The sequence below is a fragment of the Homalodisca vitripennis genome, chromosome 7, assembly GCF_021130785.1.
Source record: "Homalodisca vitripennis isolate AUS2020 chromosome 7, UT_GWSS_2.1, whole genome shotgun sequence".
Taxonomy (NCBI): Eukaryota; Metazoa; Arthropoda; class Insecta; order Hemiptera; family Cicadellidae; genus Homalodisca; species Homalodisca vitripennis.
Window position 1 is genome coordinate 96,992,775 of NC_060213.1, and position 142,316 is coordinate 97,135,090.

At 33.6% G+C, this 142,316-nt stretch overlaps 4 protein-coding genes across 6 annotated transcripts; 1 reads left to right on the forward strand and 3 right to left on the reverse strand.

Annotated features, from left to right (window-relative positions):
• Positions 1-19,729: 19,729 nt before the first annotated feature.
• On the reverse strand, positions 19,730-35,560 carry LOC124366066 (glycoprotein-N-acetylgalactosamine 3-beta-galactosyltransferase 1-like). Its single transcript, XM_046822283.1, has 4 exons — positions 34,573-35,560; positions 25,185-25,342; positions 23,651-23,806; positions 19,730-21,248 (listed from the first exon to the last, which is right to left on the reverse strand). The coding sequence occupies exons 1-4, from the start codon at positions 35,303-35,305 to the stop codon at positions 21,090-21,092; spliced, it is 1,206 nt and encodes a 401-aa protein (XP_046678239.1). The 5' UTR covers positions 35,306-35,560; the 3' UTR covers positions 19,730-21,089.
• An 8,865-nt stretch (positions 35,561-44,425) lies between these two features.
• Positions 44,426-62,403, reverse strand: LOC124366074. The gene is made up of 6 exons (XM_046822297.1): positions 62,136-62,403; positions 60,022-60,104; positions 55,869-56,000; positions 55,237-55,389; positions 47,791-50,249; positions 44,426-44,651 (listed from the first exon to the last, which is right to left on the reverse strand). Exons 1-6 carry the CDS (start codon positions 62,328-62,330, stop codon positions 44,539-44,541), a joined length of 3,135 nt encoding a protein of 1,044 aa, XP_046678253.1. The 5' UTR covers positions 62,331-62,403; the 3' UTR covers positions 44,426-44,538.
• A 1,173-nt stretch (positions 62,404-63,576) lies between these two features.
• LOC124366075 lies at positions 63,577-88,106 on the reverse strand. 2 transcript variants are annotated; one of them, XM_046822298.1, is made up of 7 exons: positions 87,628-88,106; positions 86,131-86,269; positions 82,816-82,962; positions 68,710-69,028; positions 66,783-66,909; positions 65,081-65,166; positions 63,577-63,789 (listed from the first exon to the last, which is right to left on the reverse strand). In XM_046822298.1, exons 2-7 carry the CDS (start codon positions 86,234-86,236, stop codon positions 63,606-63,608), a joined length of 969 nt encoding a protein of 322 aa, XP_046678254.1. In that variant the 5' UTR covers positions 86,237-86,269; positions 87,628-88,106; the 3' UTR covers positions 63,577-63,605. The 2 variants fall into 2 exon arrangements, with proteins under 2 accessions (XP_046678254.1, XP_046678257.1); XM_046822301.1 differs by lacking the exons at positions 86,131-86,269; positions 87,628-88,106 and adding an exon at positions 83,546-84,052.
• A 16,064-nt stretch (positions 88,107-104,170) lies between these two features.
• LOC124366076 lies at positions 104,171-142,053 on the forward strand. 2 transcript variants are annotated; one of them, XM_046822302.1, is made up of 6 exons: positions 104,171-104,416; positions 111,104-111,316; positions 112,936-113,008; positions 117,601-117,743; positions 134,652-137,960; positions 140,473-142,053. In XM_046822302.1, the coding sequence occupies exons 2-5, from the start codon at positions 111,105-111,107 to the stop codon at positions 137,953-137,955; spliced, it is 3,732 nt and encodes a 1,243-aa protein (XP_046678258.1). In that variant the 5' UTR covers positions 104,171-104,416; position 111,104; the 3' UTR covers positions 137,956-137,960; positions 140,473-142,053. The 2 variants fall into 2 exon arrangements, with proteins under 2 accessions (XP_046678258.1, XP_046678259.1); XM_046822303.1 differs by lacking the exons at positions 134,652-137,960; positions 140,473-142,053 and adding an exon at positions 118,180-119,089.
• Positions 142,054-142,316: the final 263 nt, after the last annotated feature.

The window sequence follows — 142,316 nt, forward strand, 5'->3', positions numbered from 1 at the left end:
TGACTTCATAAAAAGTTGGAACAAACACATTAATTTGCTTGGGTAATTGTAGTATGCTTATTTAATTGTGTAGCTTAGTAACTGAAAATGGGTAAAATTTTATCACTGTGCTTTTCTCTGTAAATGTAAAAATAATTATAGAGTTTTTCATTTCTGAACCCCATGACACTTTATATATTTCTGTTCAGAAAAGATTTCCTGTAATTTGGATATTTTGGTCTTTTGGAACATCTTATATTTTATTATAATGTGAATACTTTTATGCAAGTTTTTGGCATGTCAAATAATGAATACACTACATACTGAAACAAATATTTTTTTAAATTTTTACTTTTAAAATCATATAGTTTTATTCTCTGGTTTTTAACAAGAAAAATTATATACAACACTTAATGCATAAATGATTTTTTATGAAATTTTTAGAGACCCTGTAAGATCCACAAAAATTAGGGCATATTTTAGAATTTCTGATAGACGCTTTCGGGATTAAGTGTAAGTATGGACTATCAAGCCTTTAAAACCTCATTTTATTATCCCAGCTAACATAATTATTTTAATATCAAAATTTACTACACCTGTTTGAGATTGATTTCATACTGAATTTAAAATAAGAATGATAATCTAAAAATAGAAGTACTTTTACAATAAACTAGGTAATAACATTTTTGGAGGTATAGGCTATAAACATTTGAAGACGATGCAGATAGCTTAAATAGTGTCTCAGCAATGAGACAACTCTTAAGATTTAAGGTTGGGAAAGAGTTAAAACCCATCAACTCATTTCAAAATAAATCAACCCTGTCCTTTTTATAATATTTTGTTTTAAAAATAGGATAGAAAATATGGACGTTAAATTTGTAGAAAGGCTTTGATTAAAAAAACTGTACTAGATAAATTGAAGGTATGTTCTATTTATATTTTGCAACAGATATTGTGAAGTAACAACCATATTTAATTTTCCTAATTGTGTATGAGTATTTGTTTCTGTGAACACCTTCCTCCTAATTGGTTTCTATTCATAGGAAATTCCTAATCTTAAACATAATTTATAATGTATACCAAGCAGGCAATGTATGATGCCATATTTCAATTGACATCCAGTGTTATTTTTAAGATATTCGTCAACATTTTTATCATAAAAAAAACTAGTTGCATGCATCACTATAAATTATGTCAAGTCTGATAAAGAAATCATAGTATTACAATTCAATATTCAAGCCCGTACAGTCTTTATCACCTTTGGACCTATCAGAGTTGGTCCATCTTGGGGTTGGTTGGAAATGAGTAATGCAAATTTTTCATTCCTAAAAGTTTTTATTTTTAAAATAAAAACTCACTATTATGCGATTTGAATTAACATTACAATTAGAAATAGGACTGAAACCTTTGTCAGGGATTTTATTACTCCTTTCGTCTAGTGCATAATTCCACAAAAAAATCCAAGGATCATAACCAAAATAAAAGTAAAACACATAAAACTGGGTCTTGCTATATAATATGTTGAATCTATGTAACAACATCACTGTTGCATTTCAATTAAGTATCCTCAACTAACTGCAGACACCCACTTAACCGTCGGTTCAACTGCCCATCAGCTTAACCATGGCCGATCTAGAAAGTCAATCGCTTTTAGCCGCATTCCGTGCAATAACAATAAGTACATGACCACAGTAGAATATTGTCTTACATTCTTTACATTGTATTTTGTACAATTAATGCAAGGAATAAGCAGAGCGATTTGTAAACAAGTTATATACCACGGTACGAACATTAATTAATGGTTTAAATTAATACTAAATAATATTTTATAACAAGAGTTGTCCTTATAACCTACTTTCTATCTGAACCACATTCGGTCAATAAAGAGGGTAACCAACGTATGTCCAACTTAAAAAAATCAACCAATTTCACTTTATTCATTAACCCTTTGGAGACCAGTCAATGGCATAGACTTTATCTGACCATACTATATCATTGGTGATCTTATAAGGGTACTATTAATATATAGTCAAATATTTTACATAATCTGGTTAATAGACTTTAACAGATAGGCTTACCTTACCAAATTGTTTCATCGGTGGCCTTATAAGGGTCAAATATTTTATATAACCTTTTGGCAACCAATCGACCGCATAAACTATAACAGATAGACTTTACCCACCTCTGCAGCCCGACCAGAGTTCCGCTTGCTGAAGACAGTAGGCACTCCTGGCCATAGCCCGAATGACAATGTCCAGGGGGGTGAGGTTGAGGCAACAATTTAGATCTGCACCTGGCGCGCTAGGAAAAGCCCAAGTGATAGCAAGGCAAGCCATTCTTTGGACAAACCAGACAAGCTACCGCCATCTTGGCCTCCATTTTTGGCTACCAGACAACAGCCCCATACATTAGTGCAGGTCTTACTACGGAAACATAAAGCCAGCACAAAAGCCTTGGCTTAAGTCCCCAAAATTCACCTATCACACGTCTGCATTGAATTAAAGACCATTTCCCCCTGGTGATAACCCTTTCTAGATGAGGTCCCCAGTTGGGACCCTACCTAGGATCACGCCCAGGTATTTGACCTTGGACTTCAACTCAATCGAAGAACCTCTGAGTAGAAATGGACCAATACCCTCCATCTGACGCCTCCTGGTAAAGGCAACCACAGCACCCTTGGTGGGGTTGACAGTAAGGCCCACCCCATCACCAGTTTCCCACCATGTTTAGAGCAGCATTGGTCAGTTCCGTGACTGTTGTGTTGAAATTGCCACTCACAAGAATCACAATATCATCTGCATACCCCTGTGCAGAGACACCACTATTGTCAAAGACATTAGCAGGCCGTCCACAACTAGGTTCCACAGGAGAGGAGAAAGGACGCCGCCCTGGGGGCAGCCCCTCGTAGTCCTTGCACTGACACTTGCTCCCGTAAGGGTGGTAACAACCACCCTGTCTGTGAGTAAGGCCCTTATCCAGTCACATATTTGACCATCAATACCACGTCTGGAGAACGCATTGATAATTGCCTGAGTGCTCGTATTGTCAAAGGCTCCTTTGATGTTCAAAAAGACACCTATGGCTACCTCTTTCGCTGCCAGCGTCTTCTCAATCCTACATACCAATTGATGCAGGGCCTAGTCGCATGATCTTCCTGGAGTGTAGGCATGCTGATTTGGATGTAGATGTCGCTCCAAAAGAGATCCCTCCCAAACAAACTTAGCAACCATCTTCTCCATGGCTCTGAGAAGAAAAGAGGACGGACATATCGGCCTGAAAGACTTGGGTTAATCCAGGCTAGCCCTCCCCTGCTTCGGTATAAACACTACTCTGGACACTCTCCAGGACAGCGGAATGTACCTAAGGGCCACGGAGGCTCTGAACAGTCTGCACAGCTGGGGAAGGAGAATATCCAGCCCCCACTGCAAACAGACCAGTCTCATCCCATCTCTCCCAGGAGCTTTATAGGGAGTAAAAGAGTTAAACGCCCACTTGATCCTTCTGAAGGTTATGACACCGTGCACCAGACTTCATTGCTAATAAGTGGCGCGCCCTGTAGGTTTCCTTCACTGCCGAATAGTTGATCGTTGTCATGAACAATACAGTCCAGAAATTTTGGTCCCATCAAAACTTTTAGAACTCTCTCTGGTTTAGTAATGTATATACCTTGATTGTCTTGGGGACCACCAAGCAGTGAGATGGGATTTTTTGCTAATAGTTTCTGAAGCTTTGCACAGCCCTGCACACTATCGATGTCAGTGCAGTTTTTTTTCCATTTATTATTATATAGATGCCTCATAGTCAAATATTTGATGTAATCCTCTGGAGACCAATCAGTGGCATAGTCTGTAAAATATATACTCTCGTACTTTACCTGACCCTATTACATCACCTTATAAGAGTAATCCCTTAGTATATAGTCAAATATTTTATATAACCCTCCGGAGTTACAGTATTAAATACGGTAAAATATTTACTTTACCTGACCTTTTTTTTTTTTTTTAAATATTTATAAGGGCATAAAACACGTAGGTTATCAATGCCCGTATGGTTAACGGACACCTACACTTTAAAATATGGTGTCACGTTATCAGTACAAAGAATAGACAGCGGATCGCTGTCAAAGAAAATTATCACATTAAGACAATAAGAAAAACAACAGCAGTGAACAGAGGACTAATACTAAATAACAAAAATAGCCGAGAGGCTGTAAAGGGGCCCAATAATTAAAATATGTCAGATAAATAATAACAATATAAATATAACAATATAACAACAATCTAATGCTAAAACCAGGTAAGTTAGTGAAGGTAAGGTTGTAAAGGGACCCACCCTCACTAATAACAAATAACAAATAACAATAACAAATAAATAGAAGGACAAAGTATATAACTTAACAGGTACTCGCTCAGATCAAATCTTTGAGATAAGACTCGTTCTTCTTAAGAATTCAAAAAGTTTTACAATGACTGACTCATCATCCCCCAACAGATCGAATAGACTTGCTGGGAGCTGACAAGATCGTCTCTGCATTGTATAATCACGGCATTCGACCAAAATATGCTCGACACTCAGAGCCACTCCACAAAACGCACACTCCGGGGGATCCCCGCGGCTCATGAGGTACCCGTGAGTCAGCAGCGTGTGACCGATTCGCAACCGACACAACACTACTTCCTCTCTGCGGTTCTCGCGGATGGCTGTCCCCCAGGGAGCTACTGTGTGTTTTATGGCTCTCAGTTTGTTGCACACCGTCCGAGACCAAGAGTCACCCCAAACTCGTCTTAACTTCTCCTTCACCATTGGCTTTAGGTCTGACTCTGCCACCATAGCAGTAAAAGGAGGAAGCTCATGAGCACTCCCAGCAGCCCTGTCGGCAAGCTCATTTCCGGGAATTCCCGCGTGACCGGGCACCCACGCCAGAACAACCTGTATATTTTGGACTTGAAGTCTGTGAATGGCACATCGGATGTCGCGCACAAGGACATGTTTTGGATACATGTCCTTGATTGCTTGCAGACTACTAAGCGAGTCGGAGCAGATGACCAGCCTTCTGGTCCTGGGGCAGACGATGTTCAATGCTTTAAAAATAGCGGTCAGTTCTGCCGTGTAGACTGACGCTACAGAGGGCAGACAGAATCTATACTCACGACTCGCCGTTATGAACGCACATCCGGTGCCATCCTCAGACTTAGATCCATCAGTGTAAATTATGTCGCAAGGTGCCCGAGCACTCAAGAGTTCCCGGAAAGCCTGCGTGAACACTAAATTAGAAGTGCTTCCTTTCTTGTACTTGTGAAGTGACAGGACAACTTCGGGACTTAATACTAACCAGGGAGGAATATCACTCTGGTAGCATTGACTTACTTGGTACTCCTCGATACCAAGGTCCGAGAGGAGCACTTTAGCCCTTACTCCAAGGGGAGCTGAGATGTTAGGGCGATTGGCATAGACTTCGAGCAAGTCACTTTCAAATACGTGTTCATATGCCGGATTTTCGGGCTTGGCTTTAAGGGAGTAAAAATAATTTATGACAAGTTGCTTGCGTCTCATATCCAGCATTGGTTCACTAGCCTCCGCTAATAAGCTAGGTGTAGGGCTTGAACGAAAAGCTCCAGTAGCCAACCTGATCGCAGAGTGGTGAATCGAGTCAAGCATTCCTAACGCGCTTGGCCGGGCAGAAGAATAAACCTGAGAACCATAGTCAAGGCACGAACGGACAAAAGCTTTGTAGAAACGCAGCATACATGTCCTGTCCGCGCCCCACTTGGTCCCAGTAAGAACTCGAAGCATATTTAGCCTTTGTAAACATTTTGCCTTGAGAGATTTTAAGTGAGGGATCCATGTAAGTCGGGAATCAAATGTAAGACCCAAGAATCTCACATTCCGACTTGATGTTATTCGGGATCTGTTCAAGGTAAGTGTCGGTTCTAAATAGTTTCTTAGTCTGGAGAACGTTATACATTGGGTTTTGGAAGTAGAGAACGAAAATCCCGTCCGCCTACTCCATTCCTCCAGTCGCCTTATGGTTAGCTGCAGGGAACGCTCCGCCGTAGCAAGTCTTCTTGCAGGGACGTAAACGGCAAAGTCGTCCACAAACAAAGAACAGCGCACAGGACGGCGAACACACGCCGTTATGCCGTTTATGGCGACGGCGAATAACGTGCAGCTCAAAACGCTTCCCTGTGGTACCCCGTTCTCCAGATTGCTTGTGCTTGATAGGTTTGTCCCTAGTCTAACCTGAAATGTACGGTCAGACATGAACCCCTGAATGAAAGCCAGCATATTACCACTCACTCCCCATGCCTGGAAAGTGTTAATGATGCCTCTCCGCCACGCTGTGTCATATGCCTTTTCCAGATCAAAAAAGACAGCGACTACTTGCTTTCGCTCAAGGAATGCGTCACGTATGGTTGTCTCAAGGGAAACCATGAGGTCCAACGTCGATCGTCCTTGGCGAAAGCCGCATTGTTCTCTCGAAAGGAGATTGTTCTTTTCGAGGAACCAGATTAGTCTACGGTTTACCATCCGCTCCAACACCTTAGAAAGGCAGCTGGTAAGCGAGATGGGCCGGTAGCTAGACGGAGATAGTTTGTCCTGTCCCGGTTTGTATAAGGGGATGACGTGGGATTTACGCCAAGCTAGCGGGAAAGTTTGTTCCTCAAACACTCTATTGTAGAGCGCTAAGAGGGCCCCCTTACCCTCTGAGGGTAAATGTCTAAGCATGGCATAATGCACGTCATCCGGACCAGGAGCAGAGTTGGAAGTACATGACAGTGCGGAGTCCAACTCCTGCATCGAAAAACTTATATTTAAGGGACATGGATTTGGATTGTTGAGTAGTATGTCTGTTTGTTCAGAATATAGCTTATATCTCAAAAACTCAGGACAGTAAGACGAACTTTTTGAAACCTCCGATATGGAGGAGGCCAACAGGTCGGCAACATCCCGGGGATCAGTCACAACGTCTCCGCCCGACTTGAGTCCCAAAATTGGCAAAGGTTGGGGTTTGCCGCATACCGACCTTAACCTTCTCCATACTTCGGCCTTAGGAGTTGTTCGAGATATTGTGGTCACGAAATTTTGCCATGAGGTTCTTCGGGAATTTCTGAAGACTCGTCGCGTTTTTGCCCTATGGAACCGGTAGGTTTCAAGATTTTCTTGGGTTGGGCGTTTGTTGAATCTTCGCAGGGCGCGTCTTCGCTCTCGCAATGCTCTCGAACACTCCTCTGTCCACCAAGGAACATTTTTTCGTCTTGGTTCGGGTGATGTCTTTGGAATGCTATCCTGAGCTGCAGTTATTATAGAGTTTGTAAAAAGTTCTACTACAGTATTTATGTCCAATGGAGTATTTATATCTAGTAATGTAAATTGTTTTTGGAATTTATCCCAGTCACCTTTGTCGAGGATCCATTTTGGTCTTCTAGTGATATTCAACGAAGAATCAGGTATTTTGATCTGAATTGGGAAGTGATCACTCCCGAATGTATCGGAGAGGACCTCCCAATCGAATCTATGAGCAAGTTCTGGACTGCATATAGATAAATCTATAGCAGACCGACCTCCCGTCCTAGGACACAGGTAAGTTGGGGATCCGTCATTAAGGACAAAGATATTGTGATCTCCGAGGACTCTTGCGACCAAGTTTCCCCTTGGTGTGGAATGGTCTGACCCCCAACTGGAATGGTGGGCATTGAAGTCGCCTAGGAGAAGAAAAGGCTTTGGTAACTGGCCGATCAGTGCCTCGAGATCACCTTGACAGAGGGTGACTGGGATTGGTGGAAAGTAGACGGTACATATATAAAGTTTAATCGGGACTTGGATTAACACACAAACACATTGGAGATTGGAGTGGAGGGGCACCTCAGAGGCACCTAGGGATTCATCCACGAATAGAGCAACGCCACCACAGGCATGCCCGTCGTGAGGGAAATCTTCCCGAAAGATGTCAAATCCCCTCAAGGGGGTTTGGCATGCTGGGTGGAGTTTAGTCTCTTGGATGCTAATTACATGAGGTTTTTTGTTTTGTAAAAGATGTTTTACATCTTCTAAATGTCCGCGATAACCATTAATATTCCACTGGATAATTTTGAATTCGTTCATGTTTTATTTAACTGTATGTAATTTTCTGTCTGTTTTTATTTTTATTAAGTTTAAATGTGCCTTGGGTTGTTTCAAATTCCGATCGAAGCAGAAGGTCATCCCCCATCTCATTCTCATCAACTATGGAAAGTTGAGAGGAGCAGGGAGTGGGGGGTGAACCAGTGCTTCCCTTTGATCTCGCCTGAGCTTTCGTTCGGATTTGGGTCTTAAGTCTCTCTTGGAGAGACTTTCTTTCCTCCGCCGTTTTGGAATGGACATATGGTCGTTCTTTTCCTTTAGCGGGTGCCACAGACACAGATACTGGCCTGGGAATGGTTCCTGTTTGTTTAGGGGGTCCCTTTGCTACGGGGGCAGAAGTCGTATGACTACTCGCTTGTGTTTGCGGCAAGGCCTTGGCACTCAACTGCTGCACCAAGGCAGCAACCTGTTGAGTGAGTTCTCGTACCATGCCCTCTAGAGCGGAGCAGGAGGAGCACTGTGCGGGCTGGGCTGGAGGAGCAGAAGCAGCCTGAGAGTAGGAGATGTCTTTTCTTGGAGTTTGTCCAACCCGTCTCCTATACTCCCTACGGGCGTCGCCAAAAGACAGTTTTTCTAGTGTTACTAATTTCAATATCTCTTTCTCCTCCAAATAAATCTTGCAACTGCGAGAGCTTGAAGAGTGCTTGCCTTTACAGTTCACACAGTGCTCTTCTCCGCTTGTACAATCTTTGTCATTGTGGCCACTTTGACCACATCGGCTACATGTCTCTAAGCCGGTGCATATTTTGCTCGAATGTCCGAAACGCTGGCATCTGAAACATCTTTGGGGATTTCTGAAGTAAGGTTTAACTTGAAGAGAAAGGTATCCTGCTCTAATCGTGGCTGGTGGGTGAGGGAGGGCGAAGGTCAAAATATGACCTGGTGTGGGTGTTGGTACACCATTCTCAACCCTCGTTATTCTCACCACATCAGTGACGAGAGAATCCTTTAACTCTTCCTTCAGTTCCGCTTCTGAGCAACACAGCATCTCGCGACTGAAAACTATTCCTTTACTGGAATTTAGCGATTCATGAGGCTGTACAGTAATTTCTACCTGATCGTAAAAATTTTTCATGGAGAGGAACTTCTGAGCTTGTAGAGCGTTCACCGCCTCAACCAGGATAGTTCCGTTACGAAGTTTCCTGACCGATAACGGCGAACCGCCTGCTCCGACTAATGCCTTGTTGATCACAAAAGGACTTACTTTGGACAGATTTTCGCTCTCGTTTTTGTGTTTAAACACAAGGAATAGTGGCGTTGGAAGATACTGTTTGTTTGTGTTACTATTACTTAATTTCATTTGCTTATTATTTTCTTCTCCATCTTCAGATTCTGAAGAGTGGGGACGTTTTTTGTCTAAATCATCGATTGATTCTCTTATTACTACTCGTGTGTTTTGCCCGTAGGGTAGGGATTCATTGCCCACATCCATAATTAGTAGTATACCAGCGCATCGTGAGTAAAGGTGCAGGCCGAGACACCGGGAACGGGTATACCCTAGGGTACCTGTCAGCCGTAGCTTGGCAGGCAGCCCTACCCCAGTTCCCCGGGGCCCGGTGTTATCTCGTTTAACCGAGCCGGGAATTCACGCACGGCTCGGGCTCGCACGTGGCAACAGAAATCTCCGACATATCTGTCCATTACTCACTTCCTGACCAGGGACCGAAGTGGCTGGCACCAGGGTTCATGTATATCGTTATGCCTCGGCAGAGCTAGCTCACATCAGCCTTCTGCTACTACACAGCCCCGAACACGGGCATGCTCGAGGATCTGTGTAGCAGTTCCGGCACTCCCAGCAAACAACAACACGACCCAGTCGGGACAGGATTAGGAATTTTCGGTTATATAGGGTGAGGTGCCAGGTTCGGACAATAGTCTGGCACCAGCTCAGGGGTACGAAAGGTCGCCAACCTTAAAGCGTCCGGGCAGACCGCTCCCCTACGGAGAAAAATGGAAAAAGAAGACAGAACGTGGATAGAAAAGAAGTAAGAAAAAACGAGGGCTGCACAAAGAAAGAAGAAATGCAGACCATAGAGTAGACCCTGGTACGAAGAGAAGGGACACAGGGTAGGCAGTTTAAGGGATTGGGTAGGAATTAGGGAAGTGGTTAGGCGGGGGGGGGGGGCAGGCAGTTTAACGTCATACCCAGGACGAACTTTACCTGACCATATCATCGGTATAGACTGTAATACTACATATAGTCTACAATACTAATAATACTGTAGTAATATTTTATATATCCTTACGGAGACCAATCAGTGCTATAGACTGTAACAGATAGACTAACTGACCACATAACAACATTGTTGGTGGTCTTGTAAAGGTTAAGGACAGTTTTTCTGATTCAATGTCAATTAACATCTCTACCTTTATAAATGCCAATTCAAGTAGCACAGTGCTTCTAGCAATCATCCTGGTCAACAATGCCTATGTTTGCTTTTTATATTGAGACAAGTACGGTAACAGTTCATTTATTTGTCTAATTGTAACTTTATTCAGTACCAGTACTGCACATATTGATAGTTGTGTGAACATGTAGTGTCTTTCATTTTGTGTCCTGTAAAAGGGATGTTTTAAGAAGAAAGATCCAATGAAATCTTAACAAGTGAGCATGTAGATAATTTAAAATGTATGGGAAGAGGTTGTCTAATGATAATGATGGCTCAAAGCTACCATTCAGCCAAGCCATTGGCAGCAGTGTTTGGTGTGTACAGACAAAAACAATCTGCCTGTTAAACCTTTTTTTTCTTTGTCAGATTATCTGACAGATTACAGAAGACTAAACAGAAATCAGATCAGAAAAACCAAACTTTTTACATTTTTTCATGTGTGTGTGTATATACCTTTTATGCTGTAAAATGTAACAGATGCTTCTGAGGAGAGGTTAAAAAATGAAAAGGAGAAAAAAAATAATAAAAAGTAAAATAATTGAGTTACTGTATTTTTATCCAATAATTAATTTTGAATATAAATTTTCTTCAACTTTAAGATGTAGTGCCTAATATGATAGTAATTTAGTAATCTGAACTGATAAGTATGTAGGGAAGGTTGCTGAGGCAAGAGTGACAAGTGTTACAAAGTGTGAAGCAGTACTGTAGTAGAGTGCTTAACCTAATGTTATAATACGAATATGTTACACCTGAAAAGAGGCCAGAAACTAGTTTTTGAAGCTTTGTATTTATGTTATAACACATAAAGTAATTATGACAATTTGATCATTGTTAAATGAACTTTGCACAAAGAAAAAAGCTCATCAAAACTGAAAGCATACATCTGTTTATAAATTGTAGAATGCCTAGTCCTCATGTTTGTATATTGATTACAATTTTGGACCTTACTTGTGATACACTAATGGCAATAATTATTAAACTGCATGTCACGAAAGGTTAGGATGCATCATTTAGATGGCCGTCAAAACAAAAATAAGATTATGAACCTTGGGTTGAATAACACTATTGTTAAAAATTATATTAATTTCACTTTTGCATTATGTGACTAAACTTCAATTATCCCTGGCTTTATAAAAAAGCATCAGGGTTTTCCAAATATTCAACAGTGATGATTATCTGAAAAATATTCACTAGAGGAATTTTTTTGGAGATTTTCCAATCTCCAGTAATATGAGAAATGACTATATGATTCTTTATATCGCAGAACAATAGCAAATGCCTTGTTCCTTCACAATCCCTCATTGTCAAAACAAACTTGAAATAAACAATTAACTAGTAGTGATGATCATCTAAATATTTACCAGTAATGCTGAGGTAAGTCTTTAATCAGCACAATAATAATCTTCTTTTTCTTTATAATTTAGCACCCGGTTCTAAATTATAGAGAATAAATTCTGTTTTTCCATTTATCTGTCCTACATACATCACTGTATTTACTTATATTACTTATTAAAATTTTTTTTAAATCATGTATTTATACCATATATTGTTAAATTATGTTAATATTTTAAATTTTGACTAAGTTATTTAATTGTTAAAACTGGATTTAGTTTTTAAGGTTTAGGTTAAGATAAGTTGAAAATGTCACTAGGTATATCTTTGATATAAATGTAAGACGGAAATTTAACAATAAAGAATTTTGAATTAATACAGTTGTTATTAATATTTTTTAATTATAAATCAATAGCTTAAATAAAATAATATAATGTTTTGACAATAATTCTAAAATATATCTTTTACTACGAAGATCATATATTTTTAAAGTAAATGTGTTCAGTATAATTGAATGTGGAATTATATGTTTTGATATATATATATATATATATATATATATATATATATATATATATATATATATATATATATGAAAATTGAGTTGAATTTAGTTGCCATGATACATAAAATCTAAAATTAATGAAAGAAGTAACAAAACCAATGCACTTAAATGCTTGGGAATTACTTTATAAGAACACCTCATTAATAATGAAGAAAGCCTTATTGAAAATGTAATTACACTTTCTTCTCAATTTATTAATAAACTAAACTGTAGCTATGTCTAATTTTTCGTACTGGCTGAAATATTTCAAAATTTTTGTGCATATTTACAAGTGTGGTTTTTTAGTAACGTTTGGTTTTGATAGGTCAAAAAATTATATTGCAAAGTGTTGTTTTACTACCTGTATTCACTATAAATTACTTGTATATTTTAAGTTATGAACGATCTACCTGGACAATTTTATACTACTAATGAATGTGGATTGAATGGACACAAGAAAATCTCAAACACCAATGATTATAAAAAATTGTAATATATTATTTGGTAAATATTACAAAAATAACAATGTTTTATCAACAAATTCATCACTCTTTAGAGTTAAACACAGCCTAAAAGTTAAGTCTAGACTTCAATCTATGTCTTTAAGAATGTTAGTATTAGAATACAGAGTGTAAGCTTAAAAATCAATTAAAATATACTAATTGACTCAACATTTTGTTTTTTCTAGCAATATTAGTTCAAGATAATTTATAACAGGCTTGTAAGAGAGTAGACCAGAAGACATATACGGTTTAAAGAAACCAGAATAGACTGTTTAAATAAGCTCTAAATAAATCTTAATGGTTAATTGAGGCGGTAGCTGCTAGAAGGGCCTATCTCGAGATGGGCCCTTTTTGCGGAGATCGCTTATATTTTTTCTCCATATGTTTAAGTATAACCTCTATCTCACTCATTCAAATATTCCTCTTTGTTGTCAAGATAAACCTATTTAAACGTCTATGTGTCGAGAGGCCCTTCTAGCATAGACAAATGGTGGCATCAGCTGGCTGTGTGTTTGTGTTTTCTGCTGTACAATATAACCTCACTTCTTGTTGTTTTGTATTGTGATTGTGTAGCTTACAAGTAGTATTTGAGTTTTTTTATTTAGATTGGTGTTAGATACTGAAGAAATGAGTCGTGAACTTCTTTTGAAATTTAACTCAAAAGGTGTAAAGAGAAAAGTAGTTAGCACTGAACAGTGGGAACAGTTACGCTATTCTCACACACTAATTTTAACATTAAAATGTGTTTAGGTTGTATCATGTTAATAAAGAATTATGTTGATGTAAATTATTGCTTTGTTTTATTTTGTCTGAACTAGAAAGGCCCCTAATATTAGGTTAGAAAATTATTTTTTTTTATTTAACCTTTGTACCGTTATGTGACGCTAAAAAACAGCATGCCGATGTAGGGTTTTATTACTGCTGGTAGTAGGGTTAATAAAAGTAATTAAACTCAGTTACATTGTGGAAATATAAAAAAGAAATCTGTTTGTAAAATAAAAAATATAATAGGTGAATAAATTATCAAAATAAATGGCTTTTATCCAATAGTAAACATTTAAATGCAGTTTTCTCAAAACATGGTTTTTTGAGATAGGCTCTTCTAGCAGCTACCGCCTCAATTATTAAGATAAAAATTGGTGGCACTTTACACAACCATTCGAGTGGCACAGAATACAGTTGTAATAACTAATATACAACCAAATTCCATTCTTTATAACACAACCAATAACCACAGTTATTTACATTAATTCAACTAAATATAATCTTTAATAAAGATAATAAAAATTGTTGTTTGAGATGGATCATAAATAATCAAGACACCATCCCAATAAATAGTAAAAATTATGATTTAAACAGGAATTGAAATATCCTACAATTTTGCCTATTTGTTGCCAAAAAAACAACAACAATACAGACTACCTAAAAGTATGTAATGCGATTAATACTAATTATGTTGAAAGTTTCTAATTGCATTCCTTGAAGTTGTTCTATACATGCAGTTATCAGAAAATGTTACTGTTGTTTCAGTTAAAAGTTTAAAAACTTATATTTTTTGCAATCTCGTACAAACTTAAAGTATAAATATACAAGCACCGATCATTAAAAAAAATTCACATATCGTGTAAAGGCAGAATGTGTAACAAAGCAGTTTATATCTTATTTAAATTATAGTTTAGTATTGTTTAAAGTGATGCATAGGATGAATTAAAAAAAAATGTAATTTACAATTAGAACTTAAGAAAAACTACTATAAATTAACAAATTAACCTTATTTCATATTTCAAGTTTAAAAGTCTTCAAAGGTACGATATTAATGTTCTTTGTGCTCGAGTTACAGTAAAACTAAACTACGTCATATTATGTACATATGGTCAATTTTTAAGGTCCGATTGAGCCATGAAATTGTCAGGTAAGAAGTAATGTTGTGCTGCAGACATTCCCAAGTCCATGATACCATTCTGAGCTGGGATGCAGGTTCATGAACATAGTCCTCCGGTTAAATGCATCATTGAAAACAAATTATTACTTTGTACAAAATTACCAATGGTTCCATCAAATTATAGAAAATGTTTTTTATGGGTTCCCTGAAGGTTTTTTGGCTGAGGGTTAGTGAAGCCTATCACTCTAGGGGCTGGAAGAATATCACTTCAGTCTGTCTGTCTGCCCGCACAATACCTCAAAAACTAATTAACCTACAGACTTGAAACTTTGAATGAAGCTTCTTTTCTATATAGGCAGCACTCAGTTCAATGATTGGACATGTCACTCTGTGGGATTTGGCTGAGCATTAGCAAATATTTTTACATTGCTCTTATTGGAACTATAATCGCAACGAGAAAATACCTGAATAAATACATTTTTACAAAAGCTGAGTACAATCATGGGATTAACACATGTAACTTATTCATACAGTAAAAAAAAAATAATAGAGTGGAAAGTCAATGTTAAAAGTTGGTAAAAAGAATACACTTTAGCACACGCTTTTTCATTGTAGTACCCTTTTTTAAACTCACTGATTTGAACACTTAAAAAGATTACACTTTAGCGCACTCTTTTGCACTGCAGTACCCTTTCTAAACTCACCGCTTTTATTATTTGAACACTGCTATAAAACTTAACTTAAATGGAGAAAAATATGAATGTATCATTTAACAATATATTTCGAGAAAGATTTCATCAGTAGAATTGAAATTTTGCATGAAACTTCATTTCTACATAGACAAGAATGAGTTTTATGATGGTGCACGTCCAACCATGAAATTTAGGTGAGCGTCAGTGAATCCTGTCACTCAGTAGGCTGACACAATTTCTATCTTGTCTGCAGGTGAGATATACATATTTTTACATCTTGAAAATAAAAAAAGAGTATATAGATTTTAACACTTTGTACTCTGGCCCCTTAATACATGTTTCGGCGTGGCTCCCTGGGGGTTTTATGATGCTTTTAAAAAATTCTGTGTTATTACAGTAATTATGTTATAAACTCATACTATATATCTTTTTAAAGATAGAGATACATACTTTTTTTAAATGTATACAAATATAAAGTTTATTTTCAAAATAAAATTATTACATAATATTGAATGTTATGTAAAAAATACAAAAAAAGTTTTTGCTACATAGCTTGTTAGTTCAGGTAATTCGCCTTAGAGTGGTAATTTTTAAAGTACAATGGTCTGAATCAAATACAGGATCTCGCAAATTTTCGTTTAGATCGTTCATAAAATCAATATTTGGTCCCAGGTGTGTATCAAAATCATTGTCACTTTCCGACTCGCAGTCAAACAAAAGATCGCGAATTGCATCACTTTTGATTTAATCACCCATATTATTTAAACTCGAAAATAATAAGTAAATAATATAAAATAAAATCAACGGAAAGTCTAGAAGAAAGAACAAAGCGAGTATAAATACAAAACAAAACACACGGATAACCTCACATTGCTTGCATTACTTCATTCAGTAAGAAACTAAAGTTATGATTATTTACAAACAGTTAAATTCACATTTATAATACATTATAATAATATTTGCTTCAGTATTTGTCGGCAAGATTTGTAGAAGACATCACTAAGACTCACAACAACACATAACGTGAAACATTACAAAGCAAACTGACAGTACCGACGATCAGCCGCGTCGCCTACGATCAGCTGTCTAGACTCGCTTGTAGTACGACGATAAATATACGTATTTCATTACTAAAACGTGACCCAGGGATCTCAAAACCAACAAATACGAACTTAGACAACCAATGAACATAATCAAAATGTTTGAATCCAAAAATAAGATGACTGAGCTAAATAATACAATTAAATAACACAACCCGAGCTATACTCGGGCGCCGGTAGCAGGCACTGCCAACGCGGCCCGACCTATACTCGGGCTCAGGGTACAAAGTGTTAAATGTTGCAAGCAACCACGGCAAAGCTTGTTACATGACATGTGGTGTGCTGTATTCCTATTTTGTCATCAACCCTGGAACTGACAAAGTCATAATTACAACGTATTTTATCCTGCCATGAACTAGCAGAGTCGTAATTTGCGACCCATCACCATCATGTGCTAATTACATCATTTTTGAACAATGTTCATTCAAACTGTAATAAGTTATATTATTGTAATTGGCAGATGCCGCACTTTCTTTAAATACACTCATTTATATATATAAAACATATCTTTATATTTATTGCCCACTAAACATTAAAGATGCACCATGCAATCTTGACAGTTGTTGGTGTTTGAGTTAACTGATTCTGTTTAGTTTTACTTTGTTTTCGTTCTGTATTATAAGAAGACAATTTATTTCATGATCAGCATAACAACCATGATATTTTGGATTTTTAATTTGAAGGTGATTAGTGATTTCTATGGACTATAGATAATAAAAAACCTGTTTTTAGAAAATAAATTTTTCACTTCGGAGTACCATATATTCATGAATGTAAAGGTAAACCCAATTTTTACATCTCTTATAATATATTGTATTTTATCTGATTAAAATTATATTCAGAGGGGTTAAATAGCTGTAATCAGCTAAAATGCATGCCAGTTCTAAGGTTAAAGAAAAGATTAAAACTAATTTCATAATACACCCTTATTTTACCTCAGTGAAAGATTACTATTAGATTATTTTATAATAAAGATTAAGTAAGTTTTGAATAAAGTAGATATAGTATGTCAAGTTAATTGTATTAACTAAATTACAGATTTACAGGCTACTTCTTGTATTATAACTAAACATAACCTTTAATGGCGAAAGCTACAAAATGCAGCCTTGTTAGCATGAAGCATAATATTGTATAAGCTACATCTAAGATCATTAGCTAATACTATATAAAACAGCTTTGTGCAATTTAATACTTAGAGATATGAGGGTCGTTCAATAAGTCCTAGAGATGGGGTTGTAGGATTGAAAATCATTTTGTTCATAAGATGTTATTGACTAGATAGCTGTCAAAATTTCAGCTTGATCCAACGCATAGTTTCGTTGCAATTGACGATTGAGGTGAACAACTTTTGTTTGTTTATAATAATGGAAAAAAGTAAGTTTCAAACATAATAAAACATTTTTATTTAAATGCTCATTGCTGAAAGAAATCAAATTTAACTCAGATGCACTTCATGGCACATCTGCTCCTGTTTTTGCAACAGTTTACAATTGGGTAAACGAGTTTAAACGTTACCGTTCATCTACAAATTATGAACATTGATCGGGACGACCAGTGGAAGTGTCTACTCCCGAAATGATTGAAATAATCCGGGAAGTGATTCTGAAAGAACTACGAATTAAAGTGTGTGAAATAGTTGAGGCTACAGGGATATCACAAGATGCAGTTGTTTCAATTTTGCATGAAAAATTATTAGCCAAAAAATGTCTGTGAGACGAGTGCCATGTTTGCTAACCAAGGACAATATGAACAAACATGGTGGTTGGTTATCCTTCTATTTTCATTTTCCTTCAGGATAGTGAATTAAATAATCTTTTATATATAACATCAACAATAACTTTTTTTTAAACATTAAAAAATTATATGATATACGTATTTTACTCATGGGAAATTAATACTGAATGATCAAAAAACTATAAAAATTTTCTAACAAAGAAATGATCAAATTTCTTATTGATAAAAATTAAAAGTTATAATAAATTATTAAAGCATTAAAATTACCCTGTTAACTAACATATCTCATATCAAATTAATCACAGATGCAGCAATTGTGCAAACATAGTTCTTTTCATTTCATAACAAAAAAACCTAAACTTAAGAAGTCAGTTAAAAATTGGAATGTTAAAAAGAAGTACATATTAACCAACTATAAAATAAAAATAGTAAAGTTAAACTCAAACTGAGAGTGACCCACCGCTCTGGACAATGAGTTATAAACACAATTTGTTTCGTTATAGAACAAACGTTTCGTAAAAGTGCCTTGTACTGACTGTAATGTGACTATATAAAACTAAAACATACCACAGCATTCAAACAAAAGAATAAACAAAATAATACATAAATAGACAATTATTACATAAAAACAAAATTTGTGCGGTGATGTTGCTGTACATTTATCTTACTTTCTCTACATTCCTTAGTCTACTACAGTAATATTATCTTAGTTTTAATTGCAGATAACCAATATAATGGATGAATTTGAACTATATGTTTTGATGAGTTAAAAAAATTATAATATAAATCCAACTCACAATTGGAAGTGTCAATGTGAAGCTTGTAAACACAGAGAACATGTACATTTTCATTTACATTATCAATTCTATTACCATGTCTATATTCTTAACAGTTTTTTTTTCGCTACAGGAAGGTATTTCTAACACAATTTAATGCTACAACATGCACACTGCATTAGTTCAGCTTGTTACTATGTAGAAGCTATTGGCTTACACAGTTTTTTTGTTAGCTCAACCATTTTAAATTCAAATTTTGTAATATCAGCCATCATCAGCTAACTTAATAACTACTAAATATATTTGAACCCTTTTAGGGCCAAAAATAAAAGTTACATACCATTAACTGTTATAACATAATTTTTAAACATAAAAATAGGAAAAACTGCACACCTATAAACCATGTGTTTTGTAAGTTTCAGAAAAAATTGATTTATAATTTTAAGTATTGTTTTTAAAATTTTTAGTACCAAAATATTCTGTACAAAATGTTCTTTCTTCTTATGTGAACTTTAATAACGCTATTATAACACTTTTGTAAAAATAATACAACCACAAATATTTGTACTGTGGGAGACAACATAGATTATAACATAGGCTGTTATAAAAGTTCAATTGATTTCCTATATTACCACCAATTTGTTTTTTAAAATAATGCACAAAATAAGTGTAATACAACGCGGCAATGCATTTAGCATCGCGGCTCATGATAATGACAATATGTGTCCATAGCAACATTTCAGAAGCCAAAGGCATAATCTTGAGCCAAAATATTATTTTGGTTCACTTGATTGAGTATACTACAAAAATCATGTAAACAGTAAATATTGTGGACGAATGTAAAGTAAATATTGGAGTGGCAGTATACTGCACCTAGTCTCTGTCATCAGTTACATGAATGGCAGTATACTACTGTTTTGTCTAAAAAATTTTTTTAATTACTAACACCACAACATTCTACAAGGCTTTTTTCAGCAAGTATCGTTTTTAAATTCTGACACTGCAGTGCTGTTAGTAAGCCACAGACACAATTATTACATAAATCGATCTTTTTTTACGTCAGTTAATGCATATTTAAAATTCCGCTGTCAATTGAGAATACTACCCACTGTAAAATAAGTGGTGTTATTTGTTTTTGGGCATAATAGCAGTTGAAATTCATCATCAGAATAATTGTGAAGTGTATTGACAAAAGATTACGAGTGATGAAATTGCATTGAAATGGGTAAGACCTTTAAAAGATGGCCGAATGAATATTCATGATCAGAAATGGAGTGAATGACCTTTAATGATCATCAACGATTTGGTCCAGATAGTGAATAATAAAGTGAAAGTGAACAGACATTTCACAATTTCTTTACTATCCTCACATTTCAAGAAGTGATATTTTTATTGAATGTTTAGACTATCAAGAAACATGTCGTGCTGTATGACAAAGTCCGCCTACAGGCAGCAAAACCAACTCAAAATCTCATCACAGAATTTTGCTAGGAACAATGTGATAATCCCACAAACAGCCCCAATTCAGCATTCAGTGACTACTATTTGTTTTATCAACAGAAAAACCGTCTTAAAAATCAGTATGGAAACAAAAAAAAATAGCGCTAAAATGACCGAATTGCAGTCGCTGTTAAATCAGGTGACAATCCTCTATGATGACAGTATATAAAATTATGTTTTTAGGTATGACAGGTAATACCTTAAAATTTATGGCAATTTATAGAAAAGTAGATAAAAGTGTGGGCTTTAAAGCTTGTGCAGCCACTGACTACAAATAGCTCATAACGATAAACAACTACCTAAAATTGTCAACTGAGTGTAATAAAAATATTTTAAATTCTACTGATGCTACATTAAATACATTAATAAATAAATGCAATATTATCTTTTTAAAGAAATTAACAAAAATTAATACAATGTCCAACAAATAAGGTCTAGTGTGATACTAGCAGTACACTGAGTGTACTAAATTTTACTAAACCTAGGAACAATTTTAGATTAGTCCAAAGAATAAGAGCACCTAAAATAACCAATCCTTAATCATCTGAATCGCCTCCAAAGAGAGCTCGTAGTTTCTTATTGAAAATACTAGGAGAGTCAAGTTTGTCAACCCAAAGGTTGTAAAACTTCTTTGGCGTGATGGAAGATAAGTTTACATTTGGTCCAAGTTCATCCAGGACAAACTGTTGCCAAATCTGAAAGAAATTAAAATTTTAAAAATTAAACAATTGTATATGGAATCTTAATATTTTTTTACCTTATTCAATAATAATATCTAATAAAACAAAAGAATATACACATCAATCTTCAAAAATAAAGATTATACAGAACATGGTAATTCCAAAGATTAATATTTTTTAGAGAGACTCCAGTGTCTCGTATGTCAAATCACACTCCCATAGATTTTTTGAAATGAATCACCATCACAGTTATTCAATCAGAAATTCTAACATCTTGAATTATCCCATCCATAGAACTACATGTTTTGAAAAATCTCAGTCCTACATCTGCTTAAAAATGTATAATAACTGCCCAGACCACATAAAACACAAGCCATGTCTCAGAAGGTTCAGAAAGCTTTCTGCTTAATTTCTTCACACAGCTTAACCCCGGCTCAAACTTTAAGTCATTGAAACTCATTGAAAAGTCCAAAATTCCAAGTTTAATAGCTTCCAAAAACCTTACATTCCAAAATCTTCAACCGCTCCAACTTGAAATCCTGGATTAGTCACAGCACAAAAAACAATTTCCATTTTTGTGTCAAAGCTTCTTTTCATTTCTTACCACTTTCAGGCAGAAACTCAGCAGTTAAAAAAACTGACACATTTTTCCTCAAACCATAAAAGTTGTTTACCAGTTACGTGCCAAAGCTCATAATACAATTTACACTCATGAACGTACATGATGGCGAGTGCAACGAAGTCTAACCTATGTCAGGCTCTACAATACAGATACGAAACAAATACTACAGAAAGCAGAGTTTTTTGGCAGATACAGCTTGGAACAATTTAATGCTTCTACGCGAACTTCGCAATTCATTTCTATTTCAACGCCCAATTTCAGAAAAGATTTAATAGAAGGCAGTTTTGTTTTGTTGGAAAAGAAACTTTCAATAAGATTATTGTACACTTTGGTAACAACATTTTAAATGAGGGGAAACCTCATTTTAAAACGAAAGTTAAGAGCGCAATTCTCAAAAACTAAATTAATATCTAATAATGGTATTAGTCTGCATCTCAGAATCATAGTTTATATATTTTGTGTATTAACAAATTTCATAGTTAGTAAATCATTTTAAACTTTGTTCGCATTAAAAATATATTTTTTAAATGTTAGTTATGTATGGTTAGTGTTGATATTTCTGTTAAAATTTATTGTATATTGTTGTTGATCTGTAGTTGTTTACTGTATATTATCGTTGATTTGTATTTGTTTATTTATTGCAATTTTTTTTGTTAGATGTAGTGTTAAAAAATTTATTGTTGATTTTTCATAGTAGTTTATTTATTGTTGATATTTCTGTTAAATATTTAGTCACGGAATTTACTGTCCAGATACTTGTTCTGTTAAATGCATACTTGTTCATAGAAAATGCATGTTGTTACTTTGTTGAATGTTGAAAGTGTTGATATAGTGACGAAATAATAATTGTAAAAAGACTGGCTGGCGACTAATAATGTATACCGTAATTTTCTGTGAGCTCTTGGAATGTTTGAAAGTATTATAAACTTTCATTAAATAAAGCATTTGTCTACTGTCTACTGTCAAAGACAGTTTTTAAATTTTATTCATATGAATCTGGAGCAAATACTACGGGGTCCATGAAACGTGATACCCTTTAGTAGCACTTTCATTTTTATTCACTGGAAAAGAAGTAACTGCTTTAAAACAGTATAATGAAGCAAGTAATACACTTTTGGTTCATTTCACCCAATATCTCAAATACTGTTTGAAGTTTGGTGTTACTGTTCTTTACAATTCATATATTTTGTAATAACCCTGATAAAACAGATCTATGCAATTATACTTAACTATTACTCACTTCAGAAAGCTTTAAATTAAGTTCTTTGTATCTGACTTTTATACTGGTCTCAAGAGTATAAATGTAGTACTGTAAGCTGTTGGCTATTTTTTTACTGAAAGTACGAAAATTGAAGGGAAGTCTTATTACTGGGATTTTGCTTCAAGGTAGAAAGTTAACTAAAAACTGTTAAAATCTCACACCCACAGCAGTAAGTCAGACAGACAGGCTGTGAAAGTCAATGTGTCAATTGGACTAGGTCAGCTGATCCGAATGCTTGCGTATAAGTAACCCACTCATCTGCTCTTTCTTTAGCTTTTGGTAGTAACCCACCTCCCCCCTCTTCATATGTCCTCGCTTTCTTAATACAAGATTCAACCAGTTGCTAAAATTGAATGAAATTCATCTAACATGTACTTCCCCTGCATACTTCTTCAATTTATTACTTTGAAGAGTTTTGTATAATCTTTATGCAAGTACTTTGGTACAACTAAATAATGGTCATAATTGTTTGTATGTTGACACTCCCAGAGAACAACTATTGCACTGACACAGTGGATTATTGCCTATACTAACCTCGTCTGAAGGTGTAAAAGTGTCAGACTTGACATTCCCCAGTCTACCAGCCTCTATGTGTAAGTGCACATTGTACAGCAGGTAGTGGTGAAAGTAGACCGTGGCCTTGCTGGTCCCTCGGAAAGTTATTGACAAGGGGTGACAGCAGTCGTTGCCCTATAGCACACATTTTTTCTATTTAAAGTAGCTATAATAATTACTAAGTTCACTCGATTCAAATCAAACGATTTAGCTGCAAATTAATCACATCGACATTTCAACCCTTTGAATTTCATTGTCTATTATTCTCACTTATAGAAATATAACAAAATACCATATTCAATTAGGTATAAATGAAAAAACACTATTCAAAATAAATAAAATATTGAACAATTCACTACACTGTCCTTTTCAGATGTATTCTACATTATTGAAATATCCACAGTATATGTAAAACTATCTGTGAGCGAATTTTGGGAATAAGTTGGATGATTATTTTCAAGAAAAGGGTGATGCACAGATGTAATACAATATGGCTATCCAAATGTTCTAAAAATAGGTGAAAGTACAGAGGATAACAGATAGAAATGTACACAATTTATAGTGGCAATGTACATAATAAAACATAATCAACTGGCCCACATACACATACAACTAGGAACACTAATTTTTTTGTATCAATGAATGATAGAGAAATCATGTTACCTTAAGATAAAATAACGTCAACTGAAGCTTTGAATTGCTTTATAGTCTGTACTGACGCACAACCTACTTGAAATTGTGATAACACTGTCAGTTCGTCAAACGTGACTGACACTCGAAACCACATTGAAGGTTTAAAGGCTTTGATGAGATTAAGAAAACTGTATGAAAATATAAAATTTGAATGACATTAAATAAAATAGCGGCATTGTACATTTTTTAATTTTAATACTAATTTAACACATACTTTGTTAGATAAGATACGATAGAATCAATTCTTGATCATTCATCTTTATATGCTTTTGTGTGAATGTACAGCAGTCTCCCCCTTATCATGTACCTCGAAAAAGGAGACCCGACCAGATAAAGAAATATCCAGATAAATTGATGTACTCATTATATTAGAGTTTCTTTAACAGTACAACATATATGTATATGCTAAAAATTTTAAAATTGAATTATTTAATATTTTTATATACAGGAAATGTTTTATACAAAAAATATGTATACATTAAGTTCTTTTGTAGGAAAAACGTAACAAATTACAAATTATGAATTTCAAAACACCACGAAATCTCTAGACAAACTAAAAACAACACAATGACTGTACAGGAATAAAGCAAAAGTATTCACATTGCAACAGGTATGTATGCGTCATAGAGGTTAGTTAAAAAAGTGGTCAGTTAAAACATGTAAATTTTTTTCAAACAAAACCTGGTTACAGTGGTGTGGCCAATTGAAAGGTAGCTTGTTAAGAGGGAGACTAATGTACTCTTTTAGCAGTAATAAGTTTAGTAGACCTATCTAATTTATCTTTATATCCCAACTACACTAATTTTAAATGCCAACTAACCTGTTTAACAGGATAAATACTTGATTTCCAGTATTTTGAGAGGAACTCAATGTCACCTGGCACCACTAGCTGGCTGATGGTGTAGAGGTGGAACCTGCCTCTCCCCAGTTTGTCTCTTGTGTCTGTCGGTAGCACACCCAGCTCTGCCAGGTACTTGCCTGCAACACCACAATTCACATTTCAGTATACTCTCAACATCATGTGAGTGGCTGATGGTGTAGAGGTGGAACCTCCCTCTCCCCAGTTTGTGTCTTGTGTCTGTCGGTAGCACACCCAGCTCTGCCAGGTACTTGCCTGCAACACCACAATTCACATTTCAGTATACTCTCAACATCATGTGAGTGGCTGATGGTGTAGAGGTGGAACCTCCCTCTCCCCCGTTTGTGTCTTGTGTCTGTCGGTAGCACACCCAGCTCTGCCAGGTACTTGCCTGCAACACCACAATTCACATTTCAGTATACTCTCAACATCATGTGAGTGGCTGATGGTGTAGAGGTGGAACCTCCCTCTCCCCAGTTTGTGTCTTGTGTCTGTCAGTAGCACACCCAGCTCTGCCAGGTACTTGCCTGCAACACCACAATTCACATTTCAGTATACTCTCAACATCATGTGAGTGGCTGATGGTGTAGAGGTGGAACCTGCCTCTCCCCAGTTTGTGTCTTGTGTCTGTCGGTAGCACACCCAGCTCTGCCAGGTACTTGCCTGCAACACCACAATTCACATTTCAGTATACTCTCAACATCATGTGAGTGGCTGATGGTGTAGAGGTGGAACCTCCCTCTCCCCAGTTTGTGTCTTGTGTCTGTCGGTAGCACACCCAGCTCTGCCAGGTACTTGCCTGCAACAACGTCACAATTCACATTTCAGTATACTCTCAACATCATGTGAGTGGCTGATGGTGTAGAGGTGGAACCTGCCTCTCCCCAGTTTGTGTCTTGTGTCTGTCGGTAGCACACCCAGCTCTGCCAGGTACTTGCCTGCAACACCACAACTCACATTTCAGTACACTCTCAACATCGTATGAGCGGCTGATGCTATGTTTTTTCTGGAAGTTTATTAAAACGTTTTATGCTTACGTTTGGTTTTCTCAAATTGAACATTCATCTGTTCCAGCATAAATGTTTGTAATACAATAGGAATGTATCTATTTTCTACTAATAAAACTATCTAATTTTTTATCTGATACTAAATCAAATACAATAAATACACAGGGATGGAAAGGTCATGATTCTAATAATTTTTCTTTTTAATTGGGATGCAAGAAAGGCTATCGCCAACATTTACAATAATTCTAATTACTTTCTTTTGCCAAATGAAAGCAGTTTAGCACTGGTACTGTTTTCCCAATGTGTTATATAATACCTTAGATGGGAATGGAAAAAGGCATATTATGTTGTGATCAACATTTCACTGCTGATGACTTTAGTTTCCTTTTCTGTTATTTAACAGATCATAGATAACGTTTTTTCCATAGGAAACTACATGAGCACTCCAATTTCATCAATTAATTATCCATGTATATTTCTATTAGCTTAACAGGTTCTGTATACTTACTGTCAAGGACACAGTTTCTATCAAAAGTAAAAATTAAATTTTCTGTTTTACTACTATTTACTACCAAAAGGTTAGCTTTATCACAGCTTCTGCCATCACCTGCTCTTGTTCTAAAGTTTTCAGATTTTAATTGCTATTTAAAATAGTTGTACCATCTGCATATAGTACAGACCTACAAGGCACATTAAATAAAAAAATCATTTATCACTACAGCAAACAGAAAAGGACTGAGTACTGAGCTTTGTGGGACCCTTAGTAAAACATTTTGGAAATCTGACACATCTTTATTTTGTGAGACCAACTGCCACTTATTTTGTAAATATGATGAAAATCTTCTTAATTCATTATTTAATGTAGTAAAATTTAACTCTTTTACGATCAGATCATGATGAATACAATCAAAAGCTTTAGCCTTAAGTCAATTAAGATAGTACATATTCTTTGTTTAAAGGTTATTTTTTGACGATGGAAGGATTGTGAAGGAAACAGGATTTTTCCGGACATTTGCCATCGTTCAGTGAAACAAGAAAACAGTAACACTACGTTTCGAGATCTGCAATCTGATCTCTTCTTCAGGTAAAGAACTAACCTAATACATGTATTAGGTTAGTTCTTTACCTGAAGAAGAGATCAGATTGCAGATCTCGAAACGTAGTGTTACTGTTTTCTTGTTTCACTGAACGATGGCAAATGTCCGGAAAAATCCTGTTTCCTAGTACATATTATCATTGTTTTGTCTCTAAAATTCACAATAACATGTTCTGTTAGTTTTAACTGCTTTTACTGTGTTTTAAAACCTGGAAAAAACTGAATAGGTCAGGACATGAGAGATTTACAACAATAAAAGCTATACAATTGTGCCTTGATACAAAACTCAAATATCTTACTAATAATTGGAAAGACAAAGACAGAGTTTAAGTTTTTTTCTCATATTTCAACAGCCAATACCAGCAATGGGACTACTTTTAAAGTTAATAAAACATGTCTATCATTTAATATTGTAAAATGACTGCCATATTCATATAATCACAACTCAGCATGGGAATATGTATCAGTTTCTAAAAAATATTTCTCACTTTACTTTTTTGAACCTGTGCAATCATTATGTAGAATTAGTTTTTCCATGAATATTGCATTCTTTTACCCAGATTTATGTTGATATGGCTTATTATGATAACCTTAAACACTATTAGTCAATTAATCAATTTTTATACATCAAATGATGATCTTTTCATTGAGGTAAACTTTCTGTATCATCCGTAACATGTATTTATTCATAAAAATGATCTAAAACTGCTATTCCTCTTTTATTATTAACCTGCAAATTTGAAAAGGTATAGAGATGTAACAAAAAAATAAGTTTGTAAAAATAAAAATATTTATTTACTTTTTAACCCAAATAAATATTGGATTACATTCACAGTTTAATGTGCAGTGTCCAAAATTGTCCCGTCCATAACAAAAATGAAATCCTAGAAATAATTTTAGATATGAATTAACATATTTAACAAATATGTTTTAGAATATAACAATGTACAAACATAAAACATTGATTTTGAACATCTACATTTCAAATCTGTCAGAATAATATCATATATAAACATTGTAAATACTCTGAATGAAAATGAGTGAAATTTGTCTGAATGTCTCATTCATAATAATAGAATGGCTGTAATACATTTGCTGTATTTTATTATTTTACTATACATTGTTGTTAATGTTTAGTTTTAAGAATTATGCCAAAGATATAAATGTCTATGACATTTTTTATTTACAAAATGATTAAAGACATTTTGAATTGAATAAAAAAACTACTTGTAGAGCATTTGACAAAGAAATGTAGATAATTTTTGAGGACAACACCCGGAATTTGGGTAATCCCCTCATGAGGTCATACAGAAACGTTGTTTTAAGACAGCTCATATATTATCTGTTTGTACTGTGATAAGCTACTATCAATGAAGTGTTGGCATCTCCATCATTACATCACAATGACACCTGAACCTTACGTGTAAAACTAGAAGTAAGAATTACTGAATGAATGGGTGAGGCTGAAAAGATTGCTAAATTATGGTGCTAAACAAAAATATGTTATTGGAAATTACAACAATATTGCAATAAATAAATGATTTTAAATTTAAAATAATGTTTAAAATAAATCAATGTTGATCTAAATTACCCAATAAACAACATTGAATATTAAAAGAGTACATATTTAGCATATATATATATATATATATATATATATATATATATATATATATATATAGGCTAAAACAATATTGTAGGCATAAGATAATATTGTAGTGTTTAAGAAACGTAGATAAATATTTCTCACTGATAGACTGAAAGACAGAACCAAATATTTTATGTTTTAATTCATATTTGATAAAAAAGAATGATATTGCTGTCATATCTAAGTCTTTTTATCTATGGAATATATAGATCTCATAACATACTGATGTTATTCAGGAAAGCACTCCACTGATAAACCCCGAGCTAACAACTGATAAAATAAACAAGTTTTAGTAAACAGCAACTCTCTTCAATGGAACCTGTATATTATTTAGTTCTTATTTAATTGCTATTGACACTGTTTGCACATAAGAAAATCATCCCTTTTCAAATTTACTTTGTATTATGGATTACCTGCCTACAACTATCAGCACGTAATATGCCTGTATTATTTAAATACAACTTTCAAAACCTTCTTAAATATCAAGCACTATCAGCAAGGTCAATTCTAGTCAGTGTTTAATGCTTTTTCCTATCAAAAGCTAGTCAGTAATGATTTCAGTGTCCATTAATACCTTTCCAATGATACCAAAATGTCATTATTCTGAAAATTGTTATTCCAACCCTCTCCGTCGGCCATCAACCACAATTGGTGGATGTTATTAAATACTTCATTGAAAATGCTTTAATTTCTCTTAAAGCGAGTTGCCAGTAATAGCCACAAATTGACTTAACATTTTTTTGAAAATTACAACTATTCTTCCAACATTTCCTCCAAACCCCCCCCCCCCCCGCATTGCTCATAATGATCTTCCCAAAGATAGTTTCAAAATAAAATTTGGGAATTATTTGTTTTTAAATGGTTTATTGTTTTATTCCCATGCACCCCCTTCAGATTACTGAATATTAATACGCTATGACCAAAGAGTTATACAGGGTGAGTCAGAAATATGGTAAAATATTTTAAGACGTGATTGTAGAGCTAAAAATAAGAAAAAAATGTTATATAAAGGTAGGTCCGGAAACGCTCCATTACTGAGTAATGGCTGGCGAAAAATTTTGCTTTGTTTTCAGTTCACCTGGTGAAATTAAGTGATTCTGAAAGGTTTTGTTCTTACTTTTTAACTCAAATAAGATGGATATATAAGGAAAATCACCTGAAAAATCAAATAAAACCACTCTAGAGGTTGTAGTGTGAACAGTTCTTTGAGAAAAAGTATGAAATTTGCAAAAAAAAAACTAATAACAAAAATACCATCTTAAATGTTTGATGTCGAATAAAATTGTTAAATGACCAACAAACACATCGTTTTTCTTAATACAGATTGTAGAGAATTTAATTCTGAAAACAACCATAATATACAAAGTTAACTAAATGTGTAACAAAGTTATGATATTGACTCCTTACGTATCACACTACACAGCAAACTTTTGCTGTTTTATAATAAGGAATGAGTATCTGATTGGTAACAGCTGGTGTAAAATACACATTTTTTGGTTCAAAATTTTATTTTTAAATACAATAAACATCAAAAATTGCTTTAAGTCTCACCAGAAGATTAAAAATTATGCTTTAAATGACCTCTGTTGTTCAAAATGCACGCGTTCAGGCGTCTTCTCATCAAGTTTCAGACCCGTTCAAAAACTCCAGGTGTCTGCTTAATGGTTTCTATTCCATTAGAAAGGTTTAATCGGAATTCTTCAATGGGAAAGAGTAAACTAATTTTTTTTAATGTCCCCAAAGGTAAAAAGTCCAAAGGATTTAAGTCCGGTGATCTTGCTGGCCATGAAACTGGTCCACCTCGGCCTTCGATCGATTTGTGAAACTCTCATTTAGGTGTCCACGAACAGCCAGAGAGCAGTGCGCAGGTGCCCCGTCAGGCATAAACCACATGTTTTGGCGCAAATGCAGAGATACATCATCAAGCAGGTTAGGTAGCTCGTCTCTTAAAAAGTTCAAGTACACCACGCCATTAAGCCTGGGAGGAAGCACGAATACGACAAAATGATCTGCCCAAACATATACTGAAAACTGATGTGGGCGATTAGGTTTGATAGCATGAGGATTTCTGTCTGCCCAAATGTGGTTGTTATGGAAGTTAATGATAGCTGTTCTTGTAAAGTAAGCCTCATTGGTAAACAAAATTGTATTCAAAAAGTTTGGATCAGCACATTTTAACAGAAGCCATTGACAAAAACAACATGGGGAACGTAGTTTTGTGGCAAAAGAGTTGCTGGGACATGGAGTTGCTTGGACATGCTGGAAGTGGTATGGGTGTAACTGGTATTCGTGTAGTATTCTCCGAATACTAGATTGGCTGACATTGAACTGTAGTGACAATTCTCTAGTGCTCTTTTCAGGATAATCAGAAATTTTATTAAGAATCAACTCTTCTAATTCAACAGTCGTACATGATCAGGCGGTGCCTGAATTACTATGCTCCAAAGACTTCAAAGAACCTGTTTCAGATAGGCGTTGATGAATAGTGGCAAACATTTTGCGCTTGGACACCTGCGGTTAGGAAAGTTCTCTTGAACTGACGTCTTGCTGCAGTACTATTGCAGCGTCCCAAACTATACATTAAATGCATGTCTGCTAATTCAGAGTTTGAATACACATGAATATTACCTTCCATTTTTAATAAATGAAACACACAACACAAAATTACTAATAAAATGGATGAAAATAACTGGTTAAAATACTTAACACAAACACACAGTATCTTTACAGTTTGTAGTTTAGTTCAACAATGAGGTAACGTATGTCATCTAATAATAAATGCCCAGCTGATTATTTATTATTTTAAAATGTTTAAACAGTTGTTGTTGTTTAAATAATTAATTATTACCAGCTGTTACCAATCAGATACTCATTCCTTATTGTACAACAGCAAAAAATTGCTGTGTAGTGTAATACGTGAGGAGTCAATTTCATAACTTTTTTACACATTTAGTTAACTTTGTTTATTATGGTTGTTTTCAGAATTAAATACGCTACAATCTGTATTAGGAAAAATAATTTGTTTATTGGTCATTTAACAATGTTATTTGACATCAAACATTTAAGATGGTATTTTTGTTATTAGGTTTTTGGCAAATATCATACTTTTTCTCAAAGACTGTTCACACTACAACCTCTAGAGTGGTTTTATTTGATTTTTCAGGTGATTTTCCTTATATATCCATCTTATTTGAGTTAAAAAAGTAAGAACAAAACCTTTCAAAATCACTTAATTTCACCAGGTGAACTGAAAACAAAGCAAAATCTTTCGCCAGCCATTACTCAGTAATGGAGCGTTTCCGGACCTATCTTTATATAACATTTTTTTCTTATTTTTAGCTCTACAATCACGTCTTAAAATATTTTACCATATTTCTGACTCACCCTGTATATACAACCAATGACCAAAGAGTTATAAATACAACCATTCACATGCAATGTATTGAAATGTCAATTCTGCATGATGTTATTTTATCACAAACTTTTCTTTTAAATTATTTTTAAAATGTTACTTAAATTCTTAAAAATGTACACATATGGTAAATTGTCAACATGTGACTTTTATGTGGTGTAAATCGTACAATACTTGAGGTATATTTTTAATAGACACACCAAGCTTTATAGACACTTCTTTGTGTAAATAAACACTGAGAGACGCCAAATGGGCTATTCATTGGACTTTCCGAATATCTGATAAAACAACACAAACATATAAAAAAGTAAGTGAAAGTAAGGAAGTGATACTTCCTTTAAAGTCAATCAAGACCAATGGAGGATCCGAGCCCATGGTTGACTTGGATCAATGCTTGTCAAGTGTCCTGCATGGGATGGACCTGATGTTACTAAACTCCAGGATCTAAACTAGTGCCCCGTAAGTGCACTCTGTGACGGTGGTTGTCCTCTGCTCCTCACAGTAGTGATACCAGTTCAGACATTGCTAGTCTCGACTAGTCTGTCCAGAATCATACCATACATATATCCACTGAGGCCCTCCAAACCCATGGTGTGAAGCGACCTGTCCCTAAGGGATATATAGCGCAGGAAGAGTATGCCACAAATGGAATCACTGGAAAACTCACAAGTATATACAGTCTTACTTGGTCATGCGGGCCTGGTTAGAAGACCTGTTATTTCCTCAGTATACTTGTGAAACTTTATGGAGTCTGAAAATAAAAAAAATAAAAAACTAATCCAACATATCTAGATCTGGAACAGAGTAAGCAGTTGCATCCGGCAATCTGGCTTAGAATGTCTCTGATTGTTCATCACACTTAATTATCACCAACAAGACTCAGTGGTTAATAGTGATAAAATAAGAGTGTGAGTCCATAGACACAGAATCTGAAATGTGTTATCTGGTCTACAACCTCAAGCTCCTTTCAAATTGCATAAGCAAATGGTGAAGAAGCAAAAGATTGGTGATTGCACTTGGTTTCCGGACAACAAATAGAGAAGGCTGAGACAAGAAATCTGCCAATGAAATAGAAATACTGAAGAAGTGAAGAGAGTCAGTATTGGGTGAAGCTGTAGCAGCTGACTACTCCAAACAGGAAGAGAGATGAAATGAAATGAAAAATGACTTTATTAGAGGCGAAGTTAGGACTATAAAGTCCTCTCTACCACTTAACCTCATACAAATTAAACTAACATATAATATATGTATACATTTATAACTAAAACTTAGTCTATTTATTTACATTACATATTAAATGAATCTTAAAATCAAAACAATCATCAATAATTAATGTAACTATATACAAATTTACAATAATATCGCAAGACACACACTCGCATTCATTCAACTTGCATGCAATTGCCCTAAGTACCGCACACCAAAGCCGCCAACCGCTATACCCCCTGAGCCCCCAGCATCAAGGCCCTGACCTCCGCCCCAAAGCGAGCGCGCTTATCGATGGCTCTGATGTTAACAGGTAAAGTATTCCACAATCAGCAGGCAGAAACTGTAACGATTTGCTAAAGGTAGTTGTTCGATGAATTGGGATAGATAATAAGGATGTACCCCTCCTTGTACTTCGTTAACTTATTTCAGACATAAATCGAAAGTTGTTTGAAAGATAACTAGGACAATTTGTATTTAAAAGAGCGTGCAACAGAATGAGTGAGTGATAGTCTCGAAGGTCTTGTAATTTTAAGATAGATAATTGATTGAAGTAGGGCGTTACGTGATCATCACGTCTGAGATTGAAAATGAACCTAATGCAAAAGTTCTGAGCACGCTGGAGTCTATTTGAAAGCTCCACAGTCATGTCATTAATGACTATGTCACAGTAGTTGAAGTGAGGCAGTACAAGAGTCTTTATCAGCATTATTTTAACTTTCTGGGGTAGATATGAAGCCAGCCGCTTGAGGCTGTGAACACCGGCAAAGACTCTATTACATGTCAAAGAAGCCTGTTCAGGCAAAGAGTATGTTCAGGCTGCTAGGCTTATTCTGGTTTTAAAGGAGTTCTGAACGATCATGAGTAAAACAATGGGTGTCCCAAAACCAATTAAGGATCCCTAAAAAGATTACTTTATTAAACATGAACAAACTCATAATATTAATTTTTAATACAAAATTAGCTCATAATGTACTTACCCAAATAGTAATCTTCATTCTTCCAGTATTTGCCACTTGCTATACAGCTTTCTGATGTAGAAAATCTTGTGATAAGTGTCTTAATACTTCCTTTACTTAAAACATAACCTGCTTGTGCTATGTTATAATACTCATTCCAGAAAAACGCACTGTGACCAAAATAATATGGATCATTATAGTTTAAACCAAAAACATAATGCCTGAGGTTTTCTGGTATCGCAAAAACATCATCAGGAACAAATAAAACCCACATATAATCATTAGAATTATTGTCTAAATGTCTTAAAACTTCACACAAATAATGCCATGAATTTTTTGGTCGCATTACAGTTATTTCAAGGTACTTTTCAGGTTTTGTACCATAAAATTTAAAACTGTTACACTGTTTCATCCAAGTTTCCATTGCAGCGTAGGCATTGTTCACATTCGTAATAAACATGACACATAAAACATTGACTTTTGCTTTGAGAAGTTGGTTTTCCCGCAACTGGTTTAGTGATTTATTTCTTGAATAACTATAATGATCAAAGTTAATCGGGAATTTTCTGTATCCAGTTTTAGTTAACCATTGATCATAGGATTTGTCTTCTTTGATATTGACCGCATTTTCAATCAATAAACTTGGCTTATGAGTTTCAAATTTACTCATACTAACAGTCAAAATAAATGCTGCAATAACACCAATTGCAAATCCTAAGAAAAATACTGATATTTTACTAGGATATATAGCCATTTCATAAACACAAACACAAACATAACCAATACTAAGTTACTGGTTAGAAATTTTGAATATTACATTTTAGTAATACTTGAATTGTATTTCAAAATAATACATAGTAAAATACTGACCCTTCATTGACTTTTCTTTCATTAATTTAATCGAACAAAACACAAAGACTTTCGCATAAATGTTCTGTACAACTTAACCTAACCACTGCCAAACCTAATTCGTACTTCATAACCTACTTATCGCTGACATGATATTAGATAGATGTTCTGCTATGAGTAGAGTTAGTTAGTGATGCGCGATTACGAGATGTTACAATCGAAACGTTTCGATTGTTTGGACCTCTCGAGACATTTCGATTGTGATTCCCTTAACGAGAGGTTCTTACCGAGAGGTTTTTGCCGAGATGTTCCTAGCGATTGTTTCATTGTGACACGACATCTCTTCTCGTACCGGGCAATCGAAGTGTTTGACGAAATGTTGAAAACGAAATGTTTGATTCCATGATCCATAACTTTGTTTTTGCGATACACCATACACGCTTGACGAGAGGTTCCAACCGAGAGGTTTTCTAGCGATTGTTTCATTTACGTGTACGATCTATTCTATTCTTTTACTAGGCAATCGAAATTCTAAGGGAGATATGTTTGCCGATCGACAAAAGGATTTAACTGAAATATAAATTAATTTAGTTACTTTTTTTGACTGACTTGACTTCCGAGTTGTTTTAATGAATTATTATATTGGCAGCTACATTTAACATTATACTACATTAAACGCTTATTCACGTTACAATAATGACGTATGAACAGTAAAACATTAAAAAAATAACATGGTACAAAATAAAAACATTTAATATTTTAAAATAATAACCAAGAAAAGCTATTTATTATAATTTAAGATAATATACTCAATCTTAATGCTTGAAGAATTATAATTTACATTTTGACTAGACACTATAAAGTAAACTACTGGAATTAATGGAAAGGAGAGTGGTGCAAACCAATATATGGAACGTAAGGATGAAAAATAGGTTAAGACGGGCTCGTGAAAAGTAAGCAGTAACAAATTGGCTTAACGAATGCAACAATCGAGAGAAACCTTTCGATTGTAAAGACCTCTCGCTAAGCAATCGAAACAATCGTTAAGCAGAACCTCTCGAGAAGGAACATTTCGATTGTATTAACCTCTCGCAATCGCGCATCACTAGAGTTAGTAGTTGACTACTTTACATAGAGTAAGCAACTTTACTCTTTACTGAAATTGAAGAAAGAGAAACATGTGACTATAAAACATGTGTTTTATCCCTTTTAAGCCTCAGCTTTAAACTATGCTGGCTTCGAAGTACACTGATATTTATTTTATTCTCTACATATATATTTGACAGAATAAGTTTTCTTTAAATTTGTAACTATCCTTATGGCTTCTTTTTGTTGAACCAGAATTTTTGAATTAACTTCTGAAGTAGCTGCATTAATGACTATGCCGTAAGCAATAATGTGAATTAATTAAAGCATAATTGATTTTAAAACTTCTAAACTGCATACTTGTACTTTAGACATTCGCCTCAGTGTATACATCATCACTACTCGTATATAGCTGAGCCGCTTTGAAAGCGACCTGTTAAGTGAACAGTGCGGGGAGGGGGGGGGGAGAGAGAGAGAGAGAGACTCACTTCCCCCTCCACATTCCTTAACCAACCACTCTTCAGTCGCCACTTTACCACTCGTAGGGTGCGTGTTACATAACTGCTGTTTTACAAACCCAGTTATAATAACAGCTGTTAACAATAAACATTTGTTCAAATACTTCTTAACTAAAGTAACATTAAAGTAAATACGAGATGCAATGGGCTATTCTTAACACAAATAATTATATTTCTTATTCCATAACAACGAGAATAACAAAACATAGCCTTATGCTTAAAACACCAACGCAGGGAAGCAAAGCACTCGGTTCCCACTTGTGTCTTGTAAAGGAAATAGACCTAGCAATGAAAAGGGAGGGGGATGGCAGTAGGCGTGGTCGAGCTCCTGCTCCTCCCTCCCCCTATGCGCAAGAAATCTTTACTCAGGTCGCTTTTAAAGCGGCTCATCTATAGAAATTTTATTTAAAAGTTGGTCTACATGTTCATTCCAACTTAAACCGTTGTCTGTAATTAAACCTAAACGACCACAATTGTGTCATCTGCATATAAACAGACAGTAGCCTTCCCCCCTCTATTTCGGTAGGCAACTGATTTATATAGTAGAGACAGAGAAGGAGTCTAATATTGAACCTTGCGGAACTCTATGATCAACATTTCTTAGTTTCGAATGGAATTTTTTCATGTAATTATATTTAACACTGATTAAATCATGCTCAATTTCGACATATTGCTGTCTATTTTGAAGGTAAGAAATGAACCATGCAATTAAGGTTCTTGCCAGTTACTCCTACAGTTTCAGACCACTTATTAATTTACAATGTAATACACTATCAAAATAATGCTCTTGTCAAGTCCAAAAATACTCCAACAACGTGTTCACCCTTATCTACTGAATCAATTATTGACTCTATAAATGCCTGCTGTAATTTTGTGGATCGTCCAGCTCTGAAACCATGTTGTTGATTGTTTAGGATATTGATGGATTCTAGATAATGTAAGAGCTGGCTATAAACAACTCATTCAAAAATTTTAGAAAGAACTGGCAAAGAGAAACTGGTCTATAACAAGTAGAATTGCTTGAGTATCCCTTTTTGAAAAAAGCAAGCAAGACACCTTTGCTATTTTGAGATCTTTTGGGAACATTCCTGTTATCACAGAAAAGTTAATAGAATGTGTTAAAGGTTTTACTATCGTAGGGTATGATTGTTTTAGGACCATAATTTAAATGTCATCAAACCCTGAGGAGTATTCATGTTCAAAAGATGATATTATGCTACTTCAACCTCATTTACTGTTTTAAAGTTAAAAACTAGTTGAACATTGTCAATTCTGTAATTTAATATTACGTACATCATTGCTCGATGGAATGTAAGCAAGTACTAAGTTGTCAAATGCCTCAACCAAAAAATCAATGAACACATTTGAAACCTAGTTGTTCGCCAAGAACTTTTTTAATTGCTTATCCCACACATAATCATAGCCATTTAAAAATTCTCAAAAATTAGTTCATTCTTGTTGTTTATTGTTTACATTAAACATTACTATAATTAATGTCGAAATCATGTCAGGTTAAATCAATGTAATAACAATTTCTTCGTTTGATAAAAACAATCGAAACATTCGATAAAAACAACCGAGCAACGAGTGTATGCCGCTTAGTAAAGTCTACTCAAAAAAGTACTGGTACTTTGATGTACATCTTGTTGGTCTCCTGGCATTGGATCCGTCTAAGTACCCTATTCAAAATTCAGTGCCATTATTCTGGGTCTGAGGTGCGTGTGGGAAATTTCAGTTCCATGGATAGTGCCATAATTAATTTTTTAAACGTTTTCAGAATACAAATACTCAATTCATTAAATAATTGTAATTCACTTTTTGATGTTTTAGCCTATTGTCTGATATAATGTTAGACGACAATTCTCTACACATTCGTTTTCAATATAATTTGGTTTTAGGCAGACTTGCTACCTCATAGAAGATAGGTGAAAAGTTGACATTAATATTCATTGCAAACGTAATTGCCATGCTCTCACACGTTGTAGTACCTTACTTATCTCGCACAAAACATTATTTTCTCCGATATCTAATATGTGTTACTAATTTCAAATTCTATAAAACCATAATCTTAAAATAAATAATTTTAGAACAATTTATTTTAAGTGGCATAACTTTAAAATAAGGATTGGCTTAGCTGTTGGTCTGATAACTTTAAGTGCGAAGTCTAAGCTTCGATATAGAAAATTTTTTCACTGTTTTTGTAAGTTGGTTTCATCCCACTTCAAGTGATAACTTTCAGGCAACAGTGTTTAGAAATGTTAACCTTCAAATCAGTCTGCCTATCTTTAGATGTTTTGGTCCACATTTTGTAAACATCCTATATTTTTAATAATATTACAAAATTCAATAATCAACACCCTTTTGAACTAAAATCCTGATGTGTATCTGCATTCACTATGAACTTTCTATCCACTTTTCACTAATAATAAGTACTAAAGCTATGTATAGGTATTAGAAAAATTTAAGATGTGGTCGGTACAGAGTGGATATTTGCTAAAAATTACAAAAATATATAATCCAAAAATAAAAATTAATAGGACGTCATAAACAGAAGAGGTAGTTAATGGGAGATGCCAAAATAAGGCCTCTTACATATTAAGCTTTTATGCTGAGCCACCCCTGATTCTGTTATACTTTCAGACTACACTTTTAAATTAGCTCCAACAATCCCGGCACATGAGGGCTTGAAAAAAAATAACATTTTTATAAATTTTATTTTTCAAGTTAGAAGGTTTCCTTACTTGACAGAGTTTCAGATATATGTGAGACTTTTTAACGCACAACATTTTTATAGTAAAGTATGATTTTAACATATTCCTCACCATATTTTTTAACAAATATGTTAGTTTTTGGGCATGATTGGCTTTATTTTATATTTTGCCACCAGAAGAAGAGTACAGACTGTGTTCTTAAGACTCTGTATTTCAGCTTTTGTAATACAACAATGACTGATGTCCAAAATCACATTATCCTTTCAAATACACAATGAATATTTACAAAATTACAAACACATAGTTTTCAAAACGCTGAATAAAAATATTACTTAGTAAATGTAACAAAGGTTAATCTTACAGTATTCACATTGCAAGACCTATAAAAAATATTTTATTTTTTGTATTTAATAGTCTTTTCATTTACAATGTATTTTTGAAAAAAAAAAAAACAGGAAGTAAATTTTACTTAATTTTAAACAATTACTTTAGTACTAGTTAAGCAACAGAAAGTTACTAATTTTTAGTCTGTATGCACATCACTGTTGTTGAAACGGTTCACAGAAAGATGATTTGTATGGTTGTTCATAGTTGAAGATTTTTCATTTTGGTGCTAAAATCCTTCAACAACAGACAATATTCTTTATTAAAACATTCTTCTACCACAGTTTTGCATCAAAATTAACATTTAGAAAAGTTTCACATTATGCAAAATTGCTTGTAGTAAGTCTATTATAAATCAAGAACAGAAATATTCATCAAAGGAGTAGAATGGATGTTCTTTTAGCCAGCTGCCGATCCGCTGGTCGTTTGTCCATTTCACCACTGCTGGAAAATGGTTCCGAAGCTTAGATCCCATGTAGCTTGGCTTCTCTTCATACTTGGTAAGACAGTAGTGTGTCGCATGTCAGGTGTTGTATAATCAATGTTTGTTATTGTTGTTCTTCAATGAGAATGAAGAAACCATTTATATACAATGGGACTTTAAGAATTGATCCAACTACTGTACATTTGGTTGGACCAGCTGTAGGTTGTAGTTGCTGGTAGTTCTCCACCGGTTTATGCTACACAGCACCAAACTGTCTGTCTAAACCATTTTAGATGATTTTTGTTTTAAATGTTGAGTGTTTACACAGAAACCAGAATAACAATTTTAACACCTTCACTAGAGCTCTATACTGAGTGGGACCAACTACCCCTAAGTGAGTGTGTGCCGTAGGGCGTCAGCCGCTGTTAATGTCTTAATATTTATTATAATATAATTCAAGCATTTAAACCACATACTTATACTGCCTTACTGTCTCACACCATTACTATAATATGTTGTTATATTTATTGTTGTACTATATAGTTGCTTAGCCGTTATTACATCCTTTTCTGCTATTTTAACAGTCAGAAATGTTATAATATTGGTTGAGGTTTCTTTTATTACACCACTAGAAGACAAACAAATATGGTTGCTTCACACTCCTTAGAACGGGTAAATCACTGAGATTTTAATCTAGATCTCATATTTAATAGAGTGTTAAACTATGTAGTATTTTAACAATTAGAAGTGTTATAAATTATTATAACACTACAATAATAATAATAGTTGAGTTTCTTTTGTTAATCGGGTAAACCATTGGAAGACAATCAAATATGACTGCTTCATACAACTTAGAACAGGAAAAACGCAGAGTAAATTACAAAGATGTTACTCTAGACCTCATTTTCCATCTACAGGAGTGGATTTTGCCCTCATCAAAGGTTGTAATAAGTAATAAAATGATACACACACTCGTACTAGCAGTTACCCACGGCTTCCCACGCAATTTCAGAGGTTTTGCACCCGTATGAGCACTTCTGGTTTGAGTGAATTATATTTCTGACACCAATGTTGAGTTTGTCTTCTTGCCATGATCAAGAAAATATGTTAAAAATGATATATTTATGGCCATTGTAATTTACTTCTGCCTTAATATTTTTTGTTCCATAGTCGACTTTGCCTTGTTTCCCAAGCAATAAAATATATATCACAGATCAGAGAAGCCTAATTCTGTCAAAAGACAACCAAGATTGGTATTATAACAGTCTTTAAATTTATAGTAAAAATTAAAAAGTAACTTTGTCTTTTATATCAAATACTAAATATTTTATACATTTTATTAGCATACAGTTCTTGCTGACTGCTTCAACCGGAGTATTTGGACCAAATTCTGACCATATTATTGTTTTGGTAATTCTTGCAATTCTTGAGAAAAAATGCTACTTTTTAAGATATTGAAAGTTTAAAGATTTTAATGGCCACCATTTTGAAAATACTATATATTTTTTTAGTAATTGACCTTGTTACTATAAAAATTTGAGCCAAATTTTGTACAATTCAATTTGTTAGCTTTTAACACATTTTTTATAGACAATTTCTAACTATGTGTAAAATATGTGTACTTTCAATCAGTGGACCCTAGAAGATCATTAAAAGTACTATTTTGTTTAGCATAGGTTATGCACAAATACTTAAAACATAAACAAACACAATACATTTGAAAGTGAAATTCATTCAGTTTTGATGAAAACAGAAAAAACCAGACTTTGTCACAACACCAGATATTCTTTCAAAATTATACATAAATAGTTCAAACTTGGCCTAATAACGTTTCTATCCTATGTGAGCTTGTAGAAAAAACACAGTTTTAAGTTACAATCCATAATACTTGCTTTTTGTTTTGTGTAAAAGTTTATAAAAAACTGTTGCAGCTGATTTTGACACTAGACAACCTTTGACATCTGAGCAATGTAATGGATCACTTGTCTTTACTAAGTATTCTTTCTGCCAACAGTATCAATTCTATCATGGGATTTAACACAGTAACAAAAAAAAGTGAAAATTATTGCTTTTTATTACAGCTGGCAATAACAAATGGTTGACAAACTATGGTTCGGCTGTTTACAAGTTAAAACAAGTATTAAGACTAAATTTTACACCACATTTCAGATGGTCCAATAACACTATTACCTTCCTTCTCCCAAATATGACTTAGTGGCCCTCTCCTGAACTGAAACTATGGCAATGTCTTTGGTTGTATAAAAATATTAAGATTACTGAAGTAGAAAAACAAGCTGTTTAATTCACGAAAAAACTAACAGGATTTGGGTATCAACAGTTCAAAAAAAATTAGTAAAGGTAGAACACAATGTTTACATATACAAGGTGTTCAATTTAAAAGAGGCACCAAATCTGTGTAAATAACAATTTATTTATTGACATTGAACTGAATTACAACATATGTTGAAAATGTTGTCCATCCATTTCTATACACTTGTCGACATGTTGCACTATTGTCCTGGCCACTCTTCTTAGCTGTACTCTGTCAATCTTATTAATTGCATTGGTAATTCTTTTTCAAATTTGTCCATGAACCGTTGCCAACACACTGCACGAAATGTCATCACTAAATAAGTTTAAATCAAGGATACACATTCTTCAACAGTTAAACGCATTTTAACAAACAACAATACACTAATATGTAATCTAACCACACTTTGCTCAAACATCAATGCTTGACCTTTACTGGTTCAACTGCAATACACGGGGAATAAACAGTCATCCCCACTCCAGCTCGTTATAACAAAATTAGAAACAGTATTTAACCAGTTTCACACAAATATATGCATTTCCAAAAAAGAAAAAAAAAATTGTACAGCCTTTAATGAGCAATGGGGGCCAAGTTGAACACCCTGTACTTAACGCATTGAGGTAGTAGTTATATGAGCCTCTGCAAGTCTAGTAGCAGCAATTAATTTAGGTGAGAATGTAAGTGTTTAGTTATACTGTAATAACTTTTTTTTGTTTATGATACAGCAATAAATTTGAAACATTCTTTAAAATAATTTTGGTCTCTACATTGTTATATAACATTTAAAGAGATAAAATGCTTTATTTAAAACGTTTAGTTACATACATTATTTTTGAAAAATAGAAATCTAAATAAAAAACATTTAAAGCTGTGTATTTAGCTTTAAATAGTCCACATAGCTTTTTAGGCAGGAAAAAAATTAACCATGTATCTAAAAATCCAAACTTAAAACAAAGAAACAAAATTAAATACTCTCCACTGTTTTATTAATTTTGTTCCACACTAAAGTCAGTAGCTATGGTAACTATGTTGTTCTATGGTAAGATTCATAGTTCACAACACTGGATGCAGACAAGTCATTTTGATATTAGATATTAGAAATATTAGATAACCTCCATCCTCAGGGTCTGAGTCGTCTACAACAAAATTAGTGAAATGGTTTCTACATCGGGGTATAACGCAATCTTCAGAGCTTTCATCACTATCACTTCAACTTCAGAATCACGCAAATTTTCATGCTCTATCATTACACATAATGTAAACAAACAGTCAGAGAACACAGTGTACAAGATGAGCTATCAGCTGATCAGCAGCGGAAAAAAAAAGAAAAAAAGTTAACCACAGAATAAAAACAAAATTATTTATTTGTGTGTGGCATCTAAACACTTAGTAAGAGACATAACAACGATGTCTAGTGGAAATACAGTGAACTATGTGAACAGTGTAATGTCAAATGCCGATCACGTAACCAGCATGAGACTCAGTGTTCGGTCCTGGTCGAGTGCCATGTAACCACCACATGTGTCTACAACAACGGGTTAACATGAAATTTCCAATGCCCAAAAGGAAAGTGAAAGAATATGCAATTTAATACTATAGTGACAAAATTTATTACAATTTTATATACTACATTATATGTACTAAAATAAACAGTTACCAAAACAGTAATCAATATAATACTATGACTGCAAAATATATAAAACATTATTTAGGATATTTTGCATATTTGTTGAGTTTGCTGAAACTATGACCTCTTTTCTTTTCTCTTCTATCAGGACTTCTGCTATGGTTCGATTGATAGCGTGATTTCCATGTATCTGTAAAAAAAAAACAAGTGCTATCTATATTTACCGTACACTTAAAAAATAAAAAATTCTTTTCTGTAAAAATTGTTAACAGTAATAAATACATTAAAATTATATATCAATAGATAATTTCACATAGATAATTTCAAAGACTTTGAATTTTTATAACCCTCCAGAGCGCTTTAGTCTTATTGTCAGCTTCAGCTATAATGTGTTTTGTAGCTTGCTGCCTCAATTACAACAATCTTAGGTTGTATTCTTTTTTTATTTGTGATGCATTTCTTTTATGGTTTTCTCTACCTAAGGCATTGTATTGGTTTTGAGCCTTAACTAGCATTTCTTTAAGTGAATTGTCAAGGGGTCATTTAGTACTGGTTTATTAAGGTTGGGGAAGATAAATACCTCTATTTAGGAACTATTCTTGTATTGTAGGCAATATTTTGTGAACTAATCTCCTGCCAGTTCATTTATTTCCACTATATAATAATTCAATTTAATATAGCCTCAACACTGTAGATAGAAGAATTTGTGTACATACATAAAATAAAAATATGAGGTTTGGCTATAAAATAACCGGATTAGTATTGGCAGAACCACAGAATAAACGCAATAAGGCTGAATATCGGTCACGAAACTCTCCCTCCTAGAGTTTCGTCTGGCACCCTTACTTAATCCGCCTGTAGTGCCAGTTACAAACAGTTGCTATTTTGTCTCTATACCAGGAAAATGTGAAGTATCCAGAAAGAACAGTGTGTGAACACTAATTTTTTTTTTCTAATTTGGAAAATCTGCAAGTGAAACACTTATAATGTTACAACAAGTGTACGGCGACGACTGTTTACCATGAACACAAGTGTTTGTGTGGACACGTATTGGCAGACTATCATCTCAAGAACTGGTCCTAATATTGGAAAACAAGATCCCTTTTCAACAAGATCATTGGTTAATTACCAGAGCATCCTGACTACCCTAAGTGAGCATTTAGGGAGAAAACTGAACGATTTGTGAAAAAAACAAGTCATGAATCCTCCACCAGGCTAATGCTCCAGCTCACAAAGCTTTGTCAGTGAAGACGTTTTTGGCCACACGCAATCATTCACCCTACCCACTAGACTTGGTGCCATGTGAATTTTGTTCAAATAAGTCAAGTCAGCTTTGAGAGGAATAAGATTTGAAACTTTTGAAGCAATGAAAGAAAAAGCTACGGAATTCATTAACAAGGTTATGGAAAATGATCTGCAGCATTATTACGCACAGTGGAAAATTCGCATGTAGCGGTAAGGAGATCGTGGAAAGGAGTACACTGAAGGAGATAACATGAAATTGTAAATATGCTGTAAGTAAAGTAGCATTTGCATGATAGTGAATAACATTAGTAATATTTCAAACAAAATCATACTACAGAAAAATTAATAATCTTTACAAAGATTTATATTATGTGACAGTTAAAAAAACATTGAATCGTTAAAATAATAAAACGTGAAATTGTTCTCTCGCAGCAAAGCAGCTGAGTAAATTCAGTGCAGGAGCACCAGAGACATGTAGCGGTAATTCGACCAAGAGAGGGTTAATACATACAACTGAACTGACTGCTTTTAAAATAAAAGTCCAAATTAGGCATTAAAAATCATACAATCTTTGAAATTTTCCTTTTCAACAGAAATGAATGGATTTGTATCAATGATGTCCAAGATATGCAATTTTCAGTTGTGTCATCCACTTAAGAGATTAATAAACAAGGGGCTTCTCCTCCCACAGCTGTTTGTGTCAAAAATAACATATACTAAACGACAACATCCATGTACTTTTAATGTACTTAAATTAATTTATTATATAAATAAATAATACTTCAATTCAATTCAATATACAAAGTACAAAATTTCAGACCCATACCTTGTGTCGACGTTCTTCAAAATCATAGATAAATTGGTGGACTTCTAAATTAAATATTAATGAACAACCTATCAACTGATAGGCGTGGTTTTCTATTTGGAAAATCCACCACTACTGGCTGTCCTAACTGATTTAGCTGAATACATAACACTGATAACATCAAAGAAAACTAGAACAAATAATTTGATTACTTGAATTAAAAACAGCACTACTGAGATTCAAGAGCCACCCACATGCACATGAGCAAGTGATGACGATAAGGCGACCAATGAAGTGACCAGAAAGAACAATATCCTCACCACCAACTATGACTAAAGGTGTGCTCCAAGGCTCTGTTCTGGGTCCGGTTCTATTTATATAGTTTACCAATGACCTAAGTAAGAATGTTTCTTCATACTGCTATCCAGCTGTGTATTAATAACACTGTTTTGACCACCTTTATCAAGTCAATACATAATTTCAATTACTATCAAATCAATACTGTTACATAAAGAATTATGATAAAAAACAACACATCTTCTTTGAAAGAAATAACCAAGGAACAACTCCAGTTGATTCTCAAATTTCTCACACCACAAGGCACTTAAGACTAATAATGGATGATTCTCTTTCTCAGCATATCAAAATATATGGATTGCGTTATCAGTTCAGAAGAACAATTTTTGCTCCGAGAAGAATAAAATTTAATTCATAACACAGAAGCTACTAAAATAGTCTAGTATGCATTATATAAAGGCAGAGTTAGTTACAGGACAATAAACTGAGGGACATTTTCTTAGAGGCTGTCTTGGGATAGATGTTTGTAGAGAAGCCTTCAAAAACCTAATAAACAAATCTTGGTAGTAATGCCATCACAGCTCTCTACATATTTGTAGTCATCATGTATGCTGTTGGTCTCATCTTAACTCAAAACAACTTTTAAGTTAAAACAATCAGACATCATTATACCAGCTCACAGGACTTCACCATTTGCCATACTCTCTCAAACTCAAGCGAGAAGACACTGCATTCCTGGTTTATGTGAAGTAACTGTCTATACGATCAATGAATTCCTAGGCTTTGCAAATTAGGAATAACAATTTTTCATTACTTTTAATTTATATTTGTGAGTGATACCTGTTCTGTATTTTTTATTCATAAAATAAAGTTTCTGAACTTTGTTTAATTGAAATTATAACAATCAATGAAATACATAACAATTTTTTAAAACACAAATGATTATGAGTAGTATAAAAATGAATAAAAGGTTAAGACTTACCTTGGGATCTGTCTACATCAAAACGCTCGGAAAAATTTGATTGACCTCTTCTGTTAAGCTCCAACTTCGTTTGATCATAAGCAACTTTAATATCTTTTCTCCAATATGGATGTGTTTCCTGTTGAGAATGCTCTCTGTTTGAGGAAAAGTTTGAAGCTCCCGATTTCACTTCTCTATAGTTTCTACTGCTATTTCCTCTCTCATACGGTTGGTTCCTATCTCTTCCACTGGCTTCAGGAGTCAATTGTTTACCATCAGCTCTGGAAGTATCGCTGAAGTCAAACAGGCTAGAGAATTTAGATCCCTTCTCTCTCTGTTGATCTTCTTTATCCACCTGCTTTTCTTCTTCAAGGACTGTACTTCTAAAGTTTGTATTTCTGTCTGATGGACTAGGAAAACTCAACTGTTGTTGGTATGAGGACCTCTCATCTAGTTCATATCCAGATCCTCTTTGTCGGTCAGATTTCCAAAAATCAGTATCTTTGAATGGTGGTGATGGTGGAGGAGGAAGAATATCTGTATGTGATGGATTATGAAACTGTACCTTCTGGTATAAAGATCTCTCTTTTTCGTTCCATCTTGAACTTCTTTCTTGGCTACATTCTTCAAAAAGATAAGAGTCATTGTTCAATGATGATAATAGTGGTGGTGGTAATGGTGGTGGGGGAATTCGTGCATGCCTTGAACTATCAGTAGGTAGATCCTCTATATTCTGCTGCTCCATATTATGTGCTCCTGAACCTGTGTTTTCATAAACTGTATAGTTGTTTGGTTCTTCTCCCAACCCTCTTGAAGATGACATACAAGACTGATCTCTCATTCTTGAATTTAAATATGGAGGTCCTTCTACAGCAGACACATTTGTTTGTTCAAAAGGAGAATACATTTCATTGTTTAATTGCAGCAATTTTTGCTTCTCATTTTTTACCGAATGTGATTCTTTAAAAGAATCCTCTACTTGGTCAAGCCTACTTTTTTTCTCAAATTCTTTCAGCTCATCTCCTTTCTCTGATTCTGGCAAATCAAACAATTGCTTAAATTCTCTCCTTTTTTGTACAATATGGTCTTCTGAATTCCTCATAAACGTTTGATCGTAAAAGCTTTTAACATTTCTATTCCAAAACTTGTCACTTTCTTGACGATTAACCCCTGCCGATTCTCTGACTATCCTGTTTTCCATTGTGCTTGAATCAGATTCGGTAAACATATTCTTACTGATATTCCGTTGCTGTTCCACTTGTCGACTTGTATTTTTAAAATTTGAAGTATTAACAAATGGATGGGATAAAACTGGTGGTTGGTTTTCCAACATATTTTCTGTGTTGTGTGGTTTGTTCTGGGTCCTACTGGGTTCTCTAGAAGAACGATTAACCCCTGCTGATTCTCTGTCTATCCTGTTTTCCACTGATAAGAAAGTTTGTGCTTCTTTACCAAACTGTTTTTCAACCTTATTAAATTGGCTTGAGCTTTTAAATTGTGAGCTACTTTCCTTTAACTGTTTTTCCATCTGTTGAATTATGCTATTTAAATCCAATGCTTTATCTTGATTAGAACAATTAGATTGTTGGTTGAATGATTGCACGTTATTAGTATGCTGATGACTAGATTCTGTCGAACCCAAGTCACTGGAAATTCGATTATTTGCAGATACTTCTTCTATACTCTGGTTGAGACATCCTTCGGTTCCTTCTAGATATCTGGAAGTCTTGCCCATTTCAATAAATTGTGGTTCAGGGTTAGTATTCTTAAATAACTCTTTAACAGGATTCACTGGTTGAGCAATCTTTCGACTTTCTGTTGAAATGCTCGATAGAGAGGGCATAGGTGATTCAGTTTCCATCCAAACATCTACTTCACTGTTATATAATGTATTGCTGTCAAGATTTGAGTCTTCTTTTTTTGTTCCTGAGTTGGAAAAACTTGAACTGTTATCAAGACGTGTGGACAAATTAAGTTCTGTTTCCTGCCATCTTTGTTCGCCCTCAAATTTAATCTGATTTCTCAGTTGCATGGAATCTCTGACATCTTTAGATTTGTGACTTAATTTGGGTGGTAAACATTCTGCACCATCATCAAAACCCGCTGCACTATACGTCCGTTTGTCTTGATAACTATACTTCCGTCTCTGCCATAACTCTCCTTCAACATTTCTTGATACTTTGGTGGAGATTTCAATTCTTTCATTTGGGTTTCCCATTTCACTATTTACTGGTTCTCTTTCACTAAATGTACTTGGCACAGTCTCTAATCTTTCAGATGGTGAATTCTGTTTGATAATAGTCATATTTTTATTAGGTTTGAATGGAGGTATTCGTGATTGAGGTGTTAATGATAGTTGAGTGGATGAATTTTCTCCAGAGAATTCATTATCAGATTGTTTCAAATCAAACAGACTTTGCAAGTCTCTCCTGTTAGCTTCACCTTGTGTGTGACTTTCACCAGTTACTGGAGACTTCAGCCTGAAACAGAATTACTTTATTAGTAGTGCTACACAATAAAACACTATTAAAAGGAGACAGGATTTTTCCGGACATTTGCCATCTTTCAGTGATAAAAAAAAAATCAGTAACACTACGTTCTGAGATCTGCAATCTGATCTCTTCTTCAGGTAAATAACTAACCTAACACATAATTATTTACTAGGTTAGCTAGGTTAAAATAAACAAATCATACCAGAGCGTTATGACATGCGTTAGTCAGGAATCACAACCACCATGACTGATCGTAAGTGGTTGGTCGATGAATGCAGATCTATTGTGACCTGTTATTCTGTAGTTCAGTTTTATAATTAGTGTTGTGTTTAGTTTTTTTAAGTGCATGTTTTAAAGTTAGTGAAGTTGACACACAAGATGGTTGACCACAGTAGTTGACCACAATTTTGTTAGGTACTTGCTATGTGTGAGATGTAATCTAAACATAGATTCTACTGCAGAATCTTCACAACTTTTTTTACTAACAAAATTCTAGATAGTATTGTCAAATTTACTTATAAACGAATACAAAAGTACTTCCTAATTACACAAGCCAACGTAATGGAAAGGATAATTCAATGGTTTAACACATTGACTGCGGTCAAAATATTTTACCCACTATGAGAATGACCTCACTGAACCCTTAAACAAACAATGGCGCACGCAGTCATCGGTGACCGCGCCACACGCGACTTTTTAAATATAAGCCTTTATAGGGATTCTTTATATGGCTGAGGTACTTCATGCTTCACATTTAAACCTTTATGATCTGTGGCTGAATAAGGGTGCAATTTCTTCAAAATTGTATGAGTTTGAGAAGATTGAGATTCCTGATTAGAGCTAAGAGATTCGATGATGCCAATACCAGAAAGCCTTGTAAAAAGTTAGATAAGTTAGCCCCCATTTGTGAGGTATTTGAAAGTGTAGTAAAACAGTGAGCAATTGTCTCATAATTGACATGATGCTCAAATCATTTAGAGATTGTTGCAATTTTAAGCAATATATTAGTAACAAACCAGCAAAAATTAGATTGAAAATTTTTGCAATGAGCTGATATACTATTACTATGGAAGTATATACTTGTAAGCAGCCTGAGAGCTCTTGCAATGTTGATAGTTCTGGCTTAGCTGTTTTAAACAGACTTGTACACACAGTTTCAGGAATGGCACGAAACATTTCACTGACAACTGGTACACTTCAGTGCCACTGGCTGAATCCCTTCATAAAGTCCACAAACTTACACTGGTGGGTGCACGAAGGAAAAATAAAAACCAGATTCCTCCTGAAAATGTGAATCTAAGGAATTGAGTTAAGAATTCAATCAAGTTTGAGTTTCAGAAGAAAACATGTAACTGCTGTTCTACTATCCAAAGAAGTTGTTCTCATATTGTAAATGATGATTAATACAGATGATATTTATTATGGCGCTTTGTGTCGCCAATAGGCCTTTCATAACTTTTTATAACTCTAAAAAAGGTGGAATTGATGTAGAAGACAAAAATAATGGTACATATTGATCAACTAAATCTGGTAACTTTTTCACATACAACTCTTTGTGGATTAAATAAATAAAAATAAATACATTTTTCGTGAGTTTGCAAAATTATGTGTAAAACTTGAAGTTAATGAACCAAATTCTTTGTTGACATTTCAAAGTTATTTAAATCAAGCAATTTGTTAAGATTTAAGTTTAATTGTTATTGACAATCGTCAATATCATTTTAGGATCACTTAAAAGTGGAGGCTTATGTTTAGGGCCGTTTTCTTTTTCAACCTCCGATCTCACACTGTGACGGCCAGACAAGTGGCAGGTCCGTGGTATGTGCAGTAGTTGATCGCTCAGCGCAAACTGGCTACCTGAACTTGACAGTGACAAATGTTGTAGTGAGGAAGATCGACTAATGAGCACACTGTGGACCTGCCACTTGTCTGGTCATTATTATGGCATGAGATTAGAGGTTGAAAAAAATGGTCCTTGTGTATATATATATATATATATATATATATATATATTACATGTATACATCTAGACACGTGTAGTGTAAGCAGTTACACATAGCAAGTCACAATAGCACTGACGTTATAACCATCCTAAAATAAATGTGAAAGTTCTTTTGTTTGTTTTTTTTTTTTTTGCTTTCACATGTAAACTATTAAACCGATTGTACTCCAATTTTACATAGACATTCTTACAGTCCCTGGTATGAATATAGGCCTATCTTAAATCAAAAATCCCACCTGGCTACGCCCCACTGGTCTTTAAAGTAACAAAAAATTCCATCTTGGCCTCTAAAATTGTGAAATATTAATTGAAAGAGTCTGTCAAATGTAATCGACCGTTCGCTATAAACATTGTTTTATGACAGCAAAACCATATGTTTAATTAATTTAACCCTAGAAGTGTGTCCATGTTACCAAAGATAAAACGTCAGTCCATTTTTGACGTGTTGCAAGGGTTTATTAAAAAAATCGTAAAAAATACTTGATATCAAGAAAACATATATATTGTTATATATCGCTTTTCTTCTCAGAAGTTGTACTATATGAAATTGGAATAAATGTTTTGATATTCTTTGGTTTAGTATATATTTTCATGAAAATAATGAGAAATTGCAAAAACTTTTATATGAAAATTTCAAATTTGGACCTCTGTAAGGTATTGAAATATTACAGTAAGGTCAAAATGTTAAATGTATAAAATGTAGAGAATTTTATGCCAAATTAGAAAATGTATTAAAAATTTCTATAAAACAAAAATTGTAATTTTGTCATTTTTTTTACAAAAGCGAAAATATATAAAAATGTACAAGGGTTTGGGCTTTTCATTTTTTTACCTCCAAATGTGACTATATATTTATATAAAAAATAGTTTTCTATTGTAAATTATACATGCTATTTGAAAACACTAAAAGTAAACAACAACAAAATAAACTGTTATTTTATTATAAGCATACAAAAAAAATCTTTTGAAAAATAAAAATATTTTGTAACAAAATGCAGAAACAAGCTAAAAATTTTCACTTATACTTTATGTTTATGTAATTTTTGAATGTACACTTAGTAAGTATGTTTATTAGGCTAAAATAAAATATAAGATATGTTCAAATACTTTGAAAAGGAACTGAGTTATAACATTTCTTGTTAGCAGTCGCACGTTGAAGAATTTACTCATAAAAAATAATCTGGTTTGCAATGTATTAAAATTATGAAAACAATTTTTTAATTTTGTTACTTGTTATATTATGTTAGCACATAATGTTTGAAAGAAATACACTCAATAATTTTTTTAATTGAGTAAAAAATAAATGTTGTGCGTCAAATATTGTAAAACCTTGCATTGTAAAATTTTTTACAATATATAAACAATAGATATTATAGTTCAAAATAACATTGTTTTATAATGTTTTTGTCATTTCATATGCATTTATGCAGTAGAGTATTTCAACCTGAAAAAATAGAGACCTAAATTATGAAAATCTGTAAAAAAATAAGCTCGTGGTGAAATAAAATATGAGCTTACGAACCTAAAATAAGTTACAAGACAATGGCCTACAGGGATGGGTTGGGTTGGTCTTGATGCGACGCTGTGATTCATCTCTTTCATTTCGCACTGCTGGAAACCTACTGAACTAAATTTACCATTGAAAGATTGTACCGGTAGATCGTTTCTTTCACTTTACACTGTTTTTTTTATTTTCTTTATTGACAATAAATAACTGTGTGAATGTTTATACTAACCTGCATAAAATATGCTGGTTTACAACTTTAGAATTGTCCCTTTTTAGAATATTCATAGTTAATCAACTATTCGTTCTAATGACTTTCTGTTTGCACTGGAAGAAAGAATATTTCATTCGGCGTCTATTGACATATGGCAGCACTGTTGGCAGGCAATACGTAACTTGCTGTAATTGGTTGAAAATGACGTATTTCTTTAACCCAGCCACCCGCGAAATTCAACTCAAATGATGAATTCTTCAGAAAACATTTCACCACGACCGTAATATTGAAGTTAGAAAAAAAGTTTATATGGAAATTGTAGAGTGGAATCTCACAATTTCAATGATACCAAAAACATGGTGATTGTTTGAAGATAAATAATTATTTTTAATGAAAAACTGAACCGACATACAATATGCTGGTTCCGCACAACACACATAAATTACAACCGACATATAATATGCTGGTTCCACACTTCTAGGGTTAATCACTATTTTCAATTTGTTTAAATTTGTAGTGTGTAAATTCTCTAAGAAGTAACCATAGTTTTCACACCTTTTTTTATTTCAGCAATTAGGTAAGTACTCAACTTAACTCCGAAGATAATTTCCTTTGAATCAGTCGGCAAGAACTATGCTCAATGAAAGTTCGATGGACTGTGCTTTTGAACTAATGTACCAATTTGAGCTCTAAGGAAACGAAACACGTAAATAATGTCATTATTAATGTGCTTTTAACTGTAAATTTTTAACAAATATTAAGTATTAGATATAAAAGACAAACCTACATCTAACTTATACTATAAATTTAAAGACTGTTACAACATCCATCTCAGTAGTCTTTTGACAGAAGTAGGCTTCTCTGATCTGTGACATATATTTTATTAATCAGGAAACAAGGAAAAATCTTGTAGTGTCAAACTCAGGGTCATATTAATATAGAAGGTTCTTAATAAAATTGTGAAAAAGCATCCAGGCAGCCTATGCTAAGAAAAGATGATAATATAAAAATAGCCTTCTACAATTGTTGGAAGAACAAAGAACAGACTTATTTAAGGATGGACACTGGTATAAATAAATAATACAAGATTACTGCTTTAAGATTGGTAGAAATTGTATCCACAAAAAGATTAAAGTAAAAATAAACTAAAACATTGCCTTTGTTTTTGTTATAATTTGTTGCACATAAAACATGCACTGAACTTTTCAATCAATTCCTAATTTAATACTAGTATATAGATATTTATTTTTCTTACTTTTCTTTTGGAAGGTGTAATTTGTATTTCTCATTTTCTTTGCTGTTCCTATCCATCAACTTGCTATAAATTTCTCGGGGTGTTTTTTTCTTGTATATACAAATAGAGTTGTGGCCAAAATGTCTTGCCAAGAAACCATGCTCCTTACTCAACCTGAAAATAAAATTAAAATTAGTTGCAACGCTGATAGCTTAAAAGTACATATATCAAAAATTTACTGAAGGTTTTGAATTTTTTCTGGCTATTGACTGACCATAAAATGTTTTCATTTTTGAAAATGCTATAATTTGTTAGCATACTGAATCTTTTATAACAACTGTATTAATCACTGTGTAATAACTATTCATTATTTGTATAAAACTTCATTTTTTACACACTGAAATAGTTCCAATGCATAGTATTATATCGCTTTGTCAGTGTGCTTGGAGAGACACATATGATACACTCACCATATGTTTAACTATAAATTTTAAAACCATTGATATCTGTGAACAGAATTAATATTAAGAAACATACAACACTTTCAGTCATCTCTAGAAGTTTATCATTGTCATTGGTCAGACCTACTATTAACATTTCTATCACAGTATAAAATGTAATAATAAATAACAGAAAACAAAAATTATACTCACTGCAAAACTAGATGTCTCTCTGACACAGTAAAGTTGTCCAGAAAAAACAAATCTTCAACGGAGCTGTTCCAGAAATGACTGAACAGTTTTTTCAGCTCAAATTCATTGCTTGCTTCACTGGGATCTACAATCCTGAAAAATAAAATAAATTAAGAGATTCATGAGTATTTATAAACTCAGGATTGACAAAAATACAGAGGCAGCTGAACAATTTCTATTTTGTTCAACTTATGAAGGTGGAACTCTGAAATTAACATTCAATTGAAAATTCATTTTTCAGCAATCAATAACACCCCTTCCTCAAGGGGGGGGGGTAGAGGAAGGGATTACAGAATTGTGGGCCATTGAATCAAAACCTTAGAGAACCTTAACCTTTTGATTAAGGTGGCATAGACCATTTCGACATTTTTTATTTAAAAAAATAATTGTACTACATTATAAGAGTAATTAATTCATATCCTATTTGATCGATTCCAAACTATCAATATTTAGTAGTTTTCTATTCTTTTTTTTCTGCGGTCTCTGAACTATGACAATATTAATTTACTTCTGACAGGTAATTATATTTATAATTTATGCATACCAATTATGCATGTTTTTATGCAAACAAGTATTACAAAAGGATATTATTATTGCTGTATAACAATACTTTTCACTGCATAACAACACTCTAAATACATTATTTTGAAGTTAAAATATGTTAGTTTTTAGTCTGCTTCTTGCCCAAGTGAAAAAATGTTGTAGAAAGATTACTTTCATTCTTTTCAGTGAGTCTAATATTGCTCTTGTGAATATTTTTATATGAAGAAAATAAACTGAAAAACGAGATTTAGTTTTTTACAAGAAATAGACGTGTATATCTGCTTTCCATTTTTTGCTAACAGTTGGTCTGGTTAAAGCAGTGTTGGTGAGAGGTTGCGATTTGTATTTTATTTAGTACTTATATCACCTTGCCATATTAAAAAAATCTCAAAAATGTGTATTGTATATGAATTTTATTCAGACTTTACTGTCTCTTATATAGTACATCTATTAATAATCGTAAAAACAATGCATACAACAAAACTTCAAACATGAAATTCTATAAAAGGATGCAAATTACACTTTTAGGTACTAGGTATAGTGATTAGAAAATTATATAAATTAATAACTATTTTAGAATAACTCTTTTTCAAAACTTTTGCATTTTAAAGTAAAACTTTGCTCTAAATAATTTATGATGTATAAAATTTAGTTTGACATTCTCGGAAACACAATCCAAAAAATATTAAATACACAACAAATTAAAAAAAAAAAAAACTTTTTATAACATTAAAAAAAATGTTTACTTAAACGTAGTTTCCAGTATTTTTAATTTTTGTTTGAACAATAGTAAAAAATGTGTAGTCTTCACTTTATTGAAAAAAATAATTATGCCTTTCTGTTATATAATTGTTTCCCAAACGCTTGCAAAGTCATAGACTATAAGACCGGCACTTTACGCGTATTACTTACGGAATGGCTGTGGTACTCAAAAAGTTAATGTAAGTGAACATCTATTAGCAAATGTTTTCAAATGTTCTGACGAGATAAATGTATGAAAGAATCTCAATTTGGATATCCTTCAAGAAACATAAAGGCTATTTCAAGTTTTTTAATACTATTAAATATTAATAAACCATTTAATTTTTTAACCAAAAAATTCACAAAATATTTGGAAAACATATGAATTTAGGATAGTAACAGCTATGATATGAGACATCAAAAATGGGACTTCAATTTCTTAGATAAACCCACTTATACTGACTAAGGTGTATTAAATTTATTTGTGCCAACTGTTTACATATTGGAAAAATACTGGGTTTAACAGGTATCTCTTAAAATGTCAACATTACAATTGATAAATTTTTCTTGTCTTTTTTCTCACACATGTCAGATTTCTGACAAGTGAAACATGTGCATTCTCTTGCATTGGTTATAGTACTCAAAGTCAACATTATTATTTACTTATAATGTCCTATTTTTAAATATGTAATGATGGCAAACGTATGAAAATCTGTTGTTCTTTAAAATTGTCCACTGTAAATAATAAGTTTTCTAACAAAATTTTGATTGCAGGCCCATTAATCTAATTAGTGCATTTCATGAGTAAACCATGACTACAACTTTGTGAGGTTTGGTCAAGAAATATATAAATTATGACCCAATAAACCATGATAAGGGGTCTGTTCACTAAGTATCGAAAATGGTTTCAAAAATGAAAATTTATTATAGGTATCATTACAATTACTTGATAATCTTCAAAATAGATTCCTCCAGCATCGATACACTTGGTTTAGCGCATCTGCCACTCGTCAAAAGCCCGCTGGAAGTCGGTTTCTAAAATAGTTCAGAACCTTTTTCGTTGCCTGTTGAACCACCTCAATGGAGTGGAACCGATGACCTATGAGCTCCTTTTTCATACACGGAAACAAGAAAAAGTCTGGTGGAGCCAGGTCTGGGTTGTAGGGGGGTGAGGCAATGTTTCCAAGCCGAATTTCGCCAGCAGCTGGCGCACAACAATCGCACCGTGGCATGGCACAATGTTATGGTGGAGTTTCCAATTCTTCGCAATGTCTGGTCGTACGTGTTACGCGATTTCTCAGGTGTGTCAGTACTTGCATGTAAAATTCACCATTTACTGTTGTTCCAGTAGGCACAAACTCCTTGTGAACAATGCCATGTCAATAAAAAAACAATCAGCATGGTTTTGATTTTGACATCAGAGCTTTTTTCGGATACGGTGACGCATTCATATGCCATTTTGAACTTTGACGTTTTGTTTCCGGATCGGAATGAAACACCCACGATTCATTACCGGTAATAATGTCGAGAAATCTCAAACCATGAACACAGTCCAAAATTTCTTGCAAAATTTCCACCCGCAACAGTTTTTGTTCCTCGCTCAAGACTTTTGGCACCAGCTTCGTGCACACCTTCCTCTCCTCATTGCAAGATCTTCTGTTACAATAGTGTGTACAGTTCCGACTGAAAGACCGGTCTCCTTACTAATAAGGGCGATGGTTTAACGCCTGTCCAGAGTCCAAACATTTTTCACTTGTGCCACTCAAAAACTCTTGTGTGGCTTAAGGCATCATCCCCATAAGCCTGATTAATGAGTTCAAGGGTCTTAGATGCAGTTTTTTCCGAGTTTAAAGCAAAAATTCACAGTGTAGTGTTGCTCAAACGTCCGCTCCATGCTGGCGTGATGGCAAAATAAAAAATAACACGTCACAAGAATCCACCTCCTGTCTCAACGCATGCCCGCAGGCGACTGAATTAAAGTGCGCCTGAGTGGTGGGGAACTCCTCTATCGAGGCTGACCGGTTGGACCCCTCTCCACTTCTCCGTTGAGGATAAAGTAAATCAGTACCGATACTTCTTGAACAGACCCTGTGCATACCAGACGACATTGGCATACCTACATACAAATTATAATAGACATAGGTGTATTTTCCAAAACCAGTTCTGGCAGAGCTATTAAAAAAATATTTTTTATTTATTATTTCTTCTTCCAAAAAAATAAAGAAATAGAAAATAAATTAAACTTTGACCGCAATGGAAATTAGAAACAAGTAAAACTTTATCATCTCAGCCATGTTTTCTTCAGCGCTTTAAGAGTTAAATTTCTTTTGTAATCCAGTATTTTGCAATTATTAGTCGGAAATTTTGAACCAGTGACGTATGCAATGCACAGTGAATTTAAATTACATTTTATTAGGCTGAAAGCAGGTTAAATTCTACTGCAATCAGTAGATCTATTACAATAGTGAATATTATTCAGTACAATGATCAAACTATAATCATAAACATCCTGTAAATATAACATAAAACTAATTTTATCATAACCACATGTATAACCAAACTGTACAATCTAAACTAATATAATCCAGTAATACTATAAAAAATAATACTAATCACAAATTACAATAAAAAAAGTACAAAATCATGTCATTTAAATTATGTGTTTTATTTCAAAAAAAGGATGCATTAAACTATTTTACAGCATAGTTTCCACTAATTTTTAGGCACAACTATTATATAGCCACCAACGAAGATCATTTTCCAATGAAACAACAAATTTTCAACAGACACATTGTTAACTGTTACCATACAAATGTAAACATTAGCTTACCTATAGATGTTCTCTTTGCTCTTGTATCCTTTGGATATAAACTGTGGCACACCACCACCTAATCCAGAGTAATCTTTTTTTATCTGAAAGAGAATCCTTAGTTGTATAAAATAATAAATATTCACACAAAACCACTAATGTCCATTGCTTGTTAACAGCTAATTAATACGATTACTGTAACTATAGTAGTTGCAAACATGGACATTTGACTTTAATATTTATTAATAATGTAAAGAGATTAATAGACCTAATACTAATGCTATCGTAAGAAATTAATCTTCTAAACTCATGCAAAGTTTAACAATGTATTTCAGACCTAAGTGCATTAAAAAACAGTTTATTTGTCACAAACCAGGCTTGCAATGATATGTCACGTACTAAAATAAGCACCATTCAATAAATCATTACGAAAGACTTGACAACCTAAATCTTTTATATCAATTTATAGTGAGCCACCACAGGCAGACTGTGATCTCCAGATGGCCAAAACTTGAGGGGGAACGGAGTACAATGAAAGAAGAGATAAGGAGCAGGAAGGCACAATGTTGGAAGAGCTGGTTGACTCAGTAGGAATGATTTTTGTGGAAGGAGTTACAAGCTTATCACAGGAAAATTCTAATATAGCATCCTCTCACTGGATAAGGTGGCTTTTTGATTAGTAATGAGAGAGCTTTTCACTTGACATGCAGAGACAACATATGAAGAGCTGGCAGCCATAGGTATGTCTATGTTCACAGGAGAAGAGGTCTAGGCAACAGGAAAGCGGATGAAACCAAAGCAAAGTCCAAGTCCAGACAATATCCTTGTGCAGGTGATACAAATAGCAATGGAATATCAACCATGAGAAGTACAATGGGAGACGAACTAGATCCCTCTACTAAATGGGAAATTTCCCAAAAATCTGGAAGAAAGTGAAATTTGTATTATTAAACAAGCAGGGAAAGCCTGATGGAGTCCTTTCATACAGGCCAATATGTCAGCTGGAAGCTGCAGGAAAGCTATTGGAGCATTTGTTGGTAGAAAGGCATGCATCAGTGTTGGAGGCATGTGGGGGGGCTATCCCCAAATTAACATGACTTTTGTTAAAGAACGCTCTACTACGGTCTCATAAGAGCGATGAGAAGGTGGAGGATCAGGTGAGTTGTCCACAGCGACAACAAAGAATACAAATAAATAGTGATACACCTGGATGTCAAGAATGCCTTTAGCAGTGCATCATGGTAATATATTGTAGCTGCACTGATAGGAAAGAAAAAAAGTCAATACTTGCTAGGAATGTTATATGCAAAATTAGCCCAGTAACAAATGTATAGGAGTTGAGAACATAAGAGTGGATTTTCAGATGTCCAGTAATGTTTCACAAGAATCTGTGTTGAGACCAGTGCTCTGAACATACTATATAACGGAATGTTACGATGCAAATTCCAGAAGGAGTTATAACGGTAAGCTAGCAGCTGTGTTGTAATTAGCAGCACAAACTAAGTGCAGGTTCTAATGAGGCAATGATCAGAGTAAGCACATGAATGAAGGAACACATGCAAGGGCTTGCTCCTCAGAAGACAGAGGGAGTAGGCAGAAGAGTGATCAAAAACACCAGTAAGATTTGTTGCTTTTTGCTGCACAGATAATTTCAAAGAGAAGATCGTGTATCTTGGAGTGTAGTTGGACTTTTGGGAACACATACAGGCAGTAGATCACAGGATAGAGCCATGAGCGATGACCAACTTATGGCTAATGTTTGAAGCCCAAAGCAGTGCTCAGGATGGTTACTCACAACTGTTGTTGCCTCAATGGCGTGGTATGCTTCACAGTTTGCAAATGGGCTGCAAGAACAACAGTGGCAGAAAGTAAATTAGAGAGTTTGTGGCAAAATGAACTGGCACTGAAATGTGCAGTGGACGTAGGAATTGTACTCGCATTATGTAGCATTTGTAATAGCAAGTGTGATTTCCATATAAACCTATATTGGGTGATTAGTTAATTATGATCTTTTACCATCATAATATAATAATAATATGTGAATATAACTATATTCACATGATCTGCAATGTTACTTTCTATCCGCAAGTTCCTACTATTAGGATATGTTGTTAATGCATTGTAAACACCCTCACCTCAATAAAAGGGCAATACTTCCTTAGATTTTTCAAAGCATCTTCAGCGGCCCTTTCTTTCACCAACTTCTCGATATATGAGGTTGCTCTGCCAACCACTCGTCTGTCAATAAGAGCTTCACCAGTTCTGTAAAGAAACAGTAAAATAATAAATATAACAACCTTACTTTTTATTAATAAATTTTTAACAGACATATTTCACTTTCATATGAATAACACAACCAAAATTGGTTATTTTATCAGAGAGAGGTACAGGAACACTGTTCCAGCAAAAATTGAGATATATAAGAGGCATGTTTTTTAAGCAAGTAGTAAAAAAAATCAAGCAAACTGTTTGTAACAATATTATTTTGAAATGAAAGCCCACACTTGTATCTACTTTTCTACATAATTGCCATCAATATTAAAGCACTTATCATATTTAAAAACAACCTTCTGTACACTGTCATCATAGAAAACGGTTGCCTGATTTAACCGTTACTGAACGCTATAATTTTTACGCTGTCGTTGATGCGGTGCTGACCTTTGAAATATTTTTTCTAACGAAAAAAAAACAAGTGGTAACAAATCGGCACTAAATTGGGACTTTTAGGAGGATTATCAGATTGTTCCTAGCAAAATGCTGTGATGAGATCCTAATTTAGTTTTGTCGCATGTGGAAATTCATTGTCATACAGGAAAACGTGTTTCTCAATAAAATTGTCATACAGAAACTCTTCTGATAACGAAGTAATTGTGAAATGTCTATTCATTTTTGCTTTATCATTAACTTCACACACCAATTCGTAGGTGATCATTGAGGGTTTTAGATTGCATTTTTCATCATGAGCATTTTTTCGGTCATCTTTTAAAGCTCTTGCCCATTTGAATGCCATTACATCATTCATAATGTTTGTCCATACACTTCACACTTCTGTTGGTGAATTTCAATTGCTTTCACGCCTTTAACACCAAGGAAACAAATAACAGAACTTACTTCACAGTCCATGGGATTCTTCATTGAAAGGGCATTTGAAATAAGCATTAACAGATGTAAAAACAATTGACATTTAACACTTTTTTGATTTTTGCCGTAATTGTTCTATGGCTCGCACAAGCACGGGACACCAATCTTTACCTGTAGTATAGTTCTGTCCCCTTTCTTCAGCATAAAAAAACACCAATGAACGGAAGAAGCATCTTTTAACAATCTTTTCTTTGTTTAAACTATACTTTTTAAAGAAAAATGAGAAAAAGATTTTAAAAACTTGTTTCAGTTTCGACTAGTGGTATGAGAATATTTAATAGGATATTCACATTCAAATCTCATGCCATTAGTCATATCAGTTATTGTTGACATGACAGAGATGCAGATAGAATCAATAAAATTGTCTGCATTACATCACATAAATATAACTCAAGTTTCCAAATTAGTTCTACAATTATATACACAAAACTCCATTCATATGTATATTTTTACAAATTAAGTACTTACCGGTATATTTCAGTACGTTGTGATTTGTCGACATTAAATATGAAGAGATCTGCCTTAGAACCAGTGTTTCCGTGATTCTTTATATAGTCGAGCAATTCCCTAGCTGAAGAAACATAGTCCACTGCCCCTTGTATATTATGTACAAAAGTACTTCCATCCCGCTTCCGTAGACAAACAACCCTAGAAACAAATAAATTAGCCCTGTTTATGTGACTTACTCCAAGTCACTCCAATATTGCTCTAAAACTGTACCTGATCTGAGCTAAATCTGCTTTCATCCAAACGTACACCAAATATTGTTCACTTAAAAGAATGGAATGAAATAAGATCTCATAATATACAAATTTGCAATGATATAACTGTGGATCTCGCTAATAAATTGCAGCGATGCCAAAATTATTGTAAACGTACGCTTTGTATTTGATTTATCATGTCACGCACGTTTATATTCTAAATTCTAAAATTGGCCGATATAAGATTATAAATTAAATTGGTACATTCTACTCTTAACTATATGATAAGAATCTTGATCCAAAAGAATAAATATCCATAAAAAGTACCTACAATATTTTTTTTATTTTCTTATAAGGTATTGAGTTAATAATGTAATAAACACGCTACCACGTTTAATTTTACAAAATTGGTTCGTAAAAACAACTACACAAAGATGTGTGTTACAGTCAAACAAAAATGTGAAATTTATCTTACCCCAAATGTAAACGCTGCTGCCAATCATCATGGGCCTAATTACGGAATCAACCCGGACCCTCCCCATTGCAGCTTATAAACATCTCCTCATCTAGGTTGCGTCTCTTATCACCACCTCAGTATGCGTGACATAGCCCTCCCTTCATTGTTTTTCCTTAACGAATCACTAATTAAGAAAAGATGCAATATCTGAAATCCTTGCAGGTTTCAATATTTCAGGTCAGAAATGTTGTTCCAATAAACTTGTAGGTTAAACAGAATTATTATGTAGTTTCATGCTAGTTAGGTTATATCAAATTTAGTTGTTAACATACAGAAATAATCCCTTCCATTGTTTTGTGATACTGTAATGTATGAAAGAAGCCCCAAATGTTATGCTTGTTTATGCTCATGGTTTAGCAAACAGCATATACTATTGTGCGCTTGCCGCCTCCTGCTTGTGTCACAGCTGAGGTCTACAACATTTCACTTCATTTCAGTCTTAAAGTAGCATAAAATGGCATTTCATTCTAATTTATTCCCCCAGACATCCATCCACCTAAGGTTAAATGGCCAAACCCCCAGAAGAAATTTCTGGTTGCGCCCCTCTCCTGACTGGACCAAACTGATAGCTAATGTTTATCTCTCAAATATTGACAAAAAAATTTATATTACTTACCGCATGTGTGATTCTACAAATATTCTTTGTCAAAAATTCTACTTTATGATTTCAGTATTTACACCAGAAGATATCAACATGACAGATAAAACTTGTTTTACTTACTTGTAAATATGGCTCAGAGATGGATCAACATTGCTTAGAAACGGTGGAAACGTCTTTTTTTTTCCTGGCATATAACTGTCCTTAAGCTGTAAAAAAGTAAATAAATTCCTTAGTAGTAGTGGCTTGCAATACATTATTCTTTTATATTAGTATAATTTATCACATTTTTATTTTATATTATATTTTTGTAGCTTATGTCAACCACAACTTTATCACTATTCTTTTAAATTCCTTTCTCAATCCCCTTCCATTTTCACTCACTTACAATTCCCCCCTCTGAAAACAATCTTTTATTAGAGTCTTCCATTGTTAAAATGCATAAGTACTATTTTGTCAATTTCAAGATTTTCTTTCAATAAAATATATAGATGGATTATTTCGACGTGAAACATTCCTTGGTTGCGCAGTGGACAAATGTTACAGCCCGCTGATCAGCGCAGATTGTCAGTTCTGTCTGCTCCACCAGTTAAGTGCATGGCTAAAAACATAATTATCAGTGCTTAAAAGAGACACCGCAAGTGTTTCGGTTTAGAAAATTGAACAAAAACTGATGAAATAATATAGGTCTACAACGTTTATGTGGAGAACAGTACCCTGAAGTTTATGTTAACGAAGCACAATGAAAGCGTAGACGCGTATCAAAACGAAATCTGCAATAGTGCTAGTAGTCTACCAGCTGCACCTGCCTTTCCGCTCCCCTTACTCCACACAGCCCCTCATACCCCTCACAACTCCATGCGCAAACCATTTCACGTCTAAATAATCTATCTATAATTTGTTTATTTCACTGAACAATTTATGGGTGTACACAGTTACAATCTCGGTTCACTAACAAACTGTAATATATTTTTTCCATATATTTCTCTTTGTTTTGAAATTATACTACATGGATAATATTAATTTAAAAAATAATAAAAGCTTTCAGGTCCCTGTTTAACCCTTTAGTTTGGTTTCATGGTGGCAAAAATGCCAAAGCTAATGTTTAAAAACAGAAATTTATACGTTGCCAAATGAACAAATATATCCGAGATCATGCTTTTGAGTAAGAGATGAATCTAAGTACACTATGAATAGTTAAAGACATAAGCATATCACAAAGTTGTGTGTTTTTTATTTCCTGTAAATAATTGGCTGTGAAAAACTCTTGGTAAATGGATGCAACATTTGCTCATAGAGAGGAATAAATGGAATCATATAGCAAACTCCTTAGGTAATTTTCAATTATAAATCATTTGTGCAACCGATGTATACAACTATGGACAAAATATGGATACTCCAGATACAAAGACGCAATAAAAAAAAATGATTTTTACAAACGAAGATGATCATATCGGGCGATAAATTTATGGCTTGGATTGAACGAGATGTATGCAGAATCATTCACATTAACCACTTTGAAAAATAACACAAGATATGAGAGTAAACACACCCATTGTTTTAATGGCCAAAATTACATAATTAATCAAACTGAATTTACAAAATCCACTGTATTCACTAAATTTGGTCCCAGTAACAATCTGTATTTCCAAAATTGAAAAATATAGCACATGAAAAATGGATTACGTCCGAATCTTCAACAAAACGTATCAAGTTTAGGATCGTTCAAAATCTTGCTTATGGATCAAAATGTTAAAGAAATGGTTGACACTTGTATACTGATTAAGAGATAAATTCAATGAGTCTACTTTGAAGCTTAGTTTACCTCAATATAATAGTTGGTGGTTCGCAGCTCCTGAAAGAGCTTGTACATTGCATCCAATTCTGCTTCTATGCTTGTGTAACCTTGGCCTTCACGCACACAATTCCCAGCAACCCAGAGTCTTGCTTTGCTGCAAACATCAACATTCAAGGTCTACAGCTCATTATAATTATTCCATTAAGTGGTTAAAAAACCACAAACATGGTCGGCAAGCTAGGCCTACCGACCATGTCATGTGGCAATTTAATCTTAACCCTTCATACATAGCTTACATGCATTGTAATCTAGAGTCATCAGTTGCAGGCAACATGTAGACAGATACACACTTTGTATACACCAAGCACATAATATAACTTAAATTGATTTAGCCACATAAAAAGAAAGCATGGCAATTCTGCAAACTGATTCAATTAAAAAAAGTCTTTAGTTCTAAAAAATGAATGCCCTATATGACCTGTGCCAATTAAATTAGACAATTATCAAGGCATATGGTGTAGTATCAATTTAAAAAACAACTAGAATATGTTTATGCATCACTTTAAAATGTTCAACATACTAACATCAAGAGTAGAAAGCAAAATTGACCTCCCATCACAAAATTTAGTCTTGATAAGATAATGAAAATTTCCATGACCAACCAAATTTGGTCTATTGTTCTCCTAGATAGTGATCAGAATAGTCATTCATGGATTGAGTCATTGATCGGCAGACCACTCTACAATTGGAGGACTGATTTTTATTCTCGGATCTGGACTTTAATGTTACATGGCAATTACTTCCAAGAGAGGCTTGTTCTATTAGTCTTCTTGGGTTAGATGTCAAGGTTATTTTGCTTGTCAAACTGAAAAGCCACAAGCGTGTAACTGAACTTCAACTGGCTTATCTGAGTTGAAGATCTTGCAAAATGGAAAAAATAAAAGTGAAGTAAAGTAAAGATGTCTTATTTTACCAGGTTAAGTTAGGGCTAAGCAGCCCTCTGTAACAATTAACCTGGGGACCAATCTTGCGATAACCGTTGGAAAGATTGGAAACAGATAAGATCTATAAAACTCTCCCATCAAAGTCTACTAACCCATTGCACATAGATAGGCTATATTGTTTAGTATCTGAAGCCATTACAGAGGGTTAGTTATAAGCGTGCCAGTTACCATACCCATTGCTCTGTTTGTACATTTATTTCTCTCACATTTGCATTGTTTACCTGGCCAGGTGAACGGTGTAGAGCAGTAAAATAGAGTAAGGACATATCTAATGTTCACAAGACTTTGCATTTGCTGCTAAATACTGTAAGTAATCGCCTAGTCTTTGCTTTGCTTGCTGTATTTTGTAGATAGCTCTTTAATATGAGAAATCGGCACAGACTGCTCCCCTCTTTCTTAGCACCAAGGATGTTCACTGTGTTTGAGCTGTACACCTTTTAACCAGTTATGAAATCCATAGTTTGCTACCATATTACTGAGAGGACAGTTTGTTTCGTTATGTAGAACTTTATAGTTTCTATGACTAGTTTTTATGGACATCCCTTTGTTGTGACACAACAGTAAAGTCACCAGCATAAACTTTCTAGTCTGGGTATAAGGAATGTCAGCAGTGTAAATATAAAAAACAGAAAAATAAGAACAAGGACCAAACCCTGGGGAGGCCACCATGAAGTTCTCTAAAACCACTATCCTTACTTCCTCAATAAACCAACAAATGATTCAATTTTGCAATATTTTCAGTTACAAGTTTTAAAAGGAAAGGCCAATTTAGGAACTAATCAATGATCGAATTGATAACAGTTAGCTGAACACAACAATATTAGTAATCTGTTACTCGAATGGCTTTACTTTATAATCCAATTCAAATTCAAATTATATTTAATTTAAAACAATAATTGTTTTGAAATTAATCAACACAAAATTAAAGCTTCAAGGGTTCTTATACTTACACTACATCTCCACATTGTTCCTTCAAACATGTAAGTGGTCCATATATAGAATAATAGAAGCTCTTTCTTAAAAACTGTACACCTCCACAGTATTGTTTTGCACAGCCTTTAAAAATTAAAAGTTTAGGAAATGGACTCTTGGGGTTTATTCCGTTAATTTCAACGTTTTGAATATTTGTAAAACTTTCAGATGGGTTAGGATCCACAGTAATTTGTTTATCTTCTTTATTGTTTTGAGGTAAACTGCTTGTTGACGGCGTTGAACTTTGAAATGCAGGAAATGTAGATTTGAACTGTTCAGTTAAAGATGGTTTTATTTCTGGAACAATAAACAAAATTATTCACAAGTCCATAAACATTTTTCTATAGAAAGTAAAGTACTAAATGAATTAACCCATTGCGGATCGTATTGTTTTGGCGTGCGGGCACCAGCGGGCACGAATTAATTTACGGTCAGCGGCCACACGAACAGCAATGGTGCGCCACATCTTATCGCTCGCTATTGTATACTAGAAAATTCAGCTTTGAAGGTATTCGTTCAGATGGAACATGGGCCTGCTGGGGTATCCGTGATGTAGGAACGATAACACGGGAGCAAGGTTCCGGGGTGGCAGGATGATGGCTGAATCATAGTCTAAATAAAGCTCGGACGAAGTGATTACAACATCCGGGCCATAGTCTAGACTAAACCCACCAACATGTACGTCTGCGTCATTTAGTTCTGTGTCACTAACCTCAAAAGTATTATAATAACAACTGAGGAAAACACCCAATCAGAAGCGCTAAAAAAGCAGAAAGTAAACTCATATGAATGATTTTTCAACTTCGACATACAACTGCGATCTGTAGGATATTTATAAAACTTTTGAAAACTCTTAACGTATACCGTTGTTAAACACTCTTAGTTGACAAGTGAAGACGATCGCCCGATCTATCAGACATTAATAGAACTATTTGGAGGGTAACTGAAAAGCAGACCGCTTTTGTGACCTGAGCTCGTCATCGTGCCGTTAGGCCCAGCCCCTGAGTGACGAGCCCAGCTTGTCAGTGATCCGCAATGGGTTAATGTGTTACAATTAAAAGAAATGTATAATTGAAAATGTGTTTAAATATTTCAATCATGGACAAAATTGTCCATGATTAACACTATTTATATTTGTCGTAATTATGAGTGGTCCGGACGGCACGTAGAGTGCTGAGCAATCTCAACAAACCTCCTTTCACCTATTAGTGAGAGCTTAGCATTGCACTCTTCCAGTCTTGCATTGAAGCTGAAACACTTTCTCTAACATTGCAGGAGAAATGGCTTATGGCCACTTTCAATTCATCCAGTCTGCAGGGTTTGTTTGTGTAATCCCTTGCTTTAAGGAACCCCCACAAGAAAGAAACAAAAAATGCTGACTGGGGAGCGAGCCGATCATATAATGTCCCCAAAATGCGAAATTATTCGACCAAAAAGTTCATCACCTCATTGGTTGTTTTATAGGCAATTGCCCTATCATGCTGAAAATAGATCCTCTTGGGCACTAAATGATTTCTCTGAAGTTCAGGGATCAAGAAGTTAAGTAACATCCATAGATAATGTTGCGAATTGACCGTAACTATTCAACCACCCTCTTAACCCTCGAGCTGGCAGTTGAAATGTCGTCAAGTGGCAGGCCATTTTGAGGTGTTTGGCAGTAGTATCGGTTTTTAATTTTTTTTAAATATAATTTGATTATAAACCTATATGTATTATATATCATTGTTTTCACAAGAAAATTTAATTTTTATTTATGAAAATAAAAACCCCAATATATAAGAAATTTATCACTTTTTTACTAAGTTTGTTTTCAAAAAAATAAAAAAGGTATGTAAAAATGGTGGGGGTGCACCTATAAAAGACATATTGTGTGAAAAAAAATATTTCCAACATACCCAAAATGTTGAAAATTTTTTATAGTTTTAGAAAATGTATAGTTTACTACATTTTGTTTATTAAAACAATTATGAAATACTCTAAACTGAAGAAAGTACAATACGGCTAAATTCGTTGCTATGGATACGACTGTGTTATAACATTCATCAAAACCTTAATTATTACTCGAAAAATTCATAAAATAGGTTAAAAGTAAGCCTATAAAAATAAATAAAGAAGCTTTATATCATGATCATCGCATATGAAAATGATCCTAAAGCTAACTAAAACTATCACAACACTGCACATAGCCTAGAATACAAAAGCTCACTAATATATTTTTTCACATATATTTCTTCATAACATCACAAAATAAACTGATAAAACACAATCTACGAGAATTTATACGCATAAATAAACACACTTATTACATAAAAACACTTATTTCATGTAATAAACTTACGTTTTAGATGGACAAGAATAACGTGACCGGGTAACAATACAACAACAATGGCCGACTGTTTACAAACAACTCTCGTTTTCAATATGTCGTACTTAAATCATGGCATACAAAACAAAACAAAATACATCGATCAAATCAGCAACTATTTCTGATTCCAGTGGTATATGAATCATTGCAGTTTAGTTCGTGTATTGATTATAACAGATGTCAAACAGGCACGTGTCATATCGACTGATTTTCAGGCGACTGCCAGTTGTAGAGTTAAAAGAAAATGGCCCAATGAGACAACTTTTTCTTAAACCACACCCACAGTGACCTTGGGACTATGCAGAGGATGTTCATGTAGTTATTCAGGTTTTGTAGCAGATTAATAACAAAAGTTCTATTTATTAACACGACCGTCTAAATGAAAACGTGCTTCGTCAATGTCAATGAAGTTAATCATCATTGAAATTTTGTCATCAGACATTACAAGATCAATCATTTGCTCTGCAAATGCTTTCCGCATTGCATAATCATTAGGCTTTAGCTAATGGACGATAGCCATTTTATATGGGTGGAAATGGAGAACAAAACGCAATATTTGTCTTTCTGAGCGATCAGACATGTGCAGAGCAGCAGCTTGTTTATAGACCAGCCGCCAAGGACTGATTTTCACAGCTCCTTTTACTCGTTCAATATTCTCTGATGTCTGGACTGACCTAGAAAGGCTTGTTGTTTTCTGTTTTAACGTAGAACAAGTAGATCTGAAGTTACTCACCCAGAACATAATGGTGTTATGAGTAGAAACTCAGCCTCTTGGAGCCACATCAAAACATCTACGGAGCAGCAACGCAGGATTCGACTTTTAAAACTGCCTTGATAAACCACATGCAGTGCTTAGTCTACCACTACTCCATTGCTACTAAAGATGTCTGTGTTTGGGCTCTAGAACACGCATATCTTCCCCACTACCTACTCGACACGCAGTACCGTGGTGAAAAAAGAACATTTTACCGCTCTCTGTAGTGTCAGTTTTAAGTTCGGATGTTTTATATTAAGTATTACTAGTGTACCGTAGTTATAATCATTCTGCTGAATCGCGGTAGGAAGTAGGCTCTTTGTTAACTAGACGCGGTAGTTGGACATTATTTTGTTGGTTTGACCTCTCCAGCTGTTAGAGATGTCAACGGTGATAGGTTCCCGAGCCGGTCGCGGTTGGTTTGAGGAGAGAGGGGTAGTCTTTTAAGTCGAGTGCAGAGCGTCTACACGTGCTGTTCAGAAGCCATAGTACTTCCTCTATTCCTATACATTTGGGATATAGAGTTAATTTTTACCCGGTGTGTTTTAAGTCAAGTTTTAAATTTCTTTTTTTTCCTTAAGTGCGTAATAGTTTTTCAGCCTCCATAGTCTTCAAAGTAGTAAGTCCCGTACCAGCGTTTAGTTTATCACCTTTTGTTTTATACTGTTGTGTTAAATTTTCTAAATTTTGCCATATAACAGTCTGATAATTAATTCAACTTTTGAAGTATTGTAAATTAGATTTTGATCCTAAAGTTTACATCAAGCATTGTGTAATTTTTATTTTGAATATTTTGAGAAGAGAACATTTTATTTTGTTAATTTAAACCTTTTTGGTGAAGTATACCTTTTTAGTTTCATTTTTAATTTTGATCAGACTCTAAATTAGATTTGACCGATTGAGAGAAATTTTGAAGAAAAGCAAATCAAGATTTGGTAAAACTTTGTTAAATTTTGAGTGAAATTTAAAATTTGGAATAAATTAAGTATTTCCGAAAAGTTGTTCTGATTTATAGAAAATTAGCTCCAGACTTGTTTGATGTACACTAGTTTGTTGTACACTAGTTTGATGTATTTTTGAGTATGCTGTTGTTATTTTTGTATATTTAACTATATAAATCTTCTTGATTGAGGTTACTTAATGTACAGTTTCACCAGATTCCTCACATTCACCATAGTTTCATTTTTACCACATTATTGTTTGTTTTCCTTGTATTTTGTACTCTACTCACTATTATTCGTTAAGAAAATAATCTAAGTGAGTTTGTTAGAACGATTGCCAGAATCGGCTGAGCTACATCGTTTAAGGGTGCTACCCAGCCAAAATCGACCGCTGTACTATAATATCAACAAGGAACGTAAAGGTGATTGAAAACTACATAAGTGGACTTCACAAGATGAAATTCATACTTTTACTGAATTCTGTGTTGAGTTATAAATGGAAAACATTAGAGAGTTGTTACAAATAATTCAGAACTAGAACAAAATGTCATTTTTATATGATGAATTGTGTAAAAAAAAAATGGTTATTTTAAGTAGTATTCATTGTATAATTTTAAGGAGTTGTGACACGAGGCACACGGTATCTTTTCAACCACAAATTAGTTTATATTCTTAATACACAAAAACAGTACAATTAAGTAATTAAAGACCTAACAAAACAAAAGAATTAACTCAAAAATAACCAAATAGACAAAATGACTGCCTTTTACGTTCTGACCCAAAATTAACGAGTTCTTTCTACGACCAAGAGGAAACAATGTACCAATTTTCAACTCCCTAGAAGGTTTCTATCAGAGTTATTACATAGACAGGTTGGTAGACAGACAATCCTTGGAACAAGAGGATAAGTATACCAATATTATCAAGTCTTTACAAGGTTTATATCAGAGTTATTACATAGACAGGTTGGTAGACAGACAATCCTTGGAACAAGAGGATAAGTATACCAATATTATCAAGTCTTTACAAGGTTTCTATCAGAGTTATTACATAGACAGGTTGGTAGACAGACAATCCTTGGAACAAGATGATAAGTATACCAATATTATCAAGTCTTTACAAGGTTTCTATCAGAATTATCAAATCAAATCAAATCAAATCCATCTTTATTCACATATACATTGAGTACAGTGTTGCGTCATAACAATAATAATGAGAGTAGTTTCAGTTCTATAGACTCCTCCAGTCCTGAAACTCCTGTATGGTGTATATGGATCGGTCTAAGAGCCAGTCTGAGAGTGCTTTCTTGAACTGTTTATCCTGTAGTTTCTGTAGGTCTTTTGGTAGCCGGTTAAAGAAGGCAGCACCTCGATAAGAAGGCTTCTTTTCATACAAGCTGAGTCGATGTGCCTGTAGTTGAAAGTTGTGTCTGTTTCGGGTGTTGTAGTTATGTTGATCCACCAATCTGGCTTGGTCTGATCTTAACGCATATATTATAACTTCACGTATGTATAGTGAGGTTATTGTCAAAATCTTGAAATCTTTAAAAGCTTCCCTGCAGGAGTGTTGTGGTTTTAGTCCTTTTAATGTTCGTATTGCTCTTTTTTGTATTACTAACACCCTTTGCAGATTTGTTGCGCCTCTGCCTCCCCATACTACGAGCCCATATCTTAGGTGTGCTTCAAACAACGAGTAATAGGCAGTCAGCACTGTTTCTTTGTCACTTATCTGCACTAATCTTCGCACAGCATATAGCCCGCAGTTTAGTTTTTGACATAGATGGTCCACATGTAAGGTCCAGGAAAGGGTGTTATCCAATATGATGCCTAAGTACTTATTTGATGACACAGTTTCTAGTTCTGGTAGTCCACAATAATTATTTGAAACTGTTGTGAATATGAGTTGATTAGTTTTTGTCTCATTAAGCACTAGGTCATTTTTGTAGCAGTACTGTTTTGCCATATTGAAAGCAATATAACTGCTTACTTCAAGGTCTTCCATTTTTTTGTTGGCGATAATTAGGGCAGTGTCATCAGCAAACATCACTGCTTCACAATATTCCTCTAGGTATTTTGGGAAGTCATTAGCTAGAAGTATGTAAAGCACTGGTCCAAGTACAGATCCCTGAGGAACGCCTCTGCACATTGATAAAGCTTCAGATTTTACTCTCTGTATTTAGTTGTTTACCTTACAGGTGAGCTCTACTAGTTGTTTCCTGTCACTCAGGTAGCTTTTAAACCATTTTGCTTCTTTTCCTGTTATACCAAGGATTTTAAGTTTTTCTAAAATAAGTTTATGATCAATGCAGTCGAATTATTACATAAACAGGTTGGTAGACAGACAATCCTTGGAACAAGAGGATAGGTATACCAATATTATCAAGTCTTTACAAGGTTTCTATCAGAGTTATTACATAGACAGGTTGGTAGACAGACAATCCTTGGAACAAGAGGATAAGTATACCAATATTATCAAGTCTTTACAAGGTTTCTATCAGAGTTATTACATAGACAGGTTGGTAGACAGACAATCCTTGGAACAAGATGATAAGTATACCAATATTATCAAGTCTTTACAAGGTTTCTATCAGAGTTATTACATAGACAGGTTGGTAGACAGACAATCCTTGGAACAAGAGGATAAGTATACCAATATTATCAAGTCTTTACAAGGTTTATATCAGAGTTATTACATAGACAGGTTGGTAGACAGACAATCCTTGGAACAAGAGGATAAATATACCAATATTATCAAGTCTTTACAAGGTTTATATCAGAGTTATTACATAGACAGGTTGGTAGACAGACAATCCTTTGAACAAGAGGATAAGTATACCAATATTATCAAGTCTTTACAAGGTTTCTATCAGAGTTATTACATAGACAGGTTGGTAGACAGACAATCCTTGGAACAAGAGGATAAGTATACCAATATTATCAAGTCTTTACAAGGTTTCTATCAGAGTTATTACATAGACAGGTTGGTAGACAGACAATCCTTTGAACAAGAGGATAAGTATACCAATATTATCAAGTCTTTACAAGGTTTCTATCAAAGTTATTAAATCAAATCAAATCAAATATCCTTTATTTCCATCAGACATGTAACATGCATTGGATTGCGTCATAAATATTAAAAAAAAAAACACATGTACAGTTTTGTATCTATAAAATTATTATTAATCAATTATTAATATTTATATATTATAATTAATCAATTATTAAAACTAATTAATTTTACATCATACAGACTATTTATTTCCAATAAATTCACTGAGGGTGTAGAAACATTTTTCTATTAAAAAAGCCTTCAGTGTTCTCTTAAAGACCATTATATCATTTACATTCTTTAGGTCCACAGGAAGAGAATTATAAAAAATTACGGCATTATAAAAACAGTGATGTTTGAAAAAAGAGGTTGCATGGGGGGGAATATTTAATTTGTTGTTATTTCTGAGACAGTGTCCGGACTGCGGAATTAGTGACTCGAAAATGCCCTGGTTTTGTTTAAAAAAGACCAATGTGTGGTAAATATATATACTTGGAAAAGTAAGCAGATTGAAGTTCTTAAAGTGTGATTTGCAGGATTCTGATTGACGGATGCCAGCAATAGCTCTCACCGCTTTCTTCTGCAAAAGAAAGACATGGTTTGTTCTGCAATTTTCAAAACCCCAAATTTCAACAGCGTATGAAAGGTAGGGATAAACTAATGCAAAATATGAAGTTAGAAGCACATCGGTGCCCGTGAAAGATGAAAGTCTACGAAGAACAAAAATACCAGCACAGACTTTACGTGCGACATGATTTACATGAAAGGAGAAGCTAAGATTCCTATCGATAATTAGGCCTAAAAACTTGACTTTTTGCTCAGAACAAACCTCTGTATCGCCAACCCAAACACTCAAAGAGTCATTGCGTCTTGATGAAATTGAAAAATCTAGCAATGTAGTTTTATCAGTATTCACGGCCAAACCATTACTCTGAAACCACTGGACTATTGAATTACACTGAACAAACGTATTTATCTCCATATTGAAACGACAAGACTCATCAATTACAAGTGATGTGTCGTCAGCAAACAAACACAACAAGCCCCTCGAAACACAACTGCTGAGGTCATTCACATACAAAATAAAGAGGAAGGGTCCAAGTATGGAGCCCTGTGGCACACCCGTCTTGACAATCTGCTCGTCAGAAAAGCATCTTTTCCTAGTATTTACGTCAACGTATGGAATTTCCACAACTTGTCTACGCTGACTCAAGAAAGATGACAGCCATTGATTTGCCAAGCCACGCACACCCACTCTGTCAAGCTTTTGCAAAAGAAGTTCATGCGAAACCATGTCAAATGCTTTTCTCAAATCAAAAAAGATACCAGTAGAAAACTGTCCTTCATCAAGAGCTTTAACAACTTTATCCAAGAGAGCAAACATTGCCTTCACAGTTGAGCCTCCCTTGACAAAGCCAAACTGTTTGTCAAACATAACTTTATTACTCTCCAGGAAAGCCGTTAACCTTATCAAAACTGCCTTCTCAAACACCTTAGAAAATGTCGATCCAATCGAAATAGGCCTGAAATTATCAAGTTCCTCAACCAGTCCCCTTTTATGTAACGGCTTCACTATAGACAACTTTAAAATGTCAGGAAACAGGCCATTTTCAAACGAAAAATTTATCAAATGAGCAAGTGGCCTAACAAAATACTCCGTACATGATTTAAGAAGCTTCGATGATATATTGTCGAAGCCAGAAGAAGCCTTTGCTTTTATAGATCTGATGATGTCAGATACTTCCACTTCAGAAACAGGTGAAAAGAAAAATGAAGACACCCCTGCACATGATTGTTGTTGAAGAAGAGACAACGATATGGAAGATGAACTTGCATTCGACACATTAATGAAGAAATCATTGAACAAGTTAGAAACGTCCTTCGGATCCCTAATAATGACTCCTTTACTATCCTTGATGGTTCGAGGGATATCTGCCAAAACTCTTGCCTTACCTCTATGCTCGTTCACTATGTCCCACACAGTCTTAACTTTATTTGAGGAAGTCTGCAGTAAATGTTTAACTTTAGATAACTTAGCTTCCCTCACACTAGCCCTATATTGCCTCTTCAAAGAAAGGTATTGTTTTCTTCTCTCATCAGAAGAACTCAGGTCTTTAGTTTTATAATACCAATGCGCAACCAAATCACGTAGCTCAATTTGATTCAAGATTCAAGATTCAAGATTCAAGATTTTATTCATCATTAATCATACAGTGATGCAATAGATTTCGTCAATATCAATACAACATAATTTTACTTTTTATTGCTTGTTGAGTTGTTGGTAACTACTATATTTAAATGAAGGTTTAAATAAATATAGAAAAATAAATGTAGAATAACATAATAAATAGCTACAACACTATATACAGTACACTGTAATAGTTTTAACATTAAAAACATAGATTATCAATAGATTAAAAGACATACTATATAACCACTATATTTAAGTGAAAATTAAAACAAATATAAAACATTATAAATAGTTATAACACTATATAAACTACACTGTAATAGCTTCAACAATAAAAACGTAAATTATTAATAGACTAAAAGACATACATTTATGAATAAATAATTAGACAACAGTTAAAAACACAAAAAACATAAACTAATAAAATTTAAAACAATGAACAGTGAATAGACTATATACATTACATCAAAATTCATTAAAATACATACATTTAACTATCTAATCTGAATTTAGCTTTGATTAAAAATTAGTAAAAGATGTCCTTAAATTTACCATAATCAGTAGCTAGATAGTCATCAACCTTGTAGAAAACTTGTTCCTTTAACCACTTTCTCAAGCAATATTTGAATTTATTAACAGAGACAGTGTGAGCGGATTGAGGCAATTTGTTAAATAATCGATTTTTCATGCAAAATATGCTGTTATTTGTTTTTGTAAGTCTAGCAGGTAGTAAATCTAGGGCATAGTTATTTCTTGTGTTATAGTTATGTATATCAGATCTAATTTTATATTTATGCAAATTTTCTTTTACGTTTATTAGACAGAAATATATATATAAACATGGGAGTGTCATTATTTTTAATTCTTTGAAAATGGGAAAACAAGATTCACGATTGTCCAGTCCTTTTATGGTCCGTATAGCATATTTTTGCCATCTAAAAACTTGTTCCATATAAGTACTATTTCCCCATAAAGTAACGCCATATACAATCTGAGAGTGAAAAAAGGCATAATACGCATTGATCAACATATCACTACTAACACACAGTTTAAGTTTTCTTAGTAAATAAATGATTTTAGATAGCTTTTTGCAAAGGTATTTTATATGTACATCCCATTTCAAACTGCTGTCTAAGTATAGGCCAAGTAGTTTAATAGACTCTGCTTCAGTTAATTTAGTTAGTGAAAAAATAATTGATTCTGTCTTTTTTTTATTTATATTTAAATGATTTGTTTTAAACCAGCTCTCTGCAATATTCATTGATACATTCTGATCTATTTGCAATTTTCTCATGTCTTTTCCACTCCAAACTAAAGTAGTATCATCTGCATATAATACCGATTTGCATGGTATATTACCTGGGAAATCATTTATTGCTATTAAAAATAGGAATGGTCCCAATACAGATCCCTGGGGAACACCAGATTTAATTAATTGAAAATTAGATCCATCATTATTAGCTCCTGGGTTAAAGACACTTTGGCATTTGGAGAACGCCCACGAATCCGAACCCTTTTCTCAGGAAAAGCCTGAATGAAATAAAACTCTATAGAGGACATGAACAAGCTCATCTTATCATCCATTGTTCTAGCTGCGTAAACATCATGCCATGTTTCCCCACCCAGAAGATGTCTAAAAATACGAACATTATCTTCTACAAATGATCGCTTAAGCATAAACTTAGGGCAATCAGGACTAGATAAATACCTGACATGTGAGATTTGTGCATGGTGATCGGACAGTGCATTTATCACGACAGAGCAACTGAAAATGTCTTCAGAAAGATCAGTATATACGTGATCAATTAGGGACCGGGAGTTTTTAAATTCCCTCGTAAATGAATTTACTTTATTGCTTAAATCGTGAGATGCCATCATGGATAGAAGACTATCTACTTTCACGTCAGCAACAGAGAGATTAACATTGAAATCACCCACAACAACAGTTCTAACTTCTGGATTTATAATTTTTTGGAGGCAATCGGATAAACATTCATAAAACATCTCATGTTCTTGCACTGACGCTGAAAAAGGTTTCGGTTTATAAGCGGTAACAACAAGAAGAGGAAATTGTCTGAACTGAAAAATCGCTGCCGCAAGCTCACACCTACCCTCCTGACAAAATTGGGAGACATCTAAAACATTGTGTTTTATTGAAGGTTTACTAAAAATGCAAACACCTCCCTTTTGATAAATTTTCCTACAGAAAGCTGTAACACCAGTGTAACCATGCAGTGACAAAACCTCAAACTCAAAATCTCTCAGGTGGTGTTCAGATAAACAAATTATATCTACATTTTCGGCGTCAATAAAAAGTTGAAAATTATCAATCTTGTTATTTATACCCTGAACATTTTGATGAAGAATCTTTACAGTATCAGGTGGGCTATCCAGGTGTCCAAGATCTGCCACTGCAGAGTCCCCGGGGGGACCACTCATAAAAAATCTGTGCAAGGGGTCAACACCTTTTCAAAACCCTCAGACCGCTGCAATGCCGCAATGAAAACAGACTCAAAAAGCGTAGCTAGATGAGTTATACCTCTCCTATTGAGGTGTCGTCCGTCTCGGGCCAGGTCACGCCTCCCTACAGAGCAGTTAGCCTCCACATAAGTGACTCCAAAGTTACCACACATCAGCTCAATTTGTTCATTAAAGTGAAAAAGGACCTTGTATGAAATGTCAGTTCTAGTCAGTACACTGTTTACAAAAACTTTGGAATTTGGAAACTGAGTCCTTACAGTGTACAGCAAATCCGCCATGCTGTGAAGTGCTTGACGTTTACCATGGCCGCCATTGTAGCCAGGCCCCCCCTTGTAGCCTCGTATAAGATTGTTTGTGCCTACATGTAAATAAATAACAGAGAACTGCCTGTTAACTAGTTTCAACAAGTTCTGCTTGATATCATTAATTTTAGCCCCAGGACAACACTCGACATGACCCCCTTTTTGTTGAGTACTTTTACCTGCATGTCGTATGATTGAATCTCCAATCAATAAAACATTCTTAAAATTCAGGCTGTCGCCACTTGAAAGCTCTAAACAAGCAGAACCTGTTGAGGTTTGACCAGAAACAGAGGGGACGGGCAGTAAGGCATCCATCTCCCCCCCATCCATAGACTCAGACAGTTCAGCCATAAGATCGGGAGAACCAACATACCTCGCCCCCGACAGCACCTCCCCCTCCAGTCTTACAATTTCACTATTTAAATAATTAATGTTAGCTTCCAACACCTGTACGGTGGTCAGAAATCTGCCACGTTCTGCCTCCATGTCAGAAATCTTGACCTCCAGTTCCGAAATTACAGTGTTTGTGTTGTGAGTGACATCAGACCCAGAACACTCCTTTGACTTAGTACCACAAATACAGCCAGTTTCTACACTATTCACTTGGTCTCGTAAAATAACATTTTCTTGCTTACAAAGACTTAGTTTATTTTGGAGACTTTTTATTTCAAGATCACAGTCATCTTCTATAGCATCACACTCGTTACATTTATTCCTATAACTAGAGTTGAGATCTGTAAACTTAGTCTCTACAGTTTGTAATTGATAACAAAGACCTTCATTTTCAATTTTTAGATCCCTACAGAGCTTTTCTGTAGAGTCTAGTTTGGCCATAATGGCAGATATGTGAGGTACAAGCTTTTCAACAATGTCATTACCAAAATTGCTCCCTACTTTTTTAAGTTCAGAGCAGAAATTAGAAGCCAGTTCAATTACTTCATCATTCAAATGGTACAAACCATCCGTGCAATTAAGCATACCACTACCTCTAGTTACTGGTGGCATGTTGTAAGTAATTAATAAAATATACGTGGTCACTAGTTAATTATACAATAATATTTACAGCACAAATAATCACAGAAAATCAGTAATGTATACAAGAAATAAGCATCTTTAAATTAAAGCTGATTTACTACACTTAAATACAAAGTAACCCTTAACTATACAATAAAAGCAGCTTATCAATCAAGAGCAGTTCGTCCAAGCGATGCGCCGAACACATGAGCCATGAAAAACAACAGTCAGTAATATTTAGTAAACACAAACTGCAGGACAAGGCCGTTAAAACGCCCTCAAACAAGAATCCGCAAGGCCGGCAATGCAGGAGAGTGTTTTCATTGCAGTACAAAATTGAAGGCGCACCAACAAACACTCGCAGCGGTCAGTTAGAGCCGAGCCGGTCTGGTACAGCATTAGTCACAGGCGGGATAATTTGCTGCGGCGAGCAGTGGTTGGCAGCGGCGCACACTGCCTGCGCTGATGATGATAACGCTGCCTGTGATGAAGCTTGCAGTGGCCAACGTGTTCAGTTGGGTTAGTTACTGACTCATACATTCAGTTACTCACAGTAAACTGTCCCCGCTGATGTACGGAGCTAATACATCTGGCTTCAATGAAACTCCGACACACCCGGCCGAAAATAAACACCGCCAAATAATGACAATACAATACAAAATCAACGCAGCGAAATAACCCTTGTCAAGCTTCTGCAGACCAGGTCTGCCACCATCTTACATTACATAGACAGGTTGGTAAACAGACAATCCTTGGAACAAGAGGATAAGTATACCAATATTATCAAGTCTTTACAAGGTTTCTATCAAAGTTATTACATAGACAGGGTGGTAAACAGGCATTCCTTGGAACAAGAGGAAACTGTATACCAATTTTCAAGTCTCTAGGTCCTTTTTATCAAGAGTTATTGTACAGACAGATGGGCAATGTCACAATTTATATGTTTGTCAAATATAGGTAATTAAAATTTTAGTACTTATCTCAATACCTGTCGATTGGTGAATGACGGGCCCAAACCTTGTAGTCTGTACTCCTGGTGTTGTCTGAACCAGTGAATTCAAGGATGCTCCTATAGAGGGCACTGATCCAAAATTACAAGAAATTTCAGGTTTCATAAATCCAGATCCAGATGGTCCTGTGAATAAAAAATACAAAGATTTTCACTAATAAATTATTTTGAGAAACCTCTGTTGTAGCAGTTAATTTTTTATCATATATTGGATACAAACTTGAAAAGGTTATTTAGCAGCAAGAGGACCAAAATTAATACATGCAATATGAATTTACTTTTGTATGACATGATTATTCTTATAGTTTTCGTAAAAATAAATATGATCTCAAATTTATAATCCTTTCAATGCCATCAGTTCTCCAATTCTTGTACATTCATTAAACAACAAAACTTCAAGTGGTTACACATCGGTTTACTTCGAAAAATAAACTGTATAGTACAAAAATAATTAAAATTTCCCTTAAACCATAAGGGTAGACGTTTGCTGGTTAGAAGTAAAGTTTATCTATCACAAAATATTCACATATTTTATGCTACACAAACAAAACACCAAATCTATTTTATATAGAAATTAAAAAAAAATACTTAGTTTAATTTTTATGCTTAAAAGGAAATATATAATTATATACAGTTTTGTTTAAAAAAAAAATAAAATGTACAATAAAAAGCTTATATACAAGATGGTTAACAAGAAAGTGGTGTCTACTCAGAGTCATCTTCAGTATGCGCTCTTTTCTATTCCACCTGTACGTCCATCCAGAATTACTGAATCTGATACTATTATACAGTAATTCACAAATTTCACTAGACAACAATCCACAATCTATTTTGTATCACAACAGAAGACTATAATCGTAAAATAACCAACACAACTAAACAGCTGTCTTAAACAGTGCAGCTGCCAAGTACAAAGTTGTCAGATTTCAACGGCCCGTGACGGAATAAAATTATTGGTTAAGCATTAGCGATTACTCATGGGGTTGGCAAAATTTCATTTTGGTCTGACTGTCCCTATGAAAAATCAAAAACAAACTGATCTATAGACTTGAAATTATCCGAGAAGCTTCATTTAGGCTGGACATTAGCGGATATTTTTTATATTGGCCTTATGGGTAACCATGGTGGCAACGAGCAAATATTAGAATAAATAAATTTGTAAACAAACTGATATAAGACATTAGTTTTTATCATGTGATCAACACGTGTAGCCTAACTACCCCAACACATACAACCTAATGTTTTGGTGACTTGTGTGTACCACAGAGTAAAAAGAAAAGTATATAGACTCCTATTACTCAAGCACTGCTATGAAACCTAATGAAGAGAAATGTGAATGTATCATATAGTAAGAAATCTCAAACAATAAATAAATCTTTGTAAATAAAAAAGAAATAAACACCAATGCACATGACCTCATTTTTTTTACTGCCTGTCACTTTGAGAATAAAGTGAGTTATAAACTTGAAAATGCATGCAACATCAGCGATGCTTGTTACACGACAAGTAGTGTGGTATATTCTAACTTGTGTATATGTAAAAACGAATACACTAGTAGAAAATGTGGAGTCTTCTGATCAAAATTATATAACTCTTAATATAAATCAGCCAATATCAGATTGTAACTAGTAGATGGTGTGTTATGTGTATGTGTTATGTGTAAGCAAATTACAACTTTGCCAGTTTGAGAGGTAAAGGCTATAGCACATGTAAGTATGTACAAAAAACCTTACTCTACGCTTACTTCACATAGTTGCTTGTATAGATCAACAATAAAAATATAGAAACTTATGTAGTGACAGCAGTCATGGTACAAACCACACTATGTAAATGTCTGTCCAACTATCTTTTGTACTATTCTGTCAAATTTGTATGAAATAAATATATATCTATTTAATTTCCATACAACATTACATAACAGAAAAACAATTTTTTTATACATTATTGATAAAGCTCTAAAAATGCAATAAACATTAAGGGTTAAACCACGAACAATGCAAATATTTAGGCTATTAATGTTTACCTATATTTTGGATTGCAAATTAATTATGGTGAGTCCATTACTGATTGTTGAGTTACAATAAAAAGTATGTGTAAGTACACTCAAGAAAATGGAAACATTCTGAATTAGACAGACAGCAAAAGGACAGAAGATGAACTTTGATATAAAAACAGTTAAAAGTTAGATAATAATTACCATACCACTGCACTCTGTCTAATTTTTCAAAGATTTCAGACCTGTTCTTGCTGAGCAGTTAACAAATTTCCGGAAGAAATAAATTATTTTGATGACTCCCAATTTGGTTACCAAGCAAATATAACAACAAAATTATCCTCTCCAGTTTTCTGATTGGTCTTTATTTGCCTAGGAGAGTTCGTAAAGTACTGCTTAAGCCTAATATGATCTTTCCAGAACTTTTCATTGTGTCAATCATATAAAATATTGATTGAAAAATTTGAAATACAAACATCTGTCTTATATGTCCATCAGTAATGTTTTGTCTGACATGTTGTTTGATGTTTATTTACATTTCAAAATTTATAATTGTTACTAACATATACAGTTAAGCATGTTTTTTGTCCTCCTCCGTAGACTAATGGTTATAGTCTCGGCTCTCTAACTGAGAGATCACGGGTTCAAATCCCGGGGAGGGCCAATCATGTATAGACACGAGATAAACCAGTGAACATCGAAGCCTACATAGCTGTGTAGCTGAGGCTTAAAAAAAGAGAAAAAAAGCATGTTCCTGTTTTTTTTTTTTAAATGATGTAGTGAGACCAGTTGTAGATGATTTATAATGATAACAATTTTTTACACCTGTTTGTTACATACAAGCAGATAAGATTGCAGCTTCAAGTACTAAGGCAATATACACTCATATTTGTATAGGGACCAGCCAGTGAGCTTTTTACAGGTCTGAAATAAATGTCCAACAAAATAAAAATATATATAAAACCATAAAAAATTAGTAAAATCAGAAATGAAAATTATTTTCTGTAAAATAAGCATAATTTGTATTTCATTACATGTAATTGTAGTTTAAATTATTACACTAACGCTCAATAACCTTAACAATCACACTAAAACTAGTAAGTATTATATTACCAGGTTTGACAATTTTTCAAGATAAACACTAAAATGTACTTAGCCTAGATTCTTCTAAGAAAACAAAAAAAAATTGAAGAAAATTATCAAATGGGCAAAGAAGTTTAACTTAACTAAAAATATGAGGGAAAATACTTTAAGCAAAAATACAGGCACTAAATACTATATTATAAAACTAGAAAAAGTACCTGAGTGAGAAAAGCTTTGTTTAGCGTTTTTTATCTTTTCCTCCAACATCCGTTGTTTCTTCATCATTCTCCTTACTTTTCTGGGAGGAATGTTAGTAGTAAACATATTGGCATACAGTGTACTTTGATGATATGACCTCTTCAATACATGAAACATAAAATTAATTGATTATAAAGGAAGAATTTTTTAATTAACTTAGACACAAAATCTTATTTAATCACATTAATTTCTTTCTTTAACACAGTCATTAGCAGGCAACCATAAAGTAAAGTATTTTTAATGAGATAGGATTTTCTAGTATTTCAGTCAAATTTACAATTTCTTTATGGATGCCCTAAATTTTCTTGCAATTTTGGATATTACAAAATGTTTTTTAACATTTTTATTCTTGGAAATTTCTATTAAACTTACTGGTTTAGGAGCTACAGACTATAAAAGTTACTAACCTTCTAATGGCCATTGGCAAGAATCTAGACGATATGTCATGTTTGATTTTAACACATATAACAAAAAATCGTAAATTCAAATCTTAATCTAATAAACGTATTATATGTGTATTCCTAATTAATTGTGCTATAAAAAACAGGTATTTATTACCCAAAGAAATAATGCTTATCAATTGTAATAAAGCATAAATGTTAAGGCATAGATTGAACAGTTTGCCGCATAGAAAATTGAGCTCCTTACATAAGCCAACTTCCACCTACTGTCTTAGAAGGAACAGACTAAGTCCTTTCGGTCTGCGAGAACTAAAGCTACATCACTGAGGAGATGAATTTGTCATGATTATGACTTTTTCATCTCAATAAAGTTATTTTTCCATATAAAAAAAAATATTCTGCCCAACAATAGTAGCATACAGTAACAATCAAATGTGCCATCGACTTGTTCTTAGTTAGTTTATTTTCAGCGAAATTGCGGAAATTAGTTGATTATTTTTTAAAGTATTTATTACAGTTTTGAAGCTGTAGGATAATTCGATATTACAATTTATTTAACTTAGCATAATATGATTTCAACTTAGGCCTATTAGTTATAGTAATAGGTAATGAATATGAGGAAAATATGTAAGATACTTCTCACAAGTGACAAGATTTGTTTAAGTGGCTTCAACATACGTGAGTTTGGATTCTGGTAACCCATGGGGAGAATTCTTTCCTCCATTTCACAAAAGCGGTTACTTATTGATATCAAGCTGGGCAAGTTATAAATATTGTAAGGTTTCTTTGATATCTAAGTCTAGACCATAGTTGGTTTTGTTGTTTCGTAATGTTATTGTAAAATTTATGTTTATAGATTGTTATGTCCAAGATTCTTCTTGTTATGGTCATTTATTATATCTCTATTGTGTACTATATTTACATATTATTGAAGTAGATTATCGAGTTGTTCAATAATATAGCAATCAAATAACAAGTGTAGACCACTTATTAAAATTTCCCCGACAATATATTTAAACTTAGGGAATTAGATAACATTTGTGGTGTAAACCTTACCTTGCTATTTCACCTTAGCACCAATCTCAATTATTTCCAAAACCCCAGACCTACTTATTTGTTGGACAACTTTAACATTTAGTTTTATATTATGAGCTTCCAATTTACTATAAAAAATAAAAACCGGATCCGCTTATCATACTCTGCCCAACGTCTAATAGCCTATATATCATTAATTATGATCTAACAATACAGCATACAAAAAGCTGGAAAATAAAAACACTTTGTTTATACATAAACAAGATTTTAAAGACACCTTTGTCGCTAATTCCCTAAAAAAACTAACTCCTGAACTCTAAACACAGTCTATGCCCTGACTTTTGTTTGACTGGTCTCGTCTCGACCGGTTCTCTGGTAGGAGTAGTTTATACCTACTCAGTCCAAACCTCACTGTTAGTGTTAGTATATTTCACTGATAACATTACTAATCTAGCTACCATGAGTCATGGTCCACTAACACTCACGAGCTCCTCCCGTTTGTTTTCAATGGGGTGATCGTGACAGGCGGAGAGAAAAAGTGGGGATGGAGGGGCCCCTCCTGCCAACTAGAGATAGCCCGCGTATTAGAATAGTGGAATAAGCAGTCCGCGCGTTCTCGCTCTGTACTACTCTGAATTTAATAGAGCCTGGTGGTGTAATATGTATATGTATGTATATGTATAAATGTAATATATATATTACATTTTCAAAGCTGGATGCTGCAGGATGCAGCGCAATTAAATTTATTTCATTGAACCGTGATTTTACAACGTAATTAATGGCAGGCAATTACTCTTGTCTACATACAAATAAACCAATACAACGGAGTATCGAAATACCAAAAAAACTACACTAGAGGCAATGGCCACTACTGCGCAGATACCAGTTAAGGTAAGTCCAATCACTTTATGACCAGTTTTAATTAAACCACTATTTATTGTTTAGTAGTAACATTTAAATTGAATTAAATTTAAAACAAGTAATAGTAGCTCAAAACTATGCCACGGAAAATTCTGTCAAATTTATCGAATTTATGTTTTAGGAAGAAGAGTGTAACAGGCAACCAGGTAATAGCAATATTACCAAACAAAGGAGTTATGTTTCCACGAAGAAGAAAAAAAAAATCCTCGCAGAGAAGCCTCACAGAGGAGAAAAAGTTGGAGATTTGCCTGGACTTAAGCCTTCTGAGTAACAATGGCAGACTTCAATAAATTGTATAAATTTGTATAATTGTATCATAAATCTGTACAGTAATATAATATAATTAGGATAATTTTGTATTTATTAATTATGTCACGTGCTATGTTAGGTATTTAAGTCAGGTAGTTGTCATTGATTTTGTCATATTTCTATAATTATGTTTTTGGTTAAGTAATTATTAATTTATTTACTACAAATTAAGGACTCCACATTATAATATGTTGCTTTTGTCCTATTAATTTGAATATATTCCAATATCACAAAAAGATAACTGGATATGGTTATAATTTATATTTATGGCATTTTATGTATACTGAATTAGCTTTAGACTTTGAAAATTATATAATGTGTTTTTTATTCAAATTTGTTTTATTAAAGCTTAGTTTAAATGGGTAGATTTATCGTATTTGAATTTATTTGTTAATTTCATTTGCTTGAGTGTTGTTTTCTTTTGTTTTTCTAAGAAAGTTGGAGCCTCTACACAGGCAGTTCCTTGCCTTTTGAGGTCCTATTTTGTTTTCTTGAATTTTGTTTATTGATGTACCCTAGCTGTATTAAAATAAAAAAAGACATGTTCATATTTCTTTAATAAAAAGTAACATTGTTTTATTTTTATTCTCATGTCAATTGTGTCTACAACTAAGGAGCAATGTTTGTGTTTGTGCTTAAGGTATAAATGATGTTTATATAATTTTACTATTGTACATATTTTCAAGAAAATAAATAATTTTTCTATTCTATTCTAGATTATGACATTTTATTCGTTGTGCACCATCTCACATTTTGTAAAGTATCTTTGGAGTTATAAAGAAAGTTCAATATTAATATAATTAATTCGATATAATTTCTATGTTTTGCAGATATGTTCGGATATAAAACGACTCATTAATTCGGATATAAAACGACTCATTAATTCGGATATAAAACGACTCATTAATTCGTAAGATAATAGAAATCAGAACCGTTCCGAACTGAGGTCGCTATCAGCCGCATGTACAGGGTTTGTCAGGAATGTTCGGGATTTATCGGTACTGCTCGGCTCTGCCCCCACTCTTTCTCTCCGCCTGTCACGATCACCCCATTGAAAACAAACGGGAGGAGCTCGTACTAACACTCAGCTACTCACATGAGTCACAAGTCAAAAAAACTCCTAAATTCGTAATTCTCTCCGCTCAGCTGGAATGCTGTATTTCTGTTGGTTTTATGCAAAGAGAAAAGAATAAAAATATTTTGTGATCCTGAACATGCAGTAATATTAATACTGACTGAACATTTTTATTTAGTTAGACCTTTAACTTTAATTTTGCCTGTATTATCATAAAAACAATATTTCAAATGCTATAATTAAAATTTTATTATGAAACAGCCTAAAGTAATAGTCAGAGTGTTATACACAATTATTTATTTATTTATTCACTCACGGTAAACCCATTGCATACAAAAATAGCACAAATTGGTAGAAAAAGCTGAATAGAATAATCAATAGTAAAGAAGTTCAAAATAATTATGATTATAGTACAAAAATAATTTGAATTAATAGCATAGTAATAATAATTTAAATGCAGACGACGTAATAATAATAACATATCAACAACGTATTAAAAACAAATAATATATAACAACAATATAATAATAAATAATATATAACAACAATATAATAATAAATAATATAATAACAACGATATAAAATAAATAATATAAATAGCAATAACAGCAGTAAATAATTAGAACATTTTTAACTTAATAATAAATAATTTGATAACAATACCATAAAAACAGTTAAAAAATGAAGCAATAGCATAACAATATTAAAAAAATAAATATGTATAATAATACACTATTTTTTACAAAATAAATTAATAAATAACAGCATGCTACGTTGCGAAAATGCGTTAAGCAGGGTAACGCTGTTCTAGGATTGCCAAGGAAGTTCTTTTAAAGGAGGCGATGCCATCATGAAAGAAGTCAACGTTCCCAGCAACAAGATTCCCAAGTATCTGAATTCGGGTAATCGTGGAGTTCATCTCGTAGTTAGTAGCATGATGAAGACGTCCAAGCAGGTCCCTTGATCTAGTGTTAGACGGTACACGAAGATTGATCGAACGAAGGATTTCTGGACAGTCGACCAAACCGTTCAAAATTCGATAGGAAGAAAACATCCTGAGCCACACGCCTGACACCAAGAGTCATCAGTCCGAGCAGAGCAGCAATGTTATTTAGCGGAGCATCCGTATCCAAGCCCAAGTTTCAGTCTAACCAGATGAAGGAATCTCCTCTGGATACGGTCCATGTCGTCAATAAGGTATTCTTGATGAGGTGACCAGACAGTACTGCAGTACTCAAGGTGGGGCCTGACAAAAGCACAATACACAGATCTTAGAGCATAGGGACAGTGTAGATTTCTTGAGAAGCGGAAAATCATTCCAAGACTTGAAAGAGCAGAATCACAGGCACGCTCGACATGAAGATCTGGACTTAGGGTAGGGGATAAAACAACCCCAAGGTCCCTAACCAGCAGACGTCTCTCTAACTTCTTCTGGTGCAGTATGTAATCAAACACAACCGATTGATGAAATCTTGTGAAGGAGACTGTTACACACGTGTCAGCGTTAAGGATCATGATATTATCCACACACTAAGTCTCGATAGCTAACAGACTTTCTTGTAGAAGATGACAGTCGTCAACTGAGGAGATAGAAGTATACCGTTTAATATCATCGGCAAACAATAAGTGGTTCACTTTAATAACTTCCGAAATGTCATTAACAAAGATGTTGAAGAGACTAGGGCCAAGATGGAAACCTTGTGGAACACCAGATGTTGCAACGAAGTCCCTGGAGAATGCACCGGCAAATCGTACACGGAGCCGTCGATTCTGCAGATAGCTTCCAAACCATTCCAAGAGGGCCCCTATACTCCACGAGCTTGCAGTTTTTTTTTAAAGATGCGGATGGTTGACCTTATCGAATGCCTTCGAAAAATCAATGTAATCAGCATCGGTCTGAGCTCGAGTTTTAAAAGAAGATATTATCTCATTCTGAAAGAGTACCAGATTTGTTACAGTATATTTATTGGGCATAAAACCATGATGAGTTGGCGTGATGATTCTCCACAGGAAAGGATTAATTTTAGAAAGAACAAGCTGCTCAAATATTTTGGCAAGTACTGGTTCGATTGCAATGGATCTATAATTTCCGACGTCACTCGTTGATCTAGACTTACGAATAGGGACAATATAACTGACTTTGAGGACATCAGGAAAAGTACCACATACAATGCATCTGTTGGAGATTTTTTTAAGGGTGCAGCCAATACAGATGAGCAATACTTTAGTACTAAGGGGGGTATGCAGTCTGGTCCACATCCCTTGGACACATCTAAACATTCCAGAACATTAGTTACGTCTTGCAGGGAGAAGGTGCACGAAGAAATATATTATAGTGGAGCAGCCATTAAAGTTGAAGAAGTAGATGTAGATCCATGAAATACAGAAGAAAAGGATTCTGCAAAAAGACAGCGCATTTTTTTGCGATTTCTAGCAACTTTGCTCCCCAGTTTCATTATTGACGGACAGTCAGAACTACTTCTCAAATTTTTCACGTAGCTCCATAAGACTTTAGGATTTTGAGGCAGGGCTTCCTGAACAAAGCCGGTCATTGAGACACTTCTGGGATAGTTCTTTACATCTGGCACGAGCTCTGGGAAATAGATTGTAGGTGTTGATATCAAGAGTTTCCTTGTAGCGTTTATGCAGTATCTTCTTTTCAAAAATAGAGTCTTTAAGTTCTTTGCTGAACCAGGAGGGAAAGTGGTAATTTCCAACTCTCTTCAACGGTGTGAAATTGGAGACACAACCACCAATCATGTCAACCAATTTCCTAAAACAGCTGTTAACATCAACATCAACAGGTACTGCAGACCTGGTGCAAAGGAAGGGAATGGAGTTCTGACAATACTTTTTCCAAGTCACATTTCTTGTAGTTAAGCACAAAATTAAACGATTTAGAAATATCAATATCACCTATGGGCAGAGAAATATCCAATGCTGGATGATGGGAAACTTCCAGCAAAATTGGATCCAGGGAACGGGCAGTGGTTGTCTCAATAGAAGAAGAAAAACCAGACCGAGAGGAACTCCTCTCTGATTGGGTAAAGTATTTATTTGCTTAAGAGAGAAAGAGTCAGCAGCTTCCTGAATATAACGAGCAGAAGGAGACGAATTAGAATCATTGTCTTCGGACCAGGAGTGGTTCGGCAAGTTAAAGTCACCAGAAACAATGAGTTATGAATATTCAGTTGATGCAACGGCCACGTCTAGAGCTGAACAGAATCTTGAATGCAGTTGTAATGATTGGCCGGGAGGAAGATAGACTCCACCCAGAAGCAGTTTTTCACGACCAACTGTTAAGGAAACGAAGACACTTTCAGTACCGAAGGAGTCGGACTGGAGGCAATGGGCAGGATAAAATGTCTTAGTAGCAATGAGTACTCCTCCGCCACTGTGCTTGTGACTAGTTTCAACCGAGCGATCCTTACGAAATACATTCAAGTTGAGGCACCGAGTTCAGCACTATTGATGTCAGGAGTCAAATTAGACTCAGTGAAGATAACGATGTCATGCAGACATGTAGCAAAAGCGGATCTCAGTTCAATTCAGCAAGTTTACTCCGCAGACCACCTACATTTTGGTAACAAACATTTAAACATGTGGGTTTACCACGAGACAAGTTTAGTTTTTTTTAATTTTTCAGTAATGCGCGGTACACCACTGACGAACTTGATCGTGACGTTCTTCTCACCTGCTGAGATTCTATCCTTTAGCTTCAAGTCAAGTGTCTCTAGATGTTTGCGTTCCTTAGGAGTTCTGTCACGCGAAACGGTCACATAAGCCAATGATCTGTCAGTTTTTATGACAACTTGTTGTGAGAACTTTTTGAAGAAAGCGAATGCATCTTCTTTATAGGACAAAATCAGTTTGATAGGACGAGTGGAAAAGCCAGAAGGTTTACCAATACAGAAAAAGCTTACATACGTAAGGCCGAGTCCAATAGCATTGAAAATTGTGTTAAGCTTATCTGAATCATGCTTTTTCTTTAGGTCAGGTGAAATGCTAGAGCATTCGGGTATTTTATAGATGATTATATTTCGAGCTCGGTTGCTTCTATCGTTGACTTCAGCAATGAGATCGCTCTCATCAGAAACTCCCATACTCAGATTCTCGATCTTCTGTTCAAGCTCTAAAGTCTTAGTCTCAACCCTAACAAGTCTAGGCTCCATTGCATCCAATTTATCAGACTAAGTTTGAATATCCGACTTTAAAGACGAAATTCCAAAAATGATTTCATTTTTTGTAGCAAGCTGTTAAAATTGATTCAGAAGAGCTGTAACTTTTGCATTGAGATCATTAAGAGCATCGAGGGTTTGTCAACACAATCCATTCTATCACATGTCCAAGTCTTAATAACTCCATCGGAAATGTTTTTGTACTCTGCTGAACTTAAGTTGACGCATTCCTGATGAAACCATCTTTTGCAGTCACTATCACATTCCATACCTCTGTCGGTTACTTTTTTGAAGCAATTAATGCAGACAGTTTTATCCGCTAATTAAGACGCTATTCCATTGGAGAGCAGCAAGTCGGGGGAACTAGAATAGTTACAGTATGCTTAAATAGGTAGAAGAAATAATGAGGTATGAAAAATAACAGAAAAAATATTTTTCGTGCACAGGAAAAATAACAAGTCAAAAATCGTGTAACACCAGCAATAAGTTTACAATACAGAGATAAAGAACTTCAAAACAACAGTCATTGGTAGCTACTCGATCCACCACCAGACTGCCTTTGGCATTAAAGCAATATACTGCACTTGATATAGTAAAAGGTACGACTCAGTGGAAAAGTAATTGAGAAGTCTGTGGATGAACAAACATATTTGGCGTAGTAATACGAGCTAACGTGAGAGAACTTGGACAGGAGTTAGTGACGTCACAGTTTGTAAGAAGGATAAGGGTTAAACATTTATTGACGAAATGAAAGATTTTAATTCACAACAATTTAAATTCACTATAAAACAGTGATCCTACAACGTTGGAAGCCAAACAGCTAAAAATTTCAGGCAGAAATCCCACAGGGATCCCCAACAACTAACAACAGTGTTTAAAAACCAATAGTGCTTTTCCAATGTTTCATGTAACATTACTAAGATTCACAGTTCCTGGCAAATGTGAACTAATTTTCTTTACTATACTTACAGACAGTTGGTTTTTATTTTTTCACCGAACCATAATATTTTACATCTAAATTCTTAGCCTATGTACTCACTTAACAACCAACAATAACTTTCAATAATAGACAAACATAACAACAACAAAGTATAAACTCTTAATTATTGATAACAACAGTACTAGAGATAGAAGTCAGTGACATATAATATTGTGTAACCATTCGAAGACGACGGACGATCCAGAAGGCTGTGGACTTCACCAGGCGAATCCCATTTCTCTTTGCATATCAGATAGCAGACGACTTGTCGACAATCTACGGAGTGTGCGACGGAATGAACTTCAGTCTTCGTCTTTCAAGTTACAACAATTAATTAGTTGCCAAAGTTAGTAGGCTAGGGCTAATGATAAGCGAGAATTTCACAATGAGAAAATAATTAGTGACTACAATCAATGTACACAGAAACTTACAGTCTCAGACAGCACACTCTTATAACAAAATAAAAGCCGATAGTGGAAATTGTGACTATATTTGAACTACAATAAACCACAGCAACGAGTAAACTAGTTTCGCAGTTCCTAGTCTTTTTTTCCTGTCACGTAATATTTTTTTGTCATGTAATTGCTATATTATCCGACTAAAATTATCTGTGTTGAACATTATCATAGAGGATTGGGGACAGAGGAACGCTACATAGAGCACAGAATACAAATTTCTATTTTGTGCTCTATGGAACGCTATAACCTGTAATCGAGATCGAGGTTATTAAATGTTAAAACAAATCGGTTTCAACAACAAGCTACAGTCATATTTATATGTAATTTCCATATACGTAACAACCGAACGCAAAAAAATATTAAACACAATCTGTTGCATCCATAAATATTAAGGGTTGTACGGTTAATGGTAAGCATGCTCGTCAGGCAAGTGGGACATCTCAGCTCAAGCCTAATAGAGTTCTATTTATTGTTAAATCAATAAAGAAAACTATTAGGTATCAAGTACGCACTGTGTCGAATTGGTTTACTTCCTTTGTGGGATGCTAACAGGATATATGTTGTTGCTTTTTATCTATGTTGGATTGAACGACGAAAAACCTTCTTATAATTAGTTTGCAAGTTATGGAGTTGATAATTAGAAAATGTACAGCACTAATTGGATGACATTTACAAAATCAGGGTACTTCAGATACGCATCAAGTAACAAACAAACCATAACACTGTATACATTTTTAATATGTGTTATGTTTCTAGTTGAGAACAAAAAGTTTTGAATACGACACGTTCTGCTTCTTTAATTTAAAATGTTCTAGATTTAAATTAAATACCGTATAATAGTGGTATTTAGATTATATACAGAATTTCCCAAAGTGAACCATAGTAATAAAGAAATATTTCAAATTCAGTATTTACTAAACGGTAAAGTTATATTTGAACCACCTAATAAAAAGAAGGAAGTTGTTCAATGCAAACTTGGCTAACGTTATGAACATACTAAATCATATCGTCAAAATTCATTTCGTAGTGTTAAATGTTCCCAAAATCATGATGCAAAGGTTTGCAGTAAACCTTAAACAGCACCCCCTTCTTGCGTTTTGACAGGTATTTTAAACTCTGGTGAGCATCCGGCTAACTACAAAGGTGGTCATGTATATAAAGAAATACAAAACAAACAATTCCCTCCACTTAGAAAGAAGACTTTTGAAACCAACCAAGATCATTCTAGACGAAGCAACCCAACTAATGTTAAAGAAAACCAGTCTTCTCAAAATAGTTTGGTTACTAAAGAGGTAACTTCGCTCAAGCTGTACAGAATAATCACAGAAATGACAGCTTTCTTTCTAGGGATCAAGAATCTAACGGACACATAGATGAATCTGAAAGTGTGTCTAACATAATTCAAAAATATTTTTAACGATTTGAAAATATTTTATGTAAAGAAGCAGAACAAATAAGTACGTTACTTAATCTGCTGATTACTATCTTACTTATTTCGCAAACTCATTTCACAGACAGAAGTTATTTTAAAATTCATAACTACACATTATACTATATACCAATCATCCTGACAATACGGCTCATGGGGAATAGCCGTATTGTATAATAGTGCTATGTTAGTAAAAGACACAATTAAACATTATGAACTACCCAGCTTTAAAGAGAATCACCTATCAACATTGTTCTTGAAGATCGGTTAGGCCCTATTACATTTTCAGCAATTTCCTGTCTTCCCAGACATGTTATAACCAAACTACAATTTGAACAGTTTTTCGCTACATTGGGAAATAAATAAATTTTATAGTAGGAGATGATTACAACGCGAAACACCAAGAATGGGGTTCTCGTTTGGCCACTCCTAGAGGACGACAACTATTAAAGGTTCTAAAACTGATAATCATTACAAAATTATCTTTCTACGGGTGAACCTACATACTGGCCATCTGATATGAGAAATATTCCAGATTTGTTAGATTTTTTGTTACAAAAGGTATTAATCAAAACTACACAGATATCAAATCCTGCCTTGATCTATCTTCTGGTCATTCACCACTTATACCTAATTTAACCACAGAAGTATCTAAATAAAAGTCAAGTCAAATGTTACATTTACTAACTGGGTTCGACTTCGTGATTCATTAAATGACAATTTGAATTTGAACACTTCGTTGAAAAGGGTTGAGGATTTAGAAAATACTAGCTGTTTCCCGCGGCTTCGCACGCGTCTCTTAAGCTTTGCCCGTATATTTCTTTGCCTTCAAATAGTGTTTGGATATTTTAATATACGTAACTACTGTGTTGTAATTGCAGTTTATAATGTGCAGGCGCTTTGATAACTTTTATATCTTGCAGTACAGCCTGGTGGTTAGTTACATCAATGGGCATTGCGTATAAACCTTCTACATAGAAAAATACAAATTTTCATAGTGATCGGTCCAATAGTTTCTGAGTCTATAAAGGACAAACACACAAACATTCATTTTTATATATTATGATTGCAGAAACAGTTTAAACAAAATTTGTCGTTTCTCTTAAGCTTACTCTATGCTTTAAAACTATAAGTGTAAAGAAATTTATATATAAAAAATATATTTTTTGTCGCATTATATATGTTTACAAAGAACAGCTGATTAAAAATTTGAAAAGACTCTTTCACTTAATAACATATGTTTGCTGCAATGCATTTCTTACGGGTATTTCTGTAACCAGTGGGGCGGAATCCTGAATCGGGAAAGGGATAAAAAGTATCCTATAACCTTCTACAGATCAAGACGAACAAATTAAAAAAAAAATTAGGCGAATCCGTCCAGCCGTTTGTGAGTGATGCTGTTACACACGAACAGTTTCATTTTTATATATATAGACAACAGATTACTTTATTGATTGTTTGCAATGTTCTGCCACAGTGGCCACACCCTTACAACGTTCTTCAAAAGATGACAAGACAGGGTTATATTACCCTAACTTCACCAAGAAAAAAAGATTAAGAAGTATATGGCAAAATAGTAGAAATCAAAATGGTAGGCAAACTTCAACAGGGCAGCTCGACATCTGAAAAAATTAGGGTTTAATATTAAAAAACCAGTGGTTTGAAGAGTATAACCAGTCTCTCTCAACAACCGAAGCTACAGACTAATCGTTATGGAAAGTAACTAAAAGAACTAAGCAGCCTAAGATATCCATTTCCCCTATTTTAAAACCTGATGGAAATTGGGCGAAAAGTAATATTGAAAAATTTGAGCCATTTTCAGAATATTTCACCAATGTGTTCAAACCAAATGACACCTTTGTAAACAACGAAGAGGAAATGCACGAGTATTTAGATTCCCCACTTCAACTCAATTTCCCGTTACGAAAACTCAAACCATCTGAAGTTCGCTCAGTTATAACTCACAATCTCAATCCTCATAAGTGTCCTGGCTACAACTCTATTACTTGAAAAATACTCAAAGATCTTCCCAGAAAAGCTATTATATTCTTAACATTTTTATTTAACGCCATACTGAGACTATAACACAATCCCGTTCAATTTAAAAGAGTCCAGTCAATTGTCATCCCAAAGCCAGGGAAGCCCCTCTCCCAGCTTACCGCATACAGACCAATAAGCCTCTTACCTATTATTTCAAACCTGTTTGAAAAGCTTCTTCTGAGAAGACTACAATCATTAATCGATGAAGATTCTGTAGTATCTGCTCATCAATTTGGGTTTAGTCGAAAACATGGCACAATAGAATGGCACAAGTCCATAGAATAGTTGAAATGATACGGGAGTGCTTAGAAAATAAAAGTTATTGTTCGGCTATATTTTTAGATGTCAGTCAAGCGTTTGATAAGGTGTGGTATTTTAAGAAGGTGTATATCATACAAAATTAAGAAGTTTTTGCCTCACTATGTTTTCTCAATAATAGAATGGTATCTACAAACCAATCTTTTCAAATAAAATACCATGATGTTCTTACTCAGCTACATTCAGTAGAATCCGGAGTTCCTCAAGGAAGTCTACTTAGTCCATTTTTATACTTACTTATACTGCTTACCTCCCAGAAAATGAACATACTCAAATTGCAACTTTCGCAGATCATACTGCAATTATGTCTGTCCATAAAGATTATGTTTGAGCATCACATTACTTACAACAGAGCTTAGATGTAATTGCTAATTGGTTTAAGACATGGAGAATCAAAATTAACGAAAATAAATCCGCTCACATAACGTTTACGTTAAATAAAAATTCTTGTCCTCCAGTTCGTTACATTGAATAACGTTCATTTACCACAAATAACTGAAGTAAAATATCTAGGCATGCGCTTAGACAGAAGGCTTACATGGAAATCTCATAGTTGGGCAAAGAGACAACAGCTAAATTTAAAAACAAATAAAATGAATCGGCTACTCGTATCTAAATCAAAACTCAGTTTGAAGAACAAGATACTATTATACAAAACTATCCTAAAACCTGTATTGACATATGGTGTGCAGTTATGGGGCACAGCAAGCAACTCAAATCTGAAGATACTACAACGGTATCAATCAAAATTGTTAAGAAAAAATACAAAAGCGCCATGGTATGAATCCAATAAAACATTACATCAAGATTTGAACATCCCAACAGTCAAAGAAGAAATAACCAAGTTAAGTCGCATTTATCTTTCAAGATTAGAAGATCATCTAAACCACCTTGCGGTAAATCTACTTTATAATTCACATGTTATTAAGCCCAGAGAAAACTAAGTACATCAATTTTAGTTTAAAAATTCAATTTTGGATCGGTGACAATTGTTTGTATAGTAACATTCATTGCCAACAGAACTGTGCTGTAGTATCCCAGTGCGAAAATTAAAAATATTTAGGAGTCATGCTAGATAGAGAAATCAACTGGAAGACACATATTGAAATTTTAAAATGCAAACTAAACAATATTTTAAGATTTTTTATTTTTTTACAATACATTTGCTCCGAAGAAGTGTTAAGAATGCTGTACTTCTCTTTGGTCAATAGTAGGCTCGACTAGGAATATTTTGTTGGGGTGGAGCCTACGAAACAAATCTAAAGCCACTTCTAACTCAACAAAAGAAATTCACAAGTTTGATTAAACGAAAACGAAAACGAAGAATGGAGAAATCTTTTCCTCTTTTTGTTGATTTAAATATTCTTCCCCTTAAATATATGTTTGTTTATAAAGTTTTAAAAATATTTTAAGTCATAAGTGGCAATTTACCAGAATTAAAAAATAGTTACAAAAACAAATTAAGAAAGCAAGAACCAATACCAGTTCCAAAGCCTAACTTAGCTTTTTTTCAAATAGTTATTGTTTTTTGGAACCTAAAATGTTTAGTATAATTTCTTCAATTATCAGTTGTGAGAATATAAAGTTATTTTCAAAAACAGTAAAGAAGTGGTTATTGGGTTTTGATGAATTGGATTTTCTTCTCTGCATAGATTCCTAGTTAATTATAGAAGGTAACAGTAAATTTTAGTTTGAATTTATTTAAGTGGATTTTCATTTGCTTTGTAACTGCAGCAGCACACTTTTAATCAATGTTTTTTAGGAGCTTATAAAAAAGTCAAAGTTTTGTTGAAATTTTCTTTGAGCTGAAAACGATTCTTGTTATAAAAGGAACCTCTCTACAGGCACTTGCCTCTAGAGGCCCAAGTTATTTTTGAAAATATTTCTTTTAATTTACGAGTGTTTTTTGTTTTAATTTTATTTACAAGAATGTTAAATTGTTATTTAAGTTTGCTCATTAGGTTTGTACATTGTGTATACATTTGGTTCTTTAGGTTACTTTATTGATTTATTACATTGTGTATACCATTGTATACAATGTGTTATTGTAATATTTTCAAAAATAAATCATATTCTATTCTATTCTAATTCTAAAAATGTGTACAGACTCCACCGAACTGCCTTCCTGGATCTATCTTTTAGGTTCTTGAATTAATTATGTTAGTGTTAACAAATAGTTAACATCTAACTTCATTTTAACTGTCAATGTTTCTGTATATAATATTTAATAATTGCTCTTCTCAAATTGAACAGATTTTAAATAAATAAAATGTTGTTAAAAACAATGTCAGGAAATCCGGTTCAACTGAAAAACAGGTGAATGCCATCACCTGTTTGATTTAAGGTAATCGATCTTCTCATTTGATGATTCGTACTTTCAAGAAATATTCGGCACCACAATGGCATGTTTATTTTAAAACATGTGCATGATGGGGATTTAAAAAATGGTATAATAATACCAATTGCACTTTATAAATACGAGTAGTTTTTTTCTATTATTACTAATGTAACTCATTTTATTAATATCATTTATGATAAGTAACCTGATATGTATTCTCTTTGATCTCTTTGTTGGACTATAAAAAGTTGTTGCATTATAAACAACCGTTATTGAATGTTGAGAAAAAAAGTGAATGAATATTATGTCCCAATAACAGTCTGAGGGGCTCCTCAGAACCTGTGCGTTATCTATTGCTTATCTGAATATATTAATAAGTCCGACCTTTTCCCTCTGCGATGAGGTTGTTTATTGTTAATCTGTGTGTCTAAACTTGTCCTTCAAAATCAATATTTATTATGAGCTCATTGCAGTTATTACCTATGCCTTGTCGGTATTCTGCAGTGAATAAGCAAATATGCATTTAATTTAAGGAGAATACCATGGCAATGGCAATGCTGTTGCTATCATGTATCGGAAAAGATATTTAAATTCACGGATTATCAAGTTATCGCGTTTTCGTAAATGTTCATCAGGCCTTCTTGGAAGCCAGAATACCTTTTGGTCAACATGGAGAAGGAAGACCTTGGTTATAGAATTCGATGAAAATATTGTAGAAGAAGTCGAGGATAATTCAAATGTAAGACGAGATAAACAGCCCATAGGATATTGCCAAAACAACAGTACCATCCATATAATGTGCAACGTGTGCAGACTTTACTACCTTGTATTTATCTCGCATGGAAATATTTCTGTCGAATAATGTTAGAAAAACATAGGTTTTTAAATAAAATCTTATGGTTAGATGTAAGTACATTTCAAGAGTGATGGTTTTTTAAACATGCACAATATACACTACTGGACAACTGAATATCATCACTTGATGAGAGATCAGGCTCATCATCAGTTTAAGGTAAATTTGTGGACGGGCAATTTAGACGGGTAAACGGCACTCTGCACAAGAATGCAATGCTTCCAGAAATGGGCGAAGAGTCAAACGATCCTTTTTAAGATACTACGGCCTTACTGGTGGACAACAGTTTGAACATTACTTATAAGATAAGTGTTAGGGTAAACCTCTCCATATAAACAGAAAACTTTCGTCTTTGACCTCAACATTACCTCTTAAATTTTGAATAATAATTGCAAATGCTGATTTTAGAATTAAATGTAAAATATTATTTTTTAATGCCAAAAATATGATTATATCATTTTAAAATTCCCCTATTATGAACATATTTTTAAATAAACATGTCAGTGTAGTGACGGATTTTTCTCAAAAGCACAAATCATTGAATGAGAAGATTATCTTAATTACTTTAACATCGAAATTACTTTTTGTTTAATGAAGTAACGGTGATGGCATTCGCCTGTTGTTCAGGTGAACCAGATTTCCTGACATTACGGCTTTAATTTAAAGCTAACATAATAACAAAAGTCCTAGTTTTGTAGCAGGAGTGCATGAATCCAAAGTAGCCATTTGTGTTTTCCAAAAAAGTGTCAATATCTCGTAAACTAAGCGACTTTTACTAGGCTAATGTTTGGTTATTTGGTTTTATCATTGGCCGGCCTATTACCCCAATTCAATGTGTGTGTGTGTGTGTGTGTGTGTGTGTGTGTGTGTGTGTGTGTGTGTGTGTGTGTGTGTGTGTGTGTGTGTGTGTGTGTGTGTGTGTGTGTGTGTGTGTGTGTGTGTGTGTGTATTCTCTTCATGTGAAAATAAAAAACCAAATATTGGTAAACTCTTTTTTTGCATTTTCGTATGTCAGCATACTTCTTCAGATAAAAAAGTGTATAAATATTTACAAAATCAAATAATTAAACTAACTAAATAGAAACAAGAAAAAGAACTTCATAATATCTTTGACAGCGTTATTATTAAGTTATAGATATTTTGGTACAGTGATATGGGGCCAAAAAACCATTAAAACCTTTTGTTTAGATAAAAAAAATGCAAGGATAGTTTGTGTATTTTAGAAACAAGACGGAACAAAAAGCATATTAATAAAAGTAATTTATAAGTAATCAGAATCCTATTATTTTGAGCGGTCGTCATGCTTCACCCTGTATATCAATTTAAATGTTATTGACAATTTACTGATTTTTTCTTATAATGTACTAACTACTCTATTTAGCTGTACGATTTTGAATGTACACTGTGATATAGTTAAATTCGCGTGTATACTGTATGCACTGATACAAACAAGAAGCCAATATATTCGGTATTGGAATAAAAGAATATTTGTGTCTATCCTTATCTTAGATAATCATTTATTGAATGTTACCTAAGTTTTATGACATTTATATCTATGCAAATAACCACATGGCAATGGACCTCAGGGCTTCATAGTGTTATAAAAACCCTTTGAAGTAAACCGGAAAAGTTCCTTATTTTTATTGGTCTATGGCATTTGTTGTCTTCCCCGTTTGGAGGTAAAGTAATTCGCATTATTTGGAATTGAAACTTCGAACTGTTTGTTGTGTGGAAAGTTTTACAATTTGGCCTAGATCATAAGAAATAGTGTGTTAGCTAATTCAGTGAATTAATTGAAGAAGGAGTTTAAGTTATTTGGTGAACATTTGCAGTGCAAATTAGTGTAGTTTAATTGTATTCTTTTCTGAGCGAATTAGTGCTAGGCTACGCATATCTGAAATATTTATTAAAGGTTTGTTTATTGTCCATGTTTAATTGCATGTTAGTATAAATAGCCCATAGTATAAATGTAGACTTAAAAAGGCATCTAAAGTCTATCAAATTATTTAAAAATTATTCGTTTTTTTATTCATCTGTAAGCTGTGATGGTACAACTTCAAACCCCTTTGTTGTTGAAAATGGGAGTGCCACATGGCTCAATTCTGGGGCCATTTCTGTTTATTGTAGCGGGTAATATTCTGTTGTATGCTGATGAATAGACTGGTTTGCAACTCATAAGGACTGTGCAAACAACAGCAGAAACACTTGTTAAGAACTTTTTTACAGATGCTTCATATTGGTTCATTTTTAACAGTTTGTGCCTAAACCAGGACAAGGCTCAGGCGATTACTTTTAGCTTGTGCAACAATGGTGCTAATATGGAGGGAGTGAAGTTGCTTGGCTTTAATCTTGATTCGAAGCTTGTCTGGAATAAACATGTTGATGCCATGTGTAAGTAAGCTAAGTAGGGTAATTTTTTTGCTTCGAAACAAAAAACAAGCAGTTGAATGTTTTTTCCACTAGACGTAGCCTATTACAATTTGTAGATCAGCTGAATAAATCATTTGAATCATTTAGGTTGATTTAAAACAAAAAGAATAGACAGGTCTAGAGTGGTTTTAACCTTATAATTAATTTATTCAGAACTAACACTAATTAATTGTATAAAATTATATAAAGCTAAAATCTTGTGTGTTACCGGTCTTTATTTATAATCTAGAATAAGTCAAACTATTGAGCCTATGTTTTTCATTTATACTGAGGATAGGTAATCGATTAGGTGAATTATTGTTTATTCAACTAGTACCCAAGGTAGTCAGTCGATAAGTTGGTTGATTTGACTATTCATAGTCATAGTTTTAAAGTAATAGATGGACTAGTAGAGTGATTTTGGATTTACAAAGTAGTATTTAAGTAGTTTACCTCGTTTAATATAAATACGACTATTGAATTTAGTTAATTGATGATTAGTATTCTAATAATAATCATCAATTAATCATGCATAATCACTACTTTCTGTAATTTAATTAGTTGTTATTTATTTTGTTGATGTTATATTTAAGTTGCATGCTCTTTTGTGAAATTATTGTATATTGGCGGATGCCGTTGAAATAATAATAAATAAATAAATAAATAAATTAGTCATTTATATATTCAAGATATAAAACAAGTAACTTGATTATTTGCTAATAATGATTGTATTGACTTATTAAAACTGTCATAGCAGACCATAAATTACTGTGTTGATCGTGATGAACTGATCTTAAAACTTAACTATTACAGTATTATTGGGAGTCCAGCTAAGTTCTTTAAAGCCTATTTATATAATCGCAGGTAAAAAGTTATATTAATGGAAACTGGTCGAAAGAAATGGTGATCAGGAATGGTGTAGCTCAAGGGTCAGTCCTGGGCCCTATTCAGTTTTTATTGCATAGAAATGATTTTCCTAGTGTTTTTAAGGAAAATCTTTTGTATACTGACGACACAACACTTTTAAATATCCATACAAAACTTTGACAAACTACAAGTTCTTGTTAATGAAACAGTTGAGGAAGCCTCAGTGTGGTTTAGATCAAATGGATTTGTACTAAATTAAGTCAAAACTCAAAACATTTTGTTTACCCTACAACAAACCCCTTCTGTTGATACATCAATTAGGCCTATGATTTCTTTTCTTGTACTAAATTTCTAGGACTATTTATTGGTAGTAATTTAAGATAGAATCCTCATATTGAATATATTTCAAAAAGATTGTCTAGAGTAACTTTTTTACTTAGACGTATTATAAATTGTATGACTGAAAACTATGTAAAATCTGCATACTATGCTTATTTTCAATCAATTATCAGATATAGCCTAGTATTATGGAGTAGTAGTGCTAAAATTAATGCCATCCTTATCATGTAAAAGAAAGCTTTCAGAGTAATAACAAAATCACAAACACTAGAAAACTGTAAACCACTTTTTATCAAGCTTGCAAACTGTTATTAATTTATATTTTTGACTTATTATTATATATTAAAAAAAATTAATCATCCATTTTGACTAGCAACTTGCATTGTTATAACACCAGAAATAGAAATAGTATTGTTATTGAGTATTGTAGATTAAGCAAAAAAAAACAACATAGTCATGTTATAATTACTCAAAAGATTTACAACAAATTACAATATCTGGTAATTATCTAACAAAACTGTTCAAAGTCAAACTGTACAACTGGCTTCTAAAAAATCCATTTTATGATATGTCAGAGTTTTTCAGTATGAAAGACATTAACTTTTAGATAGTTTAGTTTTATAAAGCGCAATTACTTACTGTTTTTTCTACATAATGTTATTGACATAAAAAATATATCTAAAAAGTCTATTATAATAATACTTACTGTTTTGACTACATCACTTAGACGTATAATAAGACTTTGTCAATGCTTTTTGTAAAATGACAATAAATCTTTATTTATTTTTATGTGCTTGCTATGCCAGGATCGGCTATTTTTGGGGAGACTATAATAAGCAGCCTACACTTGTTATTTGATTTTCTTTTGGCTGCAGTATAATAAGTGGCCATCATGAGAGTGGAATCAACTATTGATTATAAATATTAAACTATTAAATATAAAAACATTTGACCCATAAATATTCATAATTGATAATTGCCAGCTGTTTTTATTTTACAGAACAACTGTATTATTTGATACAATCTTAAAAGGCTATTTAATGTAATTAATTAATTGGCTATTAGACATAATTGTTCCAAATTAATTCAAACAAATTAAAATCATGTGTAAGGTATTTGAGTATTGGCCAGCTGCAAGTACAAAGGCGATGTACATGTGTTATTTGTGTCACAAGCTGTCAGACATGTTTATCCTTCACAATGGTAAAAAGTATTAAAATGTTACGCTATTTTGCTTTTTTGGCTGCAGTATAGCATGCAGCCACCAACACAGACGGATGATGATTAGCAAATGATATGGAATCATCAATATTTATGACCATCCAAAGGACTGAAAGCAAAATGTCGGATCAAATAACATAATAGATATTTCAAAGAACAATATGGATTGGCTAGTTTTCAATCTTAGAAATTAATGTATAAATATTAATATAATTTACAAATTAAAATATTATACATAATTACAACAAAACAATAATATTTACTTATCTTATTTATTTTCAAGGCTAAACGTGACTGCTTGTGAAACAAAGATGACACGTACCGTACGTCATTGTTTTTGAATTGTTTATTAAAAAAAAAAACTGTGTTCTGAAGGAAAGAGCCTCATCAAGGAAGATTCTTCTGTCAAAGTCAGTACTGAATGATCCGCCCTAAACATCATTCCACTCTTTAAAATTACTGCCCTTAAAACCAAAATGACAACTGTTCTTAAAATAATACATAAATATATATATATATTAATCTTCAATAAGAAATCTTCAAATGTATTAACAGTTTCTATATTTCGGCTTAAGCCGTCTTCAGGAAATTACAAACATATAAATAAAAGAACATAATAAAAATAAAACATATATATATATATATATATATATATATATATATATATATATATAAAAGCAAAGCCATAAAATCAAAAACTAAAAATCCACAGTGCCGAAAGCTATTCCTAGGGTTAGATCCACAGATTGCCTGGCAGTCATCCTGATTATCTTTAGAGATGTTGTCAGAAAAGAAACCAGTTTCCACCTACCATCCTATAAGGATGGATGAAAGAATAGTTGACTACAGTCTGTATAATCTAGTGTCCGTGAGTGGATATCTCCTCATCCACTACATGCATGCATAATTGCGCTTGCTATCTATCATTCATCAGTTGTGTGCGACAACATATATTCTACACAAATATGTGAACTGTACCTGTATGTTATAGACTCACACATTCTTATTTTAACAGTATGACATAACTTATATAGTGAAGTCACCAACCTTTTAATATCAATAGGTTAATTTTTACATTTTAATTATTTTTGTTCTTGAAGTGCACTTCTTAGCTTAGTTCTTGTTACCAGTTCAATTGGGGGCATTGATTTCTGTCTGTTAAAAAGATTATGGTTACATTGGTCTTACAGGTAATATTGGTAATGAGAAAAACATAGTATAAACAAACTGGTAAACCGAGTATGTTGTGAAGAGTATATTATTCATATAAGATTTATCAAGACGATGGAAACTACTTTTTTCAATTCGTTAGTCTTGTGCATAGCATAAACATTTTAGATTATCCTGTAATGCCACTTTTAAAGAAACTATTTAAATAGTAAATAAATTGTATTGTTTGTTTTTTTTACTGGTACTGATGTAAATTGGATGAACGAAGCATAGCTCTTCTGTATGATAGTTTGGAAGTTTTTATTAACTCTCTTGTCTATCACTTTATTAAAAATATTTTATCATTTTTAAACTAAATTTTTGAAGATCTAGCTTCAAGTTTGGAACATAGCTTAGAACTGAATAACAGTGTGTCAATATGCAATTTTCTCCTTTACATAATAAACACTCATATATATTTATAAAGTGGATATTTCTAGGATAGTGTCCATAAAACAGAATACCTCCTACCATCTGAAAATAATAGACATTTGCCACTGCAATTTTATTTTATTTGCATAGTTTTTCTGATGCAAGTGAACTTGCTTTGTGCTTGCTTGTATATAAAAGAAAATGTTAAAATAAATTTACTAATTTGTAAAATCTGTTTATGCCCTTGAAACTATTTATATATTTAACACATTTTGAGTTTGACCTTGTATCTGAACTTATATCATTTGGTAGAAAAATATACCAACTACTTACTTACTTAATTACTTTTTCTAGGCAATTTTACAGCATTTTGGATTTGTTTTTCTCAACATACTATTAAATATTGTCTTAAAAATGTTATATTAATTTGAAACATTATAATTTTTTCTTTAAAATAATATACAGGATGAACTAGAAATATTTTAGGAATTTGTTGTGTCAGGACAAACAAAGAATGTAATATAAACATGGGTCAGAAATGCTTAGTTTATTGTTTATATATCTGTAGATTTTTATTTTTTTTTTTATTTTTGAAACTAGTAGATATATAAAACTTAAATTTGGTTCAGTTATCTTTCTTCCAATCTCAACTAAATATAAAAATTAATATATTATCATATCACATTTTAAGATGGTAGGTGGCTGAGGTTTTTAAACTTTAATGCCGTAAAAACCTGTAAGACTGATATTTTTAAAGAATAATCAAAAAACATAAAACTTGGTCAGTAAATAACGTAGGTATAATATTTTATTTATTGTAATGCATAGGTGCCATAAACATGTAAACAATAACAATTTGTACAAAGGGTGATAACATTACCTAATTGTTGAAATATTTATAATGCAGTTTTACAACACAGTTCACTTAGCTTTTTGCACAACACTTCTTGGCGTAATAAAACTAATCCGTCATGCTTAATGACACATCACACACCTTGCAGTAGTATCGTATCATTTTCCTTCTGTATACTCTTTACAGTTGTTATTTTTCCCTTGTATGAGCTGACCTTGCTGTATCTAGTTAGCTTTTTCTTTTTCTGGGTTGCAGGAATTTTGTCTGGAAAATGGTGTGCAGTGAATCCCATATCTGAAGTACGTTATATAATTCTTTGAGTTTCCTTGTTTGTTCCTTGTAATGCTAATTCGTTTCCAATGACCTTCAAACATTTGTCAAATAAAGTATTGTATTTCATTGTAAATTATGAAGCTATTTTCCGAAGCTGTCATCAATGTACGAAAGAAAACCTTCTTCCATCACTTTTCTGTTAAATAAGTAGTAAGAAAGTTCGCTTTGATCCCTGTGGTCTTATACCAGTCTTTCCTTTGTTGCAATACAAAATTACATCTGGTTTCACTTTTTTATAAGTCCCTTTCTACTTCTTATGTGTATGGCTGTAAATGTGAATTTGTATGTATGTAGTTGATGAGTGTGAGCCATCATATCTCTTGTGTCATGACATTTTACTGCCGAAATTTCACTATTATTTCTGTGAAACAATTTTTTTGTTTCAAATGCTGGTAATTAGTTCTTGTGTCTGCCATTGCTTTTAGATGGAAGGAAACGATTATACCACACTGAGGTCTTTGAACGTTGCGAGTGTATTATTAAGAAATCTATGGATTTAACTGTTTATTGCTTGCTCATTTCTCCAACCCATCATTTAAAGACTTAGCATGCATTTTTTAAAGGCGAGTTTCAGGATCGTGCTACCGGGAATGTTGTGTGCAAACTGGAAACCTTCATGTTTGTTGAGATATAGTGATGGCTGAAAGTTAGCAATGTCTACGTTATTTTTTAAGTGATATTGAAAGTGATTCATTACTTCATTCATCAGGAAAACCATCATCACAATGAAAGTAGAACTTTAAACTTGAGTTCCCAAATTTTCAGTGCAGAGAATTTAAATTTGGTGTTACACATCATTGATGTTATTTTAACCATTTAATATAATACCATGTACACAAGAAATATTTATAGCTTTTTAAGAATTAAAAATTGTGCAATGAAATTGTTTCAAAAACTTGGTGAATGTATGGTTGAGAAATGTCAATACATTTTTTCCTGATTCTTATAATTTTACCCCTTTCTATATCTTATTTTGAGTTTATAATTGTTTTTCAGAATGGATACTCCACGTAAAGATGATCATCATGAAGGTATCATTAGTGCAACGAAAAGTAAGAAGATCTTTAAAAAAAATGCAAACTACAAAAAGAAATTGGCAGCGGTTAGGGCCAAATACTGTCCTATGCTGGAAAGCCTGATAAGTCAAAATACAACAGAGATCCGATACAAACTACAATCTATTTATGATATCCTTACAAATAAGAGAAGGTAAGATTATATTATTGATAACAAATTGTTTTAAGTTTGTACTGTTTAAGCACTATAAACAGTTTGTAAACAACGCTTTTTCTGATACATTGTGTTTCTAAAACTATTACAAAAATTTCATTGACAGAAAAAATATACATTGAAGTGTAATAAGCCAAAATCATGTATAGAAAATATAAAAAAACCCATAGAGCATTTAAGAAATAACAATAACTAAATAATTTATATTGTTATAATACACACAGTCACATATTAATGCACTTTATAAAATAAGTTTGTCAATTGAGGTACAGCAAAAATATTTAAATATAGTCAGGGGTTATAAAATTAGAATTTTGGAAAGAAATTCAAGGCCATCGTGCTGGTATTAACCCTACAAAGGCAAATAACTAGTACTAGTATTTTAACACATTAACTACAGAAAAATAAGTATATACAATCTCCTATGGCTAAACATATATTATGTCAATGTAGTTTAGTTTGTCTAAAGCTAATATTTATCGGTGCGCCCTGCTCGAGAGTGCTATTGACACTGACTAAAAACAGCACTACTATTCAATGTATTAAACCATGTCCTCCAGTGGCAAATGACTAGTACTTGTATTTTTTTCAGCCATTTTCTATATCAAACTTTTGCTACCAGACATTAAATCCAAGTAGGTCATAATTAGATTATTCGGGACTGTTTCCTTTGAAGTAGGAGTTTATTGAATTATAATGCATAATATACATGCTGAAAATGTATAGTTGCGATAAAAACTTTGATTTGCTCACATCTCGTCTGCAAAATTTTATTATTTTGTAACAAAATTAAATTAGTTTTGTTTAAAGTAGGGTCTTTTTACCAGTTTGCATAGAAAATCTTTTCTTGCCACTTATGTATATTTTACAGATTTAAAAATTATATTTGCACAAGTAGCCAAAAAGTATCTGCCATTACAGGATTTGCAACTGCCACTTCTTCCAGGGTTAAATATGTAGGAAGAACATAATTTGTGGTGCTACTATTAAATTCCAAATTAATTTATATTGAAATCTTAAGTAAAGTATTAAAATGGGTTTCAATTATTGTCGAGGGACAATGCTATTAACAAGACATAAGACTAATAAATTTCATTTAAATTCTAATATTCTTCTTGAATATAATGGCTAACTTTATGATCTTTTATATTGCTAAATTATTAGGCATTATTATAAAATAATATTATTAGCTATTATAATTGAAGGCATTACAAAATTGTTAGTTATTATTAAGGTATTACCATATAAAGATATTACTAAATAGTACATGGCATGTTTGTATTGTATGATTGTGTGCTCTACATAGTCTTCACATATTAAATAATACATTAATAAAAAAATTAAAACTTTTAATTGATATTACCTGCTTTGAGAAACATAAACATATTCTAGTATAACATACAAGGAAGATAGTTTCAGCGTTGTGAGTTGGCTTAAATATTAATATTGAGTGGTCATCCATGAATACGTTTTGGGATCTAACACAAGAAAGACTGATAAAAAACTCACTAAAACAGTAAAAAGCTACTAAATGATTCTTATTATAGGCAGTTAATTGAAAAGTAATTAGTTTTTAAGAAATCATGTCATTTATATAGGATGAAGATGGCGTATCTAATCAAGATGGAACGTGTCTTGGAGAAATTATACAAGATGGCACTAAGGCCCTCTGTAAGTGATACATTTTTTTATTTTCTCTGCATGAGGAATGATCAATTAGTCCATTTTATTGCATGCCATGAATTGAAATTTGTTTATTTAAGTGACCATTGTATTGGTATGTGTACAATGCCCCCCTCCTCCGATGCCAGTGACTATTGTTGTGAAGTGTCTGCAATGTTAGCTGTGTCGCCAACTGTCCATGTATCCATGGATACCGAGTCAACTCCATGTGAGAGGGTGTGATGTCAGTTATGCCATGCAGCATGTGCGTGAGCACAGAAAACCACAACGGTGAATGGTTTCGTTCCTTAAAACCTTTCCATGGTCTTCCAAGCCCATATCTATTGTTTTTAAATTTATCTCCTAGTTACCAAAATATTCATTAATTTTATCTAGAATATTTTGTTAGTTGACTCTTTTTGTTGCATGTTTTAGAATGTATTAATCAGTCATTTACATTTATTATTTTTTTATTGTATGCAAGTAACTTTTTTAAATTTAAGTTGATTTATTTGATTGTATACAAATTTAATAAAATATTTCTTATTATTTTAACGAGAAAATTGCTCCTATGCTTGATGAACTATTGTAATTGTGCTACCCTGTATATTGAGAAACTTTAAAGTAAAGTATTATTTGTTAGCTCAGATAATAATTTAGAAAATATGTACTTTAGGCCAAATTCACTGATCAAAATTTATTATTGACCAAATTGATTACAAGTTCACCTTAGCAATATTATTCGACTATAGTAAGGCCTTAGACTGTCTGGGACATCAATACTAAAGAAACTCAAGGATGTCGGAATACAGGGAACTGTATCTTGCTGGTTTAGGAGTTGTCTTGAAGGAAGCTCACAATTGGTTGAGATAAAGCATACAACAGAAAGCTGTGTAACTCAGTCTGTCAGATCTGAGTGCCTTCCTATTGCAAGAGGGGTTCCCACAAGGCTCGGTACTGGGCCTAGTGTTGTTCATTCTTTGAACTCATGACTTCTCAAATTACATTAGAGCCTACAGCTCTGTGATCATGTACACTGATGACACCACCTTACTTTGTAAAGGAAACACAGCCGAAGAACTAAGCATAAATGCTTACATAGTCTTAAATATGACCTACGACTACTTTGCTTTAAATGATCTGGCCGCAAACCCTATAAAAATTAAAAACAGATACATTTTGGCAGGACAGGACAAAACATATTCCAGATCTACCTGGTGTTCTATTGGAGGAAGAGAGTAAACCCTAGGGCCTCACTCTAGATGCCAAAATTGGTGTGGAGCCCACATGGCATTGAGTTACGTAAAAAAATGAAGATTGAAGCAAATAAGCACAACAGATGTAGCCAAAGTCATGCATCATGCATCTCTGGGAATCTCACATTTGATACAGTATTGTAATCTGGGGTGCGACCTCTGCTACTAACCTGAACAGAGTATTATTACTATGCAGAAAGCACCAATAAGATCTTAGCTGAACTGGCAGTGGCGGAGAAGAAAGCTGCAGAGAAGCTTTAAAGCAGCTAAAAACTAAGGGACCGTCATCGCTACCTCACTCTTGGTTGAAAAAATTAGCCTCCTCAGAGAAAATCAGAAAACCATGGGAACAACACAAGGAATTCATAAAAAATCTCTTCCAAGGACACAGGACAGCTTTGTTCGAAAGAAGCCAACCTACATCGGAACAAAACTTTTCAACCTCCTACCAAATGACATCAGAGTGCTAACTGGAGCTGCCTTAAAACAAAAACATGACACCTGGCTGATGGATCGACCCATGTACACCAGCCAAAGAATTTTATGGAACGTCAGGGGATGACTTCTTAGTTGTAAATAAAGATTATGATTGATCGATTGAAAGTTTTATTAGGTGGGTGTTTAAATTTTTGTCCCAGAAACTGGTCAATTAAGTAATTAGTGGGTTATTTGAGGTAAAACATCACTATTTAAGAAGACAGGAAGTCTCAGTGACACCATATCAAACATATAATATCTGGCAAAATAAAAACATTAGATGTACAAAATTCTGTAGTATCTTGATTTATAGTAACTTGGTCATTATGAGTCTTACCTTGGTGGAAATATAAACACTGAATATACATGTGATGAGGCTGTGAGGGAATTACTATTAAGTTTAATATTTTGAATTGTGATAACAATTTTTGACACAATTTGAAGTGGAGTACTTTTATGATTATCGTGAGAATAGCCATATCAGCCTAAGAAATCAGTCTATTTTAATATTACATTGGAATAATACAGAGAGAGCTTCTTAGTTTTTATTGGCTATGGCTTTAGTATGTTCAAAAAGCCTATTGTATTGGGAGCAATCTTAATTTCAGCTCTGCTAAACAAATTTAAAATTCAACACTTTTACAGTTTTATTTGGTCTTAGAATTATATGAGATGTCTCATTTTACAGATACAGTGAGTACGCATCCAAACACTTAGAGATTTTTCCAATATTTTTATTGAATTTCGAGACATAAATCTTAAGGAGCTAGTGCACCGTAAAATTAAAAAAAAATCATTTTTATATATTTTTTGTATGATTCTTTCTGAACAGTTTGGTACAAAAATTGTTAATATATCTCTATTTTTAGCTTAGTTACAACAAAAATAAAGTTACAATAAATATGTACCACCATTTCATTCTATTTGATGGTGAAACTTCTTCTTACACTGCTGTTGCCGCAAGTAAAAACCAAATGGGCCAGATGTTCCTATAATAAAAGAAGAAAGTGTAAGACACATTCAAAAAAAAGAATTTCAACAAGGCTGCAAAAACTAAAACAAGAATACGAAGAAGTAATACAAATTGGAGGTAGGAATAGACTAAGAGATTGTCTAATTGATCAGCTGACTGTATACTATGGTAATGCTGTTAGAGCAAATGAAAATGATTTATTATCAATGCGGCAGGCTATCTAGGCAATTGGGAATAAAAAAAGCAAGTACAGATGAGGACAACCGCTCCACCATTGTTGTCCAGCCAGCCTAGAGACTTGGTGCAAAGTACCAGCAGCTATTTGTAACAATACAGTAAAAACAGGTTGGAATCAATAGAGCTGAAAGCCCAGGGATTGTTACTAGTTGATAGGAAAATCAGCAGGCTTACCTTGAAAACTATCTACTAGGATGCACTGATTTGAAAAAAAAAACACATAAAAGTACACACATTTTACGAATAATTTAAACATTTTCTCAACAAGTAGAGAACATTTTCTAGCCTAACTGTGTTTTTAGGCAAACTGAAAGTTTTTAAGCCATTATGTTAGTTCAAGTTATTGTAATTTTATATTGTGTAAACCCATTTTGATAATGGCAAATGTCTAGATATTAAATATAAACTATTAATATTATATATAATAATTAGATCATCATAATTATCATTGTAATTATATTAATTTGAGATTTTTCAACAAATGTAACTCAGTGTCTGTCAGATCTGAGTGCCTTCCTATTGCAAGAGGGGTTCCACAAGGATCGGTACTGGGCCCAGTGTTGTTCCATTTCTTTCAACTCAAGACTCTCAAATTACATTTAGAGCCTACAATGTTTCATGGGTCAAATGAAACCCATTGAAAACAGTTGGTATTTCAGAAATTCTGATGGACAATCGGAAGGTTAAGGATGATTAAACCTGGATTATTCCCATCTTTTGGATTCACTAATGTTTCAAGGAGTTGTTTTTATTAATCAACAGACTGTTTACATTGCGTGTAATGATGAAACGTGAAAACTTATATGAATCAGAAGTCTGTAAAGTATTGTTCATAGGTTGTGAATGTAATCAAGGTAATATTGGTATGATGAAAGCGTTGAAGGTTGTCATATTTGTCATTGCAACTTGAATTTGTTCCAATGCTAGCAAATTGCTATAATTAATTAAACAAATGAACCTGGTCCACTCTTTAAGGGGCCGTTCCTAAGTTATGTAATGCCCTCGGAGGGGGGAATGTTTTATTTTACTTCTGCTTATTTTCTAATAAACCGAAAAATTTTTGTTTAGACTTATTGGAATTATTCTTGTATTATAAAAAAAGTTTTGTTAAAGGCGTGTTATATTTCCACCTTATTTAATTGCTGCTACCAAGTTTGCAGAGGACCAAATAATTACTACGTCGTTGTTAATAATAATCCATTGTTAAATTTTAATACTATGTAACATCAACTTTATACTTGCCTTGAATCTCTATGTTTTATCAAAATTGAAATTAATGTAATTGAATTGAAAATCTGTGAAATATGTTTAGAGGAAGTGAATATTTAAAAATCTCATGTCAATGCAAACTGTTTTGTTTTTATCTGACGTGTAATCCAAAAATCACTGAATCATGCTTGTGTAAATCAGAAGTATAGATGTCAGTCAGCAAGGTCTTACTTTTACATTTTTTTAAAAATATGTGCTAGATATAAATTCAAATAAAAAGGTCCACTATGTTATTTGATAATCAAAGTATTATATAACATTAATTACTATATTCCTTTTTTAATTTTAATTTTTCTAAATTACATAATATTTAATTTAGAATAATGTAAGATAATTTAAATAAAACTCTGTCTAAGTTTGTCTAACTTATTATTTTTTTTCAATTATAGATACCAGACGACAAGAAGGAACCAGACGACAAGAAGGAACCAGACGACAAGAAGGAACCAGACGACAAGAAGGAACCAGACAACAAGAAGGAACCAGACGACAAGAAGGAAGAGGACAAAAATCATCTGTCAAACACTGACAAGTGAGTTAATAGAAATATTAAATTATTGTACATTTAGCAGATTTTGAAAGGCACACGGGTAAAACGTTCCAAAATAAATAATGGCTTATTTTACCGATAAGTGGATAATTAGTCATATAATGGCATTATGGTCCCTTGTTATCACTGCTCACAATCAGAATAGATAATGGAGTTGTCTTTTGAGTTTTCCTTCTGTAATATATTTCAAATTTGTTAAACTTGAATTTGTTCATGATATTAGAGGGATGTTTAGTAAATCTAATAAAAAGGTAATAACAATAAAAGTTTTTTTTTTTAGAAAACTCATCTTATATCTCAAAATAGTATTCTTCCACAGTTATAAACTTAGCCAAATGATTTTTTAATTATTTCGGCTCATTAGATAAACAGATTTTACCAAACCGTAAAATACTTCATGTCAATATTTCTGTTACAGCCAAAATCAGTCACTCGAAATTTCTTCCCAACAAGCCAAATTTTAAAATTTGGGAATAAGAAGAAGTCGCGTTCAGTGAATAGGATGGATGAATAACAATCAAAGCCCAACTCACACTTTCTTTATTGAGACTGTTGCAGTATGTGCTGAAGAATTCTCCTGGTGTGCTGAAAAAGCACTGTCTTGGATGTCAAGCTTGGTGTTTCTCAATTAGCACGTGTTCGCCATAATCCAACAGAACCCAGTTGAGACATATTTCATAAAATTGTAACATGTCTGCCTTTGTTACAAAATTTTATCAGAGACTCTAAAAACCCAAAAGAGAGTGGCGGTACGACCCATAATCTTTACAGTCTTCACAACAAAATAAACACAGTCTGACAAAACATTCTTCACACTTTTTTCAGCGTTTGTTATTTTTTAATCATTGTTTTTTTGTCTCTGAAGTGTATTAAATGATCCAGTTTGATTGATAGTTATGAATGTCAGTATGAAATGCCCAGTATGTTGTACCTAAACACTGCTAAATACTAATACAAGTTTTCTCATGTTTTTCATGGATAATGAAATGCATTTGTTCAGGACATTTTCTAGAAATCAACTTGCTCTCACACTTTCATTTTCCCACATCTTCTATTACCATACTTCAGTGATTTCTACCTGATTGGGTGGCTGAAGCAATTTTCATGTTCTGTGCTTCTGCAACCACTTTTAAACTCCTTAATCCAGAAGTAAATAATCTTCAATGCTAGTGCAAAATCCACGTAGAAAATAGACAAAATTATATATTTTTAAATTTGTGGAGAATTGTAACATCATCATTAAACTAATAATAAAATTGATATTTTAAAAGTGTATATTGGTCTTCAGTTGTCATCATATCATATAAAATCTCTTGCAAGATACTCTTCAATAGTGTACAAGAGTATCTACACTCCACTTTAAAGTTGGAGTGCCCCTATCCCTTTGGGATAAAATGTATGATCCGGACTTCCTGGCCCACAGGGACGTATGTAAGTAAGTTTAGATTCTCTCGTAAAAGTTCTTTAGTGGAAACCCTCTTTTTTAGAATCAGGACAGTTAACGAACCCGGGGTTATAGTCACCCAATCCTCAGTCGGCCTAGTTAATTGTCTAGGCCTAGCCTGAGTGCCGCTTACTCAGGTGGTTGAATCACGTTCTGAGACTGTGCTTGCGCATATTAATATGCAATGTATAAAGAACAAGGTGAATTTACTTTGAAGTTTTTAACCGTCGCATACTTTGTGACGTTCTTTGTGTCAATGAACACTGGTGCATAGAAGAACGAAATACAACTTTATACACCTATGGACTATCTACTTGCGGCTAGCTTCTGTAGATCTACTCCATATGGCGGAGCTGCAATTTTTGTAAGAAGTTCATTTAAATATTCTTTTTCTGTTGTAAATATTGATTCGTTCTGTGAAGAGAAACAATTTGAAGCGGTTATGATCTCTTTTAGTGTTATTAATTTGTTGATTTTATCTGTTTATCGCACACCTGACTCTTGTATTGTAACTTTTACTGATAGATTGTCTCAACTTCTTGAATTTGTCTGCAATAGTCCTAAGTTCTTTAAATATAAGGTCGTTATCGCTGGGGGACATAAATATTGACCCCAATAGGAGTACCTTAAATACAGCTAAGTTTCTTAATGCACTAAAATCTTATGATTGTTTTTGTCTTAATCTGTCTCCCACCAGGCTGGAGTCTTGTCTGGATAATTTCATTTCCAATCTCCACCCTTCTTCATATACATGTAAAACTGTTCAACCTCACATCTCCGATCACCTTGGTTTGTTGTTAAATATTGATTTATCTTATTTGTCATCGTGTACCGCTTTACCAGCTGATAAGTGTGAAAAAAATGTGTATAGTTTTAGAGTTTTAAATGATTGTTAGTATTAATAGATTTTTAAGTACAGATTGGGTAACATTGACTGGTCTGAAGTGATAGTTTCAAATGACCTTGAAGTGGCTTTTGATTGTTTCATGCAGGTCCTTCAACATAAATTTTAATGATTGTTGTCCTACTAAAACTAAAGTGGCCAAAAATACTGTAAATAATAATCGCAAACTTAAAAAACTGGTATACTCCTGTTTTAAAAGCAGATTTAGGCTATTTTTAGATATTAGTCATAGTAGATGTAAGAGCAATCCTGCCTTATGTGAAATCCACAGAAGGGTTAAGAAGTTCTATAGGGAACAAATAGATCTAGCTAAGAAAAATGCCAACGATGCTTATATCGTGGAATCACGTAACCTCTGTAAAGCTGCCTGGAACGTCATTAATCTGGAAACAGGGCGTACACCTAAGAAAAACTTACAGACAGAGCTTCCTATATCTGCTAGTGATTTCAATGATTTTTTTGTAAATATTTCTAATAATGTAAAAGGTTAATAATGCCGTTAACTTGAATTTAGCTTGGTGCCATCGATATCTTAGAGTCTAGTGTTATAAAGAATCCTCAATTACTGCCATTTAAATGGAATTTTTGTGAATTCTGATGATGTTTTTTAAAACTGTTATTGGGCTCAGTAATTCAAAATCTGAAGATATTTTTGGTCTTTCCAACTTTGTGTTTTAAAGAAAATAATAGATGTAATCTTGTATCCCCTCACTTTTCTTATTAATTGGATACTCGCAGTTGGTGTTTTCCCACATTGTTTGAAACTTACTCTAACTGTGCCTGTATATAAAAAAGGGGATAGATCTAATATTAGTAATTATCGACCTATAGCGCTGGTTCCTGTTGTATCTAAAGTGGTCGAAAGTATCATTAAGTCTCAGATGGAATGTTATTTTGAGCAGAATCATCTGCTCTCATCTGCCCAATTTGGTTTTAGAGAAAATCTGTCTACTGTTTAAAGCTGTTGAAAAGTGTTGTAATCCTTTATCTTGAATAGCTTTGAAAATAGTGAGGGAGGCCAGCACTTTATTTACTAGATCTAAGCAAAGCTTTCGATACTGTGCCCCATCAGGTATTGCTTGAGAAATTGAGCTACTATGGTTTTGGAGGCAACGTTGTCACTGTTTGTCCTCATATCTTTTAGATAGATCCCAGTTGGTCAAAGTTGGTGATCAAAGATCTGATCTTAGAAGGGTTGAAAGTGGGGTTCCCCAGGGTTCTGTCCCTGGGTCCCCTTTCTGTTTATAGTTTTTTATCAACGACCTTCCCAATTTTGTACCTAATAAGAGTGTTCTTTATGCTGACGACACCACACTAATGTGTTCTAATAAGCTATCTGACATTAATTCTGTAGTAATAAATTATATGAGGGAAAGGTCTTACCTCTGGTTTGATGCCAACTGCCTATATGTTAACGAGGATAAGACGGAGCATATTGTTTTTAGTTTAAGGAAATACTCTGACAATAAATCAATAAAGTTACTGGGAATTAATTTAGATTCTAGGCTTACTTGGAGAAGTCATTACTGATGCTCTTTGTTTCTCGCCTGTCTCGAGTAATTTTTTTACTGAAAAGACTTAAAATTTGTACTAGCTCTACCATAGTTACTAAGGCATATTTTTGCGCTGTTTCATTCCCACCTTTTGTATGGTGCCCTACTTTGGGGCAATTCAAGTGGTGCCAAATGAGGTTTTTTTATGTCAAAAGAAGGCCTTACGCACAGTTTTTGATGTCAGTACTAGTGATTCTTGTAGGCCTATTTTTGTAGAACACGGTATACTTACTTTGCCGTGTATTTTTTATCTTTCAATGTTTGGTATATGTAAAGGAAAATCTAGATGTTTTTTAACCTGAGAAGTGTCACTCATAATTATAATACAAGGTACCAAGATCTTCTAGATTTAAGATATGTTAGACTCACCAAAACCCAGCAAATGTATTTGTATATTGGGAAAAAGCTCTTCAATAAGTTACCATTAGGCTGTAGAGATATTACGTGTAAAGTTTTTAAAAATGTTGTTTTAAGATGGCTTAAGAAAAAGCTTTTTATTCTGTTGATGAGATGTTATCATGAGCAGTATTGACATTGTATTTTTAATTTAGTTTTTTATGTTTTCTGACATGTACTTATGACCATAAGTGCTAAACCTAGTATTCTAGTATTATCTAATTTCTTTGACTTTGTCATGGCATTGTAATGTGGGACGACAATAAAATGATTCTTGATTCTTGAAGAAATTTTGTAATAGCCGTCAATTTACTTCTTCAACTTTTTACGTTACACTTCTTGTGGTCTTCTGGTAAGTGGTTCCACAGCTTTATTCCCATGTATGAGGGCTTCTCCTTGAACAGAGCCAGTCTGTGCACAGGAAGATGGAAGTCTGCTGTACCTCGACCCTGAGTAGTTCACTCTCATGAACAAATGTTACCGCCTCCAGAACATACAGAGCTGCAACAACAGTTATTATTGATAAAATAGTAAAAGGATGGATGGCAGTTCTCTTCGGTTGGAAGTCAGCAAGGAACCTCAGTGTAAAAATAATAATATTTAAAATATATGTATATAAAATATTTATATTTATTTAAAAATAATTTTTATACCTTTTATTCAATAAAAGTTAAAAATAAAGATAAAAAGTACCCCTGTAGAGTTTGCTTTTATTACCCACAACATAGACTAGCCTTTCATTAAATTATACTTATCCTACAAGTATTACGTAACAATAATTGAAAACTATTTATATATAATAAAAGTGAATAAATAATATAAACAAACAATGTATATGCAATATAAACAAGTAACAGTGGCCTAAAATTTTAAATCACTAGTGTCCCAGATATGTACTCATCAATTGAATAAAATGCTTTATATTTTAACCCAGTAGTAATGGATTTAAAAATTTTTAACATGACTAACTGACGCTATATCTGGTAATTTATTAAACAATTTAATTTCCATGCATAAATGACATATTTATATTTTTGGTTTTTTCTTTCCTAAAATTTGCTGTATCCAATTTATCTTTGTTTCTAGTATCATAGCTATGAAAATTAATGTCATTTTATAAGACATGAATATGTATACATACCTGGCATAGTCATAATTTGTATTTGAATAGGAGATAGCAAGACACTATCAGGTGAATCTTTGATAATTCTTAATGCTTTTTTTTTGCCACACAAATGCTTTTTTCGTTACTACAAAATCACCACAACAAAGCTCCATTTCTTAAATAAGGGTGGAAAAAACATATCCATGCTGATGCAGAATTTCATTTTGTAAGTAAGTATGCAACTCTTGTCAATGTTTTACAGATTGCACGGACATTTAGATCTCAGGTTAGCTTACTATCTAAGTGTATACGTAAAAGTTTTACAGGTTTAATATGTAACTTATCATAAATATTAATATCCAAAGAGAAACGAATGTGCTCGGTTTTTTTCTTTATTTACAGCTAGAGAATTGGACCTAAATCACTCATTAGCTATATCCAATAGCCTCTTCTGATCAATAATAAATTAGGTATATATTTATTGCTACTCAAAATAGAAGTGTCATCAGCATATAACACAGAAGAACATGGCATGTTATGTGCAAAATCATTCACTGCTATTACAAAAAAGAATGGCTCTATCATAAAACCCTGTGGAACATTACTAAAATCTGATTTATTTCTACTGTGTACAACCGTTTGCTTACGATCATAAATATATGATGAGAAACAGCTTCAGTTTATTATTTCTTAAACCATAACCTTCTTATTCGTTTTGGAGTAAGTTATGTGGAATACAGTCAAATGCTTTTTGTAAATCTATTAATGAGGCTGCGCAAGCCATTTTGTTTTCAAAGCTATATTAAACATTTGACACTACCAACTCTGCATCTTTAATTATATTGTGACCTGGAATAAAACCAAACTGCTCTGTACATATGTTTAGCATATACATATACAGCTGATTTTTAATGCAATGGTGTCAAATATTGTGCTAGAAATTGGCACCAGCTATATCGGACAAAAATGAGCAGGGTTCACTTTGTCTCCTTTCGTATAAATAGGAGTCATTTTAACCACTTTCAGAACAGTAGGAAAAGTATATTCTGAAGCATCTTATTGTATAAGTATAATAAGGGTTATAATATAAATAATATAATATCCTTAACAATTTTGTTAGAAAATCCATGAAAATCTTCATATTGCGAAGAAATAAATTCTTTTACGCATTTTAATACATCATAATCTGTAATGCAACGCCATCAAAAACTATAGGTTAAGTTATTAGACATAAATAAAATATACTGATTTAAAAACTGTAAAGCTTTGGTCTGATAATTATTTGTATTATTATTTAATAGGTAGGCTGAATTGGAAAAATATGCATTATAGACAATAGACAAACTCTTTTATTAGCATATTCGTAGAGAACAGCAATAATGTCAAAAATACTATATAGTTACAATAATATATAAAAATACAATAAAACTATTTAATTGTAAAATACAAATGTTTAAAATTAGAATTATTGTAGTGAAGTTAGTAGCTCAAATGTTCCAAGACTCAGGTGCGTGTCCTGAATTCTTCCAGAGAATAAATTAGGATCAGCAAGCAGCCACTTTTTTAGTTGTTTCTTCAGTAACCTTAAATCTTCTGTCTTAATTGTGGATGGGAGAAGGTTAAACAGCTTGGCACCAGCGTAGGAAGGTTTTTTTGCAAATAGTTTGGTCCTATGCAATGGCAGGGTAAAATCCAGTCCATTTCTGTGTGGTATCTGTGAAATTGGTAATTTCTATTTATATTTTGTAATGTACAGTGAAGGATTGTTTCCAGGTTGTAAATTGAGGGGATTGTTAGTATTTGTAGATTTTTGAAAGCTTGCCTACAGCTGTCTCATAGTTGCAGACCTTCCATTGTTCTTAGCGCTTTCTTCTGTAGGACAAGGACTTATTGAAGGCTGCTACTTGATGAACCACCCCAAAGCACAATGCCATAGCGTACATGACTTTCAAAGAGTGCATAATAAGCTGTTAAGGTGGCTTTGGCAGTGCTGGTGGCCTTTAAGCGCCTCAGTACAAAAATTGCAGTGCTTAATTTTGCACATAGAGAGTCAAGATGGGCATTCCATGACAAAACAGTTATCAATTATTAAGCCAAGGTGTTTTGTTGATTCATTTAATGTTAGACCAGGGGATCCTGCTACTGCATTCTTTTGTCGGCCTAAAACAATTTGTTTGGTTTTGCATTCATTAAGAACCAGGTCATTAATGTCGCAGTACTCCTTAGCCATGCTGACTGATATATAAGAGGAAATGTCTAGACTTTCCAGCAGTTTTCCCTATGGTAAGGAGTGCTGTGTCGTCTGCATACATTATTGGCCAGCAATAGGCTTCAAGATACGATGGAAGGTCTGAGGTGAAGAGAATGAATAAAACAGGACCGAAAACCGAGCGCTGTGGAACACACTGGGTAATGTTTAATGGTGCTGAAGTAACATTGTACACCGTTTCCTGGGAGGATTGTTTAATTTCAACTATTTGCATTCTTCCCTCTAAGTAGTTTTTAAACCACTTAAGTGGTGTACTTCTGATTCCCAAGTTGACAAGCTTTTCCAAGAGGTGGTCGTGGTTGATACAATCAAAAGCTTTACTCAAATCCAAAAAGGTGGTAGTGATAGTATTCCTCCTTTCCATGTTTTCAACTATGTGCTCTACCAACTCTACCAGTGCAGTCATTGTTGATTTCTCAGTCATGAACCTATGTTGTCTAGTGGGCAGCATATGGCTGACACTGAGGTGTTGTACAAGACGTGCTAATACTATCTTCTCTATTAATAATTTTTAAACGGTTGGAACTAGAGAAATTGGTCTAAAATTTGATATTTTATCTTTTTCAGCCTGTTTGTGTAAGGGATAAACTTTTGATGTCTTTAGTTGTCGAGGAAAAACACCTTGCAAAAGAGATTTAGATTGTTTTTAAGCTGACTGTTAAGTGGAAACTATAGCTTTTTCACATATTTTATCATTTTGAAATGTTTCATTTTTAATAATGTTCCACACTGTTTTACACTTATTATTAGAACTATTAATGTACTTATTATTTGCTATTCATTTTGCCTACCTTATTTCAGATCTTTAAGCTTTTTTTACCAATATACCTGTATAGTCATTCTTAAATATACTTTTCTCCAACTCATTATTACAATTTTTCAAGTCTATCATTTTATAAAACTAACATTTCTTTTGATTTGCTAAGTTTTGGAGTAAACCACGTGACTCTTTGTTTTCTTTTCAATGAATTAGTTTTTATTTCTTTTACATCACACCAATATTTATAAACATCTGTTAGTGTTTTGATAGTAAATAACCAAAAGCTTTCTCTAAATCATTGTAAAATGTTAAATTTAATCAATCTAATGAATCAAGATGAGTTTTAAATGAAGCAATTGTAAATGGTTTTAAATCTCAAATGCTACGAAACACAACTTCTTTTTTTCTATACTAAACAAATATTTATTACTAAATGTAGCATGATCAGAAAAATGAGTTTGAATGACATGAGAGGTCAGAATATTCTTTATTACAAATTTCTTTAAACAAATGCAATGGTGTCAAAACAATACTGTATACAAACATGAGTATTTTCATAACATTGTAATACAATATAATATGTATACTTAAGTCCAGGTTTGTTTGATAAAATTCGTCCATTGAGGAGATTGGATTGTCCAACAAGAAATTTTTCAGTCTGTTCTTTAGTAATTGCACCAGTTCCCTGTCTGAAGTCTTGTGGTAGGTGGTTGAGGATCTTTATAATACCCGGCATATATTGGTTGCTTTGCAAAAAGAGAAGTTCGATGAGCTGGGAGATTGAAGCGGTTTGCATGTCTTGTATTATAGTTGTGAAAGGTCGGTTCCTTGGGCTGGTTTTTTGATTGATGCATAGTGAGCCACCTCACAAATGTACATTGCATATACAGTCAAGATTTTGAGGTTCTTAAAATGTTCTCGGCAGCTCTCCATAGGTTGTAGGCCTAGTATAGTTCTTACAGCCCTCTTTTGCAATATTAAGATCCTGTTCATATTGGTCTTGGTTAGTTCCACCCCATGCAGCTATACCATACTTTATGTGGATTTCACAGAAAGCGTGGTAAATTATTTTTGCTATTTCTGGAGTGGCCAATTTGTGTCATTCTTCGTATTAAAAATATACCAGTGTTCAATTTTTTGCATACATTGTCAATGTGGGCTGTCCAGGTAAAGGAACTGTCAATGGTAATGCCCAGGAAGCATGCACTCTATTCCACTTCCACCTCAGGTAATGCTGGGTCCTCTCTTCCTCTTATGCCAAACATAATTTGCTTAGTTTTCTGTGTGTTTTTATAACTAAGTCATTTTCATTGCAGTATTGAGTGGCTAGATTTGTGGCAATAAATGCACTTATCTGAAGTAATTCAGTAATCTCCTTACCCCAGCACAAGGGTAGTATCATCAGTGTACATTATGGGATTACAATTGTCGCTTAGATATGCTGGTAGGTCATTTGTTGTCAGGATAAAGAAAGCTGGCCCCAGAACAGAACCTTGGGGTACCCCTCTTGTTATTGGTAGAAGGTGTTGATAGAACTTTTTTGGTGATAGCCTTTTCTTGACTTAAAAGCTCCACAATCTGATGTCGATTGGTCAGATAGTTCTGAACCCATTCTGCTGCTTTTCCCACTATACCAAGAGATTGTAACTTGGTGAGGATAAGGTCATGGCCAAGGCAATCGAAGGCCTTGCTAAAGTCCAGCATTATACGTGCTGCTATTCTGCCAACTTCTATATGGTCACTAGTTTCCCTCAAGTAGACTTATTAAGGCTGTTGTTGTGGATTTACGTTCCTGAAGCCATGTTGGTTTGGTGTCATCAACTCATTTTCATAGCAGTGATCCAATAACCTTTTGAGGGCTATCTACTCAAACAGTTTGGATACTGTTGAGATGACTGATATTGGTCTGTAATTGTTTATTTTCCAATTTGTTTCCCCCCTTATGTTTTGGATAAACTTTGGATGTTTTAAGCTGTTGGGGGAAAATTCCTTGACAAAAAGATCTGTTAATTAGGTATGAGAGGGGTTCAGACAGCTCCTCACAACAGAATTTCAAGATCCCTGGAGATATTTCATCCAGACCAGCTGAGTGCGTTGATTTCAGAGAAGTATTGTCTGCAATGTGTGTAAAGTATTCGTTCAGGAAATCTGCAATTTCCTGAGGGTCTTCAAGTTTTTTTCCATCAGCAAGTAGTTCTAACTTTGGTTTATTGTCATTCTTTCCTGTCTTTTCATCATTTATGACCTTCCATGTTGCTTGGGACTTGTCATGAGCTTGATTGATGTATGTCACTATGTGCTGTCTCTTTATGTATCTTAGTTTCTAATCGTATGCTCTTTTCCTGGTTTTCAAATTGGGTTTTGTCTGTTGTAGAGCCAGTCAGTTCAAATCTGCGCTGAGCCTCCAGAAAGTCCCTTTTTAGCTTTGTGCTTCATCATTTAAGAAGTATTTTTCGCTTGGCTTGCTTTCGAGGTCTAGTTTTCTTTTTGGGGCATGCAATATCCAATATAACATTCAGGTGTCATAGAAAAAGCGTCATATGCATCTTGTAGGTGGTGTACATTTTTTACATTGTCCCAGTTTTTTGTGTTTGTTAAGAGAGATTTTAGCATCACAATATTGTCATCGTTGAGACTGTGTCTTGTAACAGAAACTGTAGTTTTTTCTTTTGTAGGGATGTTAAGGGTACACAGCTGAGCTCTCTGTAGTCACTGAGTCAGTTTATAGTACGTCCACTTGTACAACAATTTGATTTGGCTCTTGGCTCATTAGTTGTTATTCCAGCAGGCATTTTCTTATTATACTTACTTGATTGAGATAATACAGATTATATGATCTTAATACATTAAGGAAATATTTACGTTTACTGGTTGTTTTGTTAATGTTTATATTAAAATCTCCTCCTATGATTATTGTACCAGCATATTTTTTTAACCAAGAACTTCAGTAAAATATTGAGAAAATAAATAAACATAGCAACCTCTGTAAACACTTGAAATTTTAATACCTTGTAAATAGATGCAGTCACCAAACACCTTTTCTACACAGTAATTTCCAACATGTATCATCTTATAATCTAATCCATCTTTGATCAAAATAGAGCAGCAACCTTTAGTAAGAGGTGGTTTTCTACAATAAATAGTAGCTAAGATGTATCCGCTGCAATGTAAAGCGTCTTGACAAACCCAACGCACATTAATACTTAAAACATAACAATTCAGCTTATCCTAAACTAATTCTAGAGGAAACATTATGTCTTAATTGATTGTACATTGAGGTAAAGCATTCTTAAGACCCTGCTATTATAGGCTGTGTTCTCAATATTGGAAGATGCTCTTTTGTCAGTTTGTCATTTCCCAAATTGTTGGTTCTGGTGTTTCTTGCTGTAGGGCCACTGAATAAGGATGTATACATAGGTTGTGCGCTGCCAATTCCTATCACCTCACATATATATTCTCCGCTAACCACACCTTCCCTCTTGGTTTAAGATGCATACCATGAGTTGTATCACTCTGTGTTACTTATTTCCCCCAAAGTTACATTTTCATATGTCTCGCTAAGTCTTTTGAGTTCTTCATTCATTTTATTGGTCACCAAATTCAAACACGATCAGTCAGCCATGTCGTATCTGTTTGGTAAGTCTACCACTACTACCGGTTAATCAAAAAACTTGTCAAGAATCTCTTTAAATTTTAGTCACTGCATCATCACCTTCATTTCTAGCAACATCATTTGTCCCAGAAAAAATTACTAGAATATCTTCCTTTCTTACAAGTTCCTCTTTTATTTCCTTTCATTTCAAATTTGTGATGTTCAGCCTACTGAATTTACTAAACCTACTGATATGTTTCTTATTTTTACTTGTTTTATCCTTGCTGAATTCATCCATTTTTTAATTTAAATGCCATGATAAATCTCTACCATGGCTATTTGCACAATTCAGTATTTTATTATGATTTTCCGGTTCACTATCCACCTCGTTATTCAGATCTAATGGCATTAAGATTTGATAATAATTTTCATGTATAAAGTTAGGTTCCATACCAATTTTATTCAACTCGGAAGAGTTTGGGTCAACTTTGTTTTTTGCATTCCTCAGAGAGGACGGCTGAGTAGAGTTTCTTTTTATTTGCTTGTTCAGGTCTTTTATCAGTTGGATAAAAGTTAAAACTTGGGCAACACAGTAAAATTTACAAAATAATGTATACAGCTTATAAAATGCAAATAGGCAATACTAACGGAAGGTTATGTGAGAAGAATGCATAATGTTGTGTAATGTTCTGAGTAAAATGTACCATCTCGAAATAAATAAAATCATCTGTACATGTATTTCAACATCAATGTAGTGTAAAAAAGCAAATAGTCCTATCAGTAACCTATAAATAAATGTAATCTACCTATACAGATTTTGTTGTTGTAAATACATTGAACATAGTAAACTAATTTTAATTTATTTACATTATACAGACACAAAATTATAATTTCTATCAGATCCCTAACCTGAGGCCAAATTTGCCTCAGCCAACCATTTAAGAGTTAGCTGTACTGGTGGCCATTTGGGTTTTGGCACATAACATTTTTAAACACAAGCTCTTTTATGATTTATTTCTTGTCATATAATTATGAGAAGCATCTCATTTTAAAGATGTGTTTATGTTTAATGCACATCCAAATGCTTTTTAATTTATCCAATATTTTTTGTATTTTAATGTATAATATAAAAAATATACTTCACAAGAAAAAAGTGTTTTTTTTAATCCTGAGAGAAAGAGACGATTGTCTCCGCACTTAGTCCTATAAGGACCTTTGCACCTTCCTTACATTTGTGTCCTCCAAATCTGAGACTTTTTCAGAAGCCGATCAGATTTGAGGGCTCCTGTACTCTGATGCCCTTGGGGCTGAGGAGATATGCCCCTAGGAATCTTTTCAGAATTTTTGATATGGCAGGACAGTGTAGCCAAATATGCTCCGCTGATTCCTCCTCTTCTCCACAGAGTCAGCATTCATCAGTCTGGCTAAGATAGCTGGCATACTACGCTTTTATTCAGTGTATGCTATCATTTGGAAATATTGCTTGGTGGGGAGCTAGTAAAAAACTCTAAACAGCCTGTTTTTATGCCAGAAACAGTTGCTGAAACTTGCTTTTCACAAAAAACTACGTAACCCTACAACTCTATTTCAAGAATTATCAATCCTTACAGTTCGTCATTTATTTATAAAATCTCTTCTTAGTTCACATCCTCTCACACTTTCACTTAATTTAATTTTTTTCAGAAATTCCCCATTTATATAACACCCGATATACCCGTGACACAGGAATAGCCACTTTACAACTATATAGATGTTTCTCTAAAACCAATTCATATTACATATCAAATATACTATTCAGAAATGTTTCTAGATTCTTTCACACTTATAATTTCTTTAACGCACAATCCTTGTCAGTTTTAAATAACCGTATCAGTGAGTGGCTATTGCAATTAGGCTTATCAGTGGCAGAGATCATTATCACTGCTGGGTACTGGGGATGTGACCCCCCTTGACCATGGCGTTGTCACTATTACTAACCGAACTCACAGACACGCGCACACACAGGAACACACACACACTCTCTTTCTCTCTCTCTCTCACATCTCACTCCTCAATAAATGGATTATTTAGTTTAGCCATATATACCATTTTTATTTCAATTGTTTTGCCACCGCATGAATAAAAACAATCACTTACACAGTAAAATTCAAGAAGCAATAGATATATATATATATATATATATATATAATTTCAATAAACATTGTATCACAAAAAGTACTTGCTCCGCCGGGAGTCAAACCCGGATCTCTCACTTGCCGGGTGAATGTGCTACCATTACACCACAGAGCGCTTACTTTTTCCGATTCAATTATTTTGTATTTGGCCGTATCTGTCACATATGCGTTTAAATAAGCAAACTAACATATGATCGGAAGACCAAATACCTGTCAAATGACTTTTATTTACATTAAATTGTATAAATGGCAATTGCCTTATATGTAAATTTATATTACTTATATATAAAGGATATATATATATATATATATATATATATATATATATATATATCCCTTTATCTTTTTACTTTATTCTTACTCTATTACTAACATATCTAGTGTGTTATTTAAATTTTATGTTGGTGGCTAGATGCAACTAGACCTACGCTTTCCTAGGCTTTCCAGTATTGTTATATTTATTGTGCTATTCATTACACTTATCTTACATTTTCTTCTATATATAAGCTGCTGTATATATAATAATAGCTATTTCACATAAGAAAAGATTGTATATATGTATATATAAACTACTGGAATAAACGTTATTAATTCATTCAAACATTTTAGATTGTCTTAATCCTGAGACCCTACTCCAATTAAAGTATCCTCTTATCCTCTTTTCCCCAATCTTTTACAAGAGCTTTGCTGTTGGAGAAAGCTATCCCGCAACCTGGCTCTGGCCTCACCATAATGGACTCCGCTCCCTTTTTGGCGAAGATTTCTGCTTTTTCATTTCCATGAACCCCCATACCCCATAGTGTTACTCTGTTATTCTTAGTCAGCTCTGCCAGAGCATTCTTGCATTCCCAGACTGCTTTCAAATCAAACGAACATGTATCAAGTGCCTTCAGTGCAGCCTGGCTGTCAGAAAGTATCAAGTATTTTGCTCCTTTTATCCTCATTTGTATGAGTCTTCTGGCACATGATTCTATTGCCATGACTTCCTCAAAAAAGTGTTTGGGTACATATTTAACTTATCTGTAAAATGAAACTAGTTTTACAACCAAAATTGAGGCTCAACATTGTTCTTACTGGGTATCACTCAAGGTCATTTTACAAAAACAGGTTCTTAAAATACCAGGTGTTTCAAAAAGAATATACGTATTACAATCTATTATTTTGTCTAAATTATCGATCGCTGCACCTCGGCTCGGTTATTGAAGAAACGAACACATTCTAGTTTTTAATAATAGCAGGTAGATGTCAGTTGTCTTCTGTTTTGCTTGGTTACTGTCATATGTTTAAAATGGCTACTCCGCAACAGAAATCATTTTGTGTTCTCGAGTTTGTGAAGTCCAATTCTTTGATTACAGTACAAAGACATTTCAGGTTGAGGTACAAAATTGAACCTCCGAACGGGTGGAACATGGTATCAACCGTTTGTAGATACAGGATGTGTATGTAAAGGAAAGAGTCCTGGTCGCCCTCGTGTTCGTGAAGAAAATGTTGCATGAATTCAAACTGCTTTTTAACGTAGTCCTTCAAAATCAACTTGTGCCAGTCGGGAGCTACTGCCTACAACAACAATTTGGCGTGTTTTGAGGCGTAGGTTGGTTATGAAGCTGTACAAATTACAGCTCTTACAAGATCTGCGTCCTGGTGACAAACGCTAATGTGTGGCATTTTGTAACAAGATTCTTGATGTTGTTGACAATGTTAACACTTTTGCACAACGCATTGTGTTCAGTGATGAATGACTTACCATGTCAGTGGTCAGGTAAACAAACACAATGTTCGAATGTGGAGCCTACAGAACTCACATGCAGCCATTGAACATGTACGAGATTCGCCCAAAGTCAAATGTGTTTTGTGCGACATCCCGATCATCTGTTTATGGCCCATTCTTCTTTGATGGAAACACGGTTAACAGACAGCAGTATCTCGATATGGTACAAAACTGGTTGTTTCCGAGGCTGCATAAAGACAACTTCATTTATCAACAAGACGGGACACCCGCTGGATTGAAGTTGCCAGTGCGTGAATATCTGAATGAAATTCTAACGAACCGTTGGATTGCTTGTCGAGGAGCTGGCGACAGCATAGCCTCCACGGTCACCGAATTTGACACCCTGTGAATTCTTCCTGTGGGGTTTCCTTTAATACAATGTTTATGTACCACAACTCCCACAGAACATGGAAGAGATGAAGAACCGGATCCATACTGCCATAACATCAGTGATAAAGGACATCCTTGCCCGAGTGTAGGAGGAATTTGGGTATCGATGTGATATTGTTCGCATCGCTCCCAGAGGATGTATTGAAGAACATCTGTAATCTAAACTTGAGAGGTTCATAAATATAAATAATAATAATAATTTATTTCCAAATAAATACATACATTACATAGTTCTTTGTACAAATACAGGATAATAAAAACCATAATAATATACTTAGGTAACAAAATACATTTGCCATTACCACAATAATTGAAATCTAAAAGTATCTTAAACTAAAGTATCTTAGTATCTAGTGTATATGTGTGTAAAGTTTCATATTCATGCGTCTTAAAGTTTAATAAATAAATGTATTAGAAATACGTATATTCTTTTTGGAACACCCGTTATATTATATGTTCAATGGTTATTTCTTTAGATAATAATGATTGTTGCAAACAACTATTAATACAACTAATAATGCAATTATGTTTACAGTGCTAAGAAGAAACCAAGGTGGGATAAGAAAGAAGTTCATGAGAAAGTTGTAACAGAACATTTAGTGAATCACTCTATTAGTGATAATACTAGTACATCTGGAGTGTCTCAAAATCTTAGTAGTAGAGGTATTTCTAGAAATACACCTACTGATTTAATTGACAACGATACCTTTATAAATCTACAAAAAGCTTTACAATTTCTTGGTTTGAGCAAAGATGTGGAGTCTTCAGTTTCTAAAGCAGATATTAATAGTGTGAGTACAGATGTGAGCAAAGCCACATATCAGTGTCCACCAGCTTTACAGAAACCTCTTGAAACTCCAAAACAATATTTTATACAACAATCTAACGCATCAAATGTAAGAGGACAGTACACAAATAGTGTATATCTTCCACAGTGGAATAATTATTACAATTTTTATCCATACCAGAGTTATCAATACTCTTACCCACCACCATATAACCAAATGCATTACTACCCTGAAAATCAAGCTGTACCCAATTCACATTTCAGCCATGCTCAAGTATCTTCACCTGTTGGGTGTACTATTCCTACAAATACCAGCAGAATGACATCTGGATGCTTAATCACCAAGCCTCATTGTACAAATTCAGTAACTGGAGAGAGTTCATCAAATTCTCTTAATACTTTTGAAAACTTAAACCAAATTTGTAATCCGATAGATAAAGGTAGAGAAGTAATTGGTGAAATTTCTCAGCCAAGAAGTAACAGACATCATTTTAATAATAAAATTAATAGATCATCCAACATTAAAGATAATCAGGGTACAAAATTCATTAAATTTCTAACCCGTAATCCAGCTAGAAAATACAATTCATCAATGTATGCTAAACCACTCTCCAAGAATAACAATAGGTGTCAGTCTATGAATTCTACAAGTGTTACTAGAGAAACTGCAAGGAAAGAAAGTAATATTAGTATTCTTGAGCCTGAAAAACAATATGATTCTTCCCAAAGACTTCATGGAGTAGATCATATTACACAAAGCATACAAGACTATGTTTCTCCACTTGCTGGTTTATATGATACAAGAAGCAATGAACCAACCATTTACAAAGATAAAAATATTGATATAAGGACAGCAATTAGTAACAGATTTGTCAAGCGCCAAGGGTATGTGAAACGTGCCATCAATGTAAAAAATTCTAATTCAATTACATTTTTGCAAAAAACTGAGAAAGACAATTTTAAAGAGAATGATGACAGTAATAAAATAGAAGTTAACACAGTTGATAAAAATGGTTCTTCTAGTTTAGTGAAACAGAAAGATCATATTGATAAAAACTGTAGAACTCTCCAAACTTCAAAGACAACAACAAATAAAGTAAAACGGTCACGATTCACTAATATATTACCAAAACCAAAACAGCGCTGTCGTACAAAATTAGATAAAACTAGAGAAATAAAAAACAATTATATGTCCAAGGAAAGTAATAAGAAAAATATAACTAAAATTGAGAATAAAAAAAGCTCTACAGATTCTTTCATAGTTCCTGATCGTAATTGTACAACAAAAGATTCCATAAACAAAAATGAATCACCAGTTGTAAATTGTACTAATATAGAGGGAAATATTGTTGACAATCATTTTGATGAACATGAAAATGCTCTCTTAAATGATGCTGTTACTAAAGGTCATATTGAAGAGGTTTTTCATCTAGAGAAATCTACAGAATCTATGACAGCTGATCTTCAACAACACAACACAACCGTTCAACAGAACATTACAAGATACAGTAATGAAGATATTTTAAATATATCAGTTGACACAACTGATAATAAGACCATGTCACATGTTGATTTCCAAGTTCTTCCTGTTAATTGTGAGAATAATGTTTTACTTAATAATTCGTCTGATTTAAAAGAAGCAAGTAATAATGTTTTATTAAATGAGAAAAACGATATTAGTAAAAGCAAAACCACAAGTGATTTTATTGGTCTGAGACTTATGTCAAGGAATGAAAATGACTACTTTGATAGTATGAGTAAAAATAAAAATGAAACTGTAGAAAAACTGGTAAAAAATATTAACGATAACAAACGTTCTTTCATAGTTACTGATTGTAATAGTACGTCAAAAGGTTCCATAAACAAAGATGAATCACCGGTTGAAAATTGTACTAGTAATACAGAGGGAAATACTGTTAACAGTCAGTTAGATGAACACAGAAGTGCCTTCTTAAATGATATGGTTACTAAAGATCATGTTGAAAAGGTTTTTCAACAAGAGAAATCAGTATCTATGATAGGTGATCTTCAACGACACAACCCAACCTTTCAACAGAACATTACAAGATACAGTAATGAAGATATTTTAAATATATCAGTTGACACAACTGATAATACGACCATGCCACATGTTGATTTCCAAGTTGTTCCTGTTAATTGTGAGAATAATGTGTTATTAAATGATTCATCTGATTTAAAAGAAGGAAGTATTAGTAAAGACAACCAACTGCACAATTGTGGTAGTGAAATAGCGAAGTTAAAAAGTCAATCTACTAGAAAAAGACGTTGTGAACTTGATCAAATACATGACTCTTTAAAGTCTTCGCTTATTTTCAAAGACATAATGAATTGTTCTCGATTAAGATCATGTCGGATGAAAACAGATATTGTTAAACTTAAAAGGAGGTCAAACAAGAAAAAGAAGCAAAATGGTAAGTCACAATATAAGTGCAGTTTAAAAATCAATGCTGGAAATGTAGACAGTGAAGAAAATGATTTACTCCACGGCTCAGTTGAAGGCCAACTCTCTTCATTTTTACTTTCCAATTTAAGTACAGCAACAAATACACTCCAAAATACAGTGTCAAAGGTTTCACTTAAAAATAATGTTACTTCTCCTCAAAGTACTCAAGAGTACAACCAATTATTTAATAACAAAACTGAAAAATTAACGAAAGTTTTACCTTGTAAAAATGTTGGAAGTTCAAAACCTCAGTCTTTGAGTTCACCGAAATGTGTTCACCTATTAATAGGAGCAATAGGAGCATTTAAAGATGGCGTTAGTGCAAGACATATTTTTGACGGATCATCTGAAGAAACCAACAACCAGGAAACCACAGATCTCCAAGTATCTGCATTATGTGTTAGCGAAAATGAAGTTGAAGGGAAAGATAATCCAACTTCACAGTGTGGCAATTTGTCTATGGGACATCATCAGGATGTGAATAGCTACAGCACTGATGACGATTGGACCACGTTTGTAAGAGAAATCCTAGCAAGTATTGAAAGTGAACTTAATAGGTCTCCATCCAGAAAAGAACAAACCGAATGAATCAGGTAAGTCATAATTTTGCAATATTTTTTGTGGTTCAATCAAACAAATCTGAAAAACTTTTCTTAGTTTTATACTTGAAAAATAGCAGCATATTCTTTACGTGTCATTTTGAGGGTTGATCCATCCTCTTCTCAGGTGTCAAATACTAAAACACGTTTATGTATCCATGCGTTATGCTTTGATTTAGGGTCTCTGTGTGACACTGGTTCTACATTGATGTCATTTTTTTGTAGTAAAATACATTTTACATACTGGTAAAATATATTTATTTATTCATGGTGTACAAAAGCTTTCAAAAAATTATCACTTTAGATAGCTGGATCACAAAAATTAAAACTTGACAGTACTACAACTAAATTTTGTTGGTTTCCACCTTAGATATAGATTTAATTCTACTTCATAACATATACTTTTAATATTTATGTTGTTTTACATTTCTCTCTTGTCTTTTGCTGTAATTTAATTACTATTGCCTTAAGGGAAATCCTCATATAATTAAGGTAAGACTTTCACTGTGGCCTACAGGTGAACATGCAGCTCTCTAACTGATAGGTCACGGGTTCTATTACTGAGGAGGCCAATACAACATTTACAAACTAGTTTGAACTGCCTTCTTTTAAAAGTATCATCAATTTTAAATGCTGTTGGTGTTGAAAGAACCCCCCATATATCTTCTGGTGTTCTTGTTTTTCCCTTTCCATTCTGTCTTGTTGTTGGAGACATAAATACTTTTAAAATTACCCTTTTGCTCTAATATCAACTTTTCGTTCTTAGCTTTTCTTTTGCAAGCCAAACAATTGTTTGTCTGATGTTCGGTAGTAAGTTTTATACAATGTTAAATTGACACAGCAATAAAAAAATTTAAGGAATTTTGGTAAAGCTCTTTAGAGCTAAGAGGGCAAAGTCACCGATTAAAAGCGTTTCTTCATAAGATATTTTAGATGTACTAGGGATCCTTAGATTTTTACCAAAATGTATATGAACATTGTATGAAACGAACTTAAATCTTCAACTATGTTAAAGGGATGCTCCTTTGGATCCACAGGAACATAGTCTTGTGGATAGAACCATTTCTGCAAACTTTTAGAGTGTGGGAAATTCTAGAGACAGATATACAAGGACATCAAGAACTCCTAAAGGCCTGGAGCTTCTAGAATTTAAAACCTTTGGGAGGCCAAAAGCTTTAAGTGACAAGGTTCCAGTGACCAGAAGTTACTAGAGTCTTGAAATTTTATGAGGCGTTTCACATACCAGGAACTTCTAGACATTAGGAGTTTCCAAAACCGGAACTCCCACTTTCTAGGATCTCTATGAGGCTAAGACCTCACAATGACTGGAAGATCCTAGAGATTGGAAGCTACCAGATGCCATAAGTTTCCTGAAACCAACCAGTTTAGGACCCTTAAAACTTTAGAAATGATAAAATTTCACACAGTTTTGATAAACTATCATGATCCAGAAAACTCTAGAAATACAATTTTGTAAATGCCAGAAGCTTCCAGAGTTTAGTGTCCAATAGATAAATAAGATACTGAAAGCTTCCACAGCTCTAGATGTTCCAGATACTGGTAGTTTTAAGAAGTCCAGATCCCAGGTGAACTCCCGTAAACAGGTGGATGTAACAGGCCGGAATCTATAAAGAGGAGGCTTCATAAGATCCAGTTATAGGTGGAAACAGATACAGTTGTTCTTCGCTGAATTTCTCAGAAGCTAAGATACAAAATGTACAGTGTTAGATTTTGTCCCAACTGCTAAAACTGCTGGGGTTTTTTTTACTAAGGGCTCATATATTAATTACCTGTCTGTGACCATAGTACTATTTATCAGTACAATTGACCTTTTACTGTATCAACACTCTCCTTTATTCTGTTTGATAAGATCCTCACACAGGCCAGTGGCCTATGAGGATGGTCAAGCATAAGGCTTAAAAGAGGATCACCCTCTCCTTAATATATATATATAAATAAGATTTTTGCCTCATAGTACCTAATTAAATAAATAATATATTTATGTAAATGTTAAAATGAGAAAGTGGCAGTATGTACTCATAATTATTTGTAAATATCTCTGTACGTACTCATAATTATTTGTAAATCTCTCTGTACGTACTCATTATTATTTGTAAATCTCTCTGTTTTAAAACTATGCTACTGTTGTAAGATACTTACTATTATCTTGTATACTCTTATAACAGAACATACAGTGTACTATATTTTCAAAAATTTAATTTTTTTATTTGAGAGCCCCATGAAACTGTTGGTTAATCTTATAAATAAATACTTCTTTTTCAATCAAAACTATTCATTTGGGTATGTTATAAATTTTGCACAAATAAATTAAATAAATGTATTGAAAATATTTTACGAACAAAAATTTGTCTACTTTGTACATATTATGTGAATACTAAGTAGAAAAATCACTAAACAATTAATTACTTTTTATAGAAACTGGATTCAGAAAGGTAATTTAATTTTTTCACTTTACTGTTTAGTAAACTATATTTTATCCTTGCAGCACCGTCAATGATGTCAGGTGTCTGAAAATGCATTCAAAATGGAGAAACCTAATCTCCGTGGATCTCACCGGCCTGAGCAGGAGTATTTTGCGGATTAGTTGCTAATATATATGTATATATTATATTTAACAAGTTTTAAGTTTATTACATTTTATATATTAGTTTGTAATATATATATTTATAATATGTTATATTTTAAACCTTTAGAGTAATAAATAATAGAGTAATAAGATGTTTAACTCATTGCATCCATTTATAAAAACTATGTACATGTTTAAAATGAAAAAGTTGCCTGTAGATTTGTCATCTCTAGTCATAAACGGATGTAAATCCCAGCAAGGTTCTTGTCTATGGTGAGACCTAGAAATGTTATGTTATTAACTTGATCCACAATGGTATAATTATTTATCAAGATATTAGGACTTGAATGCTGTGCATCTTACAGTCCTTTTGCATTCCAGATTGCTTGAAATAATTTTCACATGAAAAATATTGTTTATTTGCTCTTATTTAGATTATAAATGAATAAACCACTGTATACATTAATAAATAGACAATATGTAGATACATTTCATCCACATATTCTGTTACATCCTTTTTATAGTGATGTTGCCTTCTGTGTTACATGAATCCACTAATATAGAATCAGCACAATAATTATGATTTGATATGATAGATTTCTTCAATGTGCTTATTTAAAAGAACAGAATTTTTTTACATTATCATTAAATTAAGCTAAGAGACTGAAACTTAATATTAGAATGTAACATTCCTCTCCTGATATAGAAAGATTTTTATAGCATGTTTATGAGTCATACATTATGTTTTTTAAATTAAAATTGCATCTGTTATTCCTATTTTGAAATGACACTTTAAATTTTAGAGTAAAATCTATACCAATTAATAAAGTACGCAACATTTTAAGATTACCCATTTTTTTCGAGACAAACAAACCTCCAATGGCAGTTTGTCAATAATATAATAAAGGATTGTATATTAGAAAAATTGGTTTTTAACTTATTCTCTCAATTTGGTTCTCTTGAAACAGCACAATTTCTGTCTCATTCGGGTTTGAAATTCATTCATAATTATATTGTTAAGAATAGAGTGTCACAATGTATTTATACATTAAACATTGTTCTTTTGAGTATAGTTAAAATTATTCGATTCTCGCTTTTATTACTTACCAATAAAAATTTTGTACAACCCTGAATAAAACTCTTTTGATCGCAGAACTCTATTCAAATTGCTATGTGAGGTGCATTTATTTCTAATTAAAATTAAGGAAAACGCCATAATGACGGATCTTAGTGTTTTGTAAAGATATAGCCTGTTTTTTTATAAGGTCTATATAATTTACTTGTCAGGTTATGTTCTTTGTAATTACTATCACATCTTAATCTTCTTTCACTTTTAGAATATAAGTAACAAGCTAGTATAATAATAAATATATTCATACTTTCACATTCTGTTATGTGTCAGCACTCAAATTTATACTCTCCTACTCTTAAGGAGCCAATGTTGTACGCTATGATGTTATCTGTCATTCTATATATTAAATTATGTTTAATTTCACTGTCTCTAGACTTTATCTTCCTAAAATATACTATAACCTTCATCTCATTATTGGTCGTTTATAATTTTCATGTTTTAATTGACTCATGATATCAGTACTTATCTAAGCTACAAGACATTTCTAGACTAGTTGTAACTTGTAAACTACAGTATATATAATTTTATAGGACTTTTTTGACAACTTCTATCATTTCAGTTATAGTGTTCAGTCTGGTAATTTTTTTACAACAGTACATTGTTTACAAAAGTATTCTTTGAAATTATTTTT

Coding starts and splice junctions, on each gene's coding strand:
- LOC124366066 (XM_046822283.1), bottom strand. CDS start 35,305: ATGGCTATATATCCTAGTAAAATATCAGTATTTTTCTTAGGATTTGCA. Junction 25,343..34,572: donor GAATGAAGATTACTATTTGG/GTAAGTACATTA, acceptor GTGGTGTTGCAG/GCAAGTACCTGGCAGAGCTG. Junction 21,249..23,650: donor CTTTTACACCTTCAGACGAG/GTTAGTATAGGC, acceptor AATTTCTTTCAG/ATTTGGCAACAGTTTGTCCT.
- LOC124366074 (XM_046822297.1), bottom strand. CDS start 62,330: ATGTCTGTTAAAAATTTATTAATAAAAAGTAAGGTTGTTATATTTATT. Junction 55,390..55,868: donor GAGAGACATCTAGTTTTGCA/GTGAGTATAATT, acceptor TTTTATTTTCAG/GTTGAGTAAGGAGCATGGTT. Junction 44,652..47,790: donor TGATGTAGACAGATCCCAAG/GTAAGTCTTAAC, acceptor TTTTTTTTACAG/ATACATGGAAATCACGCTAT.
- LOC124366075 (XM_046822298.1), bottom strand. CDS start 86,236: ATGTTTACTACTAACATTCCTCCCAGAAAAGTAAGGAGAATGATGAAG. Junction 69,029..82,815: donor CGTCATTCACCAATCGACAG/GTATTGAGATAA, acceptor TTATTGTTCCAG/AAATAAAACCATCTTTAACT. Junction 66,910..68,709: donor GAACAATGTGGAGATGTAGT/GTAAGTATAAGA, acceptor TGATGTTTGCAG/CAAAGCAAGACTCTGGGTTG.
- LOC124366076 (XM_046822302.1), top strand. CDS start 111,105: ATGGATACTCCACGTAAAGATGATCATCATGAAGGTATCATTAGTGCA. Junction 113,009..117,600: donor AGATGGCACTAAGGCCCTCT/GTAAGTGATACA, acceptor TTTCAATTATAG/ATACCAGACGACAAGAAGGA. Junction 117,744..134,651: donor CATCTGTCAAACACTGACAA/GTGAGTTAATAG, acceptor TTATGTTTACAG/TGCTAAGAAGAAACCAAGGT.